Source organism: Nelumbo nucifera, chromosome 2, assembly GCF_055504915.1.
Source record: "Nelumbo nucifera cultivar China Antique chromosome 2, China Antique-T2T, whole genome shotgun sequence".
Classification (NCBI taxonomy): Eukaryota; Viridiplantae; Streptophyta; class Magnoliopsida; order Proteales; family Nelumbonaceae; genus Nelumbo; species Nelumbo nucifera.
In genome coordinates this window covers 69,102,621-69,209,370 of record NC_142650.1, presented here as the reverse complement: position 1 = coordinate 69,209,370, position 106,750 = coordinate 69,102,621, and the positions used below count along the sequence as shown (strand labels likewise).

Here is a 106,750-nt window from a genome sequence, read left to right as displayed (position 1 = left end):
GTACAAATACAAATATGTATAGTGCAAATACATACAAAATAATACAAAAGACAAGGTTTTGCACTCTACATATTTGTATTTATACTCCTTCCAAACTGAGCCTTTAAGGAATGTAACTAAACCACTAACAAAACCATCCATGCAATCAATATAGTCAAAATAGACTTCCATCTTCCAAAAAAATTTGCAATATGGTTGCTTCCTTTACTTCTGAAATGAAAACCTGAACAGTTCAAGCCTTGGAGAGATGGAGAAATTTTAGCAAACTTGAATTGAATTCTAGCTAGGTTCAGCAATGACTACCATGGAAACATTATTCCTAGAGATCAACTTTTGGAGGCGTCTGATATTCGCTTTGTCATTGCCCTATCCTCTTATCTTCCAGAATAATAAATTCATTTAGAAGAGGAATGGGATGACACACCTTAGGATCTAGTAATACGCCTATTAAACAAAACAAACGTTAACCTATTTCTGTTTTTCCGCCTGACTGAGTTCATTCTTGCACCATCAACTTCCCCATCAGTAGTAGCTTCTAAACAACAAAGAAAGCTTTTGTTGATCATCCAAGGTGAGAGGCATTAACGTTAGGCAACTGCTCTGACTTTATATCAAGATCATCTCTTGAGTCAAATTTATAACAAGACCTTCTTTAGAAGTACAAAGTCAAATTATGTCATTCGGAATTAGGAATGATAAGGGGCAGGTTTGGGCGGGATAGGTTTAGCCCGTTTGGGGCGGGGGTCATATTCCCCATTCCTATCCTCGATTCTAAACACCGTTGAGGATAAAAGTTATTCTCCATCTCTAATTTCCAATAGAAATGGGTTTTCTGCAGGGAGCTGAATTCTCAAAATTTTGTAATTAACAGTATTTTTTTGAAAAATAAATTTATTTAAAAAAAAAATAATATATATATATATATATATATATATATAAATATAAATTACTGTTGGGTTGGGGTGGGGTGGGGACTTTATTCCTCATCAGGCGGGGGAGGTCGGGTACCCGGCAGTGATGGGAAAAATTGCATCTCTATTTGGAATCTTGTCATCACAATGTTCATCACAGGATGAGAGTTCTAGCTCACTATTAGCCACTGGAGCTGTTACAAGAGGAGTTAAAGAGGAAGTTTCTTTGTTGAGATTAGGGTTATTTATTAAAACACCTTGATACTTTCATGAATGTACTAAAATCTGCCCTATACTTTGCAATCGATTTACTTAAACGACTTTTCATTAGATGATAGTGGAAATGACAGTTTTGACCCTAATGTTCATTTGAATAAATTTAATCAAACAAAAATATCATTTTTGTCCCTAATAAGACACAATGAACCAATCTATTTACTATATTTGGCCAGTTTTGTTTTCTATAAAAAAGTGTTGGGATACTTTTGGAACAAGGGTGCCAAAGGACAGTTTTGGATTGGACCCCGCCCAAACCAAAATCAACTTGGATGGATTGGATGGACCAACAAGACATATTGAATTGGACCAATCCAGACTTAATGATCCAAAGTATTTATTGGATTGGACCTGGTCCATCTGTAATGAATTTATATTGGATTGGGTTGGGTATAGCCAATTTCTTCTCCAATATATATATAATCAGGGACGGGGCAAGGCAGGGACCTCAATCCCCATCCCCGACCCCAACCTCGACCGAAGATTCCTATTAATCCCCGTGCCCATCCTTGGCCCCATTGGGTCAGGGAAGTTAGGTCCTTATCTTGGGTGGGGAAAATTGCCATCCCTAAAGGTGTGTTATAGTAAATGACCTTAGCAGAAATACATGAGAGTATACAATTGTTTTATATTGTCAACTTTTTAAATAATTAATAATTATTCATATTTTATATACTACTTTTAATAAAAATTTTATAATACAAAAATAACAATAACTAATTTCAGTCAGGTTTATTCATCAAACCGATGAAACCGACCAACCCGATTGACTCGACCCTAGTTGGTCAGTTTTCTAGTATATTAGGTTGAATTTGGTTCAAAAAGTTCCCAATTCGACAAAGTTGGATCAGTTTCACTTTATCCATTTGTAATCTGACCAAAATCGAATGACCTAACCATGGAAAAGTGGGAAATTTTCCATATTATTTATTCTAAAAGGTTTTATATCATAAATCTAATTTTTAAATTTACTTTTTAATAATTTCACTATAATTTTTAATATTAAATTTAATTTTTAAGTTTAAATCTTTTGACCAACTGGCCAAACCAAAAAATCGACCCAAACCAATACAACTTGAGTGGGTCAATTTTCACAAAAGGTTAGTCGGTTTCAGCTAACCAACTCCCTAACCTGACAAGGTAAATTTGGTTGGCCAAATAGCCTATGACCGAACCAAACCAACTCATGAGCACTCATAATTTCAGCTAAATTAATAGTCTCATATATGATAAATAACAATAGTTTAATCTCTAATAATTATTGAAAATTTATAGCGAAAATACACAATTATTGAAAATATATTGATAATGAAAAATACAAAAATTACAAAAATTAAAAAAATACAATAAATACTAAAATATATTAACTTAGTCAACAAATAGTATAATCTCAAATAATAGTTTAATCTCTAATAAATATTAATCAATAACTTATAACAAAAATACAATAAATTAAATTTAAAAATTTCAATAATAGTATTTTAATCTCCAATAATGTTTGAAAGTTTTATGTTAAATAACAAAACAAAATAAATTCATACATTATAATTGAAAACACATTTATCACAAAAAACAGTAAATAATTACTGAAATACAGTAAATATTAATTTTAGTATACATAATCATATAATAAATACAGATTAAGAGTTTAAATTTATTATTAATAAATATTAATTTTTTGAAAGTTATTTTCTCGAATTATTACTTGATATAAGTGAAATTAATTATTTACAGTATTATTTAGAAATATTAAATTATTATTAATTTCAATATTATGTTATAATTATTTTTCTACTTTCTAGATTTTTTTTAAATTTATTACATAATTGCTTTATTTTAAATGTTTAAAATATAGTTATGTTAAATGTTTTGTTATTTAAATACTTAAATAATATGTAAGATATTTAAAATTTAAAATATTAATTATTTATTGAATTTAACTATCAACAAAATCATAATTTATACTATTATTACATAATTTCATTATTAATTTTGTAATATATTAAATTATTATTATTTTCAATATTATGTTATAATTATTTTTCTACTTTGAAGAAATGTTTAAAATTTATTACATAATTTTGTTATTTTAAATATTTAAAATCTCGTTATGATAAATATTTAGTTATTTAAATATTTAAATGATCTATAAAATATTTAAACTTTTCGTTATTTGAATTTTATTTATTTAAAACTATTACATATTATTAGGTATTTGAAAATCATTTCAATTGATAATATGGAAAAACATAATTTAAATTGTTAGTACATAATTTCATGATATATTTTTCAAAAATATAAAATTATTTTTTTTCGTTTTTAATAAATATTTTAAAGTTATTATATAATTTTGTTAGAATATTTAAATAATTCTTAAATTAAAGTAGGGGAGAGGATAAATAGGAATTAGAGATAATTCAGGAGAGAAACTTTCTACTAAATTAGAGATAATTTTAGAGATAAATAGGATTTAGAGGTAATTTAGAATTAAATAAGAATTAGAGATAATTTTAGAGAAAGTGGGGGATAGTGGGAGAGGTAGTTTAGGAGAAATTTTAGGAGAAGAGATTATTTAGGTTATTGGGAAAGTGCATATCATTGGTTGTCTTGAAAATGACATGGAATAAAAAAAATAAAAAATTCAAAAAAAGGAGAAAATTTCTTTACTGCTTTGTTTTAATCTATATATATATATATAGATAGATAGATAGATAGATAGATAGATAGATAGATAGATAGATTGATTGATTGATTGATTGATTGATTGGAAAATAAGGGAAATTAATCCAAATGGGTACAGTAATAGGCTTCCAGCCCAATCCAAAGTTTTGCACCCATTTCAATAAATAAAACAACAAAGATACCAAACTTTAAGATAATCGTCTTCCATTTCAAAACACAAGAATATTGTTAGAAATATCAAACCTATTCAAGGACCTCACCTAACTGATTAAGCTTTTAAATTGAATGGTTCTTTGAGATGGTATTAGAAACATTTTGACCAAGTGGCCTAGTGTTCCATTCTCATTATCCCCATTATAATTAAAAAAGTTTCAGTACAAGGTATGGGTGGGCCTGTTCTTGTTCACGCTTCAAGCCCAATGGACTTTTGTGTAAAGGGGTGAGCTAGAGAATATGAACCTATTCAAAGACCTCACCTAACAACTTAAAGTTTTTAGGTTGAATGGTTCTTTGAGAGATATGCTTAGAATGAAGAGCAGTAATCCTTACCTCCTTTTGATAGGTTAAAAGTTTTGACTACAAATTAAAGCCTTGATTATTGGCAAAGAAGGCTGACTATACATGCACTTACCCATCAAAGCAAACAATTGGTTCACCTTGTCTGAGGGAATCGAGGAAGAGGGGGGCTTCCACAGTGGGAATTGCGAGAGGAGAAGAACGAGGTAGCCAACTAGCCATGATCAGTCATGCTTGAGAAATTGCCAAAACACTCCAAATGCTATCCTCAGTGTGTCAATTCCGGATTTTCCATATAGATATTAATTAGACTTTTAGTAAACAACACATTCATGTTAACTTATAACTAGCAGAGGGCCCCTGCTTCGTAGGGGCTGTATTGGAATTGTAACATTACTATTTGTTTCATTAAAGAAAACAATGATTTCTTAATAAGAAACTTGAAATTATAAGTACTCAAGTCTTGAAACTCATATAAAAACTTAAAAGAAATCATCGTGTTCTTGTTAAAGAACATGATTATACAATGATAGTTTTGAGTTCTACTTCATAGTTGTCCTTTGTTTCACATTGAGAACTCCTAGTTGACCCAAACGGTACGGCAATTTGGCCTGGGAACCATCCAGGCAGTGGGTTCCGTTTTACCCCAAACCTGATCCCTAGCCAAAAACCGTTGAATCTATCAACGATCCATTGACCCGGGAGATTGAATCGTTGACCTGTCGACCCGTTCAACGATTTTTTGTCATTTTTTTTTATTTTAATTTTTGTTGTCAGAACAAGTTATCTGTTCGAACCAGACGGTCAAAGCATTGACCTGGAAACCGATGGCTAGAGCGGTTTCATTTCTAGGTCATTTTTTCTAGATGTCAATAATTAGACGATATAACTTTGTAATTATAGTCACGGGAAGGGTGAACATTGCGAGGGATTCCAAAACCTTGAAAAATAAATCCAAAGTGACCTTAAATACAAAAAAAATTGGCAGTAAATTCACCAAATTGGAAAACCCAAGGAAAAAAATCAGAAAATCGAGTCCAAAGTTTCGCTTTGAGACGGAGCTAAACACATATGCAATCAAAGAAAGAGATAGAGGAAATCGCCTTGTAAGAAAATAAAAAATAAACATTGCACAAGAAAACCCAAAGAAAAAAACAAAAGAGAATAAATAAAATGGTGGTAAACCCTAGACTGTTTTGGACGATCTTGAAGAAGAAAGCCAAACAAAAGCAGAAAATGATAAAAACGGAACATACCTTCGTCAAACCGCATACGCTCGAATAAAGCCCATAGTAGAAGAAATCTTTGAATAGTGAAAATCCAAAAGCATAAAAAACCATGGTTTCCGAACCGCCATTGACCAGGACAATCGAACCGTTTGGCCCAAGAACCGTCCAGGCAACCAGTTCCATTTTACCCCAATCCCGGTCCTTAGCCAAAAACCGTTGAATCGGTCAACAACCCATTGACCTGAGCGATCAAACAATTGATCCATTGACCCGTTCAATGGTTTTTGGCCATTTTCTTTATTTTTTAATCATTCAATAAATAATTATTATTTACCTAAAAATTTATATTTAAGGCTGATTTTAATGATCATTTTTTGATCAATTTGTTCATTTCTTAAAAATTAGGCCAATTAAACATCAAAATAGTTAACGATACACAAGATAACACGTGGAAAAAGGGGAGACCACCCCTTTCCTTCTAAAAAGTTATATTTAAGGCTGATTTTAATAATCATTTTTTGAGATTTCTTAAAAATTGGCCGATTAAACACCAAAATAGTTAACGACACATAAGGTAACACGCAGCGAAAGGAGAAACCACCCCTTTCCTTTTAATATATGTATATAAGATTTATTTATTTTTAATTCTTATATTTCTATAATTATAACTTTTGTTTCTTATTCAGGGACAATATTTTTGTTTCTTTGAAATTGTTTTTGTTCCATTCAATTTTTTAAAAACCGACCCTGAACTGGAATCTTTCTGGCCACCGGTTTTTGGGTCAACGGATCAACTGTCCAGTTTGAATGGATGGCCTGCTCCAACAAAAAAAGTTAAAAAAGTTAGAAAATAGTCAACAGGTCAACGGTTTGACTACTTGGGTCAATGGTCTTTGACCAATTCAACTGTTTTTTGCCAAAGACCGGGTTTGGGGTAAAACGAAATCAATTGCCTAAACGGTTCCTAGGCCAAACAGTCTGACCATCTAGGTACGGCGGTTCAAAAACAAAAGGAATCTTATAGTATTCCTAATTGTGCCATGCCAAACTGAATCCACCCCAAGCATTCCTTTTGTGTTTTTATACTGTCCAATAAATTTTTATTATTTTTCACTAATATTTATTATTTTTTGGTAAATAGTATTAAATATTATTAACTTTTGTTATTTTAAATGAAATATAATGGACTTTTATTTTATTAATTATGTTTCAAATGCATAGTCTTTGCTAAATGTACTAATGTTCGTACTTGAAGTACGCATAAGGAGGCTTAAGACACTTTGAGTTGTGGATAATTGGTGAAAGTCCAACCCATGTTTTATTTTTGGGTTATGTATTTTTATATTAATTTGTATTTTCTAGATGGATTTTCAAATAAAAATTACTTTTATATTTAATACTCTTTTATTAATTTTAAATGGAACCTATAAATGGATTTTTAGATTTTTACAATATTTGTTAGTTATACATTTCATTAATATTTTTATGCATATTGGTTTTTGTTAGATAAATTTGCATTAATTTTTATTAATTTTAAATTAACTTTAAGTTAATAAAATTATTTTTATTAATTTATATGCATAAACCATATTTGATTAACATATACATAAATATATGCAGGCAAGGGCCGAGCCTAGGTTTGGCTTGAAGTATTAGGCCTAGTATCAAGCTTGAAATTTGAGAGCCTAATTTGAGCCCACGCCAAGCCTAAACACAAAATGTAGACCTGAGCATGAAACTTTTGGGTCGGGCTAGGTTGAAATGATGAACCCTAGAGGGAGAGGGGATGCTGAAAGGAATAGCAACTGAGATAAGGTTGAAATGGTCAACTCTAGAGGGGAGAGGGGATGCTGAAAGGAATTGCAAGTATGGGTGGGACAACCCTTCCCTATCCCCATTTTGAAGTCCTCCCTACCTGTTACCTCATCCCTAATTGTGGGGTAGCAACTCCCATCTAGGGATGACAACTTTACCTGATTTCTTCCCTTACCTGCCTTGACGGGGTGATTTTTTTTTTCTTGAAGGATGAATTTTGGGGTGGGTATGGGTTTCGGGATTCTACAATTCATAGGGTAAGGATAGGGTACCACATTAGGCTAAACCTAACTCTTCCTGACCCACATATTGTTTGAAAGCATGTGAATTTTCTACATTAGGTGTTGAATTTAATAATATTTTGAATTTTATGTGGAGGATAATTGATAGTTTATATGTTTTTTACATATCTTAATCAAATAGTTGGAAATTTTGTTGTTTGTGCATGTTATTTTACTTACTTATTGTTCATATATAACAAGAAATAATAGGAAATTAGATGTGAGTCCTAAACTCAACTTGCTCGAATGTGGGGTGGGTAAGGTTGGGAGGGTTTTGCATTTTTATGTGCGGGGAGGGATTGGATGATGGGAGGGTTAGGGAGTCATATATGGTCAAGAATTTACAAAATCCTCCTTGAACCCACCCTGTTGCCATCCCTATCCATCCTTGTTTCCATCCCCATTCAAGATTAGGGAAAACCCGCTCCATTTGGTGCAAGATAGGTTGGGGTGAGTACAAGGGATTATATGTAGATCTCATCCCTAATTTGGGGAAAAATTTCCCTATCCTCATTTAAGATCAAGGAAAACTAGACCCATTTGGGGCCTAGAAGGGTGGGTCAGGGCCCTGATTATGTATGTGTTTGGAATTGTGGGCGTTTATTCACTAAACATTTGTATTTTATTTGTTTGCAAAACCGAGAAAAACAATAATGAACCTGCTTATTGAGACTTAAGCGCTAGGCACTGTTTTAGCAAAACAGTGAATAAATGCCTACCCAATGGGGGAAGCATTAAAATGAACATTCCCCCAACGATACACACACACATACACACACACACACACACACACATATATATATATATATATATATATAGAGAGAGAGAGAGAGAGAGAGAGAGAGAGAGAGAGAGAGAGAGAGAGAGAGAGAGCCTATAATCAAGGTAGGCTTTGGAGAAGAGATATTTTAGGAGACAAATTTTAAGAATAATTTTAGGTAATTGGGTTGGAAATATTTAAAGTTGGTTTTACATGTGTCACATGCTACATCATTTTTTAGAGAATTAAAAACAATAAAAAAATTAGAAAAGGAAAAGAATTAGGGTAAATTACATAGAGGTACCTATACTTTGGGGGTAGTGACATTTACATGTGGCACATGCTACATTTTTTAGAGAATTAAAAATAATAAAAAATTATAAAAGGGAAAGAATTGGGGTAAATTACATATAAGTACCTATACTCATGGTTCAAAATATTGATACAAGTCGATACTATTTTTTATGTTTTTCGAAACTAGTTCAGAGGGGCCAATTTAAGGCCAGTTTACCCCCTAAACCACTTGCCAACCCGAAACACTCCTTGTAGGGGTATATTGGGAAGGCTCCGATACGATACATATTGGCCAATACAGGCCGATAGTAACAGAATTTTGATCCTTGCCTATACTTTGGGGGTAGCGACACTTAAGGCATGAACACATGAACTTTCAAACGTGATATTTCAGTATCTTGAACTTTTCAAAATATACACTCAAATCTAATCACTAGTATTCCTTCAATATCTTGCACTAAACATTTTACAATCTTCAAATTGCCCTTCCTTTCCCATTTTTGTTCTTAAATTTGAATAAACTACGCATTGAAGCAACACAACAATCTGTATATCAACCTTCATTTTCTTTATTAATGCTGAACAAAGCAAATGGTTGTGCGGTTCTACCACAAACAAAAGTTAAAAGAATCGAACAAATAGTGAATGCATCCTCCATTCCAAATTCAGAGTTTTTAGAAATTATTAAATTTTAGAGTTGCATTTCCTGTCTTAATACAATCATTTACATCCTCTTAATTTTTTTTTTCTAATCTGTTTCTGTTTTCTAAAGTTATAATTATAGCATTGATCTTAAATAAATTGGTAGATGGTGAACGTTTTGATTATTTTACCACCTACATTCACATTTATTAATGGTGTTGGACTTTAAATGTATATTTCAAAATAATTTGGGGTATTAAAGTATTACACTTAAAATTAAAAAAAAGTTAAATTTGATTATATGAATTTTTATTTATCATTATAAGGTGTTTTTTTTTTTTTTGGTAGAAATGATTATATGATGTTAAGTTAGAACTAGACCTGTTCATGGGCCAGTCTAGTCCAATTTGTTTTAAGTCAGGCTTGGACATAATTTTAGGCTGCGGGTTTGGGCTTATATCCGGCCCAACTTTTTTTTGGGCTGAATTTGGGCTTTATAGAAAAATCCTGATTCAAAGTTCAAGCCCAATTTGATAATATATATTAAATAATAAAAATATATTTATTTAATAAAAAATATATACAGTATTTTTGTTCATCTTCTTCTCCTTTTTTCAAGTAATAATGAGATCTTTTATTATTTTTGTGTTTTGAGGATTTTTAATATAAATAGAACACTTTTTTATTAAATAAAAAAATTTTATTTTCAAATTTCTGATTAAACTCGGGCTTTGGACTTTATGTGAGAGCCGGGCTCAGGTCAAAACCTAGGCCGATAGTCAGGCTGAGCTTGGGCTCGGACATGAATGTATTCTATTAATCATAAACAAAGCCCAGCCTGGCCCGGCCCATGAATAGGTGTAGTTACTACTCGCAGATGCTACTTATAAAAACCAAATAAATAAAATGAAACAAAATAAATTTGAGATTGGTAGAAAAAGCCTGTTTTCTCTATTTCTCTCTTTCTCCCAGTCGGGCTCTGGGAAATGGCTTTCATTTCATTGTTGTTTGTGAATGGATATAAAAATAATGAAATAAAAAGGGAGAAAGAAAGGGACCTTCGCCTCCTTTGCTTTTTTTCGACTCAACAGCTTGAGAAGCAAAGGTTGATCTGGTATTCTATTCGCCTTCTTCCCTGAATTTGTTTTTCTTTTTTGGTCTTTTGGGTAAAGAATTTATTTGAATTTCATTTTTTATTTTCTTGCTTTTTTTTTTTTAATTTATGGCTGTTCTTTTGTACTTTTTCATCAAATTCTGCTTTCATTTTTTTGATTCAAATCGAGAATTTTGACAGAAAAATCATCCATTTCAATTACTCCTGAAATTGTTTTGTTTTTGATCGAAAAATTTTAATTTTTGTTTTATGAATGTGATATTTCCATTATCATTCATTAAGTGAGATTTGTTATTATTAATTTCTATTATTTGTTATTTTTTTTGTTTGGAATTGTTTGCTGTTGTTTGTTATTCGATTCAAATTTTCAAAAGATTTGTATGCTTTTTTCTCGCATTGGTGGATCTTGTACAAAATTTAAATTTCTAATTTGCGTCATGGTTCCATCTTATTTTGAATTTGGTGGGATTCGATTTTTGTATTTATGCTGAGCATACCTTTGATAGGAGAGGAAAATATCTTTTCTAATCCTTCGGACATGTCCAGATTCCCTGCATTTTGATTGCTTAGACTCTGAACATAGATTTCTCTGCAACGTAATTGATTGCAGTTAGAATAACGAATCAAATTGCCTTTCACTGAAAGAAAATTGAAAAGTTTTTAAGAGTTCTCCTTAAGGTGGCTAGTGTGATAAAATTTATAGCCTTTTTACGTCATTCCGTGAATGGGATTGATAAGGTTGGATTTCAATGTTGCAAACCAAGAGAGATGATTTAGAAGGATTTGAGATTAATATTTGATGGGGAATACATGTGTTGGACCGAAGTTGGGTGCAGTGTGGCGAGGCCGTGGGACGGAGGAGCTCCCTTGTGTTAATTTTAATGGTGACAAGGAAGCAGAGCAAGAAAGTAGCCATGGGTCGGCTAAAGCTACCACAGCTACAGCTGCCCCTGCACCTGAAGAACCCAAAGCTCCTTTGCCCGTCCAGAGTACACCACCTGAACCAGTTAAGATTACTGGAGAGGAGCATGAGCCTCAGCCTGTGGAATCTGCAAATCCTGCTAAGCCAGATCCGAAAGTAGAGGAAACTAAACCAGAAGATCCCTCAAAGCCAAGGAAACCCCAACATATTAAAAGAGTCGCAAGTGCAGGACTTCAGGTAGATTCTGTGTTACAAAGGAAGACTGAGAATCTGAAGGAAAAATACAGTTTAGGGCGGAAGCTTGGACAAGGCCAATTTGGCACAACCTTTTATTGTCTCGAAAAAGGATCTGGGAAAGAATATGCATGCAAAACGATCGCAAAGAGGAAACTAACAACTGATGAGGATGTGGAGGATGTGAGAAGGGAAATTCAGATAATGCACCACATGGCGGGCCACCCCAATGTTATCTCAATCAAAGGTGCTTATGAGGATGCTGTTGCAGTTCATGTTGTTATGGAGTTGTGTGCTGGTGGAGAGCTGTTTGACAGGATTATTCAAAGGGGGCATTACACAGAAAAAAAGGCAGCTGAACTGGCAAGGGTTATAGTTGGTGTTGTTGAAGCATGCCATTCTTTAGGTGTTATGCATAGAGACTTGAAGCCTGAGAACTTTCTCTTTGTCAACCAGGGAGAGGAGGCATCACTCAAAACAATTGATTTTGGGTTATCTGTATTTTTTAAGCCAGGTAAATGTCTGAGAGTCTCCTTTTGTGTAAATCTTTAATTTGGAAGTATCACTTTTTGACTGCATGGTAGTAACTGTTCTAATCTGACTTAACCCACCACAAATTAGTAAGAAAAAAAGGAACAATGAATCATTGATTTTTGTAAGTAATTTCTATTTTCTTAGATTTTTATGGCTATCTTATATGATCGACTGCAAGAAGTGTTGCTTTTGAATAATGTGCACAGAACTACCAATAAAGTTCTTAAAAAGGGGTAATGGCTGTGATGAGGCCCAAAAAAAAAAGAAGAAAATGAATGTATTCTGTTTTGCATGTTTTTGTAGTAGGACCCCAAATTGTTGTTTTTGGGTAGCTTTGTTGATAGTTTGGAATCAGGGGTATTTTCATCATTTTACAATTCAGATTCTGGTTAGGGGCAGTTGGGTGCACATTTGTTGGGTTTTGGTCTCTTGGGTCTTTTTTGTAACAAAAGTTATCTTTTGGGGGTTCATTTGAAGTTAATTTTGTTCTTAAGGAGTTGCTTGTGAGAGGGAAACATTCTAGGGGCTTATGTGTAAATATTTTAATTGACTTTTCCAGCAAGCCAATGGGTCTTATAAAAGAGAAGGGGCTGTTTCTGTAGTGGTCATTTTGGTTCTATCTCTCTTGTTCGAGTTGTAGCTTAGCCCCAGCTAGGGTTTTCAAATATTGGGAGTTTGGGTTTTGAAGAGTCGACCCATTTTGGCACCTTCCAATCCTTCTATCACTTTGTTTCCATGCGGGAGGCCAGCTTGCTTCCATTGTTATTGTAGCGGAACTGTTCTAGGAGGAGTTGTAGTTCAGGTTCAGGTCCGAAGTCCTTAAAAATTGAACTTGTTTTGTTGTTTTTAGCTTAGTATTTCTTGTGTTTATTGCTGTATAGTTGAAGTGCTGCATGTAATTTGTTTTCTGTCCACATCAAATGGTATCAAAACAAATTCTTTCCTTGGGTTTGCTTCAAAGTTCATCTCCTTGTTGTTTCTTGCTATATTGTTGTGGATGCAAGGGGTGGACGTTGTAGGGGTGGTAGAAGACCACAACAGGTTACTGTAGAGGTTTTTCAAGAGGCTATAAGAGGACTATAAGAACAAATTGAGCATCTTGCTCAACTTGTAGCTCAAAATGCTGCTAGGGATGGTGACGTAGCAAGTGATTTGGGGCTAGGAAGAAGAAAACAAGCTCCTAGAGTTGATGAACAACCCACTAACATTATTAGTGAAGAATCAAGTGAAGACCAGTGATTTAAAAGGCGCACCTAAACGCATAAGTGAGGCACATTTTAGGGTAGGTGCCTTGCCCAGGTCCTAGGCGTAGCACTTTCAAAAGGCACGCACTTAGTGTGCCTAGGTGTGTGCCTGATGCACCTTGCACCTTGGCCCAGGTGTGCACCTTTTGAAAATTGTACGGTTTTTTCCTTTTTTTTGAACCTAGCGGCTGGGCCGGGGGCTCCTCCCTTGGACCCCCGACCATGCCCCTCAAGGCAAGCCCAAACAAGTCCATGTTAGGGTCTTAAATTCTTAATTCTCACACAAAAATTATGATTTTATAATTTTATTTGCCTTTTAAGAAGATATTTTATTAAGATGAATGAATGAACAACATTAGCAAATAAGGGGTTCTTAGAGCTTCCCTGAGTGAGTGAATTAAGACCCTAACATGGACTTATTTGGTCTTGTCTCAAGGGGTGTGGCACAAAGGCGACTCGTAGAATTAGGATTGTAATATGTTTTACATCACATTAGCTACTTGAAATAATGCAATTAAAGAAAAAAAGAGATTGTGGGCTTTACATGCTTGAAAATGTTTTATATGTTTGATTTTATTTTTAAATTTTCATTTGAATATGCTTTACATGTTATGTACATGTATATTTTAATTTTAGATAATAGGTTTCTTAAAACCATTAACTTTAAAAATTAAGTTTATATTTCTTATTAATATTATGTTTAATATTTTTTGCATTTTTGTTGGCATTTTTTGAATTTTCTGACATTTTGTTTTTGTATTTTTGCACCTTGCTTTAAAAAGGCGCATGCCTCGCTTGCGCCTCTCGCCTCGGGCGCAAATTGGTCATTGCGCCTTGCTCTTTTAAAACACTAGTGAAGACATTGAGCAACCTGAAGGTGATCAACGTTAAAGGAATAACAACCAATGGTGGGAAGACCGAATAGTGCAAGATTTACAATCCAATCAAGGTCATGGTGGTCAACTTCATATTAACGAGTTTAATGGTGAGTTAAAACTTGCAGAGTTTCTAGACTGGTTGGACAACATTGAAAATTATTTTGGTTGGAAAGAAATGAATGAAGAAAGAAAAATGAAGCTTGCAACAACAAAGTTGCATGGGACAACCTTGGATTGGTGGAAAAGTTATCAAAGGGACAGAGAAAGGAAGGGGAAAAGAAAGGTTAATTCTTGGGGAAGAATGAAAGAGAAGCTAAAATCCCAATTCTTGCCACCAGATTATGAGCAATCTCTTTATCAAAAGGTTTAGAATCTAAGGCAACGGGAAAAGAATGTAAAGGAGTACACAAAAGAGTTTAATAGATTACCTTTGGAAGAACAATTTACTTCCCTTTTTTTCACTTTCCTGGTATAAAGGCAAGGTTGTATCTAGTTTTTTGGTTCTTTCTCAGTCCAAATTTGGGTTTGATTGGGATCTGGGGCTTAGGAGAGGCCTAAGGGATTCAAAAGCTGAAAGTGTACCGAATTTGATTCGAATCTTAAATGGGGTGGTGTTGGATCCCTCTAAAAGGGATAAGAGACTATGGACTCTAGCTCCTTCCGGGTCTTTCTCTTGTGCTTCCTTCTTCAAGTCCTTGCATTCTACTAGTAACCCTGCACAAAATTTCCCAGTTAAGGAAGTTTGGGGTGAGCCAATTCCTCCAAGGATTGGAGCTTTCTATTGGGAAGCTTTCTTGGGAAGATGTAACACTTGTGACTTACTCCAAAGGAAAAGGCGTTATTGGTGCTTGTCTCTGAGTTGGTGCATTCTCTGTAAGGTTAATGGTGAAAGCTCCTACCACTTATTAATTTCTTGCCCTTTTGCTTTTGTTATTTGGGAATGGTTTCTTTTCCTTTTTGGTTGCACGTGGACCCCCTGTCAAAATCCAAAGTTTTTTTAGTTCCTTGTTCTTTAGATGGCCTAAAAGAAGGGGAAGGATTATGTAGAGATGTGTGAGGGCTACTACTTGCTGGACTTTATGGGAGGAAGGGAATTCCAGAATTTTTTCTGAAAAGGAAAGAAGTAAAGTAGGTATTATTGAGGCCATAACAATTAGGTGTTGCATTGTTTAAAATCTGTGCAACTGTTTGATGATGTGTTTACAGATATGTTGCTGAATAGCTGGGTGGAAGTGGCTGCTTGGGCTTGGTCTACTGTTTCTCTTGTGTGGTCATCACCTGGCAATGGTTTTATAAAGCTAAATTTTGATGGGAATAGTGAAGGTAACCCAAGCCCTTCAGGTGTAGAAGGTGTCTTCTGAGATGAGGAGGGAAAGGTGATGGCAATGTATTCAGGCTCCACTGGGGTTGGGGACTCTCTTAAAGCTGAGATCTATGTTGTATCAGAGGGTATTGGAAAGAGAAAGGAACTAAATGAATCCACTGATAAAAAAAAAGAGTAAGGAACTAAATGTACAAAAATTAATTATCGAAGGGGACTCAAAGTTGGTGTTGAGTTGGCTATAGAGGGGAAGTGATCTTTGGAAGTTTGCTAATGAAAGAAAGGAAATCAAATGGCTAACTAGGGGGATGGACATCCAATTTTAGTGGGTGAAAAGAACAGCAAATGCCTTTGTAGATGCTTCGGCAAAGCAAGGTGTGGGAAGGGATCAATTGTACTAGGCGGTATTGTGAGCTTTTTGTTGCTTTCTTGGGGAGTGTTAAGGCTTTTTAACTCTCTCTGATTGCTGTACTGTTGTTTATATATTAATCTAATTAAATTCTGTTATTGATAAAAAAATAGATTAACTCTTCATAGTAATATGACAGAAACTGAACAGCAGAAAGTTAGTAGATTATCAACGGTTTGAAGTTGTCAATACAAGACCAAGTCAGCCTACATTGCCCGTATAAGGTACAGGGTGCATATCAACTAGCTCTAAAGGTTGAAACTCAATTGAGTTGGAGCTTAGGGTGGAAACTAAGTGATGTCCAAGGTACATCTTCATCAATAGGTCGAAGTGTTGGGGCTGGTAAGGGTCGTGTGATCAACCAAACATGACCTACAGTCCAAAGGACCCCAAATGCAACAAAGAGCAATCAAGGGCAGCCTACTGTTGGATATTTTAGGTGTATGGAGTTGGGACATCGTTCCAATGAATGTCCTAAGAGAAAGATTGAAGGGCAAACACATTTGGTTGATGAATTTATTGATGAACAACAAGATGATATAGGCCATGTTGAGGATGGGCAAGTGGCTGAAACTACTGAAGCTAATGCTTTAGAGGAAGAAAACTTGGATGGGGACATTGAGGGTGAAGCTCTAGTGATACGGCACTCCATGGTTGCACCTCAAGAACCACTACCAGGGGATTGGTTGAGAAAGAATATCTTTAGAACACGTTGTACAACTAGTGGGAAGTTGTGTAACTTGATTATTGACAGTTGGAGTAGTGAGAATCTTGTTTCTCAATAGATGACGGATAAATTATAGCTCAAGACTGTTCAGCACCCTTGACTATATTGTATTTTGTGGTTCAACAAAGTAAATGAGGTAGGAGTTTCTTCTAAATGCTTAGTTAATTTTTCTATTGGTAATACATTTGAAGAATCAATATGGTGTGATGTCCCAATGGATGCATGCCATATTCTAATGGGTCTCCCATGGAAATATGACCGTGAGACCATTCATTATGGGGACAAGAACACATGTAGCTTTGTGAAAGACAATAAGAAGATAACTTTTAAACCAGTGCAACTTGATTCATTTCCAAAGAAGGAAACCAAGCCAACCACTACTCTCTTCACCTCAAACAAATTGGCTCAAGAAGAAAGAAATTTGGATGTTGTTTATGTGTTGGCTGCAAAAGAAGCTAGCAAAGAAACACTTGTTCCAGAGATGGTGAAGGAGCTACTTCATGAGTATGCTGATGTGATGCCTGAGGAATTACCCAATGGCCTTCCTCCCCTAAGAGATGTACAACATCATATAGATTTAGTGCCGAGAGCAGCATTGCATAACTTACCCCACTATAAAATGAGCCCCAAGGAGCATGAGGAGCTCCAAAGACAAGTAATGGAGTTGCTGAAGAAGGAGCTAATCTGTGAGAGCTTAAGTCCATGTGCTGTTCCAGCTTTGCTCATGCCAAAGAAAGATGGTAATTGGTGTATGTGTGTTGACAGTTGTGCGATTAACAAGATTACAGTTAAATACATGTTTCCTATACTTCGTCTTGATGACATGTTAGACACATTGGCAGGCTCACAAGTCCTTTCAAAGATATATTTGAAGAGTGGGTATTATCAAATTTGTACCTTTGATGAATGGCTGGTTATGCCATTTGGGTTGTCTAATGCTCCTCGTACCTTTATGAGGTTCATGAGCCAAGTTCTAAGGGTGTTTATGGGGAAATATGTGGTAGTTTATTTTGATGACATACTCATCCACAACAAAGATCGTGACAGCCACTTAGAACACTTAAGAACAGTCTTGCAAGTCTTGAGACAAAATCGACTATATATAAATTTGATGAAGTGTAATTTTATGATTAAATTGGTTGGTGTTTTTGGGGTATATTGTTTCAGCCAAGGGAATTGAAGTGGATCAAGAAAATGTTCAAGCTATTTAAGAGTGGCCAACACCAAAGACCTTAACTGAAATTCGTAGTTTCCATGGACTAGTAACATTTTATCGTCAATTTATAAAGAATTTCAGCACTACTGTAGCACCCATTACTAAATGCTTGAAAGAAAGTGAGTTTACTTGGACTCCTATAGCTGAGAAAAGCTTCCAAGAGCTAAAGATGAGGATGACGAAGGCTCCGGTACTGGATTTACCTGATTTTAACAAGCTTTTCGAAGTTGAATGTGATGCATCCCATGTTGGGATTGGAGCTATCCTTAGCCAAGAAGGCCGTCTAGTTGCTTACTTTAGCGAGAAACTTAATGATGCTAGAAGGAGGTATTCCACTTATGATGTTGAGTTTTATGCTATTGTACAAGCCTTGGAGTTTTGGAGGCATTACCTTATCCAACGGGAGTTTGTGTTGTATTCAGACCATGAAGCATTGAAACACCTTAGCTCCCAACAGAAGATAAAGGGAAGACATGCTAAATGGATTGATTTTCTATAAGAATATGATTTTGTTTTGAAGTATAAGGCTGGGCAGCAAACCCAGGTAGCCGATGCTCTTGGTAGGAAAGTTCACTTGGTGACCACAATGTCTACTAATGTTGTGGGATTCAGCTCCATTAAAGACCAATACCAAGATGACCCCTTATTTTGGCCCTATTTGTAGAAGCTATGCAACAGGTGACAAGGATATTCGAGCCAAGTTTGTGTGGAATGATGGCTACTTATTCATGGGCAATAGGTTATGTATTCCATCAGGGTCTTTGAGGGTGTTACTCATTGCTGATTTGCATTGCAAGGGGCATTTTGGTTGCAAGAAGGCACTTGAAATGGACTCCAAGGTACTTTTGGCCAAGGCTACAAAAGGATGTGTTCTATTATGTTGATAGGTGTGACAAGTGCTAAATAGGGGTGTAAACGGATCGAATTCGAATCGGATAAGGCAATATCCGAATTCGAATCCAATTAGAAAATCCGATATCCGAATTCGATTCGATATCCGACGGATATTGAAAATTAATATCCGAATTCGAATCTGATTAAATATTTGAATATTTGATTCGATTCGAATTCGATTAATTAATTATTTTAGATAATTAATAAATATATAAAATAAATATTTTATTGATATAAAGTATATAAATATATAAATTATTTATATAACTTAATTATTATATATATTATATAAAATATTTTATATATTATATATAAGAATTAAATAATCGGTCGAATTTGGATATTTATTGAATCGAATCAGGTCATATCCGAATTCGAATCCAATTTACTATTCAATAAGAATAGGATATTCAAATTCGACCGATTAGATATTCGAATTATCTGAATTCGATTCGATTATGTCGAGTATTGAATTTGAAATCAGATTTTCGAATACCGTTGACACCCCTAGTGCTAAACATCTAAGAGGCAACATAAAAATACAGGCTTGTATCTTTCCTTACCCTTACCAAAAGCACCATGGATTGATATTACTATGGATTTTGTGTTGGGGTTGCCAAGAACAACTAGGGGTAATGATTTTATTTTTGTTGTGGTTGATCGTTTCTCTAAAATGACCCACTTTTTTGGTTGCCAAAAAACTTCTAATGCTTCTCATGTAGCTAACTTGTCTTTCAAAGAGGTTTTTCGGTTGCATGGATTGCCAAGATCTATCACATTAGGTTGTGACACAAGATTCCTTAGCCACTTTTGGAGAACTTTATGGAAGTGTATGGGTACTACCTTACAATATAGCAGTACTTTTCACCGACAAACAGATGGGCAAACTGAAGCTTGGGCAACTTGTTGAGGAGTTTTGTTGGAGACTACTTGAAGCAGTGGGGTCTTATCCTACCATAAGTTGAGTTTTCCTTCAATGGTTCAATTAATAGATCTACGAGGAAGATTCCTTTTAAGGTTGTGTATGGTCGATCGCCTAAAGGTGTTGTTGATCTAGTCCCTATAACAGGGTTGCAACGAGTTAGTGATGATGCCGAGGCTTTAGCTAAATCCTTTCGAGAGATTCAAGAAAATGCACGACAAAAGTTGAAAGAAAGCAACCAAAGGTATAAATAGGCTAAAGATAAGCATTGTTGGGTGAAAGAGTTTCATGAGGGTGATATGGTCATGGTTTATTTGTGGCCCAAGAGGTTTCCTGTTGGGACTTATCATAAGTTGAAGTAGAAAAAGATTGGGCCATATCAAGTGTTGAGACAGTTTGGGGACAATGCATATGAAATTGAGCTACTAGCTGATTTGTCCATTTCACCCATTTTTAATGTAGCAGACCTCTTTGATTACCATGGAGATCTAGAACCAACAACCGAGGTTGAGCAAGGACAAGCGCAAAGGGATAGCAATTCTAATGAGTTTGAACAAGTAGAGGGTGTAGAAGATGTTTGAGTCACAACACTCGAAATGGGGCCTATTTTAGGTTCTTGGTCAAGTGGAAAGGGAAACTAACAATTGAGAATTCTTGGATTAGTGAAGAAGAGTTTATAAAGCTAGATGGAGACATGTGCAAGGCTGCTAAAATTTCTACTTGCACGGGGTTGAGCTCTTTTTAACAGCGGGAATGATGAGGCCAAAAATAAAAAGGAAAAGATTAATAAAATTGGGGTGCAACACGAGGACTTCCCAGGAGGTCATCAAAAAAAGGAAAAGGAAAAGAATTCATCAAAAAAAAAAGGAAAAGAAAAAAGAAGAGACCCATAATTGTTGTTTTTGGGCAGCTTTGTTGACAGTTTGGGACCAGGGGTATTTTCTTCATTTTATAATTCAGATTCTGGTCAGGGGCAGTTGAGTGCACATTTATTGGGTTTTGGTCTCTTGGGTCTTTTTGTAACAAAAGTTATCTTTTGGGGGTTCATTTGAAGTTAGTTTCGTTCTCAAGGAGTTGCTTGTAAGAAGGAAACATTCTAGGGCCTTATGTGTAAATATTTTAATTGGCTTCTCCAGCAAGCCAATGGGTCATATAAAAGAGAAGGGGGCTGTATCAATAGGGGTCTTTCGGTTCTTTCTCTCTTGTTTGAGCTGTAGCTCAGCCCCAACTAGGGTTTTCAAGCATTCGAAGCTTGGGTTTCGAGGAGTCGAATCATTTTGGCACCTTCCAATCCCTGTATCGCTGCGTGTCCGCGTGGGAGGCCAGCTTGCTGCCATTGTTATCGTAGCGGAACTGTTCCAGGAGGAGTTGTACTTCAGGTTTAGGTCTGAAATCCCTAAAAGTCCAACTTGTTTTGTTGTTTTCAGCTTGATATTTCTTGTGCTTATTGCTATATACTTGAAGTGCTGCATGTGATTTGTTTTCTGTCAACATCAGGGTGGTACCGAGTTTATCTAATTCATATTCCTAAAGAGAGCTAATTGCCACTCTTTTATACTCTTCTTTCAAATGTCTTGTTCTTCCCAATGGGAAATAATGATTGGATGACCAGCAGAAGATTCTGACCAGATGGATGGTGGGAGTCGAGGACTTCTTTGAAGGGGTGGACTTGGTTTGAATAGAACTGTAGTTGAGATGAGGGAGGGCATCTCCTCTAAGGAGATTTTGGAGTGAAGGATTTGGCTGATGGGGGTAAAACCAACTTTAAGAGCTGGAGAAAAGTGTAGTTTCTGTAAATGGAGGAACTATGGGTTCAAGAGGGGGGGATTTCTCTAGAACTGCCTAGTTGGTTATTTGAAGGGGGGCTCAGAGAGACAAAACTGATTGAGTGGGCTATACTTGTATATAATTTTGTTGGAAGTAGATGTGGAAATTCTGCAGGGGAAGAAATGGGCAATGAACAAGGTGAATCTTAGGGGTGATCATGGGTCGGGATGGGCTGGCTCTGGGCCCAAGTTTTAATAAATATGAACTATTCAATGTATATAATATTTTATATTATTTAACATATAAATATGTATAAAATTTAAATTGTACTTTATATATAATATAAAATATCATACTAATATGTATTATATGTGTCATATTAATATTTTGTAACATCATCATCTTCTAAGCCTTGTCCCAACTATATGGGGTTATTAGCTACATGAATCCTATTTCGCCATTCTGTTCTATTTAGTGCCATATCCATGGTAAATTATGAGCATTTAAATCATTTCTTACTAGTCCAGCCCATGTCGACTCAACTTGCAACAGATCACTTCTCCTTATAGGTGCTGTAGTAAATCTTATATGCATATGGCCAAACGATCTTAGTCTATTCTCATTTTAATACCTATTGGAGCTACTACTAGGTTCTTTTGAACGACATCTCAGCATACACATTTATGTTCGATACAGCATTGCTGGACTCATAACTGTTTTCTAGATTTTTTTTTATTAGTATCAGAGAAAATTTCATTGATTTAGATTAAAGTTGATAGTACAAATTAGAGCTGGGTAAGTATTACCCAGCCACCCTCTATTTTCATAACCAAACCAAATTACAACTCTGCCCAGATAACTGTTCCCTATGAACTCCTAGCTTAGCCAAAGAATCAGCCATCACATTTGCAGTTATCCTGATCCATCTGAAAGTATCTCTCATCTCCTTGGCTAAACTACTAATTTCCCTTTGAATTTGCCTATAGACCTAAGCACTGAAATTATTACAATTCATCCAAGATATGACTAATTTTGTGCCCCCCTCCTCCTGTTGAAGCCTGTTGTTTAGCTATTTTCAACCCTTGTATAAGCACCAGTTCTTCAGCTTTTAAAGAATTCCCAAAACCAATCAGAAATGAGAGTACATTTTTACCAATTGGTAGATATCTTTACGAAGGGTGTTTCAAAGTTTACCTTACAGAGTGCACTATGCAAGCCAAGCATGATTGACATCTATGCTTAGCCTGAGGGAGAGTGTTGAATTTTGGGCCTGCAGTTTAAATTTTTATGTTTGTTCTTTATATTTTATTTGTTTTATGGGCTTATTATGTAACAGGCCTTTTGGGCCATGGATCTATTTCTTATTCTTTTGTTGCTACCACCTGTTTAAGGGTAGATTTGTCATTATACTTGTTGTAATTTACAATGAATAATAAAAGAGATTAGGGCATGAGTTAACAGCCCTACTGTTTCTCTTATTCCTTAACTATTCTTTCTTCTCTTCTCTCCCTTTATTCTCCTCTGGTTACGGATCAGTTTTCTTCCTTTTTTATTCATTCTTTACTGCAAATAACTGAGTGCTGTTTCTATACTGAGTTTACAACTCATTGAAGTATTTCTTGGTCACTCAATCCTTATTGTTTCCTACCCTTATTGCTAGATACACACTTTTGCTCCATTTGTTCTTAGTTTGATTTACTCAAACCCTTCAATGCTGAAGAAGTTAATAGTCAAATAACAGAACCAACAGTAATTGAAAAGTCAATGATGATTATACTGGTTGGAAAAGTATAGAGATGTTGGAGAGAAGATGTTTTATCTCCAATGCAATTGTACAATTATTTTCACTTTGACTTAACATTTTGATGAAAATTGCAGTTATTGATAAAATAATCTATCTTTATTCCTCACTGCCAAAGGCGCCAATATGCATCACACATGCTTCCCCTCAGTTAGCTGTAAATGGACTGTTGATGATGACAAATTATCCACAAATTAGATTGGAGCTGGCATCTGCAATAGCAGTTTGTTAATTATTTGATTTTATTATTAGTTTTTTATTTTCTTAGCTGTGAGCAAAGTTCTACAATTTGCCATTTGTTTTGTACTTGAACGTACTTCCAAAATCTGGCCCCTTTTTCACTAACAACAGCAATAATTTTCTTTTAGAAATGTGACTTGTTCCTATATCTATCTTTGACTCCCTACTCCATACCTGATTTTGTCTATTTGACAAGCAATGCCATATCATCTTTCAAGGTGCTGTCTGTCTGTTCTATGGCAACTCTATGCTCACTCTGTCTATAATGCTGTGCTTCACTGAGTAAAGCCTGAAGATAACTGTTGTAATTTCTTTTCATCCCTATTTCCCTTTTTCTATCATGCTATGTTGTATTGATTGAATTTTTGTTGCAGTTACAGTGTAGATTCTAGACTATCCACAACTTAAAGTCTGTTTTTTTTTTTTTTTTTTTTTTTCTTTCCTTCTTGAATGCATTGTAGTGTTTTTAATTTGTTTGGCTGTAGGGTGGTGTATGAGTATTGAGTTTGAATTATCTTTTCTTTTCTCTTTCCTCCACTCAACCATGTAACTTTTTATAGCAAATAGAAAATTCATAAAAGCAGCAACTTTCTTTTCTTTTTAGTTCTAAATGGGGTTTATTACTTCAAGAATTAAAGAAAGTGTACTTCCATGGAATTATTGGAATTGCCCCTACAATATCACCCTGGGGCTCTAAAAGTTATCAGTTTGTATTGCAGATCCATCAAAAAAGGTCAGCAATAAGATACAATTTCAGGTAATAAGTTATCACTAAGTCAAAAAGAAAACAAAAAAGACCTTCCTTACTACCATTCTGCAATAAGATTGACCACTACACCAGACTATAGACCAAAAGAAAATACATCTGAAAGTGCATCTTCCCCTCTCTCGGCCAACTAACTTGACCCTGATGCATACAGCCCCTATGAAATATTGAGTTGTAACCTCTTCATTCTAAACTTGTAAAATAGATTGTTCAATAGCTTGTGTTTGACTATGTGCTATTGCAGTCAACCTATATTCTGTTAAGTCAGAAAAAGTAAGGTCTGCTATTGCAGGCAAAGCAATCCAGGACCCTTGGCTATAGGAGGTGTATTTAGAGACAAAGAAGGAAGAATTGTGGCTTTGTTTTTAGGGCTTGTACGGGAGGGGAACTCAAATAGAGCTGAACTATTATCTGCACTTCAAGGGGCACAGCTGACAAAACAGATGAATATTGATAAATTGGTCATTTAAGGGGACTCAAAGTTGGTGACAGAATGGCTAAAGAATCTGGAGGCAGAAAATTGGGTATAGGGAGGACTTAAAGAAATGGGTTTCTAGGGAGCATTTGTAATTCAATGGGAAAGAAGATCAGCTAATGGAATGGAAGATTGTCTAGCTAAGAAAGGGGTTTCTAGGGAGCATTTGTTCTGGAATCAATTGTAATTCAGTTTTGTTTAGTTGGGGGAGGTGGTACCTTACACTGTTTATTTATCAAAAAAAAAAAAAAAAGATATTGCATGCAACTGATTAAGGTGGTACCTTAATCACGTCATTGCCAATTTGATGCGTTGGTAGTTGGTTCACATTTCATTGTTATGTTTTTTTTTTTTTTTTTTTTTTTTTGAGTAACTGAAACTTTCTTGATTATTTTAAGAGAATAATTGTATGCAAGTTTGATTTCTATATCTGTCATACATAGATTTTGCCATGTGAATACCCATTCAATTAGGCTATATCTGATGGGATTCTGAGGTGACCAACCTTGTTCAATGGACAGAGTAAATAAGGATAAAAAGTAGTGATTTGACTAATAAACTGAACTTTTGACCAAGCTTATGCTTATCCTTTGTGTGACAACGAATAATTTGTGACTTTAGTTTGAGAAAGGTAACTGTGGCATTTATATTAATTATGTACGGCAAAATGTGAGGACATGAGAGGATGTATGGGAATACACAAATATGAAAAAACAGTCCTATACCCAATGAAAAATATTCAGGCAAGGACCTATCACTATATGAAAAAATTCTCTCAATCCCTGATTTGGCTAGATCATCATCCAAGGAATTAAGCTCCCCTAGTCTCATGCCTCCCAATAGAGGGTGGGCCTTGGTGCAACAGTTGGGTTACTCCATTGTGACCTGGGTGACCAGGGTTCAAATCTTGGAAACAGCCTCTCTGTATGTTCAGGGGTAAGGCTGCGTACATTTGTCCTTCCCCAGATCCCATATTGGTGGGATCCTCGTGCACTGGGATGCCCTTTTAGTCTCACGCCTCCTAACACTTTTCCTTAAGTTGGAGCATGGATATCACACAGCCTCAACTTGTTATAAATATGATTCACTCTTACCTGGTTTAAACTTCTAGTGAACAGATCTAGCCATCGACTTCCAGACCATACAAAGGTAATATAAATAATTATATTCAGCAGTTTTTCTCTCACAAAGTAGTGGCGAACTTCTTATGCTTGGTTCTTTCATGAAAGACTGGGTTTGAAGCAATATGAACAGCCACCTGGTTGTCACAATACAGCTTCATAGGAGTTGGAATAGGATGTAAAATCTCTTCAAGAAGATTCTGTAGCCAGACCAGCTCATAATAATGTGTTCCATTGCCCTGTATTCAGCTTCTGTGCTGCTTTTTTGCAAGTTGAAACCACACCTTGCTTCTTTCTTTTCCACATAAGAAGGTTCCCTCCTACAAGGTACAATATCTAGTAGTAGATCTCTGATCCTCAATATAACCAACCTAGTGTGCATCTATGTAGCTCAACCTCTAAATGTTCATTAGCCTTGTACAATAAACCATGGTCTGGAGTACCCTGTAAGTACCTAATATCCTAGTCAGAAATTTCCAATATGGAACTCTAGGACTCTGCATAAATTGACTTACAACACTAACTACAAATGAGATGTTTGGTCTACTGATGGTTAGATAATTTAACTTGCCAACCCACCAATATGATCTTCATAATTGATGTATTACAACTAAAAACGTAATGATCAACTTTACACCAATTATCTAAAAATCATTATGGTATCATAAGTCGTAGAGAAAGTTTAATTGAATCAAATCGTGATTAAGATTATTTTTGTTTTTTATGAACTTGTAAAAAATTTAAAAATAGATAAACTAAAAATGCAAATATATTAGACAAGTATACACCATGTGTATACTTTGTATGGACCATGTACAGCCAGAAAGTACACATCATCTAAGTCCAAAAACATAAAAACCCTAGCTCCACAAGACAAAAAAACCTAAAACTGTACTCCTGTACAGATCTTTGTATCAATTAATTGATGATGTGGAACTCCTTTGAAATGGTAAATAAATAAAGGTGCAGGCCAGTGTACAGGGTTCCCATCAATGCGGGGTCTGGGCTCTGGGGAGGGACAGATGTACACAGCCTTACCCCTGCACATACAGAGAGGTTGTTTCCAAACTCCTTTGAAATGGTAATTAGCTGAAATCCATGAGTGAACAGTGGCCACAGCCCAGCAAACCATCTCGTCCTCAGATCTCCTATTCTCAAACACCCTTTGATTCCTTTCCTTCCAGATGACCCGGCTGACTGCAAGTGGGATTGCACTCCAAAACACCTTACCTTTCTAGTTAAGGCCTATTAGCTTCCAGGATTTTAACGAATCAAACAAACTCCTTGGAGGGCACCAACATTAGTGTTTACCATACATGCACCTAAAATATTAGAGTTTACCACTTGTTTACTTGAAGTCTAAGATGATATGATTAGGCTTGTCTTAAAAGTTAAGTAATCCACATATAATGGCTTTTTACCCTACATATGTTGGAAAAGAAACTTAATATGGTTTTCGAAAGCTCTTTATTATTATCCAATCTGCCTTTGAATTCTGTTAGAATAGTGACTGTAGAAATAAGTGTAGAGAAGATGGGCCGAATGGCCCATAGGTTGTTACTCTACGTTATCTTTATGTTCTTCTCTGTAATGGGCCTTATTTTGGGCCCATACTTTTCTATGCTCATTTTTTTTGTAATTTCTTATCCAACCAAGGACCTCTCTTGTAATTACTCAAAGATTAACTTAATAAAAGTGTATTAGAGTGTTAGAGGGAGGTTTAGTTCGAACCTCTCATTAACCCTCCTTGCCGCAGCTCTCTCTCTCTCTCTCCTCTAATCTTCACTTGTTTGTTTTTTTGGTTTTCTTGCACAGTCCCATACTTCTAGGGCTGTTTTTCAACTTGGTATCAGAGCAGGCCTGAGCTTGGCGTGGCTCTCATGTGGTTATAGTCCAGCCGACTGCATGAGGGTGTTCTAGGGCTGAAAGTTTAGACTCATTTGCCTGACTCTTGGAGGTCATTGAAGGGTGCCCAAGACTCTATTCGCTTGGAGAATAGTTCGGTGACCAGGAAGAATCAGAGAGATAGATTGTTCGGCTTGATTTGAAGCTCAAATCAGAGATTCATACAACTATAAGTTGCTTCAGTTTATGTTGAGTTATTGCTGGGTTATTTTTTCTGATTTGGGGAGCTATTAAAGTACTCGAAACCCCTCTATATTTGCTCTACTGTTCGGCTGTTGCTGGACTGATTGAACTCAGAGATTTCTGGGTTACTTTCTTATCTTGTTGAACTGCCAAGTGGCCGGAACTTGTTTAGACTCAGTGGTACGAGTCTCTACTTCAGTTCAGCTACTTCTTGGACCTATACGGAGTGTTCTTGAAGTGATTCCTGCTAGTTAATAGTGGAGTGTTGACTACTACATACATAGTGTTTGTAAAAAGGCCTCTTAAGTACTGTGGACTGTATTTTTGCTCTCTTTGGGAAATTATTGTTGGGAACCAAGAATACATAGTGTTTGGAGGTCTGCTGATTGTTTCTTGAAGGTTGAATCAGGCCCTCTTCTTCTTGAAAGTGCTGCCACCGAACTTGGCTCTCATGGTTGTCAGGTCTGAACTGAGTTTGTGAGTTGCTGTGGTTGTTGCTGATTCAACTCAATCTGAGTTCTTCAAAATCAGTACACTAGTGGAGGCTTGTCGAAACCCTAATTGAAGTTTTTACATAATGGACTTCTCAGATATTGAGAGCAAGAGTACTGCTGAATATGGACATACTTTGGGAACCACAATTGATTCTTTGTTGGCTGTAACTACAGTTAAACTGGATGGAACCAACTATTTGGCCTGGTCACAATCTGTAAAAATTCATATTTGTAGTAGAGGAAAGTGGGGGTTTTTCTCTGGGAGCAAGAAAGCTCCCCCAGAGGATGATCCCTCTTATGAGAAATGGGTGCAAGAGAATTACACTGTGATTGGGTGGCTCGTGAATTCAATGCAGCCATAGATTAGTCAACATTATCTCTGGATGAACTCGGCTACTCCCAGAAACTGAATGTAGCCAGAGCCTATAAACTAAGGAGTGATGTGAAGAATCTAAGACAGGGGGAGAAATCCCTTGCGGCATATTTCTCAACCTTGAAATCTTTGTGGCAAAAATTGATCTGATAGAGGCTAACTGGGCTAAACCCTGAATATGATATCACAAAACAAAATATTCTGTCTAAGGAAAGTCTCACTATCTCAAGCATATGCTTTAGTCAGCAGTGAAGAAAGCAGAAGACAGGTACAGGTTTAAGGAGTTGGCACTAATGCATTTGCAAATATGGGGGTTAAACCCAAAGGAGTTATAGGGGCTCCCAGTGGCTCTGGAAAGAAGGAGGTTGTTTGTGAATACTACAAGAAGCCGATGCACACCAAGGACAAGTGCTGGAAATTACATCCCAGACTTGTTTCTGTTCGATTCCAGAAGAAAAATGATAGTAGGAAGACATGGAGTGCAAATGCAGCCACGGGTACAGATGCTGAAATTGAGTCTGCCTGTGCATAGTTGGCAGCCATGAAAGTTGAGTATGAAAAGTTTGGAAAGATGATCAGCCATCTTGAAGGAGTGACTTCATCATCCAACCCTTAAGGAAATTCAGCCACCACTGCATTTGCTCACTCAGGTATAAGAGCTTCTGCTAACCATGCAACCACCTCAGGTAATCTTAAGACCCCTTGGATCATAGACTCAGGTGCTTCTGATCACATGACCAATCTTTCCACTTAGTTTATTTCATATGATTTGCTTTCTAGTCGTGACAAAATCACCTTAGCTGATAGCTCTCTTGCCTCTATTTCTGGCAAGGGAACTGTCAAGGCTACGGACTCCTTACTCCTATCCTCCACCCTTCATGTACCTAGATTAAATACCAATTTGTTATCTGTAAGTAGCTTAACCAAGTTATTGAATTGTTGTATAACCTTTTTTCCTTCTCACTGTGTTTTTTAGGATCTGGAGACTCGGAAGGTGATTGGGAGTGGCCATGAAGCGAATGGAATATACTTGCTCGATACTCCGGGACAATGCCTTGATCAGCCTAGGAATGCTGCTTTTGGTTCTACTTCTTTAGAGTCTGCCAGTCGAATTATGTTGAGTCATTGTTGTTTGGGTCATTTGCCTTTTTCTGCTCTAAGTCATCTATTCCCTGAGTTGTTCAAGGGAATTAGTGTGTCTAGTCTTCATTGTGAATCATGTTAGTTATCAAAGCATTGTAGAAACAATACCCTTTGAGCAATAAAAGATCTTCTTTTCCTTTTAATATTATGCACTCTGATGTGTGGGGGCCTTACCACTTATCCTCTATGGGGGGCTATAGATACTTCATCTTGTTTATTGATGATTTTTCTCGATTCACTTGGATATTCCTGATGAAATCTCGTGATGAAGTTCCAAGGCTTGTGAGGCAATTTCATGAATTTGTTTTAACCCAGTTTGATACCAGAATCAAGATTTTCAGATCTGATAATGCAAAAGAGTATTTTGAGAAGAGTTTATCCTTGTATCTCTCTGACATGGGAGTTATTCATCAAAGTTCCTGTGTTAGAACCCCTGAACAGAATGGAGTTGCTGAAAGAAAAAATAGGCATATTGTTGAAGTTGCAAGGAGCCTTTTGTTTGTCTCACATGTTCCCACAAGATTTTGGGGTGATGTTGTTCTCACTGCTACATATCTCATAAACCGTATGCCATCCAGGGTTCTCGGGTTTAAATCCCCCTTCAGTCTTCTTCATCCAAACAAGGATCTCTTCCCTATTCCTCTCCGTGTGTTTGGCTGCACCTGTTATGTTCACATTCCAACTGCCCAGACACATAAGTTTGAACCAAAAGCCCACAAATGCATCTTCCTTGGTTATTCCCCCACACAAAAGGGTTACTGTTGTTTTGATCCAAAGACTAACACTCGATATGTCTTAATGGATGTTACCTTTGATGAACTTTCTCCTTTTTATGGGTCCTCTTAGGAAGGACATTGTCAACAGGGGGAGAGTTTGTCACAAGTGTTTGCTATTCCTCTCCCTGTCCCAGTTGAGTCTCTTGGTGAGCCTGTGTCCTCACCAAATGAATCAAGGGAGGACCAGCCACTTCATTCTTCTTGTCCTAGTGCTTCTATCTTTTTACCTCCTCGTCCTACCCACAATCCCAAGGTGTATCAAAGGCAAAGGTACAGGAATGAGCAGGTTGTTTCCCTTACAATAGATGAGCCTCATACACTTCCAATCAGAGATGAGACAACAGGTGCTGTTTTAACCTCTTTGGAACCATCTTTCCCAGATTTTGATGTTTCTATTGCTGTTAGGAAAGGAAAACGGAAGTGCACTGCACACTGCATTTCCAAACACCTTTCTTATGACCTACTTTCTCCTTCATACTTTGCCTATCTCTCTTCAGTTGCTTCTAACCCTAATCCTAGATCTGTGTTAGAAGCTCTTGAGATTCCAGAATGGAGAGATGCCATGAAATCTGAAATGGATGCCCTACACAAAAATGATACTTGGGAAGTGGTGGATTTGCCTAAAGGGAAGGATCCGGTTGGTTGCAAATGGGTCTCTACCATTAATTACTGGGCTGATGGGACTATTGAGAGGTATAAGGCCAGACTGGTTGCCAAAGGCTACACACAGACGTATGGGATTGATTACCTGGAGACCTTTGCTCCTGTTGCTAAGATGACACCTATGAGGGTTCTCTTATCTCTGGCAGCTCACTTTGATTGGGCCCTTTATCAGTTGGATGTAAAGAATGCGTTTCTGAATGGTGACTTACATGAGGAGGTCTATATGTCTCTCCCTCCAGGAATATATGGAAGTGATATGCAAGGAAAGGTATGCAAATTGAAGAAATCTCTTTATGGCCTCAAACAGTCTCCTAGAGCATGGTTTGAGAGATTTAGGGCAGCACTTGTTAACTTTGGCTATGTCCAAACACAGTCTGATACACTCTTTTTGTAAAGAGAAGTGGATCTCGGGTAGTATATCTCATTGTGTATGTTGATGATATTGTTGTGACTGGTGATGATGCCTCAGGAATTCGTGCTCTTAAGTCTTTCCTTCCTACATAATTTGAGATTAAGGATCTGGGGGAGTTGAGATACTTCCTTGGCATAGAAGTTGCTAGATCCAAGGATGGGATTCTTATCTCCCAAAGGAAGTATGTTCTTGACTTGCTCTCTGAAACTAGGAAGATGGGTGCTAGACCAGCTGCAACTTCTATTGATATGAGTCACAAACTTTCTGCTTCATATGGGACATTGTTGGAAGACAAAGGGGTTTTTTAGAGACTTCTTGGGAAGGTCCTGTACCTGTGCATGACTCGGCCAGATATTGCATATGCTGTTAGCTGTATTAGCCAGTACATGCATGCCCCTCGAGATACTCATATGGCAGTTGCAGAACGAGTTTTGTGTTATTTGAAAGGCTCTCCAGGAAAAGGGATTCTGTTTACCAAGCATGGACATCTGAAACTTGAAGCCTATACTGATGCTGACTGGGCTGGAAATATTGATGACAGAAGATCTACTTCAGGGTATTGCAGTCTGGTGGCTGGTAATGTTGTCTCTTGGAGGAGCAAGAAACTATCAGTTGTGACCCGATCCTCAGCAGAAGCAGAATATAAGGCCATGGCATATGGAGTCTCTGAACACTTGTGGCTAAGGTCATTGATGGAAGAACTCGGGATTGATTATGACAAGCCAATGATGTTGTACTGTGATAATCAGGCTGCCGTCAACATTGCCCACAACCCCGTACAACATGATAGAACTAAACATATTGAGGTTGATAGACACTTTATTCGAGAAAGAGTCTCTTCGGGTGAAGTGTGTCTTCCATTCATTAATTCTGAAGGACAATTGGCATATTTCCTCACCAAGGGTATTCCCAAGGCAAGGCTTCAGCATGACACTAGCAAGCTGGGCATGATTAACATCTATGCTCAGCTTGAGGGGGAGTGTAGAGAAGATGGGCCGAATGGCCCATAGGCTGTTACTCTATGTTATTTTTATGTTCTTCTCTGTAATGGGCCTTATTCTAGGCCCATACTCTTCTATGCTGTTTTTTTGTAATTTCTTGTCCAACGAAGGACCTCTCTTGTAATTGTATTAGAGTGTTAGAGGGAGGTTTAGTTCGAACCTCTCATTCTCTCACCTTCCTTGCCGCGACTCCCTCTCTCTCTCTAATTCTCTAATCTTCACTTGTTTGTTTTTCTGGTTTTTTTGCACAGTCCCATACTTCTAGGGCTGTTTTTCAACTATAAGAGAAAGATGAGAAGAGGAAGAAGAATAAGAAGATAAGAAAATGGAGGAGAGAAGTCTGGTTAGAACAAGAGAGAAAAATCAATCTCTCTCTAGTTGGCTAGATCAATTTTTATGTTTCTATTAAATCATAAAAGGACACCTTTGCCCCTACTTAGGTGAGGGACACAAGTACTAATAGAACATTACACAGCAACAACTTAAGCATAAACATAAAGACTAAAATTCCCCTACACAGTCGACATTGTTATGATTCGGCCTGCCTTGGAGTTCTGTTTGTCTGAGATCAGTCACGTAGAAAGAGGTAGAAAGGTGGAAGAAAGAGAGAGAGAGAGGGAGAAAAGTCTTGTTCGAACTGGAAGTCAAAACCCTACTCCCATTCGGCCAGACATGTGCTTTTATTATTAAAAATAATGGAAAAGACATATGTGCCCTTATTTAAGTAGGAGCACTGGTTCTAACATAATATTACAGATCAATAACCTTAATATAAGTATAAAGACAGAAATACCTCTACACTAACACTCCCCCTCAAGCTGGTGAGTATATATCATACAATCCCAGCTTGTTACATATGTAGTCCACTCTTCCCCGATTCAACCATTTTGTAAATAAGTCTGTCCACTGGTTTCCTGTATTGACATATGCAGTGTCTAGCACTCCATTCAGCACTTTCTCCCTCACAAAGTGACAGTCAACCTCAATGTGCTTGGTTCTTTCATGAAACACTGGATTAGAAGAAATATGAACTGTAGTCTGATTGTCACAATAGAGCTTCATTGGAGTATTGATGTTGTACCCTACCTCCTGTAGAAGGTTCCTTAACCACACTAATTCATAGGCAGTATGTGCCATAGCTCTATATTCTGCTTCTACACTACTTCTTGCCACGACTGTCTGCTTCTTACTTTTCCATATCACCAGGTTACCCCCCAGAAAAGTGCAATAGCTTGTGGTAGACCGCCTATCAGACATAGAACCAGCCCTGTCAGCATTAGAATACCCTTCTATTTCAAGTTTTCCGCCACTTCTGTATAACAAACCACGACCTGGGGCCCCTTTTAAATACCTCACAATTCTCAGAACTACATTCCAACGAGGAACCAGAGGTTTTTGCATGAACTGACTTGCCACACTAACCGCAAATGAAATGTCTGGCCGTGTAATGGTTAGGTAGTTCAGTTTATCTACAAGTCGTCAGTATCTGCCAGGGTCTTCAAACACTTCACCCATATCATTGCTTAGCCTAGTATTTGTTTCCATAGGTGTTTCAGTTGGTTTAGCACCCAACAAGCCTATTTCTTCTAGCAAATCAAGCACATATTTCCTTTGGCACAAATTAATACCATACTTAGATCTTGCTACCTCTATCCCCAAGAAATATTTCAGTTTACCAAGATCCTTCGTCTGAAAATGATCCTATAGATAAGTCTTCAGCCTGTCAATGCCCATGTCATCATTCCCGGTAATAACAATATCATCTACATACACCACCAACAGTATTTTTCCTCCCGGAGAGTCATGACTGAATACGGAATGATCAACTTGGCACTGTTTCATACCAAACTTCTTTACCTCATCACTGAACCTACCAAACCATACTCGAGGAGACTGTTTAAGCCCATATATAGCCTTCTTTAGTCTGCATACCTTACCATCTTCCCCTTGAGCAACAAACCCTGGAGGTTGCTCCATGTAGACCACCTCGAGTATGTCACCATGCAAAAAGGCATTCTTGATATCAAGCTGATATAGCGGCCAATCATACATAGCTGCAAGAGAGATCACAACACGAACTGACCCAATCTTAGCAACTGGTGAGAAGGTCTCTGTGTAGTCAATACCATAGGTTTGGGAGTACCCTTTTGCAACCAATTGCGCTTTCAGGCGTTCAACACTACCATCAGGCAAATACTTAACTGTATAAACCCATCTACAACCGACAACCTGCTTCCTAGGAGGAAGAACGGTGAGGTCCCAAGTATGATTATGATGAAGGGCTGAAAGTTCTTCCATCGCACGACACCACTCTGGAGAGGCAAGGGCTTCCTGGACATCCATAGGGACAACAACAGATAATAACAAAGTGACAAACTGGCGATGCGAGGCGGAAAGGTGAGTAAGTGAAACATGATGAGAAATAGGATGAAGAGTGCAAGTGCGTTTACCTTTCCGCAAGGCAATGTGAAGATCAAGATCAGATACTGGGTTCGGGTCTGGAGCCGGATCTGTCGACGATGATGTAGCCAGAGGAGTAGTAGTCGGTACATGTGGCCGATGTGTATACACTTGACGGATAGGTGGGCGTCCAGCAGGTGGTGGCACTGGAGGCAAGGACTTGGTCACGGCTGGAACAAGGGGAAGGGGATTGGCAACTGGAAGTGGAAGAGGAAGAGGTGATGAGGAGGAAGAAGCATCACCGGACCCCAAAAAGAACGGAGTAGACTCAAAGAAGGTGACATCAACACACACAAAGGACCATCGAGAACTAGGATGGTAACACATACCCTTTTTGAGTCCGAGAATAGCCAAGGAAGATGCACTTAAGAGAACGGGCGTCGAACTTGTCGTTCTCGGGGCCCAGATTATGGACGAAGCAGACACACCCAAATACCCGAGGAGAAAGAGGAAACAGAGACAAGGTGGGAAACAAGATCGTAAACGGAGAATGACCATCAAGGATGGACGTGGGCATCTGATTAATCAGAAAGCAAGAGGTAAACACCGCATCACTCCAAAAGGGTTTGGGAACATTCATGTGATGCATGAGGGATCGTGTTGTTTCCAAGAGATGGCGATTCTTTCTCTCAGCCACCCCATTTTGTTGTGGGGTGTAGGTATATGAGGTCTGATGTATAATACCATGTTGGTCCAAGTATTCTTGAAATGATGAAGATAAATATTCACAGCCATTATGAGAACGGAAAATTTTAATGTGAATACCAAACTACGAATCTCAACATAAAATTTCTGAAAGATGGTAAACATCGGAGTGAATCAAAGAAAAAGGACTCGACACACGGTTATCAACCCTAGGACTAAAGGGAATACGATGGTGTTTCCCAAACTGACACGACTCACAGTCCAAAACAGAAAGTTGACTCAAAGACGAAACCAAAGACCTCAAAACTTTCAGCGACGGATGACCAAATCGACAGTGCCACTAGAGTGGAGAAAGAGATTATTGGAGAGCTGTTGAATTTCTTCCACCACCGTCAAGGTAATACAGTCCACCAGCTTCATGCCCTCCACCAATCTGAAGGGATGAGAGATCCATCGTATGGACGCCCAAATCTTGTGGAATAAAGGGGCGAATTTCAAAATTTTTTCTCTCCCTTTCAATTGGGAATCGCATTCCCTATTTAGAAAATCATATTTTCAAGGATCAATGTTGAACCATAAACTGAACTAGATCTGAACCAAAAGGAGTAGGAGAAGATTATATTTGATACAGAGAAAAAGTATCTCCCAACGAAGGTGTTCACGCCCAAGGAAGGATCCAAAGGCTGCTCCCACTGAAGATGGCGCAATGCAGGATGGAGCAGAATCAGTAGTATTCTTCTCCAAGAATTGTCCTTCGCAAGAAACAGCAGGATGGCACGTGAGCACAGCTTCCTATATATTCTTTCTCAAAGAACTGATGTCATGATCGAATCTTGACTTCTCCCACAACTGGAGATCAAACTGGATGTCTGGCGGCTGTAGGAAGGAGGCGGCAAGAAAGATCTTTTGCAGGGATTGCAGAAATCTTTCTTCTGTAATTTCAGCACTTAAGAGGATCTGATTATCTGATTCACTTAAAGGCTGCCGCCCCCTCCTTTTGTAAACCCAAAGGATCAGCTCCTAATCCAATTAGGAGCTGCTTATCCAAATCATATTTGGATCAGACCTCTCTTTAGGTGATAAGGATAAACCCTTATCTGTAGATTAGATCAACCTTCTCCTAATCTCATTAGGAGGTTTCTAGATCTGAATCATGTTCAGATCTGGACTCTCTGAGTGGATAGGGTTAAGACCCTATCCTATCTGCTGATCCATCTCAGAATTCGCCCATATTTAACTTATTAAATAAGTTCAGTTCGAAATGGGGTTTAGGCCCATTAAGCTTATGTGCTCACTTAACCTTCCTAACTGCTGCCCAGTTGGGCTTCCTTGTATGGCATGGGACCCAAGCATTGATCTACACATCAGCCACATGGGTTCGGCCCAGCCTTTGTTACAAGGCCTGGCTGAATACACTGTTATGGACAGTGCACCCCTTGAAACCCATCAATTGGGCTCTATGGGACCAACACTTGCACTAAGTGGTCCCTGGGCCAAGCCACCTTGTAACACCCAGGGACTGTGGGCAGATGCAAGATTAGCCCATCAGGTATTATCCTCAATGGTCTTACACTTAACCTCTCAGCCCATAATGATCATACACTGCCCGACAAGAGAGGACCTCTCCCTCGGCTGCAAGGAACAGTGTTGCACTCTCTACTTATATGGATCCCGGGAATTAAAACCTTTTGCAAACATTTTAGAAACCATAATATATATATACTTTCATATCTCATATAAAATATGTTTTGCAAAACAAATCTCAACGTTTGAAATCGGCTGCCGACAGTCTTGGTTTCCATCAGTGAGAGTGCATCCCCGATCATTACCTTTGTCCGACAAAGGGGCTGATCCTGTCACTATGATCACCCACTCAGATGAATTCTCAGACTGTCCCAACATACCCAGGTTTTGACCCCCGCTAAGGATCTCACTGATTGGTACATCAAAGACAGCCCAATCCGACACCCAGTGCAGTGCCATAATCGAGTCTAGGGGTCGGGTGTAACTTTTCAGTTTTGCCCATTAATCTCCAAGGTCCAGGGCAATACTGGAAATCTGGTCCAGTTCATAGATTCAATTAATCCTACACTGTATGTGCCTAGGGTCTCACCCTGGCAGCTGAGACAGGCTACCCCAACCGACTTGGTGGCACGACAGTGTTAGCCTTATCAGGATAGGTCTCCCCAGACCGACCCACTGGCTGTGAACATTCTAAACTAACACGAGTCTCATTAAGTGTCCAGTTTAAGGGTATTACACAAAAACATACCAAGGGAACATGGATCAAATATGCACTTTTATTCATTTACAATAAACTCATAAAGTACATCATTCTGATTGAAGCTAAGGGCATACAAAACTGTCCAACACAATCTTCATCCCCGTCTTGAGATCCTGAAAAACACACATAGAAGGATAAAAGGTAATGGAACAATTAAGTGACTTGGTCAGCTTACTAACAGACATAAGATTAAAAGGCAATTTAGGAACATACAAAACTGAGGATGAGGATACAGGGTCTAGGCCAATATTACCAACACCACAAATTGAGGATGTGGAGCCATTAGCAAGGGTGACAAATTGTGATGTTGAGCAATGAGAGACGGAAGAAAACACACCTGGAGTTCCAGTCATGTGATCGGAGGCTCCTGAGTCAATGATCCAGGGATTAGGTGTGGATGCCAAACAAGCCATACCTAAGTGTGCGAAAGTAGCCGTGTTCTACTGTGACGTGGACTGGATAAACCTCTCATACTCATCATGGGGAACACTCACCATCTCCTTCACGGGACCATCTGTGGGTGTAGAAGGTATCTGATAAGATGAACGATTCTCCTGTCTAAAACTGGAACTGGTGTCACTAGTCATGGCATGATTGGCCCAGGTTGAGGGTGGACCATGTAGATCATAGCAATAGTTAATGGTATGTCCATCCATACCACAATGAGTACACCTCCTTGGACTCGAGCCACGTCCTCTACCATGGGCTCCCCCTGAATCTCTACCTCCAGTACGACCACCACAACGGTTATAAGTAGGCCCACCACCGCCACTTCGGCCATACGCCGGACCACTACTACCACCACGGCCAGACTGAGCCCCCCGAGCTCCACCTCTAGCACCACGGCTTCTCAACACAACAAAAGCTGATCTATCTGAGATATTAGAGTTCTCAGTAGATCCAATAGAAGTCCTCTGGAGTCGAGCAAATACCTCTTCTAAAGAAGGGAGAGCTGACCTCCTAGTATCTGAGCCCGTACTGGTTCATATTCAGATTTCAGTCCCCCCAAAAAACGAGTCACATCAAGCTGTTCTCTCTGTTGTTGCTGAATTTTGACATCAGAAGTGAGAGGGTGATAAACATTCAACTCATTACGGATGTTTCTCATACTGGCATAGTACTCCTCAAGACTCTGATTGCCCTGTTGCAGATGAAAGTATTCCTGATACAGCTAATACACTCTAGTTGTATTGTCCTGACCCGAATACAATTTTTTAGCATGGTCCCACACATTTTTGGCAGTGTCAAGAAACATGAAATTTACACTAATCCTGGGTTCCATACTATTCCATAACCATGTGATAATCTGTGCATCCTTTTGCTCCCAGTCTTCATACTCGTGAGAGTCAGTGGAGGGTTTCTCCTCTCTTATGTGTTTTACCTTCTTCTTTGCCTTCAGAAATACTTCGACAGATTTAGCCCAAGGCACATAATTCTCTCCATTCAGTTTAATGGAGGTCATTTGAACGTTCAGGTAGTTAGTAGGCACCATCACATTAGGTTTAGTAGCACTGTTATCTTCCATTCTGTTACCACTGATTTTGCACACTTGCTGAATTCTGTTATCATTGAATTCTGCACACTGCACTTGGTTAGATCACAGTAATCACACTGATTTCAGCATTTTTTTTATTGCTGAGAATTGTACTCTTTACACCACTGACCCTACCCCTACGACTACTTGAAACCGCACCACTATATGATCACAACTCTTTCTTCGAATCACACAAAAAATAGCATAAACCCTAGCACACTACTGTCTGAAATCCCAACATATGATCTGAAATGTACTTCCTATTTGATTCATAACAGAAAACATGCATAGAAATCTCTTATCTTATCACTGGAAGAACAACCACATGAGCAGAAAATCAGTCCACACAAGACAGCCACTGCATCACACAAATCGGCCCTCTTCTCTTCATCGATTAGGGGAGGGCTTCTTAGAAACCACAACAACCGACCACACAAGACACAACTGGAGGCATTGAAACCTCCAAGGGAAGAGAGCGATCACTCCTTTTCAGCTCTTTCCCTTATCTCCACTTGATAGTAGGAAAATCAAGAGAAAACCCTAGATTGGGTGCGCAGAGAACAGAAATCTAGGTAGGTTCGAGTTGCTTAGTTCAGCTCTGATACCATGTTATGATTTGGCCTGCCTTGGAGTTCTGTTTGTCTGAGATCAGTTACGTAGAAAGAGGTAGAAAGTGGGAAGAAAGAGAGAGAGAGAAAAGGAGAAAAGTCTGGTTCGAACTGGAAGTCAAAACCCTACTCCCATTCGGCCAGACATGTGCTTTTATTATTAAAAATAGTGGAAAAGACATGTGCCCTTATTTAAGTAAGGAGCACTGGTTCTAACATAATATTATAGATCAACAACCTTAATATAAGTATAAAGACAGAAATACCCCTACACTAACAGACATTAACACTCCCCCTCAAGCTGGTGAGTATATATCATATAGTCCCATCTTGTTACATATGTAGTCCACTCTTGTTCGACTCAACCCTTTGGTGAACAGATCTTCCCATTGGTTTCTTGTGTTAACATAAGCAGTATCTATCACTCCACTCAGCACATTCTCTCTCACAAAGTGACAGTCAACCTCTATATGCTTGGTTCTCTCATGAAACACCGGATTAGAAGAGATATGGACTGCAACCTGATTGTCACAATAAAGCCTCATTGGAGTGTCAATAGAGTATCCCATCTCCTGTAGAAGATTTCTCAGCCACACTAATTCACAAGTACTATGTGCCATAGCTCTATATTCTGCCTCTGCACTGCTTCTTGCCACAACTGTCTGTTTCTTACTTTTCCATGTAACCAGACTACCCCCAAGGAAAGTACAATAGCCTATAGTGGATTTCCTATCAGATATAGAGCCAACCCAATCAGCATCAGTATATCCCTCTATTTCAAGTTTTCCTCTACTTCTATATATCAAGCCACGACTAGGAGTCCCCTTTAAATACCTCGCAATCCTTAGAATTGCATCCCAATGAGGAACCCGAGGTTTCTGCATGAACTGACTTACCACACTAACCGCAAATGAAATATCTGGCTGAGTAATTGTTAGGTAGTTTAGTTTACCTACCAACCGCCGGTACCTTTTTGGATCTTCAAACTCTTCACCCGTATCATTGCTCAACTTAGTATTTGCTTCCATAGGTGTTTCAGCTGGTTTGGCGCCTAACAATCCTGTTTCTTCCAACAAATCAAGAACATATTTCCTTTGACACAGATTAATACCATGCTTAGACCTTGCTACTTTTATCCCCAAGAAATACTTTAGTTTACCAAGGTCCTTTGTTTGAAAGTGTTCCTGCAGAAAGATCTTCAACCTATCAATTCCCACTTTATCATTCCCGGTAATAACAATATCATCTACATATACCACCAATAGGATCATTCTAGCCTGAGAGTCATGACTGAAGACTGAGTGGTCAACTTGGCACTGTTTCATACCAAACTTCTTTACCACCTCACTGAACCTACCAAACCACGCACGAGGAGATTGTTTAAGTCCATAAATGGCCTTCTTTAGTCAGCACACCTTACCATCCTCCCCCTGAGCAACAAACCTTGATGGTTGCTCCATATAGACCTCAAGTAGATCACCATGTAAGAAAGCATTCTTGATAGCAAGCTGAAAGAGAGGCCAATCATACATAACAGTTAGAGATATCACAACACGAACTGAACCAATCTTCGCAATCGGAGAAAAGGTCTCCATGTAGTCAATACCATATATTTGGGAGTACCCTTTGGCAACCAGTTTAGCTTTCAACCGCTCTACACTACCATCAAGTAAGTACTTAATAGTGTATACCCACTTACAACCGACAACCTGCTTACCAGGAGGAAGTGTGGTGAGGTCCCATGAATGATTATGAGTTAGAGTTGAAAGTTCTTCCATTGCATGGTGCCACCCTAGAGAGGCAAGAGCTTCTTGGACATCCATAGAGACAACAATAGAGGCTAACAAGGAGATAAACTGGCGATGGGAAGCAGAAAGGTGAGTGAGAGAAACATAATTAGAAATAGGATGAAGGGTGCAACTACGTTTACCTTTCCGCAAGGCAATGGGAAGATCAAGTTCAAAAACCGGGGTTGGGGCTGGTGTGGGAACAACTGCTGGATTTGTCGACGATGATGGAGTTGGAGGAGGAGCCGGTACATGTTGGCGATGTGTATACACTTGGCGAATAGGTGGCCATTCAACAGGTGGTGGCACTGGAGGCAAAGATTTGGTCGCAACTGGAACAAGGGGAACAGGATCTGCAACTGGAAGTGGAAGAGGAGGAGGTGGTGAGGAGGAAGAAACATCACCTAACCTTGAGAAAAATGGAGTGGACTCAATGAAAGTAACATCAGCACACACAAAGGAATGTCGAGAACTAGGATTATAACACTTATACCCTTTCTGGGTCTGGGAATAGCCAAGGAAGATGCACTTAATGGATCGTGCATCTAACTTGTCCCGTCCCGGTCCTAGATTATGAACAAAACAAACACACCCAAAAACCCGAGGAGAAAGGGGAAACGGAGACAAGGCAGGAAACAAAGTGGTGAAAGGAGAATGACCATCAAGGATAGATGTGAGCATCCAGTTAATCGGGAAGCAAGAAGTAAGCACAACATCACTCCAAAAAGGACTGTAGAAGTAAGAGAAAGATGAGAAGAAGGAGAAGAGAAGAAAATAGAGAAGGAGAATAATTCTGGTTCGAACAAGAGAGAAATTCAACTCTCTAGTCGGCCAGGTTTAATTTATATATATTTCTATTCAAGAACAAAAGACTCCTTTGTCCCTACTTAAGTAAGGGACACAACTACTAACATTACACATCAACAACTTAAACATAAATATAAAAGACTAAAATACCCCTACACAGTTGACATTAACAAAAGTATTTGTAGCCATTTTCAATTGGAATAATAACAGAGTCCCAAGCATCCAAGTGCACAATATGAAAAGGAAAATCAGATCATTTACTTTTTAAAGGAAATGAAGTTCTATAATGCTTGCTTAACTGACACGTTTGACATTAAAATTCTTTTGTTGACACCAACTTAAACAACTTTGGAAACAAAATTTTCGATGACTAATGACATATGACCCAGATGAATATGCCACAAAACAATTTGCCTCTTATTTGATTGACTCAAAGACCAAAAAATCGCAAGGCTAACTTTATTCTGTAGCTCGTAGAGACAATTGGCCATGTTCCCTCTACCAATTGTCTTGCCAAAGGCCAAATCCTGAAACACACATGAGTGAGGAAAAAAGGTTACAAAATAATTCATAGAATGAGTAATACTACTAATGTACAACAAATTAATAGGTAATTGTGGGACATGGAGTACATTAGAAAGTGAAAGGCCAAAGGGAAAAGATATTGATCATTGACCAGCTATGGAGAAGAAGGATCCATCAACTAGCCTCACTTTATTCCTGCCATAAAGGAGATTATATGATCGAAGCAAATTTGACTTACCAGTCATATTAGTTGAGGTTCCAGAATCAATGATCCATGGAGATTTCGGAGCATGGGAAGACACATGGAAAGTAGATGCTATGTTACCTAATGTAGACACAAATGAAATCAAGAGGGTAGGTCCAGAATCAGCCTAATGAAGTGCCCTACCATATTGCTCCAAGTGATCACAAAAGGAGTTGATGATGTATTCCTTGAGATTAGAACTAGGGGAACGATCCTAAGAGGAACTCGTAGTCGAATTACAGTACAATCGGACTATTGTACTTCCTCTGAGATAGTTTCCTGCTCTGCTCTTAAGATGTTTTCTTTGCTAGATTCGGTTTCCCATGCAAATCCCAACAAGTCTTGTGCATATGTAAGGATTTCTGGCAGTGTGTGCACCACAGTTTATCTTTATCATCCACCATCTGGCCATCACCTTTCTTCACAGAACTTGTACTTCCTTTTGCTGCCAAAACATCTGGATCCCACTCAGAAGTATTTATAGCAATCCTGTTACTCTCCTCAAACTGAATGAACTAAGGCATACACCTCTTGGATTGAAGAGAGATCCTTGCTACCCAAAATCTGTACTCTGATGGTTTCATAAATTGGGTTTAGGTCTAATAGAAAAGCAAGCACATGTTGTTGAGAAACCAATTGCTTATAAGCCCTAGGAAAGAAGATAAACTCCTTTCCCCTTGCTTACATGTAGATGATTCTGCCTACAGCTAATAAATCCTAGCATAATGTCTCTGTTCAGAGTATGTTGACTTTGCTTGTTCCCATATTTCCCAACCTGTGTTTGCCCACATAAAGTTCTTAATAGATGGCAACAGGGATGTCAAAAGCCAAGGCATGATCATGCAGTTTTTCTTTCTTTTTTTGATAGACAACAGTGAAAACTTTTCATTAATATAAACAGTAGCGTACAAAGACTATGAAAGGGGTAAGGTCACGCCAAAGAGTACATATCACAAATGATCCCAATACAATTATTCCTTATGAACTCCTTGCCTAGCTAGAGAATCTGCTACCCCATTTGCCTCCCTTGGAACCCATTGAAGTCTCACTGTTATTCCCCTCAGACCACTCCAAGACTTAAGCCACATAATCATTAAAAAACAGTCACAGCAATACTGTTGCTGACAATGCAGGTCACTCATGATCTACAGAGGTACAAACTTTGCTACAAAATGGACCCGTGGACCCATAAAGGAACTTGAAACCCCTCTACACCATTCAGCCACTACAGAACTGAATTTTTCTCGGTGTTATTACCAAGAACTAGTGGGAGAAAACATCTTAGAAGTTGTTCTAGACCAGTCCGATTGGATTTTTCTGAGTCCTCCGTCTAAAAAATAGTAGGATGGAAGAAGAAAACTGGTTGCAGCCCCTGTAACTCACCTCACAACATTCATCTACTGCAGTTCAGAATGATTCCTTGATGTTCTAGCCAAGAGAAAGAGAAGAGAGCACCCAGAGAAGTCTCAGACCCGTGCGATCTCAGTTCTTCATATTTTCAATCCAGAAAAGGTAAGGAGAGAAAAAACACATGACCAGGAGATACCTTACACCCCACGATCCTGCTCTGGTACCATTTTATTGAAGTGTAAATCGATAAGGAAAGAAGAAAAGGAAGGAAGAAGAGAAGAGAAGAAGAGGAGAGAAAATTGACGAGAGTCAAAAAACTGGGCTGGCAGTGTCAGCTCTAATATTTATATTACGGATGGTAGTACAAAAAAAAATAGTAAAAGGACTAAAGTGCCCTTGGGCACCTAAACAAAGAATTACATCAAAGGACATGGGTTGAGTACTAAAAAATGATTTAAGCATTAACAATTTAACAATGAATAAGGCATTAAAGAGAATGGAATGGCTCAACAAGATTCATGTAGCCAGCTCCATATAGTTGGGATGAGGCTTAGATGATGATGGCTGTCCTCAGACTCAAATTTACATTCTCACACTTACCTGCCTGAGATTTTACCATAACACCAAGTAATGGCCCCTATATTCTTGTACTGTATAGATCTTTAAATTCTTTTTATAAATTAGTACAGGTTTATGTTAACAATCAAGAAAGAAATGGAACCAGCACACTGGGTGGAATGAGCACACTAGGTTCAATATCACTATTTCTGGATGCTGCATGGCAAACTCTTAAGTCACCTATGGTGGAATGAGCACTTTAAATAATTCTAACCATAGACCTCAGGAGAACACTGATTTTGCACCATTAATATACCATTTCTAGAACCTTACTATTCAATATTCCATGCTGGCCACCACTTAAAAAAGGTACCAAACCTGATTACCACCATCCATGATAGTTGCTCTCTTTGATAACATCAATTAGAGGGTCTAAACCACCACAAACATCACTTAACAGTCACTCATAGTGACTATGACTAAATATAAAGGCAGAAAAAACGCCTTATCAAGATTGAGATTGAGAGAAGATGCTGACTTCCAACAAGAAAATCAAATATGATAGATTTATCACTTTTGATGCCATTTCTGGAGTTGATTGCAGGACCCAAACTTGACAAGCAATGATAATAGGCCACACCTGACACTCAAAACAGATAGTAGATGGCTGTAGCCAGTTCAGAAGCTCTTCTGGCACAATTACAAGCTACTAATATGGTTCTAAGGCATCATTTGTTTACCTGTACCTCGTGGGGGGTAAGTTGGTCAACCAGGTAATTGACCAATTTCTCCATATTTGAGCACCGGTATAATGGGTCCCATGGAAAGATTATTTTCAAAGAGTATTGGTTCCCTGGGTAACCGATACTCTGCTGCGGGTGGGTAAGTTGCTTATCCACCTGCCAAAAATGTTAATATCCCCTGCCTTCATCTTTACTATAGGAATTTGAAATGTGACCGAATACTGGCACTGCAATTTTCCCGGGTAATTCTTTCCTAAGAATCATTTGCCTGGGTAAGTGTGTTACCCGGGTAGTGAAAAACGAATGAGGCCTAAGAGTAATCACAAGTTCCTTGTAGGCTGTTAGAAGAGATCGACCTGGTCTGATAACCATATTGTGATCTTGAGAGCTGTACTTGAAGTAGAGGAGAGGAGAAGAACACCATTGATATGTTGTGAATGTCGAACTCTTCTAGCCAATCGACCATGCTATTATTTATATTTGAATGTAGTACAAGATACAAGTAATTACTGGAATGCTCCTGATTAGAGATGGGACACCCAGTTAACTTAAAACATTAAACAGGCTTAGGCCCATTAACACAGGCCCAGTTACAGGATAACTTGAACTTAAGTATGGGCTAATAAGAACTCTTATCAGTTGAACATTCATACAGATAGACATCATTCAAACAGTCTAACACTCCCCCTCAAGCTAAGCATGGATATCAATCATGTTTAGCTTGCCAAGTATGTCCCTGAATTTTGTTGTTGCCAGCCCTTTAGTCAATACATCTGCAATTTGCATCTCTGATGGAGTATAAGGCACACAGAGTTCTCCTGAAACAATTCTCTCTCTAACAAAGTGTCGATCAATTTCAATATGTTTTGTCCTCTCATGCTGCACGAGATTGTTGGCAATGTTGATAGCAGCTTTATTATCACAATACAGCCTGAGAGGACCCTCAGCCTTATTGCCAAGCTCATTAAGAAGAGTTCTGAGCCATAAGAATTCAGCAACCCCGTGTGCCATAGCTCGGTATTCTGCTTCTACACTTGATCTAGCCACAACATTCTGCTTCTTACTGCGCCATGTGACCAGGTTCCCTCCCACAAATGTACAATATCCTGAAGTTGATTTTCTGTCTCCCACAGAACCAGCCCAATCTGCATCAGTATAAGCTTCAATTTCAATTCTATTGTTTTTCCTGAAGAGAATTCCCTTTCCTGGGCAAGTCTTCAAGTACCTGAGAATCCTTTCAATTGCTTTCATATGAGGGATCTTTGGAAAGTGCATAAATTGATTAACAACATGCACAACATAAGCAATATTTGGCCGAGTGAGGGATAAGTATATCAGCTTCCCTACCAATTTTTGGTATCTCTCTCTATCGCAGTAGTCCTCCCCTACTAATTCCTACAGGCCATGATTCTGTTCTATTGGAGTATCTGCTGGCCTGCACCCCATCATGCCTGTTTCCTCTAGGAGGTCAAGAACATACTTCCGCTGACATATGTAGATTCCCTCTCTTGACCTGGCAACTTCAATCCCAAGAAAATATCTCAAATGACCTAAGTCTTTGATCTCAAATTCCGAAGCTAGAAACTTCTTCAGTCTTTTTATCTCTTCCAAGTCATTCCCGGTAATTACCATATCATCCACATAAACAATGAGTGCAGTAAGTTTGCTATCCTGTCTCCTTATGAACAAGGTATGGTCTACACCACTCTGAGTGTACCCCACTTTCTTCATGGCCCCACAAAGCCTCTCAAACCATGTACGGGGAGATTGCTTCAACCCATATAATGCTTTCCTCAGTTTGCACACCTTTCTACCAAAAACATAGCCTGGTGGATGTTCCATAAATACCTCTTCATGAAGGTCACCATTTAAGAAGGCTTTCTTCACATCCAACTGATGAAGTTCCCATGAAAAATTTGCTACTAGAGACAATAGAACCCGATTTGTGTTGAGCTTTGCTACTGGGGCAAAGGTTTCTTTGTAGTCAATCCCTTCTTTTTGAGTAAACCTCTTTGCCACAAGTCTGGCCTTGTACCTTTCAATGGACCTGTCCTCCCTGTGCTTTACAGTAAACACCCACTTGCACCCAACAGTGCTCTTCCCCTCTAGCAGATCCACTAATTCCCAAGTTCTTGCTTTCATTAGGGCTTTCATCTCTTCATTCATAGCTTCTTTCCACCTTGGATCAGATACAGCCTCTGAGTACCTAGAAGGAACACGCACAGAGGAAAGAGCAGACACAAAGTAGTGATAGGCAGGAGATAAATGTGAGTAAGAAACAAAATCAGCAATGGGGTGCCGGGTGGTGCAAGAGTGAATAGGCTTACGGAGAGCAATAGGAAGATCCAAATCAGAAGTATGTGAGTTGGAATTACCTTGGATTGTAGAGACAGATTGATCCGAATCCAACTGGTTGTTGTCATGAGGTTGAGGGCCCGTTTTTCTTCTGTTGTATCTAAGTATCTCTTTCTGTTGCCTACTAGAGCCTTCAGGAACATTTGCAGCATCAAGAGAGGTAACCGGCACAGTGGGAGCCTCACTGGGTTGACCTAGAATGCCACAACAAGGAGTAGGAGGAGAGGATGGAAGACCCGAGGTAGATAGGGGAACAAAAAAGGAGGGAGAATGAGAATCCTCTTCCATCCCACTAGTCTCACCCTGAAGAGGATTCTGAGAAGACTGAAAATAGGGTTGAGACTCAAAGAAGACCACATCTTTGGTGACATACTTTCTCTTGGAGACAGGGTCATAACACTTGTAACCCTTTTGTGTAGGAGAGTACCCCAGGAATATTCCCTTTGTAGCCTTAGGATCCAGCTTGGTCTTCTTTGGATCATTCACATGTATGAAACATATACAGCCAAAGACCCGAGGAGGAAGGGAAAAGTCTAGAAGAGTGGGACACAAAACAAAGAAAGGGGTTTTCATACCCAACACCTTAGATGGCATCCGATTCATCATATATGATGCAGTAAGTACCGCTTGAGACCAGTATTGCTTGGGGACTTTGTGCTGGAATAGTAAGGCTCGAGCTGTCTCCAATAGATGTCTATTCTTGTGCTCAGCAACCCCATTCTGCTGAGGGGTATTAGCACAGGATGACTGATGTAGTATGCCAGCATCTTCCATGAATGAGTTCAAGGATTTTTCAAAGTATTCAGTAGCATTGTCTGACCTGAATTGCTTAATCTTCTTATTAAACTACGTTTCAATCATCTTGCAAAATGCCATAGTTATCCATGGTACTTCATCCCGTCCTTTTAAAAGGTAGATCCATGTGCATCGAGAGTAGTGGTCAATAAAACTGATAAAGTACCGAAAGCCATCAAAAGAAACAATGGGTGAAGGGCCCCAGACATCAGAATGAACCAAATCAAAAGGATCACAAATTTCATTACTGGAAATTGGATACACAGTTCTACATTGTTTTGACATTTGACATACTTCATAGGTTAAACTCTGACTTGAAATGCCCTTAAACAATTCGGGAAACAACATTTCTAATGAAGAGAAAGACACATGACCTAGCCTAGCATGCCAATGATGCAACTTAGCTATTGACTCCACACTCTTCGGACTACTAGCAGCAGATGCTTGTAAGGCTGAACTGATGTCTGCATCAAGATAGTAGAGGCCTCCATACTCATGACCGCACCCAATCGTTCTCCTTGTCAATCTGTCCTGGAAGACACAATGAGTAGGAAAAAAGGTTATACTACAGTTCAAATTTTTGGTAAGTTTTGAAACAAACAAAAGATTTGAGGTAAGACTGGGAACATGTAAAACTGATTTAAGAGAGGTCCTTGCTTAGGTCAACCATTCCCTTTCCAGAGATAGTGGAGAAAGACCCGTTAGCAACTCTCATCTTATCCTGACCAGACAACAAGTGATATGAAGAGAATAGGGAAGACATATGTGTCATGTGGTCAGTAGCACCGGAATCAATAACCCAGGAAGAGTCAATAGAGCCAGTGGCACTGAAGGCAGAGGCTGTACCTGATATGGCAAGAGATGTAGAAGCAAAAGAATTATTCCTTAGACGAGCTAATGCCCTACTAAGGACCTCTACCTCACTAGCAGTGAAGCCCAAAGCACTAGTTCCACAGGAATCAGCAACCTAGAAGAGAAGAAAGAAGATGGAAAGAACAGCAAGAGAAGAGAGAGTAGTGTGCCGGCTGAAACCAAAGAGAACCTAGTGCTCTGATACCATGTGATCTTGAGAGCTGTACTTGAAGTAGAGGAGAGGAGAAGAACACCACTGATATGCTGTGAATGTCGAACTCTTCTAGCCATTCGACCATGCTATTATTTATATTTGAATGTAGTACAAGATACAAGTAATTACTGGAATGCCTCTGATTAGAGATGGGACACCCAGTTAACTTAAAACATTAAATAGGCTTAGGCCCATTAACACAAGCCCAGTTACAGGATAACTTGAACTTAAGTATGGGCTAATAAAAACTCTTATCAGCCGAACACTCATACAAATAGACATCATTCAAACAGTCTAACACATATAAATGGTACCATTTATGAGAACAGGAGTAAAAAGAAAAGAGAGTAAGGGAAAAAGAATAGAAAGAAAAGTGGGAGAGAATGGATGCTCTTAACCCACCATGACTTATAAGTTCTTGGTTATAATTCAAATGACTGTTCTGTGGTTGATAAAGCGGAACAGAACACAAGATATTCCTATAACATAATAGTAGATGATAAGACTAAAATTCCCCTGGTCTCATGCCTCTTACGAGAACAATGCCCTTGCTATGACTTTCAACACTTCTCCTCAAGCCAAGCATAGATACTAAATATGTTCAACTTGCCCAAAATTTTTTCCAACTTTGGTTTAATGGCAACTTTTGGTGAATAAATCAGCTAACTGCTACTTAGATTTGACAAAGGCAAACAATGTAACTTTTTCTAGAAGAATACACAAAGACTTGACCTAGAAATATGAGCAAAGAACACTTGCCCAAGTACAGACCTACTAAAACTATAAGACAAAAGCATATCCAATTTAAGGTTTTTAATATAACATATCAAATATAATCTAAAGAAAAATGCTATTGGGGTTGATAGGCAACTTGTTCTCCAACTAAAGCTATGCTAGTTCGTGGATTTTCATCTAGCTGCTGCAGTGGTTTTAACTCTGGACTTTGAGTTCCATGTTTCATTGCAGGTCTTGGATTCTCTTGTCCAGAACTGAAGTGAAGAGAAGGGAGAAGAGAGGAAGAGAGAGGAGAGAAGAGAGGTTTGAGAGCACCAAAAGATGCTGGCGGCGCCAGCTTTTTAGTATTTATATTAGGGCAACCCAACATAACATAAAGAGAAGGGGAATTACAATAATACCCCTGCAACACTAACAAAAACAAAAAATACAAAGAAAAACAACTTTAACCAGTCTTTTAACACTCCCCCTCAACTTGGGACATAAATGTCAATCATGCCCAACTTATCACATAGATCATTGTGTCGCAAATGATGTAGCCCTTCTGTGAAGATGTCTGCAAGTTGATCTTCGGACCTGACATAGGGGGTGCACACTTCCCCTTTGACAACATTTCTTTGATAAAATGCTTGTCTACCTCAATGTGCTTGGTTCTATCATGTAGAACTGGGTTAGTAGCAATGTTTATGGCTGCCTTGTTGTCACAATATAAAGTCATAGGTCCATCAACTATAAATCCCAGTTCACTCAATAGATTTTTTAGCCACATTATTTCAGCCTCTCTATGAGACATTGCTCTATATTCAGCTTCAACACTAGATCTAGCCACCACGTTCTGCTTTTTGCTTCTCCAAGTGACTAGGTTTCCTCCCACAAAGTATAGTAGCCACTAGTAGACTTCCTATCATCCAGTGATCCTACCTAATCTGCATCGGTATACACTTCATCCTTCAGATGTCCGTGCTTTTGGAACAATAAACCTGCACCTGGGAATTTCTTAAGATATCTGAGAATTCTTTCAGTTGCGTCAAGGTGGGTGGTCTTAGGGGCATGCATGAATTGGCTAAGAACGCCCACTGCATAAGCAATGTCTCGCCGAGTCATGGAGAGATATAGAAGTCTTCCTACAAGCCTTTGAAATTGTTCACAGCTTTGATGGATTCACCTGGGCGATCACTTAATTTGTGACTAAGATCAATAGGAGAATCAACGGGTTTCACTCCCAACTTTCCTGTATCCTATAACAGATCTAGGACATACTTTCTCTGAGAAATGAAGATACCCTTTTGTGAGCGGGCAACTTCAATTTCAAGAAAGTATCTCAAAGGACCTAGATCTTTCACCTTAAACTGAGTAGCAAGAAGTTCCTTCAATCTTTGAATTTCATCTTTCCAATCACCAGTGATAACTATATCATCAACATACACTATTAGGGCTACAATTTTCCCTTCCCTTGTTTTCATAAACAATGTATGATCAGATTGGTATTGCTTGTAGCCCTTTTGTTGTACAACTACCTAGAATCTGTTGAACCAAGCTCTTATATAATGACTTTTTTAACCTGCATACCTTTTGTTCATTACCTTGAGCCCGGAAACCAGGGGGTTGTACCATGTACACTTCTTCTAGATCACCATTTAGAAATGCATTCTTGATGTCCAATTGGTGAAGGTCCCTATCGAAGTTAGTAGCTAAAGAGAAGAGAACCCTAATGGAGTTCATCTTAGCAACTGGTGCAAAAGTTTCTGCATAATCCACCCTATACACTTGAGTGAACCCTTTTTCCACTAGATGAGCTTTATACCTTTCCATTGTGCCATCAGCCCTATGTTTCACTGTAAATACCCATTTACATCCAACTGGTTCTTTTCCCTCGGGAAGATCCACCAATTCCCATGTACCATTTTTATGTAATGCATTAATTTTTTTCTTCATTGCATCTGCCCATTCAAGCACTAAGAGAGCTTCTGCCACATTCTTAGGAATAGGAACACTGTCATTGGAAGAGAGGAATGCCCGAAAGGAAGGTGAAATGTTTTCATAGGAAACAAAATGGGAAATGGGGTGCTTGGTGGTGCAAGATCTAACACCCTTCCAGAGAGCAATAGGAAGGTTAAGATCATCAATGGTGGAGGTATCAATAGCAATAGGGTCAGAAATACCAATGGGAACTAAGGTACCTAGCTGGGTAGGATCCATCCCTAGAGAATTTGATGGCATTGGTGGTACAACTTCTAGATGCTCCATAGCTCTTGAACTTGGTTGGCCTTTGTGACGACGGCAAAAAGCACGAAAGGGAGGAGGATCAGGTAGAGGAGGATTTTGAACCTGTTTGTCCTTATGCCTACACTCCCCCTAAGGAGAAATAGGAAAGAAAGGTTCACTCCCAAAAAAGGAGACATCCATGGAAACATGATATTTCCGAGAGACGGGATCAAAGCACCGGTACCCCTTATGATTTGTAGGGTACCCCAAGAATATGCAAGGATAGAACAAGGATCCAATTTCCCATGAGTGGGTGACAGGTTTTGAACAAAGCAACGACAACCAAAAACATGGAGAGGAATAGACAAAAGAGGAGCCTTGGGAAACAAAAGCTGATATGGGGCTTTGCACTCTAACCACCGAGAGGGCATGCGGTTAATGAGATAGGCAGCACAAATGATAGCTTCAAGCCAAAAACGTTTGGGGACATTCATATGAATCAATAGTCCCCGAGCTACTTCAAGAAGATGGCGGTTCTTTCTTTTAGTAACACCATTTTGTTGTGGTGTTTGGGCATAGGAGCTACGGTGGAGTGATCCACGTGAAGCAAAGAACTCCATAAGATCATTATGGAAGTATTCTTTGGCATTATCAGATTGGAAGATTTGGATTTCGGTTTGAAATTGGGTGAAAGTCATTCTTTGGAAATCTTGGATAATTTTGGATACTTCATCCCTAGTTCGCATGGGATATACCCATGTGTACCTGGAATAATCATCAATAAAGGTAATAAAACACTTTTAGCCACTTTCAGATGGTAAAGTAACTGTGCCCCAAACATTAGAGTGAACAATATGAAAAGGAAATTCGGATTTATTATTCTTTGAAGAAAAATGAGTTCTACAATGTTTACTCAGTTGACAAGTTTGACATATCAGCTTTGACACTAACACTGACTTAAACAACTCTGGAAACACAATCTTTAAGGAATCAAAGGGTAAATGACCAAGACGACTATGCCATAAATAGGCTTGACTCTTAATAGACTGACTCTTAGACTCTGTGACTACAAGGCTAGCCTTATTCTCCAGCAAGTAGACACCATCCACCATACGACCTCTACCAATCATCTTCCCCTAGTCCAAATCCCGAATTACACAATAAGAAGGGAAGAAGGTTATTGAACAATTTAAAGAATTGGTTATACTATTAACAGAAAACAAATTAATAGGGAATTGAGGAACATGTAAAACATTAGAAAGTGTAGGACCAAAAGGAAGAGAAATAGTTTCTTGACCAGCTATGGTAGAGAATGAACCATCAACCAGTCTGACTTTGTCTCTTCCAGAGAGAAGATGATAGGTCTGAAAGCAGGTAGACTTATCGGTCATATGTTTTGACGCTCAAGAATCAATTATCCGATGAGAGTTAGAGGAATGAGACAATATATGGAGAGTTGTGGCAGAATTACTTGATGTAGACACATATGAAGTTGATGGAGAAGGGGCATCCATCTAGCAAATTGCCCTACCATAAAGTTCTAAATGATCACGGAAGGAATTAATGATATCCTCCCTAGTGTCAGAACCAGTAGTATATGTCTGAACTGCAGTAGTAGTAGGGGGCTGTTTCTCCTGAGTAGCCATGTTTGTTGTAGTGAATTTTCTTGAACCTTGCTGACTTAACTTCTTATTCAGATCTGAGCCCTGTTTCTTACTCAATTCCTGAGCCCATTTCAGCTTCCCATGAAGGTCCCAACATGTGTCACGAGTGTGTCGAGGCTTCTGGCAATGGGTGCACCATTTCAGCTTCCCTTCTTAAAAGGATTTCCCCCACTTGTAACAACACTTCCTTTTACTGCCAGCACAACTGCATCTCCCCTAGAATTATTCATCAGATTCCTTCTACTTTTCTCTAACTCTGCTAAAGCATATAGCTCTTAAACGAAAGGGAGATCCTTGCTTCCAAGGATCTACACTCTAATGGATTCATATATAGGGTTCAAGCCGAGGAAGGCAAAGACCCTCTGTTGATAAACAAGAGACTTATATGCTTTCACATCTTCATCACACTTCCAATCTACACTTTGGTAGTGATCCAATTCTTTCTAGATGGAAGAGACAAGTCTGAGTAGTACATAGAGAGACTCCTCTCCCCCTATTTGCAAGTAGAGGATTCTGCCTATAACTGATAGATCTTTGCATAGTGTCTCAATTCAGAATAGGTTGACTTGGCTTGTTCCCAAATCTCATAAGCTGTTTCAGCCCACATAAAATTTCTTCTCACTTGAGTTGCATAGACACTAAGAGCCATGACATTACCATGCTGTTCTCTCGGTTCCATCTATCATGTTCAACACTCCCAGAATTAGGTTCTTTAATTCTTCCATTTATATAGCCTATTTTTCCCCTTGCAGTAATGTATAGTCCGATCCCCTTCGACCATTAAATAATTCAGACCATCAAGAGGTATGACAGCCATAGGGAAGGATAAATCCATACCCCCACTCAGTCCATTCTGCATGGATGAAACACTGGAGGTGGCTAAGTCTTCACTATTCATGATAACTGGTTTAAATCACACTATAAGTGGCTGAATCTTCACCAAAAATAAAAAAAGGAACAGTCCGACCTGTCCAACTTATTTTCCCTTTCGCACATTGTGTTATTTCTGAAAAAAAAAATCTGCACCAGGAATTAAAAAAAAAACTATAGGCAGCCACCTTCTAGATCGACTACAGTACTTCAGTCACCATAAAAAAAATTTCCTGCTGTTGCAGCACCTACAAGTCATCACCGACCTACAAACTACCCACTGCACTGCTGTCACAGCACACACAGGTCATCTTCGACCTACACACACTCCACAAAGCTGCTGTCACAGCACATACAGGTCACCTCTGACCTACAACCATCACAAGGATCACTCGATCCTACAAAAAAGGAAGGTACAGGTGCTGATCACCTCACATCCGATTGGTTTTTTCCCTTTTTAAGTCTGTCCTGATACACAATCAGGAAAAAAATAAAAAAGAGGAGAACAAAGCTTCTGAGATCAGTCCAAAAAAAAATACCATGGTTCTTAAGAAAAAAATATCAATAGCACGATGGGGAAGGGAAGAAGATAGAGGACTTTATCTCCTTTCAGATCAAATGAACCCGCTCTGATATGATCTTGTCCAGAACTGAAGTGAAGAGAAGGGAGAAGAGAGGAAGAGAGAGGAGAGAAGAGAGATTTGAGAGCACCAAAAGATGCTGGCGGCGCCAGCTTTTTAGTATTTAAATTAGGGCGACCCAACATAACATAAAGAGAAGGGGAATTACAATAGTACGTCTGCAACACTAACAGAAATAAAAAACACAAAGAAAAACAACTTCAACCAGTCTTTTAACAGATTCAAAGAGAAGAAACTGAAGAAAAGAATGAGTGAGAAGAAAGATACTAGATGGTTACTGAAAAAAAAAAGAAAAAGAAAGATACCGGATGGGTTACACCACCTACCATCAGTCCTGATTGGAGTAGATTAATTAAGGACAAGGTATGACAAAGGATGAGGAGTCTCCCCTCGAAAAAAAAGTTATAGAGATACAGAATTTTCAAGTCTTTACAAACTTCCAGAAATAACTTTCATGGGGGTATTATAGTGGTGTGATGAAGTTCCTACTTGAGAGCTAGTAAATTACTATATTCCCAAACAATTGTCTTCTTAAAGTAGGAACAGAATAATGCAAATCATTTAATTGGTATAAAGGACTTATTGGATTTCTATGGACTGAACAGCTAACTTAAAATGGCCCTTGATTGGTACATTTAATTGCAGCTGAAATAAGTGCTGAAAATGGAATGCTTAAAAAACCTAAACTGAAAAATGGTTTAAATCTGGGGGTATTATTGATATAGGATTTTTAGGGGTAAAATAATAACTCCAATGCATGTGCTTTAGTATTCAACAATTATGTCTGGAGTCGCTAAAATGTCGAATGACAAATTTGAGTGTGGAATCTTTTCAATATTCCACTTTCAGATCCTATTTCAGCAGTTTCTAAATGGTAAGTTGCAGGTTTAATTAGATCCTGTGCTGGGCTTCTTGTGGTTGTGCCTGTAGATCTGTGTCAATTTGATTGTCAGATGCATGTGGCATTGATTGACATTTATTGTCTCATACCACATCCCAAGATATTATGCCTTTTCATAAACCATCTAAGTTCAGTTTCTACAACTGCATATCCAATACTGATTTCCATGTTCATATGAGAAAATATTTTCTCTTGGTCTCTGGAACGAGTTCAGCTTCAGTCAGGGCAAAGCCCATTCGGGCAGATTTTACTGCCTTGCATTGAGAATATCTCCGTACTTGTATGCTTTATTTCATGGAGAAATGTTCCCAATGCAAGGTTGCAAAAGGTTGTTAGAACAGTGTGGGCACAGATTTGCCCTGATAGAAGCTGATCTCCTCTGGCACATCTACTCATTATATAGATGCAACAAAGTTATATTTCTGTTTGAAGTAGGAGATCCATTACCTGTTTACATTCGACTACAGAGTAGTTGATACAACATTCTTCTCCTTTTCACTTGCTAGATTTGTATGTCTTGCCACATTAATCAGGAATTGATAAATCATTCTTCAGGGCAAACATTTACTGATGTGGTTGGGAGTCCTTACTATGTTGCCCCGGAAGTTTTGAGGAAGCATTATGGTCCAGAATGTGATGTTTGGAGTGCTGGAGTAATTATTTATATTTTACTAAGTGGGGTTCCTCCATTTTGGGATGGTAAGAATGCCATCTATCTTATGTCTCTTAAGATTATATGTCTCTTCTTGTGACTACCATTAATCTAACAGCCATATTTAACTTTTTTGTTGTTTTATTTCAATATAATTATACAGAAACGGAACAGGGTATATTTGAACAGGTTTTAAGAGGTGAACTTGACTTCATATCAGATCCATGGCCCAGTGTCTCTGAAAGTGCAAAAGATTTGGTCAGGAAAATGCTTGTTCGAGACCCAAAGAAGCGGCTGACTACCCATCAAATTCTCTGTGGGTACACTCACATGATTTGATTTTTTTTTTTACATTTTTCTCCTAAATGAATAATTCAAGAAATCAGGGTGTGGGTTGGTTCCATAAAAGTTTTTTCCTTTTTTCTCATTCTTTCTTTGTAGAAGTGGTTAGTAAACAATCTAACCATTATGGGTAGACTTCCAACTTTTCAACTTTATGTTGTGAACACAATATGACACTGTATAATGGATGATACTGGAGGATGACTCCACTAGCATCATTTTCTTTCTTCACACAAAATTGTATTATGATCCACTATTCTGGTCCATAACTCAAACTTATCATCAAAGGTCATCAACTGTTCTATTATTCTAAGTAATAGCTTAAACCTATCATTGATTATTTTATTTTTTATTTGATTAATTACTTTTGAGAAACGACTATTATTCTTTGTGTTATATGGCAAGACGAAGGCTGTGCTAATGTATAAGGATGCATAAAGTATGGAGAAACAGATCATGCCTCTTCATGGATCTCACCTTTGGAGAACTCTAGGTCAAAATCAGTCTCATCAGATCTTATTCAATTATATACATTCAGTGGACCTTTTTTTTCTTCTTTTTGATAGGATCACCTAGCTGTGTCAATTTGGACAATTTTTGTTGGACTCTTTCTATTCCATTTGTAGAAACTATTCAGTTTCATTTGTACTTGTGTATAGGAAGTGCAGACATTTGATTTCCCAGATGAGGGTTGAAATTTATTGTTGGGGGGATTTTAGACCAAATGACTTTTTTGTTCAATGGCGATACCACTTTATTGGCAGTCTGACCATTTGAAGACACTTGCAAAAGTTCTCCCCTGTTTAAAGTCAGGAAATCTTGTTCTTTTGAAGTAGAACAAGTTCAGAACAATCCATATTTTTCTCTAGAAAAATAGATGGTACATGGTATGCTGTTAGAAAATATGGGAAGATGTTTTCTTTATTTGTTATTTTTATTTGTTTATTTATTTTACTAAAGGTTACATTTTCCGGCAGGCCACCCTTGGGTTCGGGTTAATGGTGTAGCTCCTGATAAGCCTCTTGATTCTGCTGTTTTAACTCGCTTGAAACAATTCTCTGCCATGAACAAACTCAAGAAAATAGCAATCAGAGTGAGTATCTTGATATTTCTGAGCCTATGGCCTTTCTTTCATGACTTGAAAAGTGAAATTTGTACTCCTAAAAACTAAATAGTGTGCATGTGTTGTTTTCTCGAGTCTCTGGCTAAAATTCATTGTTGAAAGCCTGGAAACATAGGCTTCTTCAACATTTCTTTATACTAATCTCTGTGGAAAAACCTTTATATGAAAACCAACTGGGTTTTTTTCTAACTCATAATTGTGTTATTAAAGTCATCTCTCTCTTAGGAATGGCAAGAGGCGAGGGAGGGCCGGGATTTGCATGCCCCATCCCTGATCCCGAACTCAAAAAACCCACCCCGTCCCCGCCCTGTACCCCAGTGGGGCTAGAAATCCCAACCCATCCTCATCCCTGTGAGGAACGAGGATCCCTGAATTTGCGCCACCCCACCCCGGTCCCACTTGTAAGTTGATTTTTTTGTTTACTTTTTTGAAACCTATCCAGAACTATATTATATTATGTAATGTATAATATAATATATCATAATATAAAGAAACACACTTTAGTTGGTGCAGGTTTGGGGTGGGATGGACAAATGCCACCCCCGCTCTGTTCCTGGTTACTAAAGTTCTGGGTTTCCCCAAAACCCGCCCCCGATCAGGGTGGGGTGGGCTGGAGCCCCACGGGGACAGGTCAAGTTGCCATCTCATCTCTCTCTCTCTCTCTCTCTCTCTCTCTCTCTCTAAAAGATACACAGATGCATACACAAACATTTCTCCAGTTTTTTGGTTGTACATGCATATGTACATGTATCAGTTGTACATGTACATGCATATGTACATAATGGGGTGTTACTCTCAAGTGCATATTAGACTAAATTGTTTTTATATTTTTATTTTATGTTTTTAATAGATACCATTAAACTAAATAATTCATATTCACATTGTGGGTTTATAGTATTAATATTATTATTCTTATACTAGTTTCTTTCTATTATTTTCTTATTTGTTTGGGTCCAATTGATACACAACTCAGTGACATAGTCCTGAACCCTTTAGGATTTTAAAACTAGGGATGCAAATGGATCAGATCGGATTCAAATCAGGGTATATCTGAATCTGATCCGACAGTACAAATAGCAGATCCAATCCAATCCGAAAGTCCGATCGGATCTCACAAACACAAATTTGAATTCGAATCCGTTAATAATGTCAGATATCCAAATATGATCCAATCCGATTTAATTTCTGAAAATTTAAAAAAATATAATAGTTTATATAAAGAAAAAACAAAAAATACAAATATTTTCTTCAACTATTTTCATCATATTTATATAAATGCATTTTTATAAAAAATTACAAAATGCATTATAAGCATATTTATAAATAAATAAACAACATATATATATATATATACACACATCACATCAGAGTGGATCTTTTTGGAACGGATAGGGGGCTGATCTGAATTCGACCCAATTTTCAATTGGATCCTATTACCCAATCTGAAAATCTGACATGAGTATATCCGAATCCAACAATATAGGATTGGACTTTGGATCGAATTGGATCATGATCCAATCCATTTACACACCTGTATTTAAAACCCGAATTGATTAGTAAGAAATAACTTGAAGATTTAATCCAATTGACTCACAAGAACAATCACTAGGACTTCTTCCTCTTCATCATCATCATCTTCTTTCTTCCTAGGACCAAAACGAGGGCTCAACCCTTATGTTTTGTATATTTTCTTTCTTTATTTTTCTTCTCATAAATATGTTGGTTTTCTATCTTTTGATATGGGTTTTATACTTATTTCATGAGAATTATGGTAATTATTAGTTAATCACTACTTATTACTATTAAACCTGGGGAAAACTACCCTAGGATATATATATATATTAAAAAACTCATCGCCTAGGCGACTAGGCAACAAGGCACTCCCCTATCACCTAGCTTCATCTTGGTGCCTTAAAAACTATGATAGCCTTTTGATATTTATCTCTACACTCGTATACATATAAAAGTAGCATATATCCTATACTAGTTTGAGATGTGGCTTGATTTCTGATAAGCCAATACATGGTTATAATCTAGAGTTCCTCCTATGTTCTGGAGAAAAATTTTCAAGCCATTGAATGACATGTCAATTTGTCTTATCCATTACAGGTCATTGCTGAAAAGGTGTCTGAAGAGGAAATTGCTGGCCTGAAGCAAATGTTTAAGATGATAGACACAGATAATAGTGGACACATCACTTTTGAAGAACTCAAGGCTGGTTTGGAAAGAGTGGGTGCTAATCTCAAGGAGTCTGAAATTTATGCATTAATGCAAGCTGTAAGTTTCCATTTGGATTTCATATGCAAGGTTTCTGTTATAGTTAATAGTGGCTCTAATCAGCTAATTTCTGATTGTATGGTGGAAAAACTGTCCTGATCATCTTAATTTATAAAAATGATTGAAATTTCTGTTTCTAAAACATTATCACAATGCATGAATCTAGCAATTTTTAGAAAAAAGCATAGGAACATGACAAGGGGAAGGAAGTAAAAGGTTAAGTTATTTTCTTGTACTAGAATCCCAATGCCACATCCTGGAAGATATAAATACGCTTTTATGTTTATGAGTTATGATTTGTACATTGAGAACCATAATTAGTGTTCATTATAGTAAGGGAAATTCATTGAGATATTGTTTTGTGGAGAAAATGGTATCTGGCTATTCTATACATTTCTCCTTCCCATTCTTGAGAACATCTTATTCCCTAACTTGTTTTTTGATTCATGTCATTTGTTAACATGCATAATTGAAAGTGCTTGAAGTGACTCGTGCATGTGGATAGCATAGACCTGGAATAGATGACAACTGCACCTCGCAAGGCACTAAACCGCCCGTCTAGGGGATCACTCCTCAAACTTTCCCTTAATGGATTTCTTTGGCATCTTTGCATGTTTCTTGTTTGTCTTTCTAGTCCATTGTACCAGAGTTCTGTTGATTTGTTCCAGTCTTGGGATGGAGGTGGTGACAAATTTTATCTCATTTCCCTTCAGCGTTCTATTAACCATCCACTTATTCTTAAAACCACAGGCTGATATTGACAACAGTGGTACCTTAGATTATACCGAGTTCTTAGCTGCAACTCTCCATCTAAATAAAGTTGAAAGGGAGGATCATTTGTATGCAGCTTTCTCATACTTCGACAAAGATGGAAGTGGTTACATCACTCAAGATGAGCTCCAACAGGCTTGTGAAGAGCTTGGCATAGAAGCCACTAACCTTGAAGAAACGATACGAGAAGTGGATCAGGACAATGTAAGTGTCTCTTCTAAGAAAATTTGTATATTTACGTTATAAATAAATCCTCTTTGATTGTTGTTAATGATAAAGAAAAATTCCTTGTGTTATTTTGGAGAAAATGATTAATCAATACTGTTTTCCCAGGATGGGCGCATAGACTACAGCGAGTTTGTGGCAATGATGCAAGATAAAGGTTTTGACAAGAAAGGATTTCCAAATGCCTCAGGCATTGGGTTTAGGGAAGCCTTAAAGCTTGGCTGATACATAGTAGTTGTCATGTATTTTCAAACTTCTTTTTTCTCTGTATTAGCCATTAGTAGAGTTGGTTGGGGCAAGGTTTTCTTGAGTTGAGTTGCTCTAAGTAGAATTGGAAGTGCATATTAGTTGTAAAAATCGGCCATTTTCCATAGAAAACAAAAAATCAGGTCTATTTAGTGTTTGTTGTATGCACTGACCTTTTTCTTGGTTGGTTGAACTACATGTTGCAATAGATGTACATTTCCCCCTATTATAGACTCCATCCATGATGGTACCTTTAGGCTATGTTTGTTTTGAAGGAAAAGGTAGGGAAAAGAAGGGAAAGGTAGGGAAATCTATACAAGGTTTGTAAAGGTTTCCTTAACTTTCCCTTCCTTTCTCTACTTTTTCCTTCAAACCAAACACAGCTTATAGTTGGTCTGTCTGTCTTACCGCCCTTATTTTACTAGTTTCATCTGTCAATTCTCAGAAGCTTCAAATGAAATTTGCTTGGAAAACAAGTAAAAATAAAAGTTTTCATTTTAATTTACAGAGAAGTACGGACAGGTCTAATGCAGATTTCTGATTTCCATTGCAGAGCTATAAACATTTAAAATGTCAAAAACCCCCACTCTAACACCCACCCCAACTGTAATTTGGGCCTAAAAATTCTGACCCTGGGCTGAACCGTCATTCTTCATTTAATTTATCCGATTAAAATATCATCAATACACCCGATTCCCTCAAGTGGGTATCAGTGTATACCGATATGAGCAATACACATTTTTTTTTCTACTTTTTAATTTTATACTTATTGGAGGGTCTCATGGTATTTTAAATTAAAAAAAAAAATCGTATGATGGGTCCGCCTGTATCTTGATGCAATGATATGGATACAATACACATAAATGGGATGATTCGAATAAGTTAAAACAGTCCAAGGTGGATATGATTTTCATAGTATTTGATTAATCAAATCGGCTTCGAATATAAAGTGATTTGATTGGATAATTTTCCGATTCTGTTAATATGGTTTATTGTATATAACAAGTCTTTAAAAATTTGTGATGGACACTATTTCAAAAAAAAAAAATTAAATTTTTAATGTTTTAACTTTTAAATGCAAAGGGTCAAAGACTGCCTCACCCTCTCTCTTACATTTTAACTTCCCAACTTCACTTTTACTGGCATAAGTTATCATGATGGCTTCCTTGCAAAGGCCACAATACTTTCTCTTATGAATTTTACCATTTTAAAATGACTGAAGTCATTTTCTTTTGCTTGGTCTTTACCATTAGTTCCGTTCTTTGCTTCCTCTTCTTCAATTTTACCGATTTGTTTGTTTGCTGCATATCTGCAGTTGAATATCTCTTCCACTCTTGTCTTTGGCACATATGGCAGCGAGTAATTGCAACTTACCTTTCTTCTTTCTATTTTCTTCTCAAACCCTAACCCTTCATTCATACTTCTTTCAAGTTGTTCATCATCTTTGTCAGCCCTTGAACATTATTGGCACTTCAATTTGGTTGGGAGAGTCATGCTATTTTGGAAAATGCAAGTAGAAAAAGGTCCCATTTCCCCTTTCTGGTTCATCGGCCATTTCTGTTCACGTTTTAGAGATTGTCTTCTCACCTACGGTTGTACAAATACGCCAATCCACCATTGAAACAATGTTAAGGTTTGTTATTTATCTTTGTCTGTTTTCAGAGTTTAATAATTAATTCACCGAATTCAAATTAGAATTGAAACTGAATTCGAATATTAATTTTCAATATCTGCCAGATATTAAATTGAATTTGAATATATAAATTTCTAATCGAATTCAAATATTACTTGATTCAATTTGAATTCGAATTGCTTACACCCCTAATTGATATTTTAATCATTGGTTCCAACTTTTAACTAGAGATCAAAGTCAGTGGAATCTGCTTACAGACAAAGACTGACTGGACATGTTTGGACTTTGGATTGGTTTTCCTCTTACCACAAAATAGAACATTGAGCTGCTAACTATGATTCGATTTCTTCCAGTGTGGGAAGTTAGGTTTGAGAGTGAAGGTTTCAAATGCAACAAAACCAATTTTGTGAGCTTCACTTTGATTGTAGTTACTCTGACTCATAACCATGGTTCAAAGTATCTCTCCATATGCAAGAATTGCGTATTATGAGTTTTTCAAATTTCCATACTTGTTTGTTTTTTTTTTTTCATTTTTCAGTTTAATGTTTTCATAGTAGATCTACTAAATATATGTTTGGTACCAGAGTTGAGCTTTTCAAGCAGCAGTGATTGTCTCAAATTTTATGAGAGCAACTTTTGGACAAAATGTCATTTTGACGTTTCTTGCAATGGAAACAAAATTTTTACCTTTTTGCCTATATTGGTGCCTAATGATGCTTAATTGGCACTAAATAATAATATAAAATATGCACAAAACCCAAAATTATTTTATTGAATTTAAGGGCTTGGCTATTATTCCAAGACGATGGTTGTTGCCGAGTATTTAATACTCTGAACCAAAGGCAAAACGGTGATGGCAATTGGACCCCAATTGGCAACCAAAGATTATCATATTAATTATACCTCAACTTTCATTGCAAGGCCGCAAGCCTGCAACTGGTATCCATTTATCTGAATTTTGAGTTTGAATCCTATTCTCTTCATCTCCAAGTGTATACTCACTTTCTGTCCAATCAGTATATCATTGAATCAAATGTGACACCGCAATTGATTTAACGTAATCATATAATCCAATTCAACGATACTTGAATATTTATATTTGGGGTTTGGAATTTTCATTGCACAATAAATGGAAAACAAGTAAAGGCAAAATTTTACATCTTCATTTAGTATTGTTTATTTGATCAAAAGACACAAAAGTACTTATTTTGTTCTATAATTGAAAAGCAAACTATAGAAAAAATATCATTTTATATTTTTTATTTAATGTTTATTTATACTATACTATTATTAAAAGTGTGAGTAATGGTGTGGAACTTTTGTTTGACTAAATTACCCCAATTTTTTAATTTGGTCCTTATCTAATTTTAAGAATAGAAATGTAATTTGCAAAACCACTTTTCTCCTCATTCAATTCCCTACCATTAAGTCTCGTATTTAAAGTATTAACACCTATTAACATTCATTGAATCATTTTCTTAACTATAACACCCCCTATTTTTTGAATTTGATCCCTCTCTAATTGTGAGGCCATAAAATGTAATTTGAACTATTACATTTCTCATCATTCTATTTCCTTTCATTAAGTCTTATCTTAAGGTACTAACTTTCATTCTTTACTGAATCTTGTAATTAAAATAATATTTTCACAAAATAAAACAAATAAATTCTATTAATTAGATCTAAATCCAATAATTTTAACAATATAAAATACGTGATTTATAAATTTACTCAAAATGGAATTGCTTTTCAATCATGGTGGTGAGTAAACAATTCAACCATCTGAGTCAAGTGGACTAATCCATGATGTTATAATTAAATAAAAACTTTTAAAATATACATAAATAACAAATATAAAAATTTTGGGTACATTCCTAATGTTTTATATATCATATTAAAGAAAATTAAGTATGGTATAAATAATAATTGTTCTTATTGATGTTAGAATAAAATATAAATTTAAAATCAATCCAAATAGAAATTATTTTTTGTGGGGGCAGGTCAACAAGTCAACCTTTTGAGTCAAATGTGTTAACCCTTGATTAGGGGTGTCAACGGTATTCAAAAATCCGTTTTCGAAATCGAGATTAGACATAATCGAATTGAATTCAGATATGACATGATTCGAATAAAAAAATGTTTGAATTCAATTGATTATTTAATTATTATATATATATATATATTATAATTTAAATATATAATAATTAAATTATATAAATAATTTATATATTTATATATTTGTATACTTTATATAAATAAAATATTTACTTATATATTTATAAATTACCTAAAATGATAAATTAGTTGAATTCGAATTGAATCGAATATTCGAATATTTAATCAAATTTAAATTTGAACATTGATTTTTAATATCCACCGGATAACAAATTGAATTCTGATAACAAATTTTCTAATCGAATTTGAATTTGGATGTTGCCTGATTCAATTCGAATTCAATCAGTTTACAGTCCTATCCTTGATATCATAATTAAATAAAAAAATGTAAACATATAAAAAACACAATAATATTATGTAATAATACCAAATTTTATAAATAACATTTATGCACCTATCTAATATTTTGTATTAATCATATTAAAGAAAAATGAGTGTGATAAATAATAATTGCTTTATTAATGTTAGAAATAAAATATAAAAATTTAAGGTCAATACAAAAATGAATTTGTTTTGCTCGTGGTAAGTCAACAATTCAACCTTTTGGGTCATATGTGTCAACCATTGATTTCATAATTAATTAATAAACATTAAAAAAGATAAAAATACAAAAGAATATGAAAACATAGAAATTCTATAGAAAACATTTGGATACATCTCTAATATTTTATATTAATCATAATAAAAATTAGACACAATAAACAAGAATTGTTTTTAACTTTTTATTGATGATATAAATAAAATACAGAATTCAAAACTAACCCAAAAGTGAAATTGTTTTCCTGTTTGATGGTGTATCAATTCAACATTTCAAGTAAAATGTGTCAACTCGTGAATTTATAATTAAATAATAAAATTTTGAAAAGATAAAAACACAAAAATATATAAATTATGTAGAAAACACTTGGACATATCTCTATATTAATGAACCACAATATGTGTGAAAAATAAGAATAATTTTTATAGAAATAGAAATATAAAAAAATTATAGAAAAATTTTGGAAACATTTTATATGCTATCATCATCATGACAAAATTTGTCAGCTGCAAAGCACGTACACACATACTAACATTATAAAAAGTACGAATAGAAGAGCCTTGTGTTCTAGAATTTTTCATAACTAAAATGCCCTTCCTTTTAAAATATGGTCCCTCTTTATTGTGACAACAAAAACTGTAATTTGAATACTTATTATTAAGTTCATTCAATTCCCTTTCATTAATTTCTACACCCGAGGTATTAACTCTCATTCTCCCTCATTGAGTTGTATATTCAATGCATTTTGTTTATCATCATTAAATTCCACTAATTAAATTAATACATAATAATTTTAATTGTATAAAAACTTGTATTTTTAAAATTAACTTGGAAACAAAACTATATTTTTTATCTACAAAAATTATTAATGATGAAAATGGAATATAAACTCTAAAACCAACTAGAAAAGAAATCGTTTTCCAATTGTCTCTCATTAAGTCCCATATATAAGGTAGTAACTCTCATTCTCTCATTAAATCCTATATTTAAGTATATTTCTTTCTCATCATTAAATTCTACTAATTAAATCTACAACATTAATTTTAATAGTATAAAAATCAATATTTTAAAATGTAACCTAAAAAAAATTTTCTTCCTCCCTGGTGGTGGGTAAGCAATCCATCATTTGGGTCAAATGGGTTAACCAATAGTACCATAATTAAATAATAAACTTTATATATATATATAATAAAAAAAGAATTGAGTATATCTCTAAAATTATATATTTATAATCATACTAAACAAAAATAATCATGATATGTAAAAAGTGTTTTTATTAATGATAGAAATGGAATACAAAATTTAAAATCAAATAAGAAATAAAATGATGTCATAGTTAAATAATAAAGTTTTTAAAAATGGAAAATATAAAGAATTATAAAAGTACAGAAAAATTATAAAAGAATTGGGCACGTATCTGATGTCATATATTTATAAAAATAAAAAAATTGGTTATGTTTCTAACATTGTATATTCATTATATTAAACAAAAATAAATATTATACATAAAAGGTAATTTTATTAACAAGGGGAATGAAATACAAAATTTAAAATCAACTTAGAAATAAAATAATTTTCTCTTTGGTTGATGGGTTAGTGGTTTGGGTCAAATGGGTAAATTTATAATTAAATAATAAAGTTTTTAAAAATAGAAAATATAAAGAATCACAAAGTCATGGGTTGCCCTATGTCTATCACGGGCATGACTATCGATGTAGACCTACGCATTGGACCTTGGAGGAGTGGGTGTTGCTTCTTGGTAGTGCTCTTAGATGTCTTTGAGGTGATTTTTGGGAATGATTTTTTAGTGATGACTAAAGTGGATGTGATGCCACACCTTGGTGGGTTTCTAATGGATGATGAGACCCAACTAGGATTTATTATTTGGATTGTGCTTAACACTCCAATAGGCAAGAGGAAGGGCTTGGAACTTATGTATGCTATGCAACTGAAAGGTGGCTTATTGAAGGCCCAAATTACTTGGCTATTCTTGTGGAAGTCAAACCAAATGTGACCATGGAGATAGATGCCTTGGTGGCCAAGTTACTAGAGGATCTTTCGGATGTATGCTAGCAGAGATTTTGGAACAGTTGCCACCTTGGTGGAAGATAGACCATGTAATTGAACTGATTCTTGAAGCAAATCCCCCTGCTCATGCTTCACACCACATGGGACCCTCATAGTTGGAAGAACTTCAGCAATTGTTGAACGAGTTGTTGACAACATGCTATATATCCTACCTTCCAAAGCTCCCTATGGTGCCTTGATGCTTTACCAAAAGTAGAAGGTTGAGTTGATGAAAATGTGCATGGACTATTGTGCCCTAAACAAGGTGACAATGAAGAACAAGTACCTTTTTCTGCTAATGCTAGACTTCTTAGACTGGCTCATTTATGTCATTTACTTCACCAAGCATAACTTACATTTTAGTTACTAACAAGTCTGCATTTAGTCTTATCAATGCCACAACTATTTTTTGTAATCTGATGAGCAATGTGTTTTATGGGTTTTGGGACTCTTTCATTATGATGTATCTTGATGAAATTGTTGTATACCCCAACCCTAGTAGACCATTTGGTCTATCTTAGGAAAGTTTTGACTAGACTAAGGGAGCATTGATTGCATGCCAAGATGGAGATATGTGAATTAATTTGCTTGGAAGTCATGTTACTCAAGCATTGAGTGAGCAAGGGACAAATGCACATGGATGATAACAAAGTCTAGGCTATTGTAGAGTGGCATGTCCCTACTAGGATTACCAAGTTATGGTCCTTCCTTGGCCTTGCTAGCTATTACCACAAGTTCATCAAAGATTACTCAAAGAAGGTAGCAGTGCTCATAGACTTTCTTAACAAAGATAGGTTGTGGCATTGGCCTTTAATCGACTTAAGCAAGCACATCAGAACCTATTTTAAAGTTTCTAGACTTCACCCTTCACCCTACCTTTCAAGGTACACACCAATGCATTTAACTATGCTATTAGTGGTGTTTTAGTATAGGAGGGAAACCTAGTTACCTATGAAAGCTAGAAGCTGAATGTAGTACAGAAGTATCCAATAAGGAGATGATTATGGTCATACATTGCTTGCAAGTATGGAGACATTACCTGTTGGGGACCAAGTTTGTGGTTCGAACAAATAACATGCCAATGAATTACTTCCAACACAAAAGAAACTTTTCCCAAAGGAAGCTTGGTGATAGAAATTCTTGCCTAATTTTGATGTAACCTTTGAACATAAGCCTGGGTGGCACAGCTAGGTTATAGATGTTCTTGGCATGATGGCAGTAGGAGAAATGGTGGCAATTATTAGTATTGTAGAGACTAATTTCCTCCCTTGGATCAAGGTTGAGACCTCATAACCCCATCATATAGCAAGTTCAAGAAGGTAGAGTGTGAAGGGAAGGGAGATCCATCATATGGATGGCCGAACCTTGTAGGGAGGTTGGGCAAAATTTCAAAAATCTTATTTCTCCCTTCTAGGAATCCTATTCCCTAATTTAGAAAATTACATTTTCAAAGTTAATTCTTGAAACAAATCGGATCAAATCTGAAACCAAGATTAGGGAGAGGAATACCTAATATGGAATCCACGCAAAAAGCTCCTCCCAACATAGGCGTTCACATCCAAAGAGGTTACCAAATTTGCTTCCACTGAAGATGACACAGCAAATGTTGAGGCAAGATCAGCAAGAAGGGTTCTTCAGCAAGAACCTATGATTCTTCAGCAAGAGTCATATAGGATTGTGTGAGCACGAATTCAGATTGTTTCTTCACCAAGAAACAATATCAAGAACACTTCTTGATCACTCCAAGGGGTGAAGATTGAACTGGGTAGGGCGAAAAGAGAAGATGGAGAACAAGATTGCAAAAAAGAAGTCATATTTCTGTAGAATTCACCCCCTTATTTATAACATTCCCTAAATCAGCTTCTTAATCCAATTAGGAATGGGTTTCTTGATTCAAATCTAATATTTGGATCTGGACTCTCAAGTGGACAAGACTTATTTTATCCAACTACAAATCCTAATCAGATTATAAACCCAAATTCGCCCATTTAATTAAATCATTTAAGCCCAGTTCGAAATGGGCCTTAGTCCCATTGAGTCACACTGCTCACTTTACCCTTTGAATTCTGGCTAGTTTGGCTCTCTTTGTATGGTGTGGGATCCTAGCATTGATTTGCACATCAGCCACATGGGTCCAGTCCAACATTTGTTACAAGGCCTGGCCGAATTCACTGTAGAACACAGTGAATCCCTGAGTCCATCAGTATGGGCTTTTAATGGGCCCAATATTTACAATAAATGGTCATTGGGCCTACCCACCTTATGAAGGCCCAAGGACTATGAGTAGATGCCAGATTAGCCCATTAGGTATCACCCTTAATGGTCTTATACTTAACCTCTCAGTTCATAATGATCAAACACTGCCCGACAAGAGATGACCTCTCCCTCGACTGCAATGTACAGTGTTGCGCTCTCTGCTCACATGGATCTCGGGAATTAAAACATTTTTGCAAACATTTTGTAAACCATAATATATATGTATATCTCTATATAAATATATTTTGCAAAACAAATCTCAACAAGTTTGAAATCAACTGTCGACAGTTTAGGTTTATATTAGAGAGAGTGCATTCTCCAATCATTCACTTTGTTCGAAAAATGGGCTAATTCTGTCACTATGATCACCCACTCAGGTGAATTCTCAGACTGCCCCAACATACCCAGGTTTTGACCCCCTTTAAGGATCTCACTGATTAACATATTAAAGGCAGCCCAATCCAACACCTAGTGCAGTACCATAATCGAGTCTAGGGGTCAGGTGTAACTTTCCAGTTTTGACCATCTGTCTCCAAGGTCCAGGGCATAACTGAAAAATGGTCCAGTTTAGGGTTTCAAGCAAACCCACACTACATGTGCTTCAGGTCTTACCCTGACAGCTGAGACAAGCCACCCCAACCAACTTGGGGTCACATTAGTGTCAGCCTTGGCAGGATAAACCTCCCCATGTCTATCCAACGGCTGTGAATATTCTAAACTAACACGAGTCTTATATGTGTCAAGTTTAAAGATATTACACAGAAACACACCATATAACATGAATCAAATATGTATTTTTATTCATTTACAATAAATGTCATAACGTACATCAAGCTGATTGGAGATAAGGGCATACACTGTCTAACAGAGTGTAGAGATTTTGGGTGGATTATGATATGGCCTTCATCACTAGATTCCCCAAGGTTAAGGGATTTACATCTATGATGGTCGTGGTAGGTAGACCACTTCTTCAAGTATGCCACATTCAATCTTTCTCCACATGCCTATATGACAAACATGATGGCTTAACTATTCTTCAAGAACATTGTGAAGTACTAGGGTGTACCAAAAGACACTATTGGTGACCAAGATGCTCGACTCATTTGGTGGGTTTAAATGACACAATTCGATTTGCTAGGATCTAAATTGAAGTTCTAAACAAACAATCAACCTCAAATAGATGGCCAAATTGAGCAGGTGGATGCATTTGTTGAAAGAGTACCTATGCCACTTTATGATGGCCAACTAGAGGAATTGGATGGATTTATTGTACCAGACACAATTCTACTACAACCTATAGCATAGTTCATCTATAGGGATGAGTCCCTTTGAGTTTCTATGGGACATCAGCCTTAAACCCTTCATGAAGTGGCAAGGTAGCATTTAGAGGGAAGGTGTATTGAAACATATCGGTTTGCCTGAGACAAGCAAGAGTTGGTGGATGAAATCAAAGACAGTTTGGCCAAGGCTATGAAGCAGATGAAGAAGTGGGTAGACCAGGACAGGCAACCCATGGAGTTTCATGTCGGAGATCAAGTCTTGTTGAAGCTAAGCCCTCAAATTTAGAAGAACATCAAAGACAATGCATAGAGGCTTGACACCCAGGTATAATGGGTCATTTGAGTTATGTAATGTGTAGGTGTGATTTTCTTACAAGATAAAGCTTCTAAACATTTGATCATGTTAGCAGCATAGGCATTTAACTAAGACTCAATAGGCACATGACACTAAAATGTCTAGCATTGGGGCCAAGACTTAGACATACACTAGACTAGGTTGGAGTAATGCTATTGGATGCACAAACAAATGGGCCTTGGGCTAGACAAGGAAAAGTTGGGTGTGCCATAGTGCACATAGGCTATAGGAACATAGGTGGCTTGGTGTTCATGCCTTAGACTTGACTTTACACCTGAAGCAAATGCTAAGGCAAGGTACGACAACGGTAGGGCAATGTGCCTTGGGCATGCATTGTGTGCAAGCAAAGCATTGAGGATGTGCGACGATGTTGATATGATTTTTCAAATACCTTAATGTATTCTTCTAGTAAAGCTTGAAAAGCTTAATATACTATTTAGGGGAAGGTCTTAACTCTCCCATTGGTAGAACCAACAGCAAGATAGGTACCCATGCCTTAAGATTGGGTGGGGGAAGTGGTGATGTTGGTGGCCACATACACTTAGAAGTGAAATAGACACGGTTGCTTACATAGTTGGTTGAAAGTGCATGTGGGTAGGCCGCAGGCATTTAACTAAGGCAACCAATGAGCTAGGAGTTGGATGTGTTCTTGGTATGACCACAAGCAAGCTAATAGTCGTATGCACATGTGAACTGGTTGTGGGCATCTAGGCCATGCATAAACCACATGACAGACTATCATGACTTAGACCAAGTGGTTGTTCATAATTATTGTCTAGATGAGGATGTTGAGCAATTATGGGCTATCGACTTATGTGTTTGCTGTGGAACACAACACATTGTCACAAGACTAGTTAACGAGGCCCCATGCGGCATTTGATTGGGTCGAATAAGCCTATGAAACAAAGCAACAAGCAAGAAAATGTAACAACGATATGGCACACAAATTAGTAAAAAGGCTACTTATATTACATTAATATGGTAAACATGGGTACATAGTACAGTATCAAGGGTCCCTCATGCTTAACCTTTACACCTCAGTTCGCTTCTAACTACTCACCTCTCCTTAAAGAAGCACTTAATCTTTTGGGGCTCTAAAGGATACATCAAGATTTTGAAAAATCATATTGTATAGTTTCAATAATGCCATTAACATCCCCCCATACAAAATATACGTATTGCCCCACCCAAGACAAACACAATGGCACTCTAAAGGCATGATGAGGGCACGACAGTAGGTTCTTGAAGCATGGTGAAGAGTTCACTTTTCATAGTCTCCTCCACTCAAATCGATCTATGTCCTCTGGGATCAACTTCTACTAGTCCCTTGGAGTTGTTGAGCAAGAGATTAATTCTTCATCTATCTCACAAACATGTTGTCATCAGAGGCTTGGCATATGCTTGGATGGTAAGGTTGAAGTAGCTCGTTAGGTTGGGGAGTCCTATAGGTAGTTCTCAAACTAAGTCCTTTCCTGACAACTTCGAGGTATGACATTGGATGGTTTGGCTTGTTTGTAAGCAAAGTCGGGGCCAAGACATGGTCAAAATGATGTTTTGGATTGTTGGGGCATTGGTTCTTGTGAATTATTTTCCAAGGGTGACTCCTCATAAGGATACTATAGGGGTTTTCTTAAGGAAAGGTGCGGAAGTGATCCCTATATGGATAGGGTGGCACTTGCTCTCCTCGATGGTTGTGGTAGTATGCATGGTTGTAGTTGGAGACGACCTTGGGTCTTTTATTGGAGTTGTTTTGAAAAGGTTGTGGTGGCTTCTGCTACAGCACTGGTGATGCTAGTGGAGTCTTCTTCACAGTCTGCAAAGGTTGTGTGGCTTCCACTACGATAATGGTGATGTTGGTGGAGTCTTCTCCACAGCAATGTCTTCTTCCTTGCTAGTCTTGGTGGGAATGGTTGTAGCTAGGGTCTTCTTGGCAACGACTTGGGTTGGCATTTCTAGCTAGAGTTGAAGTGTTGAAACTTACTACTTTTGCTTTTTGTTGTTGTGACCATAGTAACCATGTAGGGCATAAAGTCTACTCCTAGGATCACATTGAAGTCATCCATGTAAACGATAGAGAGATCAACATCCTTATCCCAAGTGCCGATTTGGAGTCTTACATGGTTGACCAACCCTTCGATGGGTTTGGCACTTGTGTTAACAACTTTGGTCCAATCTAGTTCCTTTGAAATGGTAAAATTAAGTGTTTTGGCCTTAGTGGCTGAAGTGAAATTGTGAGTGGCCCCAACTAGTGCTCGGGTTGGTGTCCTGTCAAGGCATATGTCAACATACCTCAATCCTCTCTTGATTGAAGCAAGTTGTTTAGATGTAGCCCCTTTTTTCAAAGTGGCATTAAAAAGTTGAAAAGTGCCCACTCTTGGTGCTTGTATGCTCTACTCCCCATTGCTTTGCTCGTCACCACTGAGTTTAGCAATAAGGGCTCTCGCTTTGGGCAATTGTAATCCTCCCCACAAATGTAATAACTAGGAGGATGGGTTGGTCTCCCTTTATATCTATTGTTGTAAGAGTTTCGGTCTCCTTGTAGCTGCTTTCCCTTTGTTACTTAGGTGATCGGTTGTGGTAGGGCTGCTTCTCTTGAAGGGAGCTTGGTTGTCTATCTCCCCCACTCAAACTTGAGGTACGTAGGCTTAAAGGCTTTATAGCTTCTTCATCCAATAGTCTCATCTTGTTGAGTTGCTCAGCCATTGCCATGGATATAGAAAGGTCTTGAATACCTCATTGTTGAAGCTCTAAATCTGCCCATGGTTGTAGCCATGAAGTTAAATAACAAGTCATTGTCAGACATGTTAGTAATCTCCAAGGCAAGAGTTGAAAACTCCTTGACATACTCATGAAGGGAGTCGTCATGCTTAAGGGACTTCATGTTATGGCGGGCTAGGTACTCCACATTCTTTGGATAGAACTACTTCAATTCTCACTTAAAATTGGCCCAAGTGTTAATGGTGCATCTACCCCATTTAATGTCTTGAATACCTCATTGTTGAAGCTCTAAATCTGCCCATGGTTGTAGCCATGAAGTTAAATAACAAGTCATTGTCAGACATGTTAGTAATCTCCAAGGCAAGAGTTGAAAACTCCTTGACATACTCATGAAGGGAGTCGTCATGCTTAAGGGACTTCATGTTATGGCGGGCTAGGTACTCCACATTCTTTGGATAGAACTACTTCAATTCTCACTTAAAATTGGCCCAAGTGTTAATGGTGCATCTACCCCATTTAATGTCAATATGTCTTTTGTGCCACCATAAGATAGCAGCATCGACCAAATACATGGCAGTTGTGCAGACTTGAGCCTTTTCATCCTCAATGTTAGTTGTCACAATGTATTGTTCCATTTTCCATAGGAAGTTGTCATGCTCATGCATTATGTGTTCCAAAATAGGGAGTTGGCTCCCTAATCTTGATGTGGGAGGGAGTGTACGTGCATGGTTGATGTACTAGCTGGATTGGTAATAGCTCTCTTTAGGATAGCACACTCTGTGTTAAGTTCCTCTAGTTGGGTTTGGACATTGGTGGAAGTACACAAGGTTGACTTCATGGCAGCCCATTCTCCACTGATTTCATTTAATTGGGCCTGGATGGCCGTTGGGGAAGACATGGCCCTCCTCCATGTTTCCTGCTCGCTTCTCATTTCGTCAAGCTTACCTTGATCATTATAGTGGGGTGAGCTTCCTTCTTATTGGCATGTAATGCTGCAAACTTCCTTAAGGTTCCGTTGAACATGTCACAAACCTTATTGACAACACCACTTATGTGGTCTTCCACCTCTACCACTCCACTCTCAATGGTTTCGACATTTTGTGGATCTCATCCACTCAATCATGCACCTAGCCCATAGTGGCTTCACAACATAACATGCATAAGTCAATGGCTACATGCTTGTTTGTAGATTTTTCACGCTTGCTTGGTTTTGATGTTCAGGTCTTTGGTGCTTTGTCCTTGAGGATGTCATGATCCAATGCATCATTGATCTCATGGGACTGGGAGAGTCCATGCTAAATCTATTTTGCAATGTCCCTGTTGTGCTTCATGGCATCGCTTGCGTTTTTAGGTCAAATGGCCAATGATGAGATCCTGCTCTGGCACCAACTGTCACAGGCTAATTGATAAGGCTTTGTGCGGTGCTCAATTGGGTCGAGTAAGCTTATGAAACAATGCAATAAGCAAGAAAAGGCAACAATGGTGGCATAAAAATTAGTAAAAAAAGACTACTTGTATTGCATTAATATGGTAAATGCAAGCAGACAGTACAATGTCAAGGGGCCCCTGTTCTTAACCTTTACACATCAATTCCCTTCTTTCTACTCACCTCCCCTAAAGAGGCACTTAAGCTTATGGGGTTCTAACAGAAAGATACAACAAAATGTTAAAAAATCATACTAGATAATTACAATAATACCATTAGAATTCCCCTATACAAAATACATGTATTGCCCCACCCAAGACACACACGATGGCACTTCAAAGGCATGTTGAGGGCATAATGGCATGACAACATGGGGTTAGGCTAGGGGCTAGCTTGAATGATTGCTTTTCAAGCATAACTTTGGCCTTGGGTTCAGGCTAGATATCCTTATGGGGATTGATTGTAATTGTTGCTTTGTATAAGCCCATTGTTTTTTTTTTTTTTGTAATAAGGCCATTGTTGGGAGTTTGCGCAGGTGTCCTATGAGGCACCTCATATTTGTATCTTGTGGCCTATTTAAGAGGCTTGACCAAGATATTGGGGGCATCTTGCGCATGAAATTTTTTATTAAATGTGTAGTAATAAAGTGTTTGGTGACTGCCCTTTAATAACCTCTATTGCACATTTGTTCCTTTACTTTCATTTTCTGTTGGTTAGCTGACCAAGGCAAGACGTTTGGTGCCACACAAGGTTTTAACAAAAGAAAAAAAGAAGGTAAAACCTCCCCTGGAGTTTCTAACAATAATAAAAACCTTTCCTCTAGTTTAACTTTTGCAAAATCCTCTCTTCTATTTTCAAAAAAAAAATTCGACAAAAGACCTGAATTCCGTTAATCAACCTGATGGAAAACGTTAAACCGATGATAATTTTTTTTAAAATACCCATTTTACCCTATACGAGTTATTGTGTACATATGGTTACTAAAATACCCTTTGCTCTCTCTTATTATCTTGGTTCCTGAAAAATGGGTGAGGAACGAACAAGGAAGAGGGGCAACTGGAGAACGAACTAGGAAGAAGAAGAATAACAAACCTAGGAAGAAGGATTTTGGTCACACAACTTCTACAAGGCTTTCAGCAGCAAAACCAGGGAACTACAAAGCCAAAAACTCCACAAGATTCAGGACAAAATCACTCAAGTTGATCTCTATTTCGGTCACACAATCCTATCTTCTATAAGTTCATCTCTGTTCTTGGTTTCTTATTCTGCTACTTGGTTGTTATTAGACAGAAAACTTTGCCTTGCATAAATTTTTCGGACCTGCCCCTGCTTGCTTCCTAATCCAATGGTTCCAAAAAGCTGCCTCCTTCTAGTTTGATGGGTCCTAAGCAATGTTACGCATTCATTGGTACCGTTCATTAGCACCAACATTGTTCAGGTTGTGGGAAAATGCAAAGGTGGACCAAGTGAAGAGGCCATGGAAAAAAGAGTTCTTACAGTAACCATTCCGATGCATTGAAGACTCTAAAAGGCCCGAAGTCAAGGCTATTGAAATCTCTGGCTAGAACAAATACTGTAATGCTCCCATCTGCTGATGCATTCATTGTCAACTAACATTGTAAAAGATGGGAAGATATGGCCTTTGCAGGGTTGAGATTGCGTAGAACTTGTTTGATGTACTATCGAACCAAATTATCCATTCAAAAAGATTTAATTTGGATATACACCATAAAGGCATTGGGGTTGCTAGCAGTAGAGTGCTTGGAGGAACGATGACAGAATCGACCTTCAATGAAAGAAGTTAAAGAGGAGATAGAGTATATTATGAGTATTGTGACTCAAAGCAGAGGTTTCAGAGGCCAAGAAGGATTCATAGAAGGGGCTGGCATACTTTCCCAATTCAAGAATTGGTTGGCCAGACCCATTTGACATGTCTTCTGTATTTTACTTTGGCGGATTAGATAGAGATCGAACTCAAGAAATCAGAACTCAAGACGAACTCAAGAAATCAGAAATCAAAAATTGAACTCAAGAAATCAGAAATAAAAAATTGAACTTAAGAAATTGAACTCAAGAAATCAGAAATCAAAAATTGAACTTAAGATATTGAACTCAAGAAATCAGAAATCGAACCTAAAAAACACATATGTCGTCCCGTGAAGAATAGTCATTGAAATATTTGGAAAGCCACAGATGCCGTCCTGTGACGGTTCAGCCACCATCAGCGCCATCAGCACGCCATCAGCATGCCATCAGCACACCATCTAAGCGTCTTGGGTTGGGTCATTGTACTCTTTTTGTAAGGGGGGTATGCCAATGGCAATTATGTAAATAGTAGTATGAATGTACAGTATTTTGATGTATCCTTTTGTCACTCCCCCAAAAGCTTAACGTACTCTTTGAGGGGAGGTAGGTAGTCGAGTGAGCTCATAAGCGTGTAAAGGTTAAGCACGAGATCCCCTCGACACTGTACTGTGTGCTTGTGCTTACCACTGATTAATGCAATACAAGTTGCCTTTTGTCTAATTTGTGTGCACTCTTGTTTCCTTTTGTGTGTTGTTGCTTGCATTTGTAGGCTTTCTCGACCCCAATCGAGCGCCGCACGGGGCCCCGTTGATCAGCCCCGTGACAGTTGGTATCAGAACCAGGTTGACATTAGTGGTTGTCAAGTGCAACGAGTCCCTTTCGTGGCCTGCAACAACACCAGCCAGATGAAGAATCGTGACACGCGAGAGGAGATCCAGGTAGGGATCTCACGGGTGTATGATGAGGACGAGCCTAGAGGTAGCTCTCCCAAGGACAAAGGCGTCAGCTCAAAGCATAGCAAGCGTGACAAGTCAGTTGACAAGCTTGCGACCATGGACAAGCGCATCATGCGCTGTGAAGCAGTGGTTGGTGAAACTCGTGACCGTGTGGACGAGCTTCAAATCAACCTTGAGACCGTAGCATCGGTCGTGGAAAGATTGGAGGACCAGTCCGGTGGCAGCTCCAACAGGCCAGATAACCCACTAGAAGACCTGGTGAAGTGCCTGCAGATCCAGCTTGAAGACTTGAAGGGCGAAGTGACCCTTCTGAAGAGGCTGATGGCCAATACAGCCAGTGCACCTGCTGCTCCAGCCCCTCCAAAGATCAAAGTCCGCGAGCCTACCTCATACGCAGGGACCCGCGATGCCCGGGAGCTTGACAATTTCCTGTGGCAAATGGAACAATATTTCACCGCCGCCGAACTCGTCGAGGAGGCGGCCAAGGTGCGTACCGTTGTTATGTATCTTACTGATGTTGCTATGTTATGGTGGCGCAGGAGATGTGCCGATGCGGAGCGAGGATTATGCTCCATTAATACTTGGTCTGTGTTCAAGAGCGAGATAAAGCGCCAGTTCTATCCAGAGAACGTGGAGTACCAAGCCCGTCGGAAGCTCAAGAACCTAAAACACACGGGCTCATTGCATGAGTACGTGAAGGAGTTTTCCGCACTATCGCTCGAGATCACGGACATGTCAGACAAAGACCTTCTCTTCAACTTTATGGACGGCCTACAACAATGGGCCGAGCTCGAACTCCAGAGACGAGGTGTGAAGGACCTTGCCACAGCCATGGCCGTTGCTGAACAACTGGTAGACAACAGGCGACCAAGCAAAGACGGCCCTAAACCCAACTCATATCAGGGCGTAGGCAAGATAGGAGGCGACAGGAGACCTTACTACGCGCCCAAGGGAGACTCTGGGCCAAGTAAACCCAACACTTTTAAGTTCTACAGGAGACCTGAAGGAGACACTGGATACAGAGGTGGCCAGTTTGTGAAGAGGACACCTCCGGCACCATGCTTCATCTGTGAGGGAAAGCATTGGACTAAGGATTGTCCTAGTCGGGGGAAGCTCAATGCCTTGCTTGCAAAGCTTAGTGATGATGAGCATAGCGAGGAGGAGAAGGAACCAGGGGAGACAAGAATGGGGGCTCTACGAAGACTCAATGCAATGAAGAAGAAGGCGAGCCCGCAAGGAGCATCGAAGTTCAAGCCGAAGGGACTGATGTATGTAGACATCCGCTTGAATGGTAAGCCCACAAGAGCCATGGTGGATACTGGCGCTACTCACAACTTTATCTCTATGGAAGAGGCATCCCGAGTAGAACTTGCACCTACCCAGGAAGTCGGATGGTTGAAGGCTGTGAACTCTAATGCCAAACCCATACAAGGTGTAGCTCATGGGGTGGTCTTGCAACTTGGTGACTGGGAAGGGATGATAGACCTCTCAGTCGTGCCCATGGATGATTTTCAGGTTGTTCTCGGCATGGACTTCTTAACTCAGGTAAAGGCGGTGCCCATGCCCTTCCTCAACAAAGTGTGCATTTTTGAAGATCAGGCTCCTTGCATGGTTCCAGTTGTGCCAGATACCACGTCCACCCCCAAGATGCTCTCAGCATTGCAACTCAAGGATGGAGTGCGGAAAGGAGAGACCACTTACCTAGCCACATTGGTGGACGCCGACCTGTCTGACCCACTAACCGAGCATATCCCACCAGTGATTACAATGGCACTAGAAGAATTCCAGGACGTCATGCCTCCCACATTGCCGAAGAAGCTTCCCCCAAGGAGAGAAGTTGACCACAAGATTGAGTTGGAGCCTGGAACCAAACCACCAGCACGCCCGCCGTACAGAATGTCTCCTCCTGAGCTGGCCGAGCTACGCAGACAGTTGAATGAGTTGTTGGATGCTGGATTGATTCAGCCTTCTAAGGCCCCTTTTGGAGCACCAGTCCTATTTCAGAAGAAGCATGATGGATCTCTTCGGCTCTGTATTGACTACCGAGCTCTCAACAAGCTCACCATCAAGAACAAATACCCCATACCTTTGGTGGCCGACCTCTTTGACCAGCTCAGCAGGGCCAAATACTTCACCAAGCTAGACCTGAGGTCGGGGTACTATCAAGTGCGTATAGCCGAAGGAGATGAACACAAAACAGCTTGTGTTACCCGCTATGGGTCCTTTGAATTTCGTGTCATGCCCTTTGGGCTTACCAATGCTCCAGCCACCTTTTGTACATTGATGAATAGAATATTTCATCCCTACCTAGACCAATTTGTTGTTGTGTATATTGATGATATTGTAATCTATAGTAGAACCCTGGAGGAACATGTTGACCACCTCCGTACTGTTTTACAGGTCTTGCGGGACAACGATCTATTTGTTAAGAAGGAGAAATGTTCTTTCGCCACAGAAGAGGTGGCCTTCCTCGGTCATATAATCCGAGCAGGCACAATCAGTATGGATCCAGCTAAAGTCAAGGCCATTCAAGATTGGGCACCGCCCACTAGGGTCACCGAACTTCGCTCCTTCCTTGGCCTCGTGAACTACTATCGAAGATTCATCTCTGGATTCTCAGCACGAGCCACTGCCCTCACCAACTTACTGAAGAAGACTAGTATGTGGACCTGGAGTGAATGCTGCCAAACAGCTTTTGATGATTTGAAGAGAGCTGTCTCAGCAGAACCTGTCCTCGACTTGCCTGATCCAAGCAAGCCATATGAGCTACACACAGATGCTTCTGATTTTGCTATTGGCGGGGTCTTGATGCAAGAAGGACATCCCATCGCCTTTGAAAGCCGTAAATTGAATGATACAGAGAGGAGGTACACTGTACAAGAGAAGGAGATGACAGCCATCGTCCACTGCCTCCGCACATGGCGACACTACCTGCTTGGCTCCAAGTTCGTGGTCAAGACTGACAACATAGCTACTAGTTACTTTCAGTCTCAGAAGAAGCTGAGCCCTAAGCAAGCTCGATGGCAAGATTTCTTAGCGGAGTTTGACATGACTCTAGAGTACAAGCCAGGGCCGATGAACAGGGTTGCTGATGCACTTAGCAGGAAGGCCGAGCTTGCAGCACTATCCACAGGTGAAGGTCCCTCTCAAAGCCAGATCAGACTAGACCTCATCAAGCTCATCAAGGAAGGACTCCAGAAGGACCCCATTGCTCAGAGCCTGTTGACAGCGGCTCGTGAAGGGAAGACTAGGCGGTTTTGGGTTGAGGAAGACCTTCTTTTGACAAAGGGAAGGCGGATGTTTGTGCCAAGAGTTGAAGATTTGAGGAAGACTCTCCTACGCGAATGTCATGATAGCTTATGGGCAGGACATCCTGGGTGGCAGCGTACCTTGGCACTTCTACAACATGCCTACTATTGGCCTCATATGGAGCAAGATGTTCGAGAATACACAAGGACATGCCTGATTTGCCAGCAAGACAAGCCCGAACGTGCCAAGCCTCTTGGACTCCTACAACCTCTTCCAACTCCCTCACAACCTTGGGAGAGTGTTTCTATGGACTTCATCAGCGGTCTTCCTAAAGTGGGAGACTATACATCCATCATTGTTGTTGTTGATAGATTTTCCAAGTATGCCACTTTCACCCCAGCACCAAAGCACCTTTCAGCTGAAGACACGGCATATCTTTTCTTCAAGCACGTAGTGAAGTATTGGGGAGTCCCACAGAACATTGTTAGTGATCGGGATCCCCGATTCACTAGTGCTTTCTGGACAGAGCTATTCAAGCTTCTTGGCTCGAACTTGAACTTCTCCAGCAGCAGCCATCCAGAGTCAGATGGGCAGACAGAGAGAATGAACTCCCTCCTTGAAGAGTACCTCCGCCATTTTGTATCAGCTACACAGAAGAATTGGGTTCGATTGCTGGACATTGCGCAGTTCTCCGTCAACACACAGAAGAGCTCCTCCACCAATCAAAGTCCTTTTGAAGTCATCACCGGCCAACTACCAAGATGTCCGCACAGCATCGTCAACGACCATCAAGGAAGAAGCCCTCGCGCCTTCACTTTCACCAGGGAATGGAAAGAATGCCTTGACATCACTCGAGCCTCCCTAGAGAAAGCCTCCAGAAGAATGAAGAAATGGGCCGATTTGGGTAGACGACCCGAGAACTTCCAAGTAGGTGACCTGGCCTTAGTAAAACTCCATACCCATTGCCTTAGGTTCTTTCGAAGAGTTCATCCTGGGCTTGTGAGAAAATATGAGGGACCCTGTGAAATCCTAGCCAAAGTAGGAGCTTCAGCCTACAGACTCAAACTACCTCCATGGCTAAAAGTACACCCTGTCTTTCATGTAAGCCAACTTAAACCCTACCATGCCGACAACCAAGACACCTCCCGAAACCAAAGTCAACGTCCACACCCATCCTACCAACCACCCAAGAACCGATCCCTTGACTCTATCCTCGACCATAGGTTGTCCCAATCCTCCCAAACATTAGAATGGGAGTACCTGGTGAAGTGGAAGGGACCTGCAGAGAAGACACATGGGAGATTGCAGAAGACCTCCTTCCGTTCGCAGTGAAGCTGGACGAGTACCTGAGGAAGAATCTTCGAGGACGAAAATTGAATTGAGTGGGGGAGACTGTGACGGTTCAGCCACCATCAGCGCCATCAGCACGCCATCAGCATGCCATCAGCACACCATCTAAGCGTCTTGGGTTGGGTCATTGTACTCTTTTTGTAAGGGGGGTATGCCAATGGCAATTATGTAAATAGTAGTATGAATGTACAGTATTTTGATGTATCCTTTTGTCACTCCCCCAAAAGCTTAACGTACTCTTTGAGGGGAGGTAGGTAGTCGAGTGAGCTCATAAGCGTGTAAAGGTTAAGCACGAGATCCCCTCGACACTGTACTGTGTGCTTGTGCTTACCACTGATTAATGCAATACAAGTTGCCTTTTGTCTAATTTGTGTGCACTCTTGTTTCCTTTTGTGTGTTGTTGCTTGCATTTGTAGGCTTTCTCGACCCCAATCGAGCGCCGCACGGGGCCCCGTTGATCAGCCCCGTGACAGTCCGGTGAAGAATATTCCTGTAAGATGAAAATGAACTATAGAAGAAAACGAACTCTGGTGAAGAAATTGGCCAACAAGATAAAACCGGCCGTCGTCCGGTGAAGAATCGTCGTGGGAATATTTTAGGAAGTGGAATATTCCTAACACCGTCTGCTTGTAATAGTTAGGGTTAGGGTTTGACTGTTTTCTCAAGAGAGTGTAATGAATTTTTTGAGTAAGGGTAAAATTAGTATTTTGCAAATAGATTAGATGAGGTATAAGGATAAAAATGTAATTTTCAATGTTTTCTGTCAGGTTCATTAACTGAAGGGAGGTTTTTGTCGATTTTTATGAAAATAGAAGGGAGATTTTGTTAAAATTAAACTAGAAGGGAGGTTTTTATTATTGTCAAAAACTTCAGGGGAGGTTTTTATGTTTTACCCAAAAAAAAACTACCCTCATTTCACCTTACCATGTAATGTAATGACACATTGGAAAATGCTTTATTTTAATAATAAACAAAATTGTGGGTTCTCATATGACTAAAGAAGTACCATCAGTAGAAAACTTTGCTCTCCTGGCCCCATAGGTGTATTTTTCAGTTGTATGATTTGTATTTTCTTTTTTCAATTTGGATTTTGGAGTTTGGGTTATCGACCATAAAGGTGATGATTGAATTTGCAGAGATTAAACAGGTCAGGTTCAAATTTGATCCAACCAAATCCAATTCAATTATTAAAACTTGAAATGCAAATCGAACTGAATTAAAACTAAAATTAAAAACTTTTTAACTTATACGTATGTAGTGTATATATATATAATCTTGGACATAGATATCACACAATAACTTTACTAGTAATAAATTGTCAAAAACCACAAAAACAGGGATTCTTCTAAGTAAGAGTTGGTATCATATTGTATTGATTTATACTATCCAACATACTTCATATTGTTAGGGCATTGGTGGAATCTTTGCTAGTGTGTCCAATCCACTTGTGCCATGTGCCCCTTGCTCTAGAGCAAGGATTCTGATAGTCTAACTCAAGCATGTTATGTCAATATTTTGAACTGTGGTTCTAAGACAAATCCAAAATAATTGGATTTGCTTTCAGACTTTCAGCGTCTATTAACAGCTCTTATAACAAGGTTGAAACTTCGAAGTATCAATACACCTCGATACGCTGGATGGTGCAGGGGCGTATCATCCCACGCTCTCCCTTTTTTTTCAAAACCTTCTTAGAGGGGTCGGTCTAGGGCTATTATATTCTCTGAAATAGGTCAAAATACTAAGAGTTCGTTTGATTTACAGTTGGAATCAGAATAGGAATAGAAATTTTTCGGAATCGGAATTAGAATGATTTATTCTCTTAGTCTATTTGATTCAGATAGAAATGGGAATGAAAATTGGAATCAGTAGGAATAGGATTTAAATCCCAACGGAGAGATAGAGAATGGCCATTCCCTCAAATGGGGGAATGCCATTCCAACAGGAATGAGAATGGAATTCAGATTTCTCCCAACCAAGCAGTTGGAATTGTAATAACCCATTCCGATTATTTAGACCCCTAATCCTGCAAACCAAGCGGGGGCCTAAAATATTTATATTTGTAACTATTCATAACAATTGTTCAACGTTCTTATGAGATGTGGTGGAGTTGTATGGCGAAAGTTCAATCACAGTCTCTCCAGGCTGAGCATGACCCCATGTAATGGAAAGGATTGTATTACACCTAATTAAATAGAGATGTTGAACTGTACTTGACAACACCTAAACTCTCTCGATTGCCTCTCTCCTCTGTAATTTAAACTGGCACCATGGGCTTAAATCAAGATTGGATGATCAGTCTGTGATCTGCACACGGAGGATTGTTCAGACTTGTTATCAGTACATGAAAGTTAATATGTGGAAACTGCTGGTAATGGCAGATTCACCCTATCAAACATCTATTTGTCTTTGAGAGAATGACAATTCAGCACACGGTCAGAATTACAAAAGTACAGTTGGGGTAAGTATCAGCTCAGAATTGATGCCAATTCATGGGCGAGCATTGGTGGCTTGATACATAGGGTGGGGGTAATTGACCTTGTTGAGATTCATAAAAGGTCGAGTTCTCACATTTTCATTTAAGCTCAGCTTCGGAGGAGTACAAATGCCTATACATATTTCTCTTTGCACTCTTCCCAGGAAAGAGTACAAATACAAATATGCAGTGTATTTGCATTGTACATATTTGTGTTTATACTCTTTCCAAATTGAGCCTTGGTCACATTTCGAGACGGAGATTGTAAGGGTCTATATTCCCAGTTAGAAGATGTAATCTTACAAGAGACATGAATAAGAGTTCGTTTCTTAAATTGGAGGGGCAAAAGGAGCTTTGGTATTAAACAACCTACTTTATCTAGAAGAATTGGACCCCATCAATTTGGCATCTTCAAAGCCTTTATTTTAGATTTTTCATTTGACTTAGAAAGTCAATATTAAATTATTAGGCCCTGTATGATTCGCGGAAATAGGAGTCGAATCGGAATTGGAATGAACTATTCCGGTTCCAACTGTTTGCTTGGGCGAAATTGAAATCCCATTCACATTCCCGCTGGAATGGCATCCCCCATTTGAGGGAATGATCATTCCCTACCCCTCCCTTGGGAATGAAATCCCATTCCTGCTGATTCCAATTCCCATTCCCATTCTTGTCTGAACCAAACAGACTATAGGAATAGACCACAGCTAGAATGGGAGATATTTCCATTTTGAATTAAAATCTATTTACTCCTTTTCTGTGTCGGAGGCTAAAAGGCTACCCTTGGCTTGATTAATCAATCAACCTCTCTTCATTAAGGCTAAAAGGCTAATTCTTATATAGTTCAACTTCTTTGAATAGGCTTACATGCTTGTTGTCACATCTGCTACCAGTAGGCTGTTGTTCTCTCCGCATGATCTTGCAATTAGCCTGGAATTTCCATATACCATGAAACCGTAAGAATCCAACATCTAATTTCTATGCCAGTGTCCTTAACCAACCAAGAAGTCGAAGGTGTGCAGCATCCAATACAACAGATCTGTTCTCAAGCCCTGGAAATGGAATAACAGAAATCCAAGTTAATAGGAGGAAGACCACTAGAATGCATGCATCTATAATCGTTTCAAGTGATAATAGCAAATAGAAATGTAATCTCTCAACCTAATTAGATCAACCGTTAAAAAAGCATTCCAATCTATATTTTTGTTGTCAGGGACAATAGGACATTATGTTATGGTCACACCATCCGGCAGCGCACTGCGGCACAATCATCGGCAGCAGGCCGCACAGCAGGCCGCACAGCAGCCCACACCGTCGATAGCGCGCAACACACACCACCAGGCAGCAGCACGCACCATGTACACGCTCGGCACCGCACGACAGCGGCACCATGGCGCGCAGCATGCACCGCCAGGCAGCAGCGCGCACCGCACGCACTGCACGACAGCACGCACCGCGCACATGCCCGACACCGCACGGCAGCGGCACCATGAGCCGCACGCACGCACTGCGCAGTAGCAGCACCAGGGGCCGCACGCACACACCCGGCAGCAGCAGTAGAGTGGGGCCCACACGGCAGCTCATAGGGGTGGGCCCACCCTTATCTGGACACGTCATGCCAATTCGCCGCCAGCTTATCTTATCCCTTATCCCTTATCTTATCCTTATCTTATCTTTATCTTATCTTAAGTAAGAGTGTGTTATCAATAGGAATAGGTAATTAGGAGTTTGAGTTCAAGTTGGAGTTTGAGTTTCATTAGGAATTTCCTTCTGTAATCTCCTATTTAAGGAGCTACGAATTGAAATAAAACATTCAGTTTTCCAGTCAAGAGAAGAGTGAGAAGAGTTCGGGTGGTCTCTTGGACAAATCACCCATTCAGCTTCCGCAATAGGGTCTGCACACAAGGGAAGGCGCAAGGGGAAACAGGGCTTCACACCGTGGACCGACCCGTGACGGGATCCTACGTGCGGGACCATAACAAATTGGTATCAGAGCCAAACGTCATGGGCGATATGGAGCAGCTGTCTTCCAAGGTCCACGAATTGGAACACCAACTTGCAGAAACCAACATGGAGGTTCGTGAAGTCAGGGAAGACGTCCGGGAGATGCGACGCCTGCTGGAAGCATTCCTTTCCAACAAAGAAATGAGTTCGGAGGGAATCGCCAACACCAACAGACGCCATCCGGACTAGGCAGAGGCATGCAACGAACAACAGATCGTTGCCCCTACAACCGTAGTTATTTCCATGGATCAGCGCACGGAGGATGAAATTGTAAAGTCTCCTCCTTTGGCCGGGGACAATGTCACAAGCATTATAGTAGAACCTGTAGAATGCACTCCTTTGACGAAGGCAGGTGGGCTTGGCGGTGTTGCAGGGGCTTTACCGAAGGCCTTGGCTCGACATGGACATAAAGTTATGGTGGCGGCACCACCGTATGGTAACTATACAGAAATCCAAGAAACAGGAGTGCACGAGAGATGTAAGGTGGAGGGGCAGGATATAGAGGTAATTTTCTTCCAAGCTTATATTGATGGCATAGATTTTGTGTTCATGGACAACCCTATGTTTCGTAATATTGAGGAAAATATATATGGGGAAGGCCGAGAGGATATTTTAAAATGCATGGTCTTCTTAGGTAAGGCCGCTCTTGATCCATACCTGGTGCATTCTTATGATCCATAGCATAGCACAATGGGGTCGTGGTCCAGTACGTAATTTCTGTTATATGGACCTTCCACAAAACTACTTCAAACTATATGACCCAGGAGGTAGGGAACACTTCAATGCCCTGGCGGCTGGCCTGAGTGCAGCAGAGCGTGTAGTCACTGTAAACCATGGCTACGCTTGGGAGCGGGAAATAAAAGAAGATGGCTACGGTCTGCATCAAATAATCCAGCGTTATGCATTGAGAGACGGGGCAGTCCCTGTTGTTCATGCTGTTGGTGGACTGAGAAATTGTGTACAGCCGTTTGATCCATTCGCAGAATCCCAAGCCATGTATCCAGAACACGAGCTTGAGGACAAGCTTGTAGTCCGGGAGGGGTGTAATGTTATGGTCACACCATCCGGCAGCGCACTGCGACGCAATCATCGGCAGCAGCACGCACAGTAGCAGGCACCGCCTGGCAGCGCTGCACAGCAGTCCGCACCGCCGATAGCGCGCAACACACACCACCAGGCAGCAGCGCGCACCGCACGGCAGCACGCACCGTGTACACGCTCGGTACCGCACGGCAGCGGCACCATGGCGCGCACCACACGCATTGCACGACAGCACGCACCGCGCACACGACTGCGCAGTAGCAGCACCAGGGGCCGCGCGCATGCACCCGGCAGCAGCAGCAGCAGAGTAGGGCCCACACGGCCTACCCTTATCTGAACACGTCATGCCAACTCGCCGCCAGCTTATCTTATCCCTTATCCCTTATCTTATCTTTATCTTATCTTAAGTAAGAGTGTATTATCAATAGGAGTAGGTAATTAGGAGTTTGAGTTCAAGTTGGAGTTTGAGTTTCATTAGGAATTTCCTTCTGTAATCTCCTATTTAAGGAGCTACGAATATTCAGTTTTCCAGTCAAGAGAAGAGTGAGGAGAGTTCGGGTGGTCTCTTGGACAAATCACCCATTCAGCTTCCGCAATAGGGTCTGCACACAAGGGAAGGTGCAAGGGGAAGCAGGGTTTCACACCGTGGACCGACCCGTGACGGGATCCTACACGCGGGACCATAACACATTAGCAAGAAGAAAGTTTTGACAAATCAAGTCAAGCCTATTTTGGAAAAGATAACACCTAGGTTCTTAAATTAACGTAAAGCATTTTTGAGGTTGATGTAGGGCTATTGAAACCCGCTTACCAATATCAGCAGCTACTCGATGAGCACACATCATTCCTGAAAAGGCTACAGCTATGACACCTTGTCCTGGAAAGCAGCTATCCCCAACACAATAAAGTCCATCTATGGCCTGTGAACTCTCAATATTACAGGACCAATGCACTCACATTAAACTCATGGAAACATAGACTTATTATCACAAAAAAAAAAGTAATTGATAGAAATGTGCTACTTACTGTTGTGTTGAATGGCATCCCTAATAAGCCCTTGGGGATTTTACGTGGCATTGGTCCATAGGTACCATTTTCACGAGCAAGGAACCTCCTGTGAGTCTTAGGCGTCCCTACCTGTCATTAAAGAGAGACTACGATATGAAATTTTCTACTGTTGCAACTTGCAAGTTTGCAATATCAAGTTCCCGCCTTGCAAACAAATAGACAATTCACTGTCTCACTTCAGCAAGAAATGCAACAGGTTAATGATCTATTATGGATCCATAGGGCATCTGAAGAAGCTGTATGAGACAGAACCAAGTGGCAAAGAAGCTACCCGAGCAGTTTGGAAGAGGAAAGGCAGGACATTTGTCCAGCATTAAATAGAATATGAGGCAGACAAGTTTCTTCTGGAGAATACATAATTGTCATGTAATTTTCACTTGATGTTTGATTATCTACATAAAACAAAGTAGATAGATTTATGAAATGCATTTCAACCTTGACCTTCTAAAAGTAACTACCTAGCTAAGATGTCCAGATATGGATGTGGAAACAAACAAGGATATATAATTCCATTCCTTGAGATTCGTCAATCATGAAATTGGTAAAGATGCAAGTATCCCATTTAACATGCAGAACTTTTTTCTTTCAAACCACGTATCAATTTTTATTGCCTGTCTTTCCAAATTCAACATAAAATTAAACATCTAGAAATTTTATATGGTATGATTTGCTAAAATATTCGTGTTGTGAAGTATATACTAGAAGTATTTCTGCAGTACCCTCTGTTCTATTGGTACATATCATTTTCTTCATTTTCAGCAGCAGTACAATACACGGAATTAACTGAGTGCAATAGCCACATAGTGTTACTTGTGTAAAGACCCTTCGACCACAAATCAATGCTTCGAACAATCTCAAAGCCTGAAAATAAGGCCTTGGATCCCACTAGAGTAGGCCCAAGCCAGACAGATCTAGAATAGCCGAGGCATGGTCCTGTTATAATTAAATGTGCCACATATACAAGAATGACCCTGGGCTTGTTGGTTAGGTTTGAAAGAATTTTTGTTTTTTTTTTTTTTGAGGGACTCCATGGGGCTACAGAATGAGGGATATCCCATACTCCCATACCCCAAACCCATAAACCCCCCCCCCAACCCTGGTGCAGGCAGGATTTAATCTTAATTCTCTGCTACAACCAGCCAGAGACCTTACCAACTAGCCAGTTGGCACCTTACGGTTTGAAAGAATGTATGAATATATTTTTGTGCAGCCATCTTTTATTGGGATCTATAGCCCAACTTAGGAGTGGAATGGATTAAAAATATGCACAAATTTCATTAACAAATGTACATATACATATTTTATACATATATACGTCTATTATGTATATATATATATAATCAAAAAAATATTTTATATTAATAAAATGCATATATGTATGTGTTTGTTCAGGCAGGCTTGGGTTGGGGCAAGCTGGGCTTAGGTCCAATTCAGGCTACCCAAGGCCTCAATGAAAGCCCAACCGGAGTTTGCAACAGGCCTGAATTTTCCAACCCAGCCCCAACCCAAACCCCCAAATCTCAGGCCCTCCCCATGTAAAAGCCCAAGTGGGTTGGGTCAGGCTCGGGATGGACCCACCTAATTTGCAGCCTTATTTGTAGTATTACCTACTTTAATTAATAAAACACCCCTAGAGTGTACCTAAAAGGAACACTTCCCCATCTAGAAATACATGTCAGAGCCTCTCAAGAGAAAATCTAAGTGCAGCCCTAATTGTCTTCCTTTTGACCTAAAGCCATCAATTCCTCAATAAATATATGGTTTTCCTGCATCAGTAGGCAGGGAACAAGTGAAAAAATCTTGGATCCATCATAGATTCACAAGTGTGATTCCTTTTTTCTCTTTTTCTTAATCAGAAACAGTAAATGCATTGTATTAAATGTGAAGCAAAGGTAAGTAAAACGCCCAGGAGTTGATGCTAAAAAAGAATCTAGGGGTGGCCAGGGCCTAGAGATTGATTTTATTGCAGGGGTGAATGTATTCAGCAAAAAATGAAATATGCATTCAAAACTCAATCGTTATTAAGGGAAAAAAGATAAGATTCCAACTGGCTAGTTGGTAAGGTCTTTGGCTGGTTGTAGCAGAGACTCGGGATCCAATTCCACCGGCACCAGGGTTGGGGGTTATTGGTTTGGGAATGGACTAGCCCCCTGATGTAAGTCTAAAGACAACTTATTAAGGGCATGAAGATCTTTGAAATTTCAGTACCATTAAATGAACAGAGGACATGTTCGACACACTAAATATTGAGTAGCTGGCCATATTTAATAAACATGTCAATACATATTCATGATTCTTCAAAAATCACTGTGAAGATTATGAGCACTCAGTTCATTTCCTAGGATTTCTAAAGAACACAAGGTAATTATTATCATTTGATGGTAACCTCATCCTCCATTTACTACAAAAGCATGTTTTTGCATGATTTTTACCTCTTTAAATTCAATAGATGATTTAAGTCCTGGAAAAAGTTTCCTTTCCAATCTGCTTATTATTTCATTTGCCACACGCTCCTTCTTTTCCTCATAGTCTTTTTGAGACAGTCCCTGGTACAATAAAAGCCACATAGTATTAAGCCAACCAAAAATTGGACAGCATAAAGAAGATATATTATGGTTGACAAGGGTTGTTTTCACAAAATAATTTTGTTGGTAGCATAATTTCACCTTCCAATCCTCTATACAAGATGTTGTGAAAATATGAAGAATATGGCGTCCCTCTGGAGCTAATGATGAATCAAGAACAGTTGGAATGCTCAAAAAAATGCTGCCATATGGCTCCTCTAACTTGGTCCAGTCACTCTGCACCAACCATTAAGAAAAAGAATGTGAATACTTTGATTTACTCTCTCTTGACTAAAGACCTCAGCAACAATGTAGATACGAGCTATTGAAGACATGCTTCTACCTCAAGAACAAAATGATGACAATCTGTGTCTGGTGGCAAAACCTCTGCTTTAACACCCATGTGTATGGAAAGGAAAGACGGGGCCTTAACATAAACTCTTTGAAAATCTTCCTCCTCTTTTGGAAGTTTTTCCCCTTTTAAAAGCTTTCCTATAAAATGATAAAACTCAGTCCAGTTTTAATTATGCTACAACCACATGATTTGAAAAGAATGACACCAAAAGGTACAAAAACTGCAGAAACTGGTAGACAGAATAATTCATATTTAATGATAGAATGTTCATTGTCACCATTAGAACTAACCAAAGGTATCCCATCTAGTTGCATTTGAAACTATGGTTTTAGAAAAGAACTCCCTTCCATCTGACAGCTTCACTCCTACCTGCAAAATATGTACTAGAATGGTATATAATACACATTTGCAAATTTATGGTTAATAAACATAAAAGTTACAAGTGTAATCACACAGAATAAGGTTACTTACAGCTTTTCCATTCTCAACTATAATCTTAGTCACATTTGCCTTATAAAGAATATTACTGTCTTTATCAACTAGCCCTTTTGCTAAGGATTTTGCAATTCCACCAACACCACCAACAGGGTAGTTTATTCCCCCAAAATGTCTGTCACATAAAACCTGATGCAAACAATATGTAAGCAAACAGGGCAAGCAAACCAAATGCACAAAACTTAAAAGTCTATTAAGGCAGTTTACCATGCTTGCATTAATCATTGGTGTCTGCAAAGCCTTAACTGTGCTCACTATGAAACACTGTTTAAACAAGAAAAGATCATTTTCCATTTTGAGACCAAATTGCTTATTAAATCTCAGTAATCAAGGAAGAGAGTCAGCATGTCCAAAAAAAATAATGTAACTTCACCTCGGCATCTATGAAAGATAACAATTGAGGATCCTTTATGTACTTCCGAGCTATGTCTCCAGCATTTTGAGGCAAATAATAGGCTGCCATAAAATCCACAATCATATAAAGCAAGACCAAGAATTATGAACAATCTTGGGATTCAAAAGAAAGATTACTAGAAGAAAAAGGAAGATAAATAAAATGGCATGTCCATGATCAACAATAACAAGCATCAGTTGTTAACAGAAAAAACATTAAGACACCAATAAGGATGGTTTACAATAAACATTATTATGTGTGGCATATGCTCAGGGGGATGGAACCTCCATTCAATTGATGATTCCTACCTTGGAGATTTCAATAACAAGAATTGACCAAGGGACACATATTTGTTTTATACTTTTTCCCCAACCAATCACCACATTATACCAACCATCCAAAAAAACATTTTACTAGAAATAGAAATGTCTAATTGGGCAAAGTATCGCCTAAAGGGATCTCTCAGGTGATTGCCACAAATGTGAAATCCACTTCCCATGTGCCATCTCTGCCATTATCTTCATAACCTTGGACACAACTTCAAACCTAAACAATAATATCTATTAATTAAGAAAACAATTACCCAGAGTTAAGCATTCCAGAGGCTTCTGAAAGAACTGGGCAAAAAGGTAGAGTGGCTCCTCCAGTGACTTTAGCTCCAATGAGTTCAAGGCATTGAAAACCTATGTACATAGGTAATTAGTGTGTATAACATGGCAACAACTAAGAAGCTGAAAGGCACATAGGGATTTACAGTCAGCAATCAGCAAAGACTGACCTTCCAACATTCATTGTAAAATTTGTGAATCCCCTCCCTCTCATGCGGAAATTTACTGGTGAGTTCTTCAATAAAATCATTGTACTCTCTGTGCACTCGTACAGAAAGATTACAAGGCAGATGAAAATGCACAGTAGACGGATCAGGTATTACCTGCATCTCACACCCAACTGCTTCCAATGCCTGGGTTATCAAATTTAGATTACCCTGCTCATCATAATAAGGCCAAGAATAGCATGTTAATGTTTAGATATGTAATGGTTTTTTTTGTTTTTTTTTATCAATTGGATATGTGAAGCAAGTTAACAATTTTAGGCTCAGAACTCACTATCCCATAATACACTTCCATTTAGGGAATAATTTAGTTTCAAAAAGTCAGTGACAGAACAAAATGGTAGGACAAAATTCTTGCATCTGGGCACAAATATTTTGATTAAGGCTGATTTGAGTTGAGCTAAGTTCCTGTAAAGTTAAGAATGTCTAAAGATTTTAGTAACTAGGGCTGAAATGTTGGAACAGTCCACCAAACTCAGGCAATTTGCATTGCCCAAAGGTTTGACTTATCAGTTAGACTCGGTTGTCTTCAAATGCCATCTTTATGTTAACCTACACTCACATTAGTGAATTATTTCATTCATTTGTACTGTTTATTAGCTGGGCAACTGATAAGCAGATTGGAACCTGTCCAACATGGAAAGGGATGAATTAAAGTTGATATCCATCGATCATGTTTGCACTGTATGGGTACTAAGTAGGTAGTTCATTTCATTGCATGCATAAGCATCATGTAGCGTATCTATTGATTTTTCCAAAGGTCACATCTTAGTTTCAAGGTTTTAAATTACTATGCTTTATTATTAATTCAGGTTTTGATCAGTCCAGTCCTCTTGCTTTCTGTTCCAAACATCATAATTTACATAAACAGAAATTCAACCAAAATCCATCAGAATCTTCCCAACAAGATAGAAAGGAGAGTTAAAGCGAACCTTATCGCTAAATCCGAACATCACCGACGATCCAACATCAAACGTATACCCGTCCCTCTGATAGTACCCTGAGCTCCCACCCGGAATCACATATTTCTCCAGTACCAAAACCCTAGCTCCCTTAACCGCCAGTTGCGTCGCCGCAACCAGCCCTCCAATTCCGGATCCTATAACAATCGCATCATAGTTCTCTCCAGCTCCAGATCCACTCCCACCTCTCTCCACCGGTTTCTCCACACTCAACACTGATTTCACCTTCAAACCCAAGTTCCGACCTCTCCTGCGCCCCTTAGCAAGCCCTGTCTTCCAATTTCTACTTTTGCTAGTGCTAAGTTCAAAAGGTTTCCAAAGATAAAGAGACGTACTTCTATACTGTGAAGGAGGAACAAAACCCAGTTTGCGATTGCCATCGATGAAACGGTAGAGCTCAAAGGTTTCCGATGCACGAAGTGGGTGAAGCTGCTGTTTCAGAGGAACGGAACGGAACCCCAATTCGACCATGGATGGTGAAAGAGAGAGAACAAGCATTATGGTTTTTTTTTCTCTTGCACGATGTCGGGAGAATCACTAAATTAACTAAATTAAGCAAATTATAACAAATTTCAAAAACAGCGAAATAATATTTTTCACCCTATTTGTGTGAATATGTTAGGTAAACCAAAAAATAAGCATATAAGAATACAATCAATTTTACATGAAAAACCTAAAAAAATCACGGTCACTCAAAAATTTTCACTATCAAAAAAATGATTATATAAAGGTTCTCTCTAGATAAAATCAGAGACATACAATCAATAAATTATCAAAAAATACCAACACCACTAAAAGTTTATTTCCTTGGACTATTTTCATTTGAACAAAAATACCAATACCACATGGACTTCTTAGGCCATCCTCCACATAAGAGAGAAACCCAACACAGGATGAGTGGGGTGTCTGTTACTATTAATGAACATGCGCAGCAACGATAATATGAACTAACTGAGTGGGTGATGATGTTATCTATCCAAACAAAAAAAGTGGGTGATGATGTTCGGGACCATGAATCCATGAAATATCGGAGCTGTTAGATTCGGACCGGGAAAAAACTTTGGTGATAAATATCCCTTGATCGTTAAATAATACGATGGAATGCATTAAATTAACAAAATGTGCATTTGAACTTTCTTCAGCCTTTTATCTTAAATCCTAATTAATCAAAAATATTTCCATTCTCTCCAAAAGAAACTAATTAAAATAACAACAAGAACCATTTTATTGGAATAGAAGAAAAAGATTTTTTTTTTAAGTTTTGATTCATTTCATAATTAATATGAATGTCTCTCTTCATCTTAAAATATAAAAATTATTCACTCCTTTCTTTAATAAATCAAGAAAAAACAAAGAGAACCATGAATTTATATCAATTAGAAAGAAACATCTACACTTTCTTTTGAATATTGAACCCAATTAGAAACTTGCAAGGATTTATTATAGGATAGAGAGGACTTTAATATTATATTTAAAAAACTAATTGAATCATAAACCATTCAAATAAATAAGAAAAGGGTGGTTTTGGATTCCAAATTTTTAAAGAATTGGATAAGAATCTTTTTTCAAGTTAACTAATAGAACGATAAGAATTGGATAAGTATTTGTTACAATAAAAGTTCAAGGGGATATTTGTCACTAAACCCATAAACCCATAGTACAGGAGGGATCCTTTTAATTTACTCAGAAACTATGATGCACAAAAAGACATAATACTCAAAGGGCTTTGATAAGTCAAACTCCCATGAATTTTGATAAAAACACACCTAATTAGTTACAAATTTTATGAAGCAAGTTGATTGGCTATAAGATTTTCTGGTACGATGTCTTTCCAGCATCATATTCGAACTCCTCATACCGAATATAAAACTGGAATTCTCACTAGGTAATGGTTTTATCGATTACTTAACTGGCTGGAAATTCATTGTGAAAAGGTGATTGGATCATTGGTTCAAATGTTTGGCTCGGTTCAAGTAATAATCCTTACCATATGTTGTCAATATTTGCTTGGCTTCATATCCGTTTTTTGAGGGGCTACACAATGGGGGTAGCCCATCTCACATCCCTAACCACCCCCAGACAATCTTGCTGGTAACAGGATTTGAGCGAGGTCTCCCCAACCCCAAGAGGCAACAAAGAAGCCATGATTCTACCAATTGGGCCACCAACCAATTAGCTTTAGTCCATGCAACTTCTCTCTATCTCTCTTGTATTGGAGGTTCGAGCAGCAGAAGTGCATCTTGCCTAAACAAACAAATCATTGTATCTTGGAATTTAACCTTGATCCAAAAAGGGGTAAAATGAGATTCAAGATCTTGCAGTCAAGGTTTTGAAAGACTGAAGGCATAGTTGAGGCATAATGACCCAAAAAGGTGAGGTGTAAGTCTCAAGGCATTGTAAGGCATAAGCCTCAAAGTTTTAGGAAAAATTAATTAAATTTTGTAAATTGATGAAAATAATATATAATATATCAAATTAAAATGATAGAAAGTACATGTATCCATAAACTATAAATTTATAAGCAATAAGTTTCGGTATTTAGGCATTAAATAAAATAATAATTAATCAACTAACAATTATAAATATTTTACATTTCATATAAAACATCAATTTAGAAGAAAGGAAACAACTTAATTGATTTTATGATTAATAATATTAATAATATCCATTAATATAAGAAATGAGAAAAATAACAAACTTGGGACATTACATTTAAGATAATATAAGGACCCCCAAAGGGGTTGCCTAAAATACCCCTAACTTGGGACATTACATCTAAGGAGTTGGCTGGTGATGACAACAAAGAGACAGGGGAGAAAAAGAGAGGAAAAGAGAGTTGGTCGGACCCCCAAAGGGGTTGCCTAAAATACCTTCCAACGAGGGATCAGGCTAATCTAGTTTGCTGGAGAAAGAATTCTAACAATAGAGAAAGGAAATGGCTGTTGGTTGCAAAGGGGGGAGGAGGAGAGAGAAGAAAAGAGAGAATTATCAGCATGGAAGTAATTAATGGGTTTAAAAGGGGGTTCTCAAAATCATGGTTTTTAAAAGCGAACCGGTCAGGGTCTGGTTACTGGTTCGAACGGTCTGACTGTTCGATCCAAACGGCCGGCCCGTTCTAACAAAAAAATTTAAAAATTGGAAAACGGTCAAAACCGTTTGAACGGTTTGTATGGTTAACCGACCGGTTCAGCAGTTTGCTGACCAAAATCAACGGTTTTGAGGGAAAAAGCGGTTTTGGAGGAAAACGAAACTGGTCAGGTGACCGGTTCCCGGTTTTTCCGGTCCAGTGACCGGTTCTCGATTTTTCTGGTCTGGTCCGGTTTTGAAAACAGTGCTCAAAATGGGCATGGAGTCCGATTTTTCCGGTCCAGTCCGGTTTTTCTCAGTCTAGATTTTTCTTATTTTTCTCTTTTCCAATTTTACCCTTTAACCTAGAATGTTCAAATCAAAACCAATTTGAATGGATTGGAAGGCCCAATAAGACATTGAATTGGGCCAATCCAGACTTAATTGTCTAATACTTACTGGATTGGATTGGACCTAGTCCATTATAATGAATTTATATTGGACTAGGTCGAATTGAACAAATATCCAGTCCATTGTCGATAAGAGCAGGGCTGTTAATGGACCATGTTTGAGTTGGAAGCAATCTGAATTAAAACCAATTTGAACAGTTTTGATAGTCCAATAAGACATTAAGTTGGACAAGTCCAGTCCAAAATATTTATCGGATAGACTAGACCTAGTCCATTTGTAATGGGCTCATATTGGACCGGATCAGGTTAGACCAATATTTGGTCCATTAGGCTCAATTTGGAAGGAGCACAAATACAAATATGTATGGGGAAGGGGAAGGTTTGCTCCCAAGGCTTTGTTTATTTGTACTGCAAATCTGAATCAAATATAAATTTTACATGTGGTTCAGTTTTGCGTCCATTTGTTTGTAGTTATAATTTGCACATCTATATATGTTATCTTCCATTTGTACTCCAAAATGATTGGCCTCCAAGGTACTTAGCATTTAACACATCAAACCATGTCTAATATCATTTATGAATCTCAATGATAGCTTCATTAACGGGCATATATATTTAGGGTCCTTTTGTTCATAGTCGGAATTGGATTTCATTTCAAGGGAGGGGCAAATATATATATATATATGAGTGGTTTATTCCCATTGTTTGGTTCAGATAGGAATCAAAATGGGGATTTCATTCCAAGGCATATATATGAGAGGTCTATTCCCATTATTTGGTTTAGATAAGAATCAAAATGGGGATTGGAATCAACAGGTGGAATGGGGGATTTCATTCCAAGGGAGGGATAAATGGGAGAATGCCATTCCACCGAGAATGGGAATGAGATTCCGATTCCGATTCCAATTCCATCCAACTAAGTAGTTCCCATCAACCAAATGGGCCCTTAATAATTTCAAAGTTCTTTTGAAGCCCAATCTACCCACATTCTTAACTTAGCATAAAATTTCTTCTGAGATAAACATACCACTTATTAGAGTTGAGAGTTGAACCCTCACTAAAAATCCCTCTCGATACTAGTGATTAAGGATATGTACTTGGAATAATAGAATAAGTGGACATGAAATAAAGTGGCGAGGTTAGAAAGTGTGGATTTGATAAGGACTCCTTTCTCTTGCATGGTTTAAGCAATGAGAGCTTCCACTCCCTTAGTCCATTTGGTACTAATTAACCTTGTCAATAAATAAATTCCAAGAGCCAACTCTTCTACTCTCCATTAACTATGGGAGATATACCTTCAGAGCATTACATTACGAGCTAGCATAGTGTGATGTCATTGATGATGTCTTTTTATTTTCGATAATTCCGATGTCGTACTCCTCCCAATACGAGCATATCATTCTATCTTCATTCTCTTTCATATAAGGTGGCACTGCATCAAATAAATGAAACAAATCCAATAAATCTGAAGCAATAATAAACCAGAATATACACTTTGCCTATTTGCAGTTCCACGCATTTACACCAATGCAAATGAAATTTGCACCATACCTAAAGCTTTATTTGTCACTAGTATAAATGCATCGAATTGTAAATGGGCTTGTAGCAAATTTTGGTTTACTTTGCTGTAGGCTTTTACTTTGTTTTATTTATTAATTGGGATGAATAAATTTTGAAATAAATGATGTAATCCCCAAATGAAAGTAAAGGTTGTCTGTTTGGGAAGAGCAAATTGGGAAGTACAATAATGTTGTCCCCAGACAATAAAGATAGAAATTGAGGAGGTGATGATAAACCAAGGGAAAGTAAAAAAAAAAAAAAAGGACACCCCACTTCATTCTTTGTCATTCAGATAAATTCATTTCTCATGGTTTTATATTTTGTTCACTAATATTAGCTAACATAAGTAGAGGACCTAGAGGTAAAAATTATACTTACAAACATATACATGTGAATCTAAATTTGGTGCAAATTTTGCATCTATTTGGATTTGCATTGTATTAGAGGGTGAAAGAAAAATAGAGAAAAAAATAGGTGTCCAAGAATTAAGTAGGCAAATCTATAAAATGAAATAATATGTGACTTGAGATGATTAACTGTTACAAATTTCGAGAGCAACTTTGCAACAGTTACCATTAAGAATATAAGGAAAGGAAATGATAAGAAAGGAAAAGACTAAAGCTAAATTTATTATTTATGAAAATTTCTATTATGAATTAGACAGTAAACTGGGAGAAAATAGAGTTTATAAACTATTAGAGATGAAAGAAAGGAAATGATATACATTTAAATCATGCTAGAAGCATAAAAGAGAAATATTAAACAGTTATCGTAAAAGATGAGGACATCACAGAAAGATAGAAAAACTATTTTAAGAAATTATTAAATGAAAAGATTATAGATAATGATAATAGAAGAGATATTAATAACTCTAATAGTATGTACCATAGTAACACACTTATAGCTTTGCAAAATTAAAATCTCCAAAGTGAAAGAGATAAAGAAAAGAAAGGTGTTACTATGAATGGCAAAAGCTCAAAGGGAGAAGATGTCTTTTTAACATCTTCAAATGCAAAATAGGGCTATTGTATTCTTGCAATTTGATAATCTTAATTTTTGGCTGTTTTAAAATCAAATCGTCATTATCAATTTGTTGTAACTGAATTGAATTTTTGTTGTAGTGATTGTTTAAGAGGCCAGCCAAACCGTTGAAGAGAAGATTTTGCAAACACTCAAAAAGAGAGCAAATCATTCCATTCTTGCAAACCATTAAAAGAGAGCAATCGCTCCATTCTTGCAAATCGTTGAAGAGAGGATTTATCATGGACGAACGGATTGATTTCATCCATGATAATTTTTTTTTTCAAGTCTACCCTTGGAATTTTCTAAAATTTATTTCTCTTTTGACCACTTATTCAAGCCGAATCATTTGAAACTCATTGAATGTCAATAAGTCCATATCTTCTCTTTCACGAAATAGCTTAAATTTCCTAATACTACAACTTGAAGTGATTCTCCAACAGAATCGTCGGTATCGTGCACATACCAACCGGCAAGTTACAGTTCTCTAACAATACCCGTTTTGCTTCATTAGTGTGAAAGTTCGATTGAAGAATTTCCTCAAGTCCTGGATAGGACGGTCGCATCTTGCCGATAAGTTGATCAGTCAGTAGTGACATTTTCAACTTGAAATTTGTCATGATTTTTTCTGCCTATGTTTTTATAGAGAGTTTGTTGTTTTTAGTTGCCTCACCCTTACAGGTCTTAGAGCGATTTTACATCATTTGTTGTCATCATACGAAGAACACATCATCTGGAGCAAAAGAAATTTCTTGGATTTCAAAGGTAAGCTTTAATTGTATTCATTGTATTGATTACTTTAGGGTTTATTTGCTCAACATTTCGTTAATTGTGAGAGGATTATCTAAGTTCAGGAAATGATTTAGGGTTACGGATCGTAATGATCCAAAGATACATAGATATTGTAAGCCTTATAGGATCATTTGGAGCAGTAACACGTTTAATATTTTTTGCCTGAAAATACATACTACTCTCCAGAAGTAGAGGTTTTTCAAGAAGTAGCATTAGAGTGTAGCTAGCTTCTTGGTTCCAGAATGAATCCTCATATTGGTTTGTTTGGGCAAGCGTTGCTGCTTCCTTTTTTCTTTTGACTTCCTTCATCTTATGTATTTAAAAACAATTCAATAGCTTCTTGGTTCCATAATGAATTCTCATATTGGTTTGTTTGGGCAAGCATTGGTGCTTCCTTTTTTTGGATTCTTTCATCTTATGTATGCAAAAACAATTCAATCACTAGTACAAATATTGAATATGTCAAACAAATAAAAATTAACATTTTTACTAAAATCTTATTAACTTTCACAGGGATTTTATATTGTTAAGATTTCAAAACTCATTAGATATCTTCCAAAATATGGAATCTTAAAATTGGAATTGTGAAATTCAGGAATGTGGTCAAATTTTCCAGGATTTGTTTTGTTTACTTTGGTGGTCCCAATGAGTTGCACCTTTACAATGGGTTGGGTGATCCTTAATATCCATCAAGAATACCAAATACTGAAACTAAACCTTGCCTGAGCCTGAGGTGTCTTAACTTTTTTCTTCTTTTGATAGAAATTAGTATTGTTTGCTTTTATCTGGACTATCCTTAATAAAAGAATTCTGCTTCAAGTTCTTCTCTTTATAATTCCTTTTCCCATGCAATTGGATAGATTGTCTTGTGGAACCCTTATTTACAGATGGAAAACTACTACCAAGACTTTGTCTAAACAAGGTAATGAAGTAAATACCCTTTGTATTTGTGGCTCTTGTTGTATGTTTTTCTAATTCTAATTTATTGATTCTTCACTTGAATACTGTCCTAATGTCCCATAATGGTCAGCATGTTCTTTGCTTGGTTATTTTCTTCCTGTAGATTGTGTTGTCCTTCTCTACTTGGTGTTTTTTTTTTAAGCTTTACATGCATTTTGTTTGTTTATTGTGGAGGGTTTAAGCTAACTTCAAACAATTTGTTTGTATGTAAAATGCTTCATCCTCCGTTAGTTTCCCTATGACACCATCACATAAATTTGTACAACAAATTAGATATCAAATATGGGAAAAAAAAAAGCTTTATTCTAAACACGAATAGCATTCTCTTGACACCAGAAGTCTCTTCTTTCTTATTTCTTGCTTGTTATCCCATATAAAGAAAACCAAGAGATGTTGTTGCTTCTATCTCCATACATCAAAGTCTCATATGACACCATTTTGTTTGTTTATTGAAAGTCTTTAGTGAAAAACTTTCTTGCTTAAGACCTTGAAATCCTCGTTAGCAGACTGATCAATTTGTAGATATCTGAAGGATTCACACAATGCCAAGGAAGCTAAGTCTAGAGGATGTCGCAAGAGGTTACCTTGATGAGCTAATCTTTAGGAAATTTGACTTAGATTGCAAAAACAACCTTTATGCTAGGATTAAGACATGTACAATTCTTGATATTTTGCAAAGAGGGTTTCTTTTTTATGGCTGCCATATTAGTCGTTCTTTACCTTAGTTGTTGATGTTTTAAATATCACTATAATTATGACTTTTTATGAGGTGTTGCTAAAGTTAAAAACAATTAACAACATTTCATATACAATTAGTAATCGTTCGATAAGACTTGTTGTCCATACATTGGTTTAACAACAATTCTAATCAATTGTTGTTAGAAGAATACTTTAGGTAACAATTGGATAAGCAATTTGCAATAGTTGGATAAAATCTATTGCCAATTCCTAATTTAGAAACACTGTTACCAATTGTTGCTAAAATTTGGCTTTTCGCAACAACTAGTTGTAATTGTGATCAATAGACTATTGCCAATATCCAATTTTCTTGTAGTGGATGCCTTTATATTGGCGAAGGTTGCCATGGGCTTCATGCTGCATGCCCAAGATCTTTGGGGGGACGTGGCTTATCAGTGCACCTCGTTCGAAGGCGGTTTCCGCATAAAGCAATAGAGCTCATTCAATTGCCTCTAAAGCATGAGGAGCGGGAGTCAATTTTGTCAATGGGGCGACGTGATCCTGGAGGATTCAAAGATGATAGCCCACATATGATGGGGTCAGCCACCACGTCCTATAGGTCACTAAGTACTCTTCAACCAAGTTGGTAGAGAGAGGTCGCCCATCATGCCGAGGTCCCTAGCTCAATCCTGTGATGGCTGACCTAGTGATGTGATGGCCGACCTAGTCCTGTGATGGCCGACCTGGTCCAGATGATGGACAATTTGGTCCTGAGATGGCCGACCTAGTCCTGCAATGGGTGATTTGGTCATGAGATGGCTAACCTAGTCCTGTGATGGACGATTTGGTCCTGAAATTGCCAATCTAGTCTTGGGCCAAGGTGCCTATAGACTAGCCTTGCCTATGTGACACC

At 38.4% G+C, this 106,750-nt stretch overlaps 2 protein-coding genes across 5 annotated transcripts; one reads left to right on the top strand and one right to left on the bottom strand.

Annotated features, from left to right (window-relative positions):
• Positions 1 to 10,326: 10,326 nt before the first annotated feature.
• On the top strand, positions 10,327 to 63,580 carry LOC104601463 (calcium-dependent protein kinase 20-like). Of its 2 annotated transcripts, none has more exons than XM_010264802.3 (7): positions 10,327 to 12,190; positions 58,274 to 58,417; positions 58,534 to 58,686; positions 59,690 to 59,805; positions 61,945 to 62,112; positions 62,960 to 63,087; positions 63,217 to 63,580. In XM_010264802.3, the coding sequence occupies exons 1-6, from the start codon at positions 11,320 to 11,322 to the stop codon at positions 63,038 to 63,040; spliced, it is 1,533 nt and encodes a 510-aa protein (XP_010263104.1). In that variant the 5' UTR covers positions 10,327 to 11,319; the 3' UTR covers positions 63,041 to 63,087; positions 63,217 to 63,580. The 2 variants fall into 2 exon arrangements, with proteins under 2 accessions (XP_010263104.1, XP_010263103.1); XM_010264801.3 differs by having other exon boundaries at positions 62,863 to 63,087.
• Positions 63,581 to 88,424: 24,844 nt separating this feature from the next.
• CRTISO (carotenoid isomerase) lies at positions 88,425 to 98,045 on the bottom strand. 3 transcript variants are annotated; one of them, XM_010264799.3, is made up of 13 exons: positions 97,322 to 98,045; positions 96,336 to 96,542; positions 96,141 to 96,240; positions 95,537 to 95,619; positions 95,371 to 95,427; positions 95,140 to 95,292; positions 94,959 to 95,037; positions 94,657 to 94,805; positions 94,416 to 94,550; positions 94,182 to 94,295; positions 91,708 to 91,818; positions 91,493 to 91,601; positions 88,425 to 88,688 (listed from the first exon to the last, which is right to left on the bottom strand). In XM_010264799.3, exons 1-13 carry the CDS (start codon positions 97,847 to 97,849, stop codon positions 88,615 to 88,617), a joined length of 1,899 nt encoding a protein of 632 aa, XP_010263101.1. In that variant the 5' UTR covers positions 97,850 to 98,045; the 3' UTR covers positions 88,425 to 88,614. The 3 variants fall into 3 exon arrangements, with proteins under 3 accessions (XP_010263101.1, XP_088754274.1, XP_088754275.1); XM_088898148.1 differs by lacking the exon at positions 88,425 to 88,688 and adding an exon at positions 91,172 to 91,349 and having other exon boundaries at positions 97,322 to 98,039; XM_088898149.1 differs by lacking the exons at positions 88,425 to 88,688; positions 91,493 to 91,601; positions 91,708 to 91,818 and adding an exon at positions 91,995 to 92,141 and having other exon boundaries at positions 97,322 to 98,039.
• Positions 98,046 to 106,750: the final 8,705 nt, after the last annotated feature.

Excerpts from the sequence above, each read along its gene's own strand:
- LOC104601463 (XM_010264801.3), top strand. The coding sequence starts at position 11,320 with ATGGGGAATACATGTGTTGGACCGAAGTTGGGTGCAGTGTGGCGAGGC. Across the intron at positions 58,418-58,533 it reads GGTTCCTCCATTTTGGGATG|AAACGGAACAGGGTATATTT; the intron begins GTAAGAATGCCA and ends ATAATTATACAG. Across the intron at positions 59,806-61,944 it reads TCAAGAAAATAGCAATCAGA|GTCATTGCTGAAAAGGTGTC; the intron begins GTGAGTATCTTG and ends TATCCATTACAG.
- CRTISO (XM_088898148.1), bottom strand. The coding sequence starts at position 97,849 with ATGCTTGTTCTCTCTCTTTCACCATCCATGGTCGAATTGGGGTTCCGT. Across the intron at positions 95,428-95,536 it reads TATCTTTCATAGATGCCGAG|TGTTTCATAGTGAGCACAGT; the intron begins GTGAAGTTACAT and ends TTGTTTAAACAG. Across the intron at positions 95,293-95,370 it reads CAATGATTAATGCAAGCATG|GTTTTATGTGACAGACATTT; the intron begins GTAAACTGCCTT and ends TGTTTGCATCAG.